General features: G+C 47.3%; 3 protein-coding genes and 1 long non-coding RNA gene across 15 annotated transcripts; 2 read left to right on the top strand and 2 right to left on the bottom strand.

Moving 5' to 3' along the window:
* Positions 1–24614: 24614 nt before the first annotated feature.
* Positions 24615–54258, top strand: MTMR9 (myotubularin related protein 9). 4 transcript variants are annotated; one of them, XM_087775052.1, is made up of 11 exons: positions 24615–25330; positions 28248–28356; positions 29095–29220; positions 36198–36371; positions 38384–38601; positions 40273–40434; positions 42953–43094; positions 43656–43876; positions 45954–46105; positions 46804–46901; positions 50930–54258. In XM_087775052.1, the coding sequence occupies exons 1-11, from the start codon at positions 25146–25148 to the stop codon at positions 51044–51046; spliced, it is 1704 nt and encodes a 567-aa protein (XP_087631178.1). In that variant the 5' UTR covers positions 24615–25145; the 3' UTR covers positions 51047–54258. The 4 variants fall into 4 exon arrangements, 3 of the variants coding, with proteins under 3 accessions (XP_087631178.1, XP_009465642.1, XP_087631179.1); XM_087775053.1 differs by lacking the exon at positions 24615–25330 and adding an exon at positions 27624–27755 and having other exon boundaries at positions 50930–51389; XR_015708292.1 differs by lacking the exons at positions 46804–46901; positions 50930–54258 and adding an exon at positions 45146–45663 and having other exon boundaries at positions 45954–46074.
* Positions 54153–67526, bottom strand: LOC148053520 (uncharacterized). 2 transcript variants are annotated; one of them, XR_015708294.1, is made up of 3 exons: positions 67389–67526; positions 65507–65654; positions 54153–54289 (listed from the first exon to the last, which is right to left on the bottom strand). It is a non-coding gene; the product is annotated as an uncharacterized LOC148053520 (long non-coding RNA). The 2 variants fall into 2 exon arrangements; XR_015708293.1 differs by lacking the exon at positions 65507–65654 and adding an exon at positions 57001–59231 and having other exon boundaries at positions 54154–54289; positions 67389–67525.
* On the top strand, positions 66793–82501 carry LOC104014693 (L-threonine 3-dehydrogenase, mitochondrial). Of its 8 annotated transcripts, none has more exons than XM_087775058.1 (10): positions 66876–66922; positions 72783–72894; positions 74306–74507; positions 74912–74954; positions 76385–76455; positions 77217–77366; positions 77456–77628; positions 78441–78531; positions 78999–79268; positions 79505–82501. In XM_087775058.1, exons 3-10 carry the CDS (start codon positions 74324–74326, stop codon positions 79642–79644), a joined length of 1122 nt encoding a protein of 373 aa, XP_087631184.1. In that variant the 5' UTR covers positions 66876–66922; positions 72783–72894; positions 74306–74323; the 3' UTR covers positions 79645–82501. The 8 variants fall into 8 exon arrangements, with proteins under 8 accessions (XP_087631188.1, XP_087631184.1, XP_087631183.1 ...); XM_087775057.1 differs by lacking the exon at positions 66876–66922 and adding an exon at positions 67642–67779; XM_087775055.1 differs by lacking the exon at positions 66876–66922 and adding an exon at positions 67800–70932.
* A 38536-nt stretch (positions 82502–121037) lies between these two features.
* Positions 121038–140264, bottom strand: FAM167A (family with sequence similarity 167 member A). Its single transcript, XM_009467365.2, has 3 exons — positions 140143–140264; positions 131093–131640; positions 121038–121317 (listed from the first exon to the last, which is right to left on the bottom strand). Exons 2-3 carry the CDS (start codon positions 131468–131470, stop codon positions 121054–121056), a joined length of 642 nt encoding a protein of 213 aa, XP_009465640.1. The 5' UTR covers positions 131471–131640; positions 140143–140264; the 3' UTR covers positions 121038–121053.
* Between the last annotated feature and the right edge of the window lie 1070 nt (positions 140265–141334).

Genomic DNA, 141334 nt, shown 5'->3' with positions numbered 1-141334 from the left:
TTGAATTTCTGTTGTTAGGAGAATGACTGTTCCCCCCTGTTGCTAACCCTACCATCTGCAGCTGTGTAGCCTCCTGGGGCACTTTGCTGCAGCCTCTCGGGGAGCAGAGGGACCCTCCAACTGCACTAAACAACAGGAGGGAGGGCATGGGTCCTGTTTTGGGGGTTTCAGCCTGGAATTTGACATGGGTGTAATGCAAGGAGAGGGGGAAGACAGGCTTTCTTCATCTTCAGATCCCACCTCTTTTGCTGGCAGAAGGGTGGACCTGGGATCCCCAAGAGGAACCCAGCGCTCCCTGCAGTAGAGAAGCTCTCAACACACAAAATGTGGATTTTTTCCTAAAAAAGTGGCAGAAGGAAATTGCCTGGCCTCTTCTGCCCAGGTGCCCTGAATGCTAACCCTGCATTTCCCAGCCGCAGAAGTTGCAGATGTTGCAACTTGCAGGTTCATCTACTGCAACTGGCTCTTCCCTCCACCGACCGCAGAAGCCGGGAAGGCAGGCGGGACGCAGCTCTGTTACACAGAACAGTTGGCATTTCATACGCATGCACTTTGTGCTCATATTATGTATGTTTTTTCCTTTTTCACCTCTTTCAGAACAGCAGTGCAGCCATCTAAGATTTCCACAGTACAAGGCACTCGAAGGAAAAAGAAGCTGTGTTTGCCCTGGCCTGATAGCCAGGAAATGTCCAAAACCTCGCTGGGCCACTCATCTCCTGCAATGACAGAGCATCCTGCAGATGCTATGGATTCATCTTCAGAAGAAGCGAGTGAGGAGCAGGGAGCGAGGGACACCGGCTGCTTGGGGCAAATGTTTTGGCTGCAAAAGTGTTGTCTCCATTGTGTGGAAATGGTACTTGTCTGAGTTGTCTTCACCAAAGGAAAGCAAAGGGCTCCTGTGTGAATGGCATCCAAGAGATTATCGCTGGCTGCCTTTGGAGGCAAAACAGGAGCTGATAGGAACAAAAATTTGACTGATCTCTTGTAAAGACGGTCAATAAAAACAACTTAATTTTGGTAGGAAACTTTTTGATCACAAAAGCTGTTATTCCAGGACCAGATAGCAATCATAAGGTTGCAGAAAGCACGTCAACCAGTCTTATTGACACACACAGTGACAGCAGGGAGGAGAGAGGCACTGGTGATGACAGGTATGAAAGAAAAAAAGTAAAAATGGTAGGGATTGTGCTCTGGTGTCTGAGAAATCTGTGCGAACAGACTGGCATTATAAGAGAGAAATATTCAGCTATTACACCAACAAGAGGTGCTTTCCAGGGCTTAACCTTCCTCTTGGCATCATGAAGCTGAGCATCCAAAAAAGACATGCAGTCCAATGATATTGCGTACATGGAAGGTGCTTGTGGCAGTTTCAGGCTTTCAGAAGAAGGATGAGCAAAAGCATAGAGTCTAAAACAGTAACGCCCAACATCACACATTTTACAGCATCACACTGGAAGTGTGCTACTTGTTGCATGTTGGATGGTGCTTCGGGTATGAAGGTGAAAGATAGGGTTGGAAGACACAGTCCCGTCTTCCCAGAGTAGAGCTCTGGTACAGAGGATCTCAGAAACTGTGCCCAGACCTTGCCTTGGATGGGATTAGTTGCCCAGAAGTGAATTTCTTGGACAAAGGTATCCAGGTGTGAACAGATGTCCAAAAGAGAAAACATGTCTTCCCTAGTGTGGCCAGTCACCATTACTGCTAAAAATATGGTCTCTTCCTCATTTCAATCTGTTAATATTATAAATTCTAGCTATGCCAAGAAGCAGATTTATGTCCTGGAAAGCATCTTTTATTGGAGAAGTAGTTGAATATTTATACCTTACGAAGCCAGTACTGATAAACTACTGGATTACAGGGTTTTCATATATTTACAGGGAGAAAACACCAGCTACGGGCTCACTGACCTAGCAGTAGAAGACAAAGCCATAACAAGGGATTTCTCATACTGCCTTTGGCATGCTAAATAACAGAGAAAGGGCACTGGGTTCTGAGTAACATACTGGGCTTGGTTCAAAGTTTTACCCTGGGAGAACTACTCTGCAGCACAGATCATACGGTACTTACACTCCTCATCTTTGCAGGAGCAACAAGGGATGAAAAGGCCACTACTTTTGTGCTTAATTTCAATAAGGGAGTGCCATAAAAATGGAGAAATTGTTAAAAAGAAGACAAAAGGGACGGCTAAAAGAGTTAAATCCTTGCAAAAAGATTCTTTGCAAGCACCGTGGGAGCTATTTAAGGCCACTATATTGGAGACTCAGAGAAAATGTATGACACCTATTAAAAACAGCCCTGAAAAAGAGCAAAAGAAGGTCATAGCAGAACAGTGGGATGAGGAAGGCTGTTAGAAAGAAGAAGCTGAAATTGTGTCCAAACATGGAAAACAGAAAAGATAATAAACTGTGCCTGACAAAGTGTAAAACACAATAAGGTAACTGAGCAGAGAACTGCAGGAAGAACTTGCAAAAGGCAAAAAACCCTCTTAAAATAAGTCTTTTTTTTTTTTTTTTCCAAACACATCAGGAACAGGAAGCCTGATGAAGAGCGTGTAGGGCAGGAGATGGTCAGAGCAGTAAAGCTAATAAAAGCTAAGGCCACTCTGTGGAAGCTAAATGAAATATTTGCAGCTGTGTTCACCTTGCAAGAAAGAAGGGAGGTCTTCATGCTGAACTCTCCTTTGTGGAGACTCATCAAAGGACTTGTCTTAAATGTAAAGGAGGTGGAAGAGAGGAAATAAACAGCAACAAACCACCAGCACCCAGATCTTTTTCCCCCAAAAGTCCTAAGGGAATTCAAGGATGAAATACTGCTCTCCTGACCGCAGCATGTGATCTATTGCTTAACAAAGATTTACTGTGCGAAGATGAGGAGATGTTAACGTTACGAAAAAAACCCAACTTCAAAGGTCCTACAGGATTGTAAGCCAGGAATGTACCAGTTATAAATATAATAACATGGGAAAAAACAGAGGAAAATCCTGTCCTATAAACCTGCTAAAGCTCCCTGAATGAGGCAGCAGACTTGAGGACTAGAGAGATTGGGATGCAGGAGGCAGGGACCAGTGATATGGGGCTCTAGTTGCAGGAGAGGAAGGTCATGGGGAGCACTGCAGGGGGTCACTCTTGGGGCTACAGTGGTAAATTTGATCATAAAAGATCTGGAAAAGGGGTTGAATGGAAAGACGGCAAAATTTGCCACTGGCGCTGCGTTGTTCAGGGTAATAAAGGTGATGGCTGCGGAAGGACCTCGCTGGTTTGAGTGGCTGTCTCGTAAACTGGCTGATGAAATTCAGTGCAGATCGATGTAGAGTGATGCACATAGGAAAAATCAAACTAATTTTACATGTCGAATGAATGGCTCTATGTTGGTTATTTCATTGCCCAGTAGACACCAGGAATGCAAATAATTAGGAGAGGAAGAGAGAACAGGGAACAGCATCATTACACTGTATTGCTTGAAAAATCTTGGGAATTTTAGCCAGAAATTTTGGGACCCTTTATTTGCTTTTTGATTTTCCCACTTCAGGAAGAAAGCGTTTACCTCCTTTTAATGACAGCTAATATTCCCATGCAAGAAGAGGGAAGAGTTGGAGGCACTGAGGCTCGTATGTGCCATTCAGAGAGTGAAATCTGGGATCTGGAGAACCTTCAGCCTCTCTCTTATCGGGGAAGCATCGACTAGAAAAAGCCCTGATGGGTCATTGTCATTGCTTTGCTATTTATACAAACTGCACTCAACCAGAAAGGTCCATGTCCCGATGCAAAACAAAGCCAGTGCAGACTCTGCCCCGATCGCTGTCTGCGATTATACATAGGTACGAGTGACAGAGAAGCAGATGGGCATATTAACACGAATCATTGGACTAGACGTTTTCATTATGCCTGGCATTCCTCTTTCTTCCAGGGCAGATGTACTGACTGTCACTACAAGAAAAGACAGATCTTTAAGATGTATAGCACCAGACAATATGGTAACTCCAGATTTGTGTGGAAAGTGGTTTTTTTGCTGCTTTATGCAGCTTGCTTCCTTTAAAATGTTTCCGCAGAAGTCATTATATTTCATTGAAAATAAGATATAGAGGAAAGCAGTGCGAAAAAAAAAAATCTTACACCCAGGATCCAATCCATTATCACCCTGCAGCTTCCAGAAGCAGGGCTCAGAAAAACACCCTTTCTTTTGGAGCTGCAATTTATGATGCTGTTTTAATTGGTACGTACCATAATTTCTCAAGTTACTCTAGCTGCCAGATATGAAAGACAAAGAGTTTTTCCCAAAATACCTCTCTTTTCAAGATGTGGAGCACCAAGAAAGCTTCACGAGAGGGGTGAATAAATGACTGCATTCAAGTGATGTGGGTTTAGATGAAAAACAACAACAATTCATGATCACTTCATTATTCCACTCCTGCACATGCTCTATTGTAGTCTATAAATATGAGGGTATCTCTGCTTTGTCACTGAAAAATATGATTTCTTTTCCAGATTTGTCTGGAACCCCAGGAACCCCAAGTCTCAAGGCCCCTCAATTTCTTTGCTTTTCTTATTAAATTCACTGGTCAAAGAAAATGTACTAGAAGGGAAATACAGATGGTGACTGAGGAAGGATCCTCTGCTGAAATAGTGAGGGTTTCCATAATGATGTCAGGGTACCAAGACACATGAGTGATTCAAGACTTGCAAAATACTTGGACTCACATACACCAAATCAAGTCCTCCATCACTGGCATAGAGAACATCCTAAAAGAGATTATTAACAGTGGCCTAATTTTACAACACAGAGAACTACAGTTTCTCCAGAGTTGGTCAGAAGGTATTTTGACAACACCAAAGTTCACCGGGAGGTCAGAACTGATGCTGTCAAGATGTGTTATGTTCCCCAAATTGTTCCTCTTCTAGGAACGACCAAGTGGGAAAACAAAACCGGCAGTTTGCAGCTCCTTTTCTAGTCTGAAACCTGCTGCAGAGACTTTAGTTATGCGTTTCTCTTCACCTTTCCATTTATCCATTCCTCATCCAAGGTCCACAGAGGTCATGGGAAATGGTATTGGCTTTATTCAAGCCGGCTATGTATTTACCAGTAAAGAAGGAGGTGGAAGCTTCCCACAGGCCAGTGTGGGTTTATCATGTTTGCAGGTAGCTCCTTGAACACCTTCACCAGCTGCTCGTTGTTACTGGGTGGTCTCTCAGTGCTCCCTTTTAGGTCCCTCTATCTACATTTTTCACTTTCACCAATCCCTGCTTTGTTTCAGTGTGTTCCCTTACAATTCTTGGGCTTCTCCAACCCTGTGGACCTTTGTCCCTACAATCCAAAGACACCTTCAGACACCACAAGATTTCAGTAGACCTGCACATTACCAGCACTCATAAAACCACAACTAGGACACAGGAACAGAATAGGACATCATTAAAAGGACATGTAGACAATGACTCTGTTTTCTATATGGAAGGTACCTATGGTGACTCCATAGGCTGAGACAGATGAGGATGGACATAATCATCGAAGCAGAAAAGGCTACTGCAAATAGCCCCTTTACAGATGCTGCTGCAAATAGCATCTCCTAGGGCTGCTGTATGCCTGCAGCAGGCACCCACGGATGACTCCAATAGATGCTCTTGTAGGTGGTCTCAGCAGAGAAGCCTTTGGGAACTAGAGGGCAGGAACAATGCTCTCCCAAAGATCCTTCTAGAGAAGGTCTCTGGGAGATGCTGAAGGGAGTGTGAAATACTGCACCCATCCATTCCTGCTCGGTACTCAGTCATGCTAACACAGTCTTGCCAGGATCTCAGATGCATACTGATTTTTTGAGCCCCAGTTCTGAACCAGTCTCTCCCACACATGAGACCCATGGGTTTTGCTATGAGGCTCAGTGGGGAAAGGGGCACCCAGGAGGATGTTGTTCCACCCAGACCTTTTTCATACACCATTGACTGAATTCACCGTGGGACACAGAGAGGAAAACTCCATATGTTTAGCACTTTTGTTATGAATTTTGTGCAAAAAGAACAATGAGACGTGCAGCAAATGGGCCTTTGGGCTGGGCTTGGAGAGCCTGTCTTAATGCTCTGCATGGGATCATGGGGACACAAGTAACCACATCGCACACACCAGAGTTACATCTCCTTTTTTTCTCTTTTTAATTATTGAGAGGAGGGGATGACAATTGGGTGAGACAGTTGAGAAGCTGCTCCCAAAGCCACCGCGGTGCCTCCTCTTCCCCAGAAGCTTCCTTTTCAGCTCCTATTTCCCCTTCCAGCCGGGTGGGATGCAGCAGTAGTACTTGCAGTCAGCAGAGAAGGACCACAAGTCCGCCTTGTTGCACTTGCTGGAACAGTAGCCCACCTTGGGGCACTGCTTCCTTATCTGCCCATAGCCTGCAAGGGAGAGACAAAGGGAGGGTGCTTGGGTCGGGATAGGTGCCTCTGTGCCCCACTGCCATGCCCTCCCATCACCTCCAGGCACAAGTGTGGCAGTGGTCAGAAGGATGAGACCCTGCTTGCAGGGAGGTCCTGCTCCGTTCTCCCACACATCCATGCTCCTGCCCAAGCCCACCCCCAAAGCAGGAAGGGACCTTGCAGAGCACAAGCCTGAAAAACTCCTTGTGCATCCCTGTGCCCCCCAGCTGGTGACTACAGGGCCAGCTGATGACACAGGTGCAGTTTGGGAAAGAGATGCTCCCAAGGAGAGCAGATTCCTTGCCCGCATTGAGGGACGCCCCAAAAACAAAGTTCATAACGATGCTCATCTGTGCAAGACTGCAGAGACATCGTGCACCTCTCTTTAAAAGACAGCATCGGTGTTTTCAGAGCAAAACAGCAAAAGCAACACCAAAGTAGTTCCAAAAAAATTGAGTTGGTGTTCCATAAAATATGGAGGGTTTCACAGGTGGCAGTTCCTGTGGCAGCCAGAAATCTGACCTGCATGTGTTAAAAGAGATTCAAATATCAAACACTAGGCACCAGGGTGGGAGACTGTTGGCCTAAAATAGCTGGGAAATGATGTCCAGAGTGAATGGATATTGGACTGGGAACACTTTTGAGCCCCAAATCTCCCTTTCATTCATTGAAGAGGGAGGTGAGAACCAGAACCAGAGGGATATCTGTCAGCAATGCACATTAAAAATGCGAGGGAACTGGACCCTGAAGATATACCCAGAACTGGTTTGACACAAAAGGTGGCATCACCTGAGAAGGAAACATCCAGGAGGCTGGTATCTCTGAAAAAGACAGCTAGCACTTGCTTGGTACTCCATGGCTAAAATAATTACACCAGGGCCCAGCTTACCTTGACCTAAAAGGTGCCAAAAATGTCTAAAACATCCTAAATGTGCTTCTTACAGTACTTTAGAGTGATTTTTTCTTTAAAGACTCATTTGTCTGCTCATGAACATAGAGCCCCATTTAAGACAACCTGGGGTAAACAAGTCATCTGTGCATTTGCAGGAGACCAGCACCCATCTGCATACCCCAAGGACTAGACAAATGTACGTGGGCAAGAAAATCACAGCTTTTAAAGCCAATAGAAACCATGTTTGCTGAAGCTGCCTATCAAGCATGGCGCACTCTGACCGTCATCACTCTGGTTCTCCCACGGTTGTCCAGCTCACCTTCCAATGCAATTCACCCTCTTACCTGGGACAGCCAAGGAGACCAGTAGGAAGACAGCGAAGACAAGGTAGAGGAACCTCATGGCTGGGGTTGAGCTGGGATCTCAGCAAGGCTGGAGAGAGAAGAGTTGGAGAGAGCCTGAGCTGGACGCTGCTGAGTGGCAAGGCTGGGGATCCTCATATTTATAGTGCGTTTCTGAGCAGAGAGGAGGGTTCTGGGGGAGGTCCTGTTGCTCACGGGACCGCTCATGGTTCACCGCACAGCACAACCGCTGGCCCCTACACCCTGCACCTGGGTATGTTGGCAAAACTCTGCTCTCCCCACATCTGGTATCAATACCCAATTCAAACGAAAACCATTGAGTGTGACAGGAGCGAACAGTGAGTAGATAGAACAGATCTGCTGGGGCAGAGGGACCTGATAGGTAACAAGATCAATATCAAAGGGCTTCAGGCCTTTCTCAACCTTTGGCATGATGCAACTGCATGCAATAGGGCTGAGCTGTGGCCACGATGCACCGATAACTCTCCCTCCGTTGTCTAGATCTGCCATGACGAGGGGCCCTGGTGTGAGCAGCCTTGGCTTGGGAAGGACCCGATGTCCGTGTGTCACCCTCTTGGGAACCATGAGTGCAAAATCCCTCTGATAAATTTAGCTAACACCATGTTCAATATAGCCTGTTCTGTTGTCCACTCTCACCCCACTGATGGGCAGGAGCACTGGAACTGACAGCCTTTTCCTAGAAGCCTGGATAAGCCAACCACTTGCAGACACTTCGATCATCACCTCTTCCGCACAAACCCTCCAGACAGCTCTGGGGTCTCAAGTGTGCTTAATTTCTGGGATGAAGATAACTCGATACCTGCTGCCCGGGGAGCTCTGATGCTAATGGAAGGTTATTCAGAGCAGTGAAACAAAAGCTGACTGCAAGGAGACTGCAAGGAGTCTGCAAGGCAGAAGGATCTGAGTGGCAGCATAAGCAGATGGCAAATGAGACTCAGTGATGGCAAACGTACTTTCACCTTCCAGGAAAGAGGTGCTCCCAAAGAGCACTTCAGAAAAAGAGTCACCTCAGTGTCCAGAGGCAGTCAGAAAGGAAAACTGAGGGTTAGGATTTCCTAGAATGGGCACTGACAAAAATTGGTGTGTCCCTGTAACAGTTTCGAGGGTACTTCATGCTGCGTACTGTGCACACTGCTGGTGTCCCCGTCTCTGCACATGTAGCGTAGGACAAGAAGAGGTACAAAGGATGGTAGCAAGGATGGTGAAAGCTGGGGACTTATTTTCAGACAGTGGGATAGTAATTATACTGGGACTCTTCCACTATAGGAGAAGACGAGTATGTGGGGATATGTGGCAGCAGTGTCAAAACTGTAACTGTCCTAACAAAGAGAGAACTATGGTTTTCCATTTCTCATAACCAGAGAAGTAGGAGATGACGTACAAAAGTATGATGCACAGAACAAATTGTAAATGTGTTCAGAAAGCAAGTAGGGCAGTCAAGCTAACTTTGAAGTTTGCTCTGCTCTGAGCAGCTGGCTGGACCAGATGACCTCCAGAGCTCCCTTCCACCCTGTATTATTCTATGCTTCCATGAAATGGAAGATGTGGTGCTCGAGGACATGGTTTAGTGGTGGACTTGGCAGTGTTGGGTTAATGGTTGGACTCGATGATCTTAAGGGTCTTTTCCAACCTTAATGATTCTATGATTCTATGAAATCCATAAAATACATTGAAGGGCACTCAGCACAATTATATGGATCCATATCCAACTCAACAACCTGCAAACCTCAGACTGCTGGAATTGGACGGGTTTCCAAACACATGCTACTGTACGTTTGCCATGTTCTTCCACTCTTCTAAGCATCACCTATTCGCCACTGTCAGACTGAAGACACTTGGCTAGATGAGGCCCTGCTACGCAGGGAGCAACAAAGCTGGTGAAGGGTCTGGAGCACAAGTCTTATGAGGAGATGCTGAGGGAACTAGGGTTGTTCAGCCTGAAGAAGAGGAGGCTGAGGGGAGACCTCATTGCTCTGTACAACTACCTGAAAGGAGGTTGTAGTGAGGTGGGGGTCGGTCTCTTCTCCCAAGTAACAAGCGATGGGACGAGAGGAAACGGCCTCAAGCTGCACCAGGAGAGGTTTAGATTGGATATTAGGAAAAACTTCTTCACCAAAAGGGTTGTCAAGCATTGGAACAGGCTGCCCAGGGAAGTAGTGAAGTCTCCATCCCTGGAAGTATTTAAAAGACGTGTAGATGTGGTGCTTAGGGACAGGGTTTAGTGGTGGACTTGGCAGTGCTGGGTTAACGGTTGGACTCGATGATCTTAAAGGTCTTTTCCAACCTAAATGATTCTATGATTCTATAGCATGGTTTACTCTTCTGTGGCTGACTTATACTAATAAATAAACTGTGCTGAAGCTTGATGCAGCAAGCTGGCTGTCCCCGTTGGTAAATTTTTAGCACAGCCCTTGCCATGCTTTTTGCCAAGGCCATTTGGCACTTTTGCAAACACATTTCCCACTGCACTTCATGTGTCTCCATGGGATAGGTATGATTTCCAACATGACTGGGGTGTGGACATCCTGCTTTGAGTAGAAGAGAGCTTAGTACTATGGATGTGGCCAGGGTAGGCCAACTGGCCTCAGGACCATAGAGTGGGCCCTGGTACTGCTCAGTTTACCAACATAGATGCAACCATGATGATTTATTGTGTTTTGTTACCAAAACATGGAATCCTAAATGTCCTCAGAGTCGCTGCTCCACATCCCCCAGGCAGAGCTCCTTACAACCCTGAATCATCCCTCTCAGAAAGGTGTCAAGCCTCTTTGGGAATACCACCAATAACTGGCCTCCCCCACATCTTCCCCCTCCTTCAGGACACCGTTCTCGGTCCCACTAGAAATGCTATCCTATATACAACACTGAACTGTCATCGCTGAAGTTTCAGCCCACTGTTTCTCATCTGGACTGCCCTATTCATGGGGAACATATTATTCCCTTCCTACGCACTCTTTATTCCAGATTTGTGGGGCATCATGGCTCCCACATTTTTTTTCCCATCATCACAATCTTAGTTCTTCCAGATTTTTTTTATAGATCATATTTTCTTGGTCCCTTAACCATCTCAGCTCTAGGCTCTCTCCAACCATTCCACCTCATCTTGAAGTATGGTGCCCTAAGCAGTAAACAGCACACTACCTGAAAGTTGAGCAGTTTGGAGTAATAAATGGATTAAGTGCCTGAGAAGTGCATTGTACCATTATATGCACCTTGTGGCCCACTGCAGCCCCACACCTCTCCTGCAAAATCGCTGCATTGCCACATATTGCCCATTCCACCTTCTCTACCAATTGTTCCTGTCTTTGGCAAAAAAATGTCAATCATCTCCAGTGTCCTCCAACGTGCTGCAGTCCCTTTCAGCCTGCTATTAGCAAATTCAGTAAGCACAATCTTTATTCCATTATGCCATTTGTTAATGAAGACCCTGGATAGTTCAGGACTCAGAAGAGCCTTCTGAGACGTCCTTCTACCATCACCATGGTAACTGGAAATTTATTAACTCCTGTTCATAAACCATTTTTCCTTCATTTCCTTTAGGCCATGATCAATACTGAAAAAAAACCCCAAAACTGAGACAAAATATCCAACCAAATGAATGTGATCAAAATGTTGCAGAACACCACGTTTGGGGGAGACCCTTGAGGAACCTCGCTGCCAATGCACCAGTTAGGGATGAATGCACCCTGAAAACTACTCCCCATGATGGATCTGATGACCCGGTATTGTCCATTGTGTCCGTGCCTCGCAGACAGTGTCCACAGCTTATCAGAGAGGTGCCCAGACTTAATTCGTGCGCCTCTGGAGAGCACCTCTGCTGTTGGCAGTCCCAGCTGGCGCTGGGTCGAGCAGACCTGTGCCTGGCAGCTCTGTGTGTGCTGGTGGTGGAGTCCCAGCAGCCGGATCTGGGGGAGGGGGAATTGCCCCCGCGTGTCCGGGTTGGAGAAAGCGGCCGGCGAGCAGCGAGGAGAAGCCCACTGGAGCATGGACCTGGCTGCCAGGTGCCTTTGTGAGTGGGACCAGCGGGTCAGGGTGACATTGCACATGCCGGCAAGCAAACAACACCCCTTTGGAGATGGGTTTGCTCAAGTTTCTCCTCCTGCCACGCCGCTCATGGCAGGAGTCCATCTCTAAGCACCAATATCTTTATCTTCATTTTTGATGAGTATTGTTCTTTGCTCCTGGCACACCAAGATCTTCCCTGTCCTCCAGACATGAGCATTTTCTACACCGTTTTGCTTTTCTCTTCTTTTTTTCCATGCCCACCCAGGTAACACAGCAGCTAGGAAGCTAGAGAGAACAGAGAGAGCTGGAAGGTCAAAATTAGTAATTACCACCTTCAGAGTCTTCTCGTCTGTGCAGCCTCCAGTGGGACAATTTTGAATACAGTCTCCAATGGCCATAAACTTTGTATGTTAGGATTGCTGAAGAGTAAACTGGAGACTCTTCCCAGTCTCTCATCTGCCACTCGTTTACCCCCTTTCCAGATTTCTCCATTCCTTCTCTCTTTTGTATGCCTCCCCCCAACTATTTGCCACTACATGTTCACACCCTTCTAGCCCCCTCCTTCATTCTTTGCTTTTTCCCTTTGCTCACCACTACAGGGGAATAACTCTGCTCATTTCTGCAATTGACCATTCATAAGCTTTAAAAATGAATAATTCCATTTACTGGAATTTTGAAGGAAAAGAAATCATTACTCTTACACTATGTATCTTGGTTTTTTTCTTGACAAGCAGCAGAGTTTTTTTCAGATGCCGAGTTTATTTTACAGATATTGAATGTGTACGTTCCTATAAATGTTCAACAGGGAATCCCTCGTTCAAGCTATTCACATTTGAATTCAAACAAACACCACCACTCATTGCTAATGTTGGCTCAGCACGCAGAGCTGCGGTGTTTGTGTGGATTCATCTTTTCTGGATGCAAAACCAACAGCTATAATTTCCTCCTTTGAGTTAAGGCACAAGGACCAGAAAGGATGAGTCTGGATGAGTCTACAGACACACGAAAGAAACCAGTGCTGGGAGATGCTGAAACACCACAGGAGAAACAGCAGAGCTGGAGAAAAGCCAGCAGAGGAGGGGAAGGATTTTTTTTATGTTTCTTCACAAAATGTATTTTTCACTGTATTTTTGAATTGGATATGATCTAGCCTTGATGCAATTATTTTTTTTTTTCCCAGAAATTCTAGAACCATTTGTCCCCAGGCAGATCTGTCACCTTGCACAGATGTTTTCATGGGGCTTATTTCTTTCCAGCGTTTTCTTGGTAAGCGTAGTGACCTCTGTGATCCTTGTATTTTTTACACAGGTTGCCTCTGTACCAGTAAATTAAATATTTTCAAGAGTGGAAAGTAGAAATGTATAGTCCATCATCATGATATAAATCTGGGCTTATTTTCCCTTGTTCGTTACCTTGCAATTACCAGCTTTTGCAAATCTTTCCCAAAATGCTTAGCAGTGAACATCATAGACTTGCTCTAGCCCACTTCAAAGTATTAAGTATGGAGGATTTCTACTGTGCAGCAATGGTAATTGCCAGATTAATTAGACTCATATGATACTGCTAATGAGGTGCTCCAGGAAAGGCAGATGCAATGGATGCAGTTGTAGAAAGTGGGTACCTTGACAGCTCTATGAAACTAGAGATAAATTATCCAGCAAATTAAATAATGGTGGTCTTTGCTGTTTTTAAGCTGAACCCCTTGTTTTTCATCTGTATTAAATTATGTTGGGCATATTTTCAAGGGGGAAGGAGGGCAATAAGAAAACTGTCCTGTCCTATCCCATCCCATTGTATCCTATTGCCTTTCAAGGGTATCAGATACCTGTGAGCTATCTGTGAAACCCTTCTGTTGTAAATTTTCATACAAGCAGATAAAAGCCCTCACCTAGTTCTTCCAACAAGATGGGATTTGTTTCTGTGGCTTGTGGTGCCCAGAGGACTTCCCTTTCCCAGTGCTCTTGGTTCATTTAATCCAGAAGAGGGAAAGACAAGGGGGTGAATGGCTCAGGTAGTGAGACAGCAAAGGGAACTGGGATCTCTTGACTTCTGTCCTCTGGCTCTTTGCAGTTGAAAATTTGAAGCCAAGTCCTTGGCATGTCAACGGAACCTTATGCTATGCAGCAAGGAGATGTCAAAAGGATAACTTAGCTCAGCTACAGAGGCAAGGATGTTTGCAGCCTTGGTTCATCTTGCCATCTGCTTTTCTGCTGAGCTGCTCATACATTTTCATTTGCTACAAAAACAGCATCAGGGCCTGTCTCCTTGTCCATAGACCAGTTGGCCAACACCATGACATTAAAATCTATTAGCTTCCAAAACTGTGGTTCTATCCAAAATGCCTATTGGGCATTGTCCTTGGTCCACAGTAACTCCTGAACTTGCACTTGGGGTGTGATGAAACTGGGGCTAGTTGTCCTGGGACACATCAGCTCCTGGGACTGTGCCAACCATTTAGGAGTACAGCACTATTAAAATTAGAGTATGGGTGCATCCTAGGGTAGCTCAAGATCACAACATCTTTAAATATGAAAGAAAGAAGAAGGAGTAAATAGAATCAGATATTCCGGACTTCATAAGCCATGGAGTTGCTCTTCTGGTGAAAATTTTCCCTGTCAAACAGTATCCAGCCATGAGCTGAAGATCTACAGGAAATGAAGACATCACCACTTCTATTATTAATTACACTCACTCTTAAGAACCAAGCTTTCCTTCTAAATTTAGTCTGTTTAAATAAGAAGAAGGATCAGGAGGTTATGCCTTTCTCTGTTCCGTTAAACAGTATTTTTTGGTATATTCTCCCTGCGAAGATACTTGTACGCTGAACTGAATCACTCCCCAGCGCAAAGCTTTGATAAGCCACACTGCTTCGGCTCCTTATCTTCCGTCAAGGTGACATTTCCTCCATTTCACTACATAAATCCACATCCTTTTTCCAAAACATGTTCTTTCCAGTAGCATCACAAACCACAAACATCCAGTTCAATGTGAGTCACCAGGGTATCCTTGCAGCTGTGAAGGCCCACTGTGTACTGGACTGTATCAGCAAAAGCATGGACAGCAGACCAAGGGAAGCGATTATTTCCTTCTACTTGGCACTTATGGGACTTCATCTGGAGTCCTGTGTCCATTTTTGGGCTCCTCAGTACAAGAACGATATCAGTAAAGGCATGAGTTCTACTCTGTTTCTATCCAGAGTTCGATGCCTCCATTGCATTTGTCTTCCCCACTGCTACATCAATTTATTGGCCCAGAGCTCAGCTGTGATCAGACTAATACAGCTCTTCTTTTTACCTGTGACAAGGTATTTGCAAGAGCAGAGGCTTGGTTTTAGTCTTCTGGCACATGAGTAACAATTTCACACCGTGAACAACTTTACACTATGAAACTCATGATTTTTTACACTATGAATCTCATTTCTATAACTCCAGTCCTTATGATGACCCAGTTCTTTCTGTGTGTTACCTTAATCTTTTCCTGTATCAACGGCACATGCTGGCTTTGGGTCCAGTACGTTACTTTTTCACACTTGAATTTTTGTTCTAAGAATGACCCTGGAGAAAATTTCTCAGTAACCTCCCTCCTGCCTGACACTCTCCTTTTCAAGGTTATACTTCAGCCAATTTACAGTGCCTTTATTAATCCCCTCCACTTCAACTAAAGGAGTTTTTCGTGAATATTTCACTAATGCTCTTCACTAAAGTGCATTTGATGAGACCTGATGCCTTCTCTTTACAAAGAAACCCTATTTCATCAGGTCGGTCTGTTGAAATCTATTCAGCAGCGAACTCATGATGCATTTTCCTTTGTGTTCTTGCTCGCCTGTTTGTTCTCAAAGCCTTGCATAATACTGAGATCAGATCATACTCACCTGGATCATTTTTTTTTCTTCTTGCTCTGAACTGTAATACTGTGTTTGCTGTTCTCAAATTTTACAGTGGGGTCACAAACTGGAAAGACTCCTGTGAAGTTCTTGTTATTTCATCCCGGTTTTATGTGCCACTTTTCTGAATCTGGGGAAGGATGGTATTCAATAAGGCTCTCCCCTTCTGTGGGACAGGCTTCCACTGAGGCCATTCCCAGTTATTTTCGATTTTCTGACCCTACTTCTTCCTGAACACCACAGCAAAATTTTCGTCCGTCGGCTGTGCCGATGCTCTCCGCAAAGCCGTCGTACTACAACAGCAGCTCCGCTTTGTCTCTGATCTTACAGCTAAAGAGACTTTTACTCTGCTTCAGCACTGTTGGCGAGTTATAGCACAGCTTGACTTTTTTTCCAGTGCTCACTTTCTCTGTGTCCTTTTTGATTTCTGAAATGACAAGTCATTGCTCTAAATTTATCCCACTCCCTACAACAGGGAGTGGAACAAAAGGCATTTCAGCTTGGAGAAGCATGTCTGACTCTACTGGGCTACCCTATCTCTAATCTCTTTGCCACATATAAGCATGGGTACTCTGGCCATTTGTTCTTTATTAACTGGAACCATTAATTGGATTCTGAAGGAAAAGATTTCCACTTCTGAACATCCAACAGAGAGAACATTTACTCCCACGCTGAGAACCCTTTTTTCCCTGACAAGCAAAGCTTCAGACATAGCCTCAGGCTACTCTAGACACTCAGCCTAGCAAACCCTAATTCAGCCTATTCCTATTTGATCTTAAATACTCAGCACAAGCTAAGCAGTCACTGCTGAACTGACAACACCGGTCTGTGGTTCCAGCTCCTGACATTTAAAACCATTTTCCCTGGTTGTGAAGTTCATGGGACCTGTAGAGCCACAGTGAAATGTGCAGACGTGCCTACTGTAACCCAGCGTGCACAAATCTACGGATATTTGTAGGAAAATGCAGCTGTGGGAAGTATGGTTGATGCATAGAGATGTTGCCTCAGGCTGACTTGGTGGCCAAGGAAGGTCCATAGTGGAAGAAGGTGGTTGGCTGCTGCTGCTGCTCCTCTCCTCTTTTCCAAAACAGGTTGTTCACTGTTTCTGAATTAGACGTGAGCTGGCTTTGCTGTCTCTGTCCCCTCTCTTTGGGGAGGCTCATGCTGGGTCTATGAAACCTGTAGCTCCTCAAGTCCCCCTGCCTACTCAAGCAAAGCTTTCTAAGCCTTTGAGTCAGACTTCCATGCTGGTGGGTTTGAGCATCTAAAGGGCATCCTGGAGTTGATTAAATGGTTTCTCAGGTCCTATTGGTGTTGCCTGCTTAACCCACTGTGAAACGTGGTCTTCAGAAAATACTTCACTTGGAGACTCTCCTCCCTGTCTGTCAGGGCTGTGATGAAGGACCACAACTATATCAGATGTATTTGTGGCATAAGCACAGCATTTGGATACACGAAGAATATAAAGGGGGAAGAAATGAATTCTTAAGTCCCTTAACATAACCGTGACAAGGCTGTTCACTCTGTAGGGGTGAACTAATATTCAAACAGGCTGCAATTTCTTATGGGGCAACTTGCCAGGTTTCACCAGTTCTGATCTTCCTGCATAAAATCCTTTGTTTTTTTTAAGCAGAAGCCCTCATCAAGTCTCCTTCAAGTCCAGAAGGGTTTGGTTTTGAAGATACATTAATTTATACTCTTTAAGAGGCAATCCATGATACAGCTTTCTCAGGAGTGATCTGGTAATCTCCTAAATTCGGTCAGACCCCAAGAACCCAGCTTTGAAGTCATGAAGAATTACCCCAACGTATGCACCTCCTAGGAAACAGAGAACCCGAGCTGTATCCTCTGGAAAAGCACCCAGAACTGTTTTCAAAGCACCACAGCTTTTAAATAGTAATAATAAAAAATCAGTTCATAAACAATTTGTTTTATCACCTCACGTTATCCTTATTTGCCCTTTCAGAAACAGGTGGAAGAAGAGCCCTGTTCACATGAATGACATAATGCTTTCTTGTGGGCTCCAGAGAAACCATAGTTGTCTATGGTTTGTCATATTGCAAACCATAGTCACTGTATAAATGTTTAATTATCGCTCCACTTAAAACCATGTGCAGGTCAAGATAATTTCATTAATGCCCCTTTTTTCATGCTGCTGTCTAATGGAAAACCTTTATAACTGCAGGGGTTTCTCTTCTCTGCCACCAAATTCTCTTTCTCTCTCTTTTTCTCTCTCCGCACTGAGAGATTTCAGGGCCTCCCAAATGTTAAATTGTGTCCAGAGCTAAATTCTCAAAAACATCCATGCTTCTACCTAATAAATCAGGTCATGGCACATCAACACATGAAATATTATCAGACCTCTGTGCAGTGGCCTAAGTTGACATTTTCTTCAGAATTCAATATTTTTTGATTCTATGAAAAAGATTGCATTTTACTCCCTAACAATTTCTGAAAAAGTCAAATGCAGATGATATGAGATACCCTACCCTTCCCACATGGGTAGTAATGAGTGCTGGGGAGTTTGGGGGACAATTTGTACCCGAGCAATTGTTCTCACTCACTCAGAATAATTGCATACAACTTTGGCATCAAGCTGTCCATATGGCTCGGATGGCCAGCCCTAAAGATACTCTGAGAGCGCCGAGACCTGTAGGTTTGTCCTTGGTGAGTGCCTGGCTAATTCCACAAGAAAGGATTTTCCCAAAATGAAGAGAAAACAAACCCAGAGTTCCCTTTTCATTGCTCAGACATTTCCCAGGTTGACCAATGAAAACTAAAAAAACCTTGAGATGGAAAAGACAAAAGGCTTTGCAAAAAATGTTAAATTTCTGGACATTATGCAGTGTCCCATGATTCTTTATGACTAAATGGAAAAGCTTCACTAGAAACTAGCTATTCCCCGCCAAAAAAAAAAGAAAAAACAAACCTATATTCTGCTAAAAATAATTTATTATGGAAACTTAGACCCGAGGAACACTTGTGTCTGCAGTGTCGGATACATATGTCTGCTCTGTCGCATCCTGCCAGCCTCCTTCCTCCTGCGGTCTGACTTCAGACTTGCCCACTCACTCTCTGGTTGCCAAATCCCCAGTTTGACATTGATGTGGTTTCAGGAGAGCTAACTGGGAAGCTCTTCCACACCTGTAGGCTGCCTCCTCCCAGCTGTCAAGAGGATGAACCCGGTTTGTGGGGAGCCATATATTTCAGGTAGGGTTTAGTGAAGAAGTGTGGATGGCAGCTCTTAGGAAGCGCTGTGTGCTCAGAGATGCTGACAGATATTAAGTGGAAAACAACATATAAATCAGCTTCAGCTGCCTCTCCTGCTTTTGCAGCAAATTTTGTATAAATGGAATAATTTATCTGCTTCTTTATGGGAGGGTTTTGCTCTCCACCTCCTTCTTTTCCAGACCCCCCCCCAGCTACATCCACACCAGAAATGAAGCAGTGCCAGGACCAGGCTAAGACAGAAAATTTAGCACAGCCCCTGGCACACTTTTGGTCTGGGCAAACTGGGTCCTAGGCAGAGCTCAAGAGTTAGCACAAGGACTAATACCCAGCAAGCCGCCCACTGTGGATCCCGTTTTGGGAAGCCAAGAGACCTTAATATCTTGTATATGGCTTGGCCATGCCAGCTGGCCTCACGGCTGCCTTGGATTTACCACTACGGATGTGGTCACTGCAATCACAGATGATTTTCAGCCACAAACATCCTTTACCTTGCGCTTGCTGCTCTTTTACTCCCCTTCCTAGGAAAACATCAGAGGGTAAAGCAGCGGGGTGTTTGGATAATAAGATCACAATCTATTTCAGGAATGAAAACAAGCAAATAGGGAGCCCTAAAAAATACTAGTGCTCATCCAAGAGGCAAATGGTCATGGGACTGAAGCATATGGAGGGTGATTCTCTGCTATTCTGCAGCCAGTTACTTCTTGGATTTCACAGGCGAAACCCTGCTGGTACGAGCATGCGTAGGGGAGGAGAGCTCGCTTGCTGAAAAGTCTAAAATCATGATAATTGCCTCTGATCTGGGAGATGTGGTCTCACCGGTGAATCCAGACCAACTATGTGCAACCAGGGAGAGGAACCTCCGCTCCCCAGGGTCTGCTCCATGCCCTGGGGTCCTGCAGGGAGACGTGGGAAGAGTGGCCAGAGACCCAGACGGTTCCTGATCCTGCTCTCCAGCCAGGAAAGGAAGACGTGGGAAGAGCCCCTTCTCCTGCTGAGGCCAGACAAACCTCTTGGCAAACCTCTTCAAGCCACGTTATGGGGCAGAGGGAAACAGATGGCTGGGCGTTTAGGGATCTGGCAGGAGGAATCTCTGGGCATGTGGCAAAGAGTCCTGATTTAGCTGCATTTCCTTCTGCTTGGACACTTTCTAGATGTGCATGCTACTCCTGCTTGATAGGAATGCTGTTTCTCAGGAGACTTCATCAGAGCACGTAAGAGTTTACGGTGCATGGCAGTTGGCGAGCCCTGATTAACCCATTATCTGTTATGATGAACCAAATGCATCCTTACAAATACCTGTACAAGTTCTCTCCCTCGTGCAGGGAAGTCTGTACCCCCTTGCCATGAGGTTATATTAAAAATGTTGGTGTGCACAGCCCAGCCTGTGGGTTGGGTTATTTCTCCTCAAGTGGGGAGCAGCAGCTGGGGGTTTGGGAACACAGGACAGGGTAATTTGTGCAGGACCAACAGAAAAAGTTGTCAGGCCGGTGCGGTATTATTGCACAAGAGACATGGTGTACTCTTCATGATTTCCCGTACATGTTCCATTCTTCAGAAGATTGTAGCAATATTTAATGACCGATATCAGGGCTGTGTTGCACCAGGCAGTGTTGAAATACAGGAAGGGAAGGAGCCTGCTCTAAACATTACTGATCCTTACTTTACAGGAGGAAAAATGAGTTCAAAAGAGCAGGATGACGCTCACTACAATATTTAGAGGTTCCTCTGGAAGAGATGAGATTTGAGCCAAATTTTTTTGAGTACAAGTCTTTCGGCTTTGCCACACAGCAGTTCATTTTCCCTAGAGTACATGGCAAAAAGACAGAAAAAGGCAGGCAGTGAAACCCATCTGAGTGCCAGTCGCATTTCTAAAGCACCTCTTCCTCCTTTTTGTCAGTGTAATATCTCTGATATGCCCTCGATTTGGGAACTATATTTAATGCTTTTTTTTTTTCCTCTGAGCTGGGAGAGAGCTGATCCACTTCCACGCATCGCCTGGGGACTGCAGAGTCATCAGGACCAATGTGGGAGAAGCGCTGGGTTTATAATTAGTCCCAGGGTGTGCAGCCACTGCCCAAATTTTCCTTTTCCCTCCTTCACTGGGGCGACAGTGCTATTTCTCTGCTGCCCATGGGGCTGAAGCCTTTGCTTTCCTTTGCGGCCACTCTTCAGCTGAGTATGCCTGTCCCTGGGAACGTTCAAGGCCAGGTTGGACAGGGCTCTGAGCAACCTGATCTAGTTGCAGATGTCCTTGCTCATTGCAGGGGGGTTGGACTAGATGATCTTTAAAGGTCCGTTCCAACCCAAACCATTCCATGATTCTGTTGAGGATGCTCTTAATAACTGTAACTCCTGACAGCACCTTCAGGGAGATGGAGGCCACCCCACCGAGGAAGCAGCTGTCACTCGGTCCATGGGGCCTGGTGGCTCTTCGTGAGGATGGGGGCTGCGGGGACCATGAGGATGGAGGGGGTGAGCATGGGAGAGCCCAAGCAGTGTCTCCGAGGAGGTCCAGGACGGCTTATGCCCATAAGTTGATTGCAAGGCAGAGAGAGATGTATGGAGGATATCCCCAAAGCACCGTCCCTCCCTATGCAATTTCAGAGGGATTTCCAGCACCACTGTGCATGGTGAAGGACAGTGAAGCAGCTTTTAATCTTTTCAGGATAAACGGACACAGGTCAGCAGCACTTTAACAGTCCTGCTCATGCCCGAAGGTGGGAATTTGTGTTTAGCTCTGGATTCATACCAAAGGCTTCCCAGTCTGTACAGTAAAATGCAGAGAGGATTAGTCCTGTGCTGCCTCCAGGCCATCTCAGCACTGGACTGAAAGCAGCAGTGTAGACTTGTTTTTATTTTAAGTTACACGCGGGACTCCCGTGCCCTGGTAGCTCCAGACCTAGGAGAGACCCCTCTTCTCTTTTGGGGGGGTTGATGATGTAGATCTGTGCAGACTGCTGTAATGGAAGAATTAATCTTCCTTATTATGAATCTTTGCATGTATCTATGAGGAAAAAAAAGTCATTAATTAGACTTTCAAATCATTCTCAGATATTGAAATCACCTAAACTGCCAGCATTAATAAGACATGCAAGTAACAGCCTGGACAAACTCAGAATGAACTCACCACTAGAGGTGAGTATAAAAATTCAGGTCACCGTATCTAAACACCTATGCAATCCTTCTCAAGTGCAACTGCCTAGAACAGGCTGTCACCAAAAGCTGCCTGTTTGCATCTGCACAGATAGTTCCAGGCTGTTTCCATCATGCAGGGACTGAACAACCTTGAACTTGCACCACCAAAGCAATCATGGGCAGGATGGTACCAAACAGCTATTCATCTCCTCCAAAGACAGCCCTAGAAATGTCCGATGACCTGATTTTCACGCTTTGTTCTTCTTCAGAGATAAAGCAGATGGAGGCTAAGGAACTGGAGTTTCTCCAGGTGGGCGAGACCTGTGGTTCTGCATCAGAGCCCACATCCACCCACCCGGTCCAGCGTCCCCTTCTGGGCAGCGGCCGTGGCCAACGCAGCCAGCAGAGCCCCTCTTCAGGAGATGTCTGGTATTTGCTGTCAGCATGAAGTGTCCTTCATCTTACCACTGCTTAGAAGTCCGCTTTTGCTTGGAAGCACAGGGGTTTGTAGACAGCCCTTCTCAATCTCACAAACACTCTCAGGGTAAATGCTGGACTTCAGCGTTACCCACCTCGAATTTGGGGTTGAATCTTGTCAACTTACTGGTTTTGGTGAACCCCCCCTGCGAGTGAACCATCCCATGCCAGGACCTCACGTCTGGACCTCAGACTTAGTCTGGCCACGTCAACGTTAAGACTTTCTTGGCCTCCAAAACGGAGTTTGCTCGACCCCTGAGCAGCTCCCTGGGTCAGTGCTAGCCGGTGCAGACCACATCCCTGCCCGCACCTCTGCCAACAAACTCTGGTGGACATTTGAGTTTCAGCTGTGCCCAAGCTCTCTTTCCTCACTTTCCTAACAAGGAGGCACTTTACAGTAATAACCCAGGGAAAAGCGCTTGAGCTTATGCCCACCTGGCTCTCTGCACCGGCTGTAGGATGTTGGCAGTGTCATGGGATGTACCAGGCTATAAAGGAGCAGCTACAGTCCACAGCCATCCCCTTTGACAAGGCAAAAGTTTCAGGATGATGCCCAGGATGGTATTACTGGGGGGTCTGTCCTGTCCGAAGAGCGTAGGTGTAAGGAAAGCTCAGATTGCAGCAGAGGTTGGGACTTGTGCTTGGAAGAAAATAATTGATATAGGCCAAAACAGGGAGTTGTGTTGGCATGTTTGCTTCTGCCCTGTCCTCCATGCCGGCTGGAAATCAGGAGCCCTAATTATGACAGAGGTGTAGCCAAAGCACTGGGGAACTTGAGAGTGGAAATAATAAAGCAGAAAATGAAGTTCAACAAGGCCAAGTGCAAGGTCCTGCACATGGGTCAGGGCAATCCCGAGCACAGATGGAGCTGGGTGGAGAATGGACTGAGAGCAGCCCTGAGGAGAAGAACTGGGGGTGTTGGTTGATGAGAAGCTCAACATGAGCCGGCAATGTGCGCTGGCAGCCCAGAAAGCCAAGCGTCTCCTGGGCTGCATCCCCCGCAGCGTGGCCAGCGGGGCAAGGGAGGGGATTCTGCCCCTCTGCTGCGCTCTGGGGAGACCCCCCTGGAGCCCTGCCTCCAGCTCGGGGGTCCTCAGCAAGGGAAGGAGATGGAGCTGTTGGAGCGGGGCCAGAGGAGGCCACCGAAATGGTCAGAGGCTGGAGCAGCTCTGCTGGGGAGAAAGGCTGAGAGAGCTGGGGGCGTTCAGCCTGGAGAGGAGGAGGCTGTGGGCAGAGCTGATTGCGGCCTCTCCGTGCTTAACAGGGGCCTACAAGAAAGGTGGGGACAGGCTTTTTAGCGGGGCCTGCGGCGACAGGACAAGGGGGAATGGCTTTGAACTGAAAGAGGGGAGATGTAGATTAGATATAAGGAAGAAATTCTTCACCACGAGGGTGGTCAGGCGCTGGCACGGGCTGCCCAGAGAAGCTGTGGATGCCCCCTCCCTGGCAGTGTCCAAGGCCAGGCTGGACGGGGCTTTGGGCAACCGGCTCTGGTGGAAGGTGCCCCTGCCCATGGCGGGGGGGCTGGAACCGGATGATCTCGAAGGTCCCTTCCACCCCAACCCATTCCGCGACTCTACGAAAATAACGAAGACAAGCACTCCGCTGCGCGGGGGCTGCCGAAGGGCCCAGGGCCCTTCTCACCCTGCCGACTGCCCCCCCGGGCAGCAGCCCTTACCGAGGCGCTCCGGCAACGAAAACCCCTTGGCTCTGCCCCGCTCCCTGCCCGCTCCCTGCCCGCCCCGCCCCGCTGCCCGCCCCCTGCCCCGCCCCCTGCCCGCTCTGCCCCGCTGCCCGACCCCTGCCCGCCCCCTGCCCTCCCCCTGCCCGCCCGCTGCCCGCCCCCTGCCCGACCCCTGCCCGACCCCTGCCCTCCCGCTGCCCGCCCGCCCCCTGCCCGCTCTGCCCCGCTGCCCGCTCCCTGCCCGCCCTGCCCCGCTGCCCGCCCCGCTGCCCGCCCCGGGACACTCCCCATCGTCCCGCCCCTTCCCCAAGCCCCGCCCCCGCCCCGTCCCCGTTGGCTCCCATCCGGGAAGGCCCCGGCCACTTCGGCCACGCCCCCTGCTCCAACCCCGCCCACCTCCTTTAAATTCCCCTCCCGTGCGGCCGCGGAACGCTTGTCCTGAGGCCGTGTGGGTGTGCCGGGCCCCTTGCGGTAGCACCGTTTCCGGTAAGGGCAGGCGCGGATTGGGTTTGGCGGGTCACGTGAGGGCCCGACATCCGGGGAAGGGCCCGCCAGCTTCCGGCCGGTTCCGCTCCTCTCCGGGAGCGGCGGGGCCCGGGGGTCCTGGGGCGGCGCGGCCGCTGCCCCCTCCGCCGCCCGGGGCTCCCCTCCCCGCCTCACCCCGCGCCCTCCGCCGGGCCCCCGCGCTGCCCTGCCCCTCCCCCTGTCAGCCGCCCCCGGTTTCCCCCCTCCTCGGCCAGGCACCGGCGTCCCGCGGGGAGCGGGGCCCTGGGAAGGCATCGGCCTTCTCAGAGCTGGGTCGTGGTGTCCCCCCGCTCCTCCCTTCCTTCTCCCCGCGCCGGGATCGGGCTGCCTTGCTCCAGCGTGCCGGGAGGCGGGATCGCCCCTCGGGTTATGCCCCCGCCCGCCTTCGGTGGCATCGTAGGGAGCTGCCCGCCGGCTGCAAAACACCCCCGAGCTCGGCCCGGGTTCTCCACCCCCTCCCTGAGGCTGCCTCTCCTTTCCCCAGCAAGTTGCTGTGACAAAGGCCTCCCCAGCCCCCTTCCCTTTCCTAGCAAGGATGGAGTTTGCGGAGCTGATCAAGACCCCTCGAGCGGACAACGTCGTCCTGCATCGCCCTTTCTACCTGGCCGTGGAGGGGACTCTGTGTTTGACCGGCCACCATCTCATTTTTTCTTCACGGCGGCAAGATAATGCCGAGGAGCTGTGGCTGCTGCACTCCAACATTGATTCTATTGAAAAAAGGTATGCCTCCTCGTTTCCCTGCCTACCCATACCGAATTAATTGTGTCTCACTATGGGTCGAAATGTTGTCAAGACTGGTTTGCACCTCAGCTGTCTCAAATCCAGGTCTGGAGAAGAGAAGGGACAGTCAGTGGGAGCAGAGGGCAGAATATTGGCACGGGCAGGTTGAGTCTCATTCTGTTTGGGTATTGATTTGACTGTTGCATCTTAAGATTTTTTTTTTTATATATATATGGAGTTGGAATTTTTATGTTTAGACATCTTTGTCAGCACCACTGTGTTAATTGTTCATCAGTAGCTCTTGAAACACTTTGTAAAGGATGCATCTTCACCACCGTTCAATGGAGATGGAAGCCGAGGCACTGATGAAGCGATTTGCCTTGGGTCACCCAGCAAAACTGATGACAGAAGTGGACTCCAGACTTTCTCAGTCCCAGATCGGTCTCCTACTGCTCGACCCTGTCATCCCCTCGCTCCTCTAACTGCTTATGGAAATCATAACACTTTAACAGCATGCTCCTTGTGGGAACAATGTGGTAGGGCCGAGTTGTAGCTGCAGCACTCCGTTTTATTCTTGCCTATCCCCTTTTGTTGCAGGGGCTTCAGGGAATAATCTTCTCACCATCAGTTCTGTCTGCATTTCCCTTGCTGAATGCCAGTCCTATCTCACCTGGTCATTGTCTTCTGCTTTCCTCACCTTGGTCCTTTTTTCAGTTTGTTCATAATATTTCATTTTTTGTTAATTACAAAGTCAATCCCCTGTTTTTCTTGCCTTTTAAGGAAATCTGGGAGAACAGATTTCCTTTCTGCCAGCAAAACTGGAAAAAATCAAGCAGCAGCAATTAAAAATATCAGGTTGCCTCAGAATCTGAGAATGGGTGAAATACTGGATGCTGATGAAGTTTGTTCCCGTGCTCCTGATTTCTCTGAGCGTTTCTAAGAAACGCTGCATCTTGGCCTGAGGTTGGAGAGGAACGGAGTGGTGGAAACCTCAGGAAATCTGTTCCCATCTAGCACTGCTCAGTCATCAGAGTGGTTTGGCCTCAGCCTCCTTACTGCTTTTACTAAACCAGCCATAGCTTTGTTTTGAAAATTATTATAGACAAGCTTTTCTTTTTTTTTTTTTTTTTTTTTTGAGCTTAGTTGCAATTACAATGTAAGTTAGTACTAAATGAGCACGGAACATTTTAAGTTATGGCGAGGGAGTAGTGCGTTGCTAGCTTGGTACGTGATTTATAACAGAGGTGGCTACGTCTGCAGATACACCCAGCCCTTATTGCCAGCCCTAGTTTCTAGAAGGTCTCTGGAGCAGACCTCTCCCTCCCTGAGAGCAGCTTTGTGTGAATGTATCTGCAGTGAAACTTTGCCATTTAAAAGGATAAGAGTATATTCTCGGTGCTGGAGGGGATGGAACGACGAGACTCTTAAACCAATAAAGGCTGTAGAATGGTCCAGTTTGGCACTACTTCAGGTTATCAGTGCACAACAACGGTGACGTCGTGCCAGGTTCATAAAATCTCTTCTCCCACTTTCATGGTATGCGTGTCTTTTGTGCTTTCCCTAATTATCAGGTGGTCATCAAACTGTTTCTTAAATTTTTGTAGCTTTTTAAGCAACTTAAATATGAGCTGTGGGGTTTGTCGAGAAGCGGAACAGTCTCTAGTGATCTCCTGTGGTCTTTTTGCTTAAAGAAACAGAGAGAGGAAACACGGCCCTGGTGACGCGTCGTAGCTGCACTGTGTTACTACGTTGGGGATCTGTGAAATAGCACTGCAACGAGGGCACACGATGCGCAGACTGGCTCTGCTGGTGTTGCAGAACTTTTCTGTCAAAGCGCCTGTAGTTTTTCCTTCAGCACTACCCAAGTTATAATTGGGTCTGTGTGTTAACCTTTGTCTGCACAGAAGAAATAGATAACGACCTTTCAGCTGTAATAATAATTCTAAAATAAATTACAGGCGCCTTTTGTAGCACAGGTGAAGCAACCCAAAGCTTAGCAACAGGTCTGCTCTCGGCCCTGCCCTTGTGCATGCACGGTCTAACTGAGGGTTAGGCCAGGAGGGACGGGAACTTGGTCCTTCAGGTCTTGCCTGCTTCTGCTTCGTGCATCGCCCTTGGCCGCTGCAAGCAGTCCTGCGGTGCACGAGGAGACTCGGCTGCTCTTCCTTAGTTCGCTGCTTTGTGAACTAAAACCTTCAGCACTCCTGTGAACACTAGTGGCTAGTTAAACATGAAGAAAACGCTTGGTTTCTGTTCAGGGATCATCCTTCTTTCAGGTACGTAAGGAAGACTGGAGAGGGAGTCTGTGAGCTGTGTTTGTTTCATAACGTAGAGCTTTTTCTGGGTCGACTCACGTTGTAACCAGCGGTGGTAAGACCTTAACTTCTCCGAGGTCTGCAGAGCAAACAGCTCCGTGGCACTGCAGGTATCAGAAACCAAACTTTCTTGTTAAAGACAAGGGAGCATAACGTAGCCAGACTGAAATGTTATTTTAAAAATTAATTTAAACTCAAATGTTTTTAGCAATCTTCAAAGTTTCAATGCATTACTTTAAAGAAACTGGAAACTTCCAGCTAAAGCTTCCAGTATCAGAAAATATGTGATCACACCTTTTCTCTTTCATGTTTTAAAGAAAAGCTGTGAGGAAAACCTTCTCTTTATCTCATAATACTTATACTTCCACTCGCTGCTGTATCACAAGGCTAGAATTAAAAAAAAAAAAAGTGGACCACAACTTACAAATACCGAATAAAGAGATTATTTTGTTTGTTCATTTTTTTCAAAGACGATATTGCAGACAAATTACAACTAAAGGAATTTTGTCTTGTAGGCATTTGTTGTGGGAAGAGCTATAACACCTCAGCATACCTTAGAAGATCCTGTTTTTACGAGACTCTTTCTTCATGTCTTGCTGTAGGTTTGTGGGCTCATTGGGTACCATCATTATAAAATGCAAAGATCTGCGAATTATTCAGCTGGATATCCCTGGAATGGAGGAGTGTTTGAACATTGCTAGCTCTATCGAGGTAAGAATTCGTAATGATAAATAACACCTGTGTTCTCAGATCTTGATCTGACCTCAACCTTAACAGCTTTTTTTCCAGTTAGGAAGGTTTTTCATTGATGTTCTGGAAGGCAAATGAGAATTGTGGGATATTTCCTTTCAATTGTTAAAATATTGTTTGTTGCTTGTAGCTGGTGGTTTGAAAAAAACAACCCACCCCCCCCCCCCCCCAAAAAAAAAAAAAAACCAACCCAACCCTGCTTTTCTCAATCAAATATCTTGCCATAGCATTTGGGAAAATGCTTCATTACGCTGGAGCATGAGGAGGCAAAACCAAATCAGACTGAGTTTCACATGTCTCAAAGAACATTAAGTGACTGCTTGAGTTTAAGCTCTGTTGTTAGTAATCAGGTAAATGCAATGTAGGATGTGTCCCGTTTGTTATACCTGTTCAACGTGCATCTTTCTCATCCTTTGGTGTGCTGTTACATAGTGTAGCCTACAGAAACGATACACTGTGTACAAATCCCCAGTTGTACTTAGATTGTCATCATCTGCTTTTGTTTGTGCTGCTGGTTTTTATGTATGTTAAGCTACCCTGCAAGTAACTTAGTATTTCAAGCTTAATGGCTGTATACTTTTGGGTGGCTTAAGTTTGCATCACCAATATTAGAGGAAAACACTATTTGCCGTATGGTTTTTGGAATAAAATAGCAGTTTGAATGAATTAAGGAGCTGTTTATTTCTCTCACCTGCACAGGCGCTTTCCACCTTGGATTCTGTCACTCTCATGTATCCTTTCTTCTACCGGCCCATGTTTGAAATTGTTGAAGATGGCTGGCGCTCTTTTCTGCCTGACCAAGAATTTGAGCTCCTCAGTTCAGTGGTAAGTTGGATCTTAAGGATTTGCACGGGTACTCGGCTATAGTTGTGCAAGTAGTTTGTGAAGTATTTGGCCCAGTGGTGTCTGGACTGGAAATCCTGGATGGTAAAAAAAGCTGTTCCATGCCTGGGTGGAAAGTGAGTGTTGTTCAAATATTCACTCTGTAAACATCAAGCATTTCTGTTTGTGCTAAATATTCCTGTTTAGCCCTTGTGTCTTACCTTCTACAAATGGAGTTTTGAGGCCTATTTAAAAGTTACCTGGGAGGACGTGAAGGTAGGCAATGTTCTTGTCCTTTGGGGATGTCTCTCCTTATTGTAAGAACAAATTTAAAATTGCTAAGGATTTCTTCGCTTTCTAGGAAGATGGTAGTAGATAAAGATGTCCAATTTGAAACACCCTTCACTCTAGTCCATGCTGGGGAAGTATTGGGTGTGTTCAGACAGCAGGGAATCTCCAGTTGTATTCTTCCAGGTGCCGTGAGCACATGTTTATTATTTTGGGACCTGTAGGGTAGGAATTGTTCTTGTGGCACTGTCTGTTGTAGCTGTTATTCAAACTTCATCTTAAAATGCTGATTTTGATATAGTGGGAACTGGCTCAGTTGCAGGAGCCTGCCTGTTTTAATAATGCCTTGGGTTAGCATCTCTGTGTTCCAGGTCTTTGTTTCACATTAAATATGTGCACTTGCTGCATCATCTTAGGTTTCTGAGACCACATCCATTAGTACAGCATCAAAGAACATCGATTTTTTTTTTCTTTTTATCTGCAACGCAGCTTGTCTGCAGCATTTATCACTTCCTGTTTATGACTAATAACTGCGTAATATGATTAGCTTGACCAGATTCATATGATGAAATCACTAGAAAATTAGAGGAGTCCAGGGATCTTTCTATTTTTGTCTCATAACTGGAGTACTCTCACATGTCCCATCTGCACCTGCTGTCAAAAGACACACAAACTGACCTGTTATAATAACTAGCACCACAGTTTTGGTTTTAATTTCAGCTGGGGAAGTCAAACGTGATCAGAGTGTTCTCCTCTTTGGAGGCAAAGCAGCAGATGCTTTCCCAGCTCAGCAGAGGAAGCTTGCAGGCATTTCGATGAGAATCAAAATGCCAGAAGCTGAAGTACTATCTGGCAAGAAGGGAGGACGTGTGAGAGCAGGATTGAAGGCAGCAGAAGGAAATCCCTCGGAGCTCAATGCAGGAGATGGTTCTGCTTCTGTTCACATATTGCTTTCTATGTGTAGCTGAAGTCTTCTTTAGATTTCAGGAATTGAATCACTTCTGATGGTTGTGTTTACCAGCACGCAGATACAAGTGCTAACATGAATCCATTGATATGCCGCCTTTTTTCCTTTCAGAAGTATAAAAGTGCACTGATAGCTTATTTGTGGATCTCTTGGCTTTCTGAACATATGCTCCTTGGAAGGCTTACATTTAAAAACCTAATTACTTTATAGTGCTATGTTTCAAGGGCAATAATTCATTTCTTTAAAATATGCATGTCTAACAGATGTTGATTAATTCTTGGCTTTTAACCCAAAACTTCAGTTGTAACTCCTTTTTAATGAAATGATGGCAAAAGCCCTGTTCAAATGAGTTACATTTCCTGAACAACAGCGAAATATATTGTTGACCAAATATTTCTTGTTCTATAATTAAACTTTCTTATGTGACAGGCTAGAACAAGTAAATGGCTGATTTTTTATTTTTTTTTTTTTCCCTCCAATAAGTCAAATGAGTGGAATTCAGATGGTTACCTCCCTCTCCATTAAATCATCCATCTGGATCTGTTATGCCTTACCTTCCCCAATATGGTAACAACTTGTCAAAAACTGCATTTCACCCACACTACAGCTCTAGTAATGTATTAATTCCACATTTGTCTGCTACAGGAGAGTTGTTTTAACTCTGACACATTCTATAATGGCAAAGTAAAACTATAAAAGTTACGATCAAAAAAAGTTTGATAATATGGTATTATACTGTATAATAATTTATCTTTTTATCTTGGCAGATGTCACGCCAAATGTGTTTTTTCTCCCAGCACACGTACCCGCTGTGTGATTTCACTCCATGGCATTGATCTGACAGAGTCATCTAGGATTGCCCCTAGAATTTGACGGCAAACACTGAAGCGCTTTGCCCCTGTAGCTCAACTCCAGGCTTAGGGAGGCTGCCATACTGTCACAACATTCTCGCATTTAGTCCATGAAGGTGTTAAGAGAAGAACTGTTAATTTGATCTAAAGAAAATGGAGCAGTTAATGAGTTTCAGTGGGCTGTCATTTGCTGATGGCTGTTGCTGTGTGTGTTACCTGTTTTATTTTCTTGGGACAGGTCAGCAGGGCTTTTGTCAAATGTCTATTTCATGAACGGTTGTGATAAATCCAACATATCAACAGAGTGGTTCAGCTGAGAATTCAGTCATAGGAAGAAATCAGCTCAAGGTTTCACTAAATGTCACAGCAAAAACTCCACAGTGCCTGTGGGCTCCAAATTATCGTACTGCGAGATGAGACTTTAAAGATACTATAGACAAATATATGAATGGAGTAAAAGCTGCACAAGCCAATTAATGTTTGCTTATCCAGCTTTTGGTTGGGTGTGTTGTGTTTTTGCTTGAAGCGCTGGGTAGTACATGAGATCTGGATTCATTATAGCTATGTCGGGTGAAATGTGTGTGAAAATTTGTATTCTTCACTGTATGACTGCATAACCAGTGAGCAGCTGAATGGAATTAGAGTATAGGCAAGGCAGTTCATATTTTTTTCTGAGGAATCAGAGAAGAGCTCATATGCTTCAATTTTGCCAAATTCTACAACCGCAGGATACTGAAAACTGTAACTCTGGAAATGCAGTTTCTTCTTAAAGTGAAGAGGCCCTGAGAAGCTTGTACACTAACAGTATAATTAACATGAAAGTATTTAATTGCCACAAAGTTAACTTTCTTCATTCCCTTTTTTTTTTTCCTTCCATTTTGTTGTAGGAAAGAGCTCAGGATTCTGGACAGTTCAGCTGTGCTTTATCCTCTGTACTGGAGCTTCTTAAAAAAAGCTGAATTTTGTGGTTTTGGGCTCAGTTTGCAATGGTGTGGATAGCCCATGTTTTGCTTTCATCAGACAAGCATCAATCTTCGCTTGCGCCTGTTGTTATGCGTCTTGTCCACGCATAATCTGTTACTAACAGGGCTTGCTGCCTTCTGCCTGTTCCTTGGGAATGGCCTCTCTCATTGCTGCTTTGCAGGATCCTTCAGGGTCCATGCTGGTTTCTTGACTTTTCTTTTAAGGCTTATTAGTAGAGCTTGAACTGTTTCACGCTGTTTTGTGGAAAACGACCTCTCCTAGCAATTATAAGTTTTAGAAGGAAGGATAACTGTTGCTTTAGCCTTTCAGTAACATTTGAAAATCAATATCTCCAAGCAAGTACTAGGACAAGAAAAGCAGAAATGTAAGAGTTAATCCTGTACTGTGTTTAAGAAAATACTTCTGACTATGTTCTTTTTTCTTTGGAGTCCTCTCCTTTCTGCTCACTCCCCCATCCTTTCCTGCTTCTAGCCTTAACTGGAATTAACATTTTTTTCTGATTCCCTGAAGTACAGATCTCTTGCTGGGAGAAGTAAATGGTAACTTTGTACTTTCCCTGAGTTTGAGGCAGCATACTTATCTGGTGATGTCTGAAGATGAGGTACACCTCTTCTCTTTCACTGCAGTCCTTACTGCGTCCTGGGTCTGCATCTGCTGCTGCACATCCTTGAATTGCCGGTCCCTCGCTCTTCCAGTTAGTAATAGCAATTTTTTCTTCCAAATTGCAGACGTACCCCAAGCAAAAACCAAGAAGAGACTTGCACTGTTGGGTTCTACTATCATCTGATTCATATTGGAGTATGTTTTAGCAGTCTGAAGCTGGCACTGCAGAGGTTAACTGGATCTCTGCAGAAGTAGCTGTGCTACAGAAGACAAATGGTGCTAATTGCTGCCGCTCTCTTCCTCCTTCCCATGTAACAGTAAATTATAACTGGATGACATAACAGTATCAAATGTCTCACGTTATAAATGGCGAGGAAAGGAGGTTATTGGCAGAGTTAAATTACCAAAGTGGGAGATAAATCAGGTTGATACTCTTCCATTCCTTCTCATACTGGTGATATCAGTGACAGCCAGTCTCTCAAAAAAGCATGCCATGGAGTTCTGACTTTGCCTTCTCTGCATCCTATGTGGCAGTAAGGTATTTATCAGTTCTATTCTATATCCGTGCGTACTTTTTTCACTGTAAACAAACTGCACATCATCGTATGAAATCTGATGTTATTTAACATCAACACCCCAAAAAGCTATAAAAAATATCGTTGTTGGCGCATCAAAAGCATGAGCTGTGACCAGCCGGCCTCCCTTATGTGATCCAGAACTTCTTTCATCTCCGCCTATGACGTGAATGCTGGAGGCAATTTAAGTTTGCATCTGGGAGAGCCTCTGCTTTTTCTAAAACGTAGATGTTCAGAGAAGCTGTTTTGAGGGTAACGAATAATGAAATAAGCTTACAACAGGGCTGGTGCGAGACTGTCTGGATAGGCTACTGACCACAGGTAGCAATTGCTGGTGTTGACGATGGCGATATGCACGACGTGTGCCTTTCCCAGCATCTTTTTCTTAGGCTGCCACCAATAGGGACAATTTTGCCGTCTCCTACGCCATGCATCCCGTGCCTTGGATCTACTGATGAGGAAAGAGCGTTGTGAATCAGATCAGCTTGTTCATCTGATGGAAAGACTTCATTGCCAGAAAACCTTTCTAAATCAATCCTAGTTTTCTATTGAACCAGTGAGCCATTTACATAACCAGGTGCCACTCAGGAGGTGTAAGGCAAGAGGTAGTAAGCCTCTGGAAGAAAGGAAAAAGGAAACAAGGCCTACTTCTGATCAGAGCTGTGTAATTAATGTCTGCTAAACCAACCTTCCTGAATTGACGTGGGTTTCTGTGTATTCTGTTACTGCGTAATTTAACTGTCACGCTCTTCTGTTGCTTCCTGTGATACCTGCTTTATCCTCCTACTTCTTGTCTAGCTGAAACTTTTTGAGCACAAATGAGCAGAGGTTTTTTTTTTTTAATGGCATTTGTATGAGGTCTCTGCCTGCTGCAGTGGCACACAAATGCTTCCCAGCCTGTAGTGAAAACACCTCAGCCGAGGAGTTACTTAAGGTCTTGTTTGCTTTCTCACACTTGTGTCATGTCAGTCCATAGGAACTTAAAAAAAAAAAAAAAAATATACCTCTATAGCAGCTGCCTGTTCGTCTTCAAAAGGTTTTTATATTACATTTCAATTTCTTTGTGTCTGGAGCTTTTACAGGCAAATTTGACTGCCATTCTGCTGCTACTTTTAGAAATTTGTTGCTGCTGTTAAAATCGAAACATGTTGTAGAGGCTTCTTGGTCGTTTTCCCCACCAAGGCTTCTGCCAGCAGGTTTCATTGGCCGTAAGGAACACAAGATAAGGATGCAACAACTGAAGATGCAGCCCAGCCAAGCCACCGTCCTGCTATCGAGGACCATGAGTTCAGTTCCCTGCCAAACTTTAGGCAATGTTCTGCTGTGTGCCCCTGGGGAAAACATATACCTCATGGCCTTTTGATGTGCCTGGATGGTGTCCTTAACACAGGAGGCAGTGGTGTGGTACCAGCCCAGAAGCAGCAAGCCCTCCATGAAGGCTGGGCTTGTCCGAGGCTGCAGTTAGGGCAGTGTCAGCTCTTCCAGCACGGACTTCAGTAAGTGAGGATTCCTCGTCAGTGAGGCCGCTCGTTGACCTTTGGTTTTGCCTGAGATGGAGCCAAGTCCGGTGTCCGACCCGGGGTATCAGGTAGCCTGAGCTCTCGTGCCAAGTGCAGGGTGCCAATATTCAACATTTCTTTCACAAGCGTTTGGCTGTTGGAAGCTGAAAAATTATATAACAGGAGTTCACGATGAGACCTTTGTGGTGAGGCGCTGCGCGGGTTCCAGGAGGTGCTTGCGGAGGAATGGGCGTAGTGGTTTACGTAAAGCAGAGCCCATAGAAAAGAGCCAAGCTGGAAATGTTAAATTGCAATTTTAACCTCAAAGCAGCTTCGTTGTCTGGAGTTGGATGCTCTTGGCTTTCTTGGCCTTATTTGTCTTGTGGACGGTGTTACTAACTCTGCTCTCAGCACAGTTAGAGGTTTGAGCCTGTGTTACCTGCATCTAAATCAACCTTTTTTCCTCTAAACCTGCTGATGTAGGAATATATTTCTGTTCTGGGGTCTCCCTGAGAGAGAGACATACCGTGCTGTTACTTCGTATGAGATTGAAGCTATCTGCAAATGCAGTAAGTTGTGTTGTAGTGCGTACTGCAGACATGCTGTCTGCTGTGTCCGTGAAATAATTAAAAGCCGCAATCGCTCATTTCTGACCACGTGGGCTTATTTTGTGCTGTTTGTTGAGGATGTGGATAAACCAGATGGGGAACCGTTGTTCAACAAGTCCTGCACCTCAGAAACCCGAGTCACTTGATAACTTCTGTTGCCGATGAGCTTTATCCACATGCTGGTTAATGAGCTTCTGGGAGCTGCTGCAACAAGATATTATGATTGCAGGCAGCATCAAGAGGTGTGGGGGGGAAAAAAATAATCAGTCAACAGGCTCACTGCAGAGTGTGGCCAGGCTTTTTTGTTCTTGAATAGCATCTCTTTTGCCACGTTTTTGTTGGAAACAAGATATGGTGCTGGATTTGATCTGACCGATTAGTGTAGTTATGCTGTTACAGAGGGTCCAGATTCCTGGATGAACGAAAGTGGTTATGTCAGTAGTGACAACTGAGCTTTGATCTGTGGTGCAAATGGAATAAATCACCAATATTACTCTGTGCGTGCTTTATTCTGAATATGGAAGTTCCTCTTCCCTAGCATGCTGTGCTATAACAGTAGTAATCAGTCTTCTGACCCAAAGCCTGTATGTTCTGATCTTTTTCAGACAGACGAATGGCGCCTAAGCTGCATCAATAAGGAATTCTCTGTCTGTCCCTCCTACCCTCCAGTTGTCATTGTCCCCAAATCCATCGATGATGAAGCGCTTCGGAAGGTTGCCATGTTTCGCCATGGCAGTCGCTTCCCAGTCCTCAGCTATTATCATAAGAAGAATGGGATGGTAAGCTGCATTTCAGTAATGGTTGTACCTGAAGGAAGTGTGTGAATCTGTTCGTTTGATGAAAAAACAACTTGTGCTCTAGACTTAAGACAGTTCAAGGGATGTTAACTTCTTTTGTTTTCCAACTTATTAAGTGTACGCAGTGAAACTGGTTCTGGGTGATGGAATGAGTAATCTCCATCCTAGAAATAGCTATTAATCTGCTTGTTTGGGAGCGTATGTGGCATGAGCTTGCTCACAGCAGTAAAAGCAAGATGAGACTTGCAAAGCCACTGCTGGCACCCTTACTTGCTTTGTCTGCCAAGAGGCTTCATGCTGAAAGGATGGCAGAAACCGCATTGTCCTGTCTCTGGGTGGTGGGCTGTCTCCTTCGTAATAGAGTCATGATGACAGCAAGTGTTCCCAGGGCCAGCACCGCTTCTGCTGTGCAACTGTCGAACGAGCGATCAGAACAATCTGTTCTCCGAGCCCGTCAGTGTAACATGTTTCAGGAGTCACAAATTCTTGCTGTTGCGCAGACTTTACCACCTCTCAACAAGCCAAAATCTATTGGAGTGACTGATAACGCTATAATTAAGAAATGCACTTTATGAAATTGTTGAGTAATTCTTTGTATCTCTTGTTGATGTAACCAGTTCTGAGGATGTTGGGATGTCCAACCCGCGGCTTGTAAACTTGATCCAGGCTTCTGAGTCAAATGCTCTAATGCGCTCTCACCTCCTGTTGCCAAGATTTGTAAGCCCTGAATTAGAGGACGTCTAGTCTGGCTTAGTAGTACCTTTGGTTTTTTTTTTTTTGCTTTGCTTTAAAATCAGCCATCCGCTGACTTCATAACAGTCGTGCTTTCTGCTTTTTCTCAGCATGAATGAAAACCATTGAAGGAAGATTTGTTCAATTATCTCTCCGAATTGTGCATGTTTCAAGTGTGAGGAATATAATAGCATTTGGCTCGGAGTGCTTGAACTTGTGACAGTAATGCTGTCTGTCACGTTGTTCTCCTGACTCTGAGTTCTCGAGCATAGCTGGGGCTGCTGACTGGCTGCCCTCACATTTTAGTTATCATTTGATCTGCTGGGATGCTTTCTGAATTGAAAGGCATTTACTAAAGAAATCTCAGCTCATAAATCTGTGGACCTAAGGTTTATTAGTCTAGCCACTGGGTAAAGCGGTACCTAAGAGGCATCTTTAACACACGAATGACTCAAGTGTTTTAAAAACAGAGCTGGGAAGAGACCTTAAAGATGACGAGCCTGAAAACGTTGGTTTATAAAGGAGCCATCAGCAGGAAGCCAGTTCAATGGTTCACAAAGATAGTACTACAGGAATAACTAAAGGGATAAAGCCTCTAAGAAGACGTCTGTAATTTAGGAAGTGGCCTGCCAAATGATCGCTTAATTCAAGGATTTCTAGTTTGTTTTTTAAACAAATTCAGTCCCTGCAAGGGATTGCACTTAAAAGAACCGAAGGATTCAGGGCAAGGGAGAACAGCAGCTGTAGGAAGAACTAGAGAGACGTTTCTGTGCACCAGGCAGCGCAGACCAGGGCGTTACTTGTCCGTGTCCAGGTGTGATGGATCGAACTTGAAGCAGATGGAAGTAGGAAGCGTGGTGGGGTGCGAGCTGCACAGAGAAGAGCTGGAGATCCAGGAGGGCCCCGCTTGAATTTTACCCCTGAACTGATAGAGGAAGCTTTTTAGGGTTGAGCTATCTCACTCCCATAAGCATTCTTTACAATGACCCGAGTTGTAAAGGAAAACAGGAGCATCCTGTGTGGATTTCAGCAGCACGCTTCTCTAGAGAGCCATTCTCCATGCCTGGCGTTGAGACGCAGTTATCCAACGCATCGGTTTGTGCCTACATTTACAGACCCCTAAGAAATTCTCTAGTGAAGGGGTGTCCTTTGCATAGTGAGTTTAAATCTCCATTCTTGGCTTGGAGCTCAAGTGATCGGTGGCTTTCAGTCTTAAGTCTCTCCATTTCCAGTGCCTAATTCATGGTTATTTATCTCCGCAGGTCATGATGCGAAGCAGCCAGCCTCTTACAGGTACGAATGGGAGACGGTGTAAAGAAGACGAGAAGCTTATTAACGCCACGCTACGGCCTGGCAAGCGTGGCTACATCATTGATACGAGGTCCTTGAATGTTGCCCAGCAGGCCAGGGCCAAAGGAGGGGGCTTCGAACAAGAAGCGCACTATCCTCAGTGGAGGAGGATTCACAAGTGTATTGAGAGGTGGGTGAAATGGCACAGGCTCTCCTCTGTGCTCGGCTTCGTAGGGTTGCATTCGCAGAGCCATGCTAGCTCCATAAAGTATTTGCTTCTGTGAGAAATGGCCGTATATCCTGGTTCCTGTCAACAGGGTCACATTCCTTTTTTTTTTTTTTTTTTTTTTGGCAAAATCAGGGTATGTGGATGATAAAGGTATTTGGCTTTGGAAAGCTGTGTTTTGTTCCTTGTTCTGAACAACCTGCTGCAGGTTTCAGACATCAGGCAATCTCCCTGTGCCATCTCTTTCTCTGACCATCTATAGCTGCACACCAGCCTTCCTGTGTCCCTCTTTGCAGTAGTGCACAGGAATGGGCAAGCCCCTTGCCAGAAAGTTTCTGCAGGATTTGTTCTGTGGTAGTCATGCTCCTCTTATCCAGTGCTTTTCTCTGGACATCTAATATTGTTTGGTCATTTGGAGACAAGTTACTTGTTTACTAAGTTAAATAGACTTTCGGTCCAACGTTGTTCAACTGCTCTTAAGCCTTAGTTTTGGGGAACCCTTCTACATGGGCGTGCAGTAATGTTACTGCTGGAAAGCAGTTGCTCCCATCGTCACTGTATAGGGCAGCTCTTCAGGAGCTAATAAAAGGTATTTCCTTGGCCGTTGCTTTGAACTATTTTTGCTTCTAAAAATCTTATGTGGACTTCAACTTGCTGTTGATTATTTTACAGGTGGACATAAGCATCAGATAGAGAGGAATGAATAAACCACAATATATAAAGGCTAAATATCCCATGCTATTATTATTTGGCCTTGTCAGCTTTTCTGAGATCTGGTCTGCTAGCTGCATCCTCTGTTACACCTGAGCACATGCTGGAATCAGTATTAAGTGGTGTTTGATTCAGCAGAAGTTTGGTGCCCCTGGAAAAGACCATAGTGTGAAACAAGACCAGAGAAGCATCTGGCTTTACCAGCTGTATGCTGAACACCAGCTTCCCAGGGCTTGAGGACATATTGCAACAACTGCAGAAGTGATAGAAAATGTGTTCCCTTCCCCGGCTTTTTCTTACATTCTTGACACATTAGCCAAACTAATCTTTAGTGTGGTTCTACGTCAAGGAGTTGAGTCTAGTTTAAAATTTTCTGTGCTGCAGTGGGGTTGTGTCCTTGTGATGGGTGGCTTTCAGGTTACTGTTGCAGCTCTACAGGTTAAAACTCCCCCAAAATGTCTGGTGTAGTACGGAGAAGGAAGGTGCAGCACTTGAAGCTTGGCTGACACTTGCTAATGTCCATGTCAGGCTGCAGTCACGCTCGTGCTTGGTAATGGGAGTGAGACCACTGAAACACATTTTACATGGGAAGTGTAAGATATGGCTCAACACACACAGAGTTCAGGTAAGATAAGGAAAAGGCCGCACTGTTGTAATGCCTTACAAAGCAAATTTTTTTGAAAGGGAAGAGACTACTTATGTCCAAAGAGTGGTATTCTGCTGGCAGTTAGCCATGGCTTGGGATTTCCAGTGAAAACAGGTTTGCTGAATGAGGAGACATGACTTCTATAGGGTTGGACTTTTTGAAATAACCGCGTATAAATCGTAGCGCTTTGTTTTGTGATCAGTGTATTTCTGTAAGGATGTTGTCCTGGTTGCTATGTTACTGCTTATGTTTTCAATAATATTTTGCTTTTCCCAAAGGTTTAATATTCTGCAGGAAAGCCTCATCAAACTTGTGGAAGCTTGTAATGACCAGTCGCACAACATGGACCGCTGGCTCAGTAAACTGGAAGCTTCCAACTGGCTGACTCACATCAAAGAGATACTAACTGCAGCTTGCCTAGCTGCTCAGTGTATTGATAGGTAAATCTTTTTCTGAAAGCCTTGAATTTCTTATTTACTGGTTACAGATTGCTTGTTAAATACCTCTATTTCCGCTTTAAGTATTAGTAGCTGGCCACCGTGAACTGGCTTGCTTGTACCCATGCAAGATACTGTTTCATCACGGTTAAGGAATGTTCTTCCAGTAAATCATGCTTGCGTTTTTAGAAGTACAAGCCTGAGGGAGGAAATCTTGACTAAGAATAGGTGTTAGATCATCTAGTTAAGGTATATTCTGATGTCTGATGCAACCAATCTAATTTAGTTAATTTTGCTGAAGGTTTAGGTTAGAATGTGCCCATCTGAAATGCTGTTTGGTAGCCTAGTAAAGTAAGAATTTTTTTTCAAGAAGTCTTTTTTCATTTTTTCAGCTGAAAGTTTCCAATACCCCACCTCACTTCTAGAGATTAAAACAATGCTATTTCCTTATTTTCCTCAGGAATTGGTCCAGTGCCTTTTCCTCTTGAAATTTTTATCCTACAGTCCTATCTAAGGAATCCTGTTCATCCCTTATAAGTATTTGTGACCCTTTTTAACCTGACATTTCTTTAATAAATACCGCTGACTTGGCTAACTTGTCCTCAAAATGTCATCAGACCTCAGGCTGAAGAGTCAAAGCTAGCTGTCAGGTGCCAGAGTTTGTAAGACCAAATGCAGGGGTCTAAACGTGATTGCTTTGTGGCTCAGAGGGAAAAGTCCTTCTCAAAACTCGGGGAAAACTTAGCGTTTCATTCCAGCTAGGGAATGTGTTATACAGATACACAAATAGGCTGAAATGCAGTCTCACTGGTAAAAGAGCATTAAGGCATTAAAATATGAGCTGCTGTGCTTTTTAAAAGCACTGACGGTGCCTGTTTAGTTATTGACTGTGCCAGAAAAGGATTGCTCTGGATCAATAGTTTTATCTGTAATTCTTTCCCGCATGTGTATAATGAGAAATGTCGGTGACGAAACTCTTCTGGCTTGTTTGGACAGTGGACAATTTCATCATTTTTAACCTCAGCTTTGCTTTTTCTCTTTACCTGGAGCTATGGCAGGCCAGCTCAGCATTCAGAGCCTGGAGATCGTAGCTGAGCCGACAAGGATGATTCAGTTACGTTGGCCGTGGGGAGGGAATGGCTGGGACAGATCTTGCAGCATCTTAAAGGCCTGGGACCTGAAAGATGAAAGGGGGAGAATAGCGTTATCCTGGTGTGCCCCGCTTTGAGGAGTGCCTGGGCTTGCAGTTGGCCTTTGCAATTGTGCTTGGCTGTTAAGCAGCCTCTTTATCTGCCCCTGCCTGGGGGGAGGGAGAGAGTATCTGAAGATCACCTGTACTGTAGAGGGACTGGGTTTGTTTTAGACATAGGACTATAGACAAAGATGTTGCAATGTTCAAGGTATAGATTTTTATGCTCTTCACTTCAAAAAGCAAGTCGTGTGCAGGGTTACTTGCTTGGTAGATTGATCTTTCTTACCCACGCTTTGCTGCTTAGGTTGGGTCTCTGCACAGAAAGAAATACAACCTGCAGTTAACTTCCTTTCTGGGTGTAAAGAGGTTGGCAGAAGTGAGGCATTGAGTCAAGGTTTGGGAAGAGTAAGGGGAATAAATGCCATTTAATACCACCCAGTCCTTCCCTCAGGAGCACATGGATGAGATTCTGATATTGTATCCAAACACAGCCTAGGATGGAGGAAGAGGGGAGGGAATCGGCTGTCCTGGACAGTCCCCGCTGGAGTGTGGGGAGTGCCAGTACGTGGGCCCCTAGCAGTGTGCAAACCCTTCCTGCCCCAGACTCCGAGCTCCCTCTGCTCCTCACATTGTTCTGCTGATTCACTTGCGCTGGCTGGTGAGTGAGAAGACTTTGTGCTTGGCTCCTTGACAAGCTTCCTTGCTCAGCACACTAACTCTTCTGCCTTTGTGGAGGCCAAGCTCTGCCGTTTCTTTCTTTCTCCTAAACTGGCTTATTGGCTTACTTTTCTTGCAGTAAAACCCAAATAAAATTAAGCCCGGGTTTGAGCAAGAATCTCATTGTATTGTTTTGCAGAGCATCTGGGGGGATGATATGTCTTCACTGCAGTGCTTATGGGAAGATTCCAAAGTACTTAACAAAACAATAAATGACACAAGCAAATTTTGAGATGTGTTTCCAGGCTATAACTCAAAGGGGTACCAACTCAAAATAGTGAGAACCACAAAAGTGATTTTGCTGCAGATCTCTGGTCAGATCCAGGTTCTGGATTTCCAGAATGCTTAGCAAGAAACTAAGCCTGAAGTGATGCAGAGCTGTACTTAGTGATGGTGAGGATGCAGGTGGAGAAGGTGGTATGCTTCTGTGCAGGGTGGGAAGTAAGCTTATGGGAGGGAAGAGGGGGTAAAAAGCCAGCAAAACTTCAGTGTTGTCAGGGTAGCAACACTGGTGTCCACGGGATGCGTTGGCATCCATTGGGATGCATATGTCATTGGGACGTGCTCTGCTCATTCACACTCTTTATTCCTTTCCGCGTTTTTCTTTCACAGGGAAGGTGCCTCAGTGTTAGTCCATGGGACTGAAGGAACTGATTCGACACTCCAAGTAACTTCTCTGGCACAGATTATCTTGGATCCAAGCTGCAGGACCATATGTGGCTTTGAATCTCTTGTTGTGAGGGAGTGGCTGCAGGTAAGAAATCCCTATGGACAAAAGGGCAATCTATTCCAGTGACAGCTGTATTGAGAAATAGCCCGAGAGACAGCAAACAGGCTGGGCTTTGTTGCAGCCCTGCTTAGTGTGAATGGCCTTTGTCCTAAGACCAACATCATCAACTGAGTCATTTGTACCTCTGGCACTCCATGGGGCCTCTGCCTCTCATGGGAGTTTTTTTGTTTTAGGGAACTGCCCGTTTTGTGCGCTGAGGGTGAACATCTCTTTAGAGAACACTGTTCAAACTAAAGCACAAAACCTTAGTCCTGTACTCTTGCAGATAATGTCCTCAGCCTGGTCCTTTGGTGCACCTATACCAGTTTGTTCTTGGTAAAATTCTCTGATCAAATACAGGGCTATTTACACAGCCTGAAAAAGGCAGCAAAGTTGGTCGTGGTTGCTAGCGATTGGTTACTGGATGCTTGATGAAATTGCTGTTGTAGAAAAGAGCATAGTTGCATGAACTAGCTCTGAAGTCTGTTATATGTACTCACGACCCATTACTTTGTGTGTGATGCTCTCTCCGATTCTTACATATAGGCTGGTCACCCTTTTCAGCAGCGCTGTGCCCAATCAGCCTATTCAAATAGCAAGCAGAAGTGGGAGGCCCCAGTGTTTCTCCTCTTTTTGGACTGTGTGTGGCAAATCCTTCGTCAGTTCCCTTGCTCTTTTGAATTCAACGAACAGTTCCTCATTATGCTCTTTGAACATGCTTACGCTTCACAGTTTGGGACTTTCCTGGGAAACAACGAAAATGAAAGGTTGGTGAGGGTGCTTGCTTTGAACCCTTTAAATATTGGGCTGTATCTGACAAAAAAAGAGTCTCCTGGTTTGAAAAAGGGTGAGGGTGCTTGTGTGGTCTCCCCTAGCACAGGTGAGCTTCTCTCGTTGCAGTTATGTAGTCTGGGACTACAGTTAGTGCAGTATGGGACGTTGTGACTAAAGCAATTTGTGGCTTGGTCAGGGAGTTGAGTTCATCTTCCAAGTCCAAGCTAATACCTTAAACTGTCTTCTCTCTTTCCCTGTGTGGCCTTGAAATATCTCCACCCATCACCAGTTTATATAGTCTCTTACACAGAAACTCTTTCCATAAAAGAATAAATAGCTGGAGTTCAACAGTGACGTGAGTCATAGCTGTGGGAAGCAGACTTGTCCACGCAGGCCTGGAGGAGAAGGTCAAGGCAGTCAGAGGCCAAAGATGGAAAATCTAGTTCTTACCTTAACTGTCAGGGAGGAACGTGACTCTGCAGCCTGGTGGTCCTGGTGCCCCCAGGAAAGGAAGGCTTTGGTTTTTGCATCATCCACTAACTGCTGAAAGTAGAAAACGTTGGAAGAGGTTCTTTCAGAAGGATCTGCCTCACAGTTACACCTTGGCAGAAGTTCTGCATGTTTGGCTACGAGCGGCATGATTAAGTTTGAGCCGTGCAGTAGTACAGCTTCAACAGAAGGACTAAAAATCCCTCCAGCCGTAACCTGTGACTTGGAGAAATGTGAATTGGCAGCCTGCACTGGATGAGGTTTTGAGTGAACGCTGTGAGCTCTCACATGGGTGCTCGTGCAACTTGGAAAGGAAGCAGCCGGGACTGCATTCTGCTGGAGTCTACCTTGTCAGATAATCATAGGCCTGTGCTGAGCTTGCTTACAGGCTTGTGGGGTTTAAGGTACTTCTGAATCCTAACCTGGCTTAGATGCTGCGCTGTACCAGCGGGGCAGCTCTAGGCATGCCCTGAGTAGGGCTGCTGGGAGTAGTAAGCAGGGTGGAGCCCTAGAGGACTGGAGCCTCCCACGGCCGGTGGCAGCTGCCGGAGAGGTTTGGATTCCTGTTTTGAACTTGGTAGTTCTGTTCTCGTGACTCCTGACTCCGGTAGGACTGTGTCTGATGGTCTCCTGCTTAACTGAAGACCACTGAATGAGTAGAAGGGAAAAATAGAACTGGTATTACAGATAAGGAAGGCAATTTAAAGCTTCCTAAAAACTGATCTGCCCTTAAAGTAATCTTTGCTTAGAAGAGACTCTTCTGTCTTCTGCAGGGCTGCTGAACTGGTCATCTGCAAAACCAAGTTAGACTTGAAACCAATAAGATGAAATCTGAAAGAGTATTGAATGTTACATGTGATAACCTGCCTGTCACATCTGAGTATGTCAGCCTGTGAGCACAGAGAAATATTTGAAGTCTGACGTTAAGCTTGAGCTGTCTGAAGTTATTCACAAGGATGGTGAATCTCCCGCCTGGGTGGCAGTTCAGTTTGCTAGTGCAAGCAGAATGAGGTTCGCCAGAATCTAAGGAATGGAGACCCCTGTGTAACTCCTGGGGTGGCTTTGACCCAGGAAAACAGCACTGCTTTCTCTGTGCTTTGATGCTTCCTGCCACCAGAGGGACCTCATCGGACGTGCCCATTGCACGGTTCCAGCAATAACGCTGCTTTAACGTACTCCGAGAATTGCACTACGATCCTTCCTTGATGCAGACCTACCACACCTCCCAGCTCTATCTTAACACAGGAGTTCAATCCCTTTCAAAACCTGGCAGCTGAACCATTTTGGGGAGGTGACCGATTCTTCATCTGGACAGATGGCAGCTAGCTTCCACCCAACTTGCAAATGTTATTTGTCCATCTTTTCTTCAAAACTAATTGTAATCGGCCAGGTTGAGTAAATTAGCTTAGGTTTACACCCTGTGCCGTGTTGGTGAGAGGTATTGAAAGGATTAGCCTGAATTGTCTGGGCTAGTAGTGCATGGGAAGGCTTATGACATTCTAGTCTGTGGGGTTCTGATAAAACAAAATGAGTCTTTGCAGTATAAAAGCAAAAGCTGACTTGTTCCTGTGGGTTTGTTAGGTCTAAACTGAAGCTGCAGCAGAAGACTATGTCCCTGTGGTCCTGGGTGAACAGGTCTGAAGAGCTGAGCAAATTCCAGAATCCTCTGTTTGAGGCCAACAGCCTCGTCATCTGGCCCTCCGTTGCCCCACAGAGCCTGCAGCTCTGGGAAGGTGAGCCAGGCTTGCTTTTTCTGTTGTTTTGTGGCTACTTGTAAAGGTGCTTAAGTGTTGACTGCTGTTGTCTCCCCTGATGGTGATCTCACTCCCTTTGAAATCCGTTCCAAAGTATTTTTGGCATGTGCCATCCCCCGAAGGCATAATGCTTTCTCCTTCTAAGGCTTGGTGCCATGCTACTCTTTTCCAGGGAGCCTTACTAGTACCATTTAACTTCTTAGCACCATATTTCTGCAGTGATACAGCCTAATCTATAGATGTTCTGCAGGCCTCAGGCTTTTGTTCTGTATCAACCAAGACTTCCCTTTCTCCATTACTGACCACGTTGGCCGGGATGATCTGTGTGCAGTGGTTCCCTGCTGCAGAAACCTTCTCCATCCCATGTATGCTGAAGAGTTAATTACAGTGAGGCAAGCAGGCTGTCATGGCAGGGTGGAGACGGAATATGGATTGATCTGATCAGTATATGAGAAAAAAGGAATGAAACCCCATCATTTTTTTCTTTATTAACCTTGTTTAATAGAATGGTGAACTTGGAAAGGAGGATCAGTATTTCTAAATGCTATTTAGGGGGGAAGGTAGGGAAAAAAATGCGTAAACTGTATGCACATTACTCGAGAGCTGATGGAGTATAAGTCATGTTTCTTCCTTGTTACAAGAAACCCTTCTGACTTGTGCTGTCTCTGGGCTTTCAGGTGTCTTTCTTCGGTGGAACAGGCCTTCCAAGTTCCTAGACGAAGCCCAGGAAGAAATGATCAACATTATAAAATACAACAAGGAACTTCAGGCAAAGGTTAATGCATTGAGGAGGCAGCTAGCAGAGATGGAAACAGATGATAGGATGCAGGAGAACCTGTGAGCTGGCAGGGCTTTGCCTCAGGTCTTTCCTTTCCAGTCCCCTTTACGTTAAAGACTAAACATGGAAAGTACATGTGTTGCAGAGCCCTCTGGGTACAGCTGACCCTCAGTCCTCCCACTGCTGAAACCTTCACTTCACACTATGTACCTCCCTGCTTTTTGGGAGGGATTTTTTGTTTTGTTTACAGAAGACACACACACAACTGGGCATAGTGTCCTCTCTTGGCAGCTTTTCTGTCTTGAAGTCGTGTACGGTGTCAGCAGAAGCTGGAACTCTTACCTCCACTCAACTGTATGGATGACCAGGATGGGCCCAGAGACAGGATGTTTCAAATTTATTTTGGACCTTTTCCTGGTTTTGTTGAACTCTCTAAACACTTGGCAGGATTAAAATACGAAGTTATGTATAGATAGGTAAAGGCATTTTGTCTGAAAGCACCTTTTCTCTCCAAGAGTAAGTAAGGCAGCTTAGTTCTTTAGTTTCCTAGAAAAATTAGAAAATGGTATAATCTAACTACAGGTTCTCCCTGTATCTATGTGATACTTTCGGTAGCCTTCACATCTAACACTTGTTTTTTTGTGTCGAGCATTGGCTTGGGAGCAGTAAGTTGAATACCAAACCGGAGCAAGAAATTTCAGTGCAATACAGAACTGAAGTAGGGATGCTGCTGCTAACTTTTAAGCCATGACCTTCAGGTGGAATTGTCCCTCATGGACAAATATCTCCTAAGGAATAACAAACTTTTTTTTTTTTATTCTACCCGGAAAACAAAAAGGTTAAGTAGTTGGTAGAGGTGTTCACTTGCAAAACAGTGGCTCAGAGCTGTCCATTTAACGAGAGTCAAGCTGCCCTCTTGAAACTTGGGAGTGCACTGGCTGGTTTTGTACACTTGAACAGATTCACAGCGTTGCTAGGTTGCAAGAGCAGCACTTAATCTACAGCTCAACAAAACACTTTTGCTCCACCTGGTGTGCTTTTTCCTCTCATGCTCTTACTATACATTTTGTGAAACATGAAAAGCAGAAGTTTGGAGTCCAGGTGATCTAACATGTCAGGTAGCTGCTGCAGATTAAGAGGCTGTCGTACTACAAAAATGCTAATAGTTTAGATCATTTGTAGCTGCTAAAACTGCTTAAAGACTTTAGGGATAAGCTTTTTTCCAAGTAACTTTGTATTTTGTAGCTGATCTTTGTGACTGCAATCTGCTTTTATAAAATCAGAGTTTTTGCTAGAGGTTTTTTTTTTTTTCTCCTTTAAAAAGATGAGCGGGTCTGAAATATTAACTCACCTAGGCATTTGTTGAGCTTGGTTCCATTGGTAGCTGTACCTGACTGAGAAGACTTGAATTATCAACAGCCCATGTGGCTGGGATTATCTGAAAAGGCGCTTGCTGTTAGCCTGTTTCTGCTGAAATGAACGGAGCTGCGTTAGGTCAGCGTTGATCTCTTTGGGAACCGTTGAGCTTCCGTAACACTTTATGCTGTTTTGGAATGAAGCTGCCTTTATCTAAAAGCCACTTCACATAAAAATAGATAAATGTGAAAATGCAGGATCTTTAGTTGTCATAGAGGTATATGGAGAGTAATCTGCAAAAATCATGTAACCACTAAATATATTCTAAGAAAAACTCTATAACCAAGGAAGCTATATAATATAAATTATGTGACAGTGATGAAGTGCTACCTTAATGCCTTTTGCTTTAGTCCTTACTTCCTTAATTATTTTCTTCCTGAATAACCTAAACTTAGTCCTAACGTCATCTGGCTTAAAAAAATAAAAAGATCCCTTTTAAATCACTGTTCACTTAAAGCAGAAGAATAATTCCTCCTACTTGTAATACCAATTTCTTTTTAGGCTTGGAGAGTGACCGTTTCATTCACTAAATCCAGTCTGACATAGGGAATGCTTCTCAGGTTGGCTGGTGATCTGTACGGCGTAACAGAGGAGGCACAAGTTGGCCATGCCTTCCTGCCACCTCCAAACCCCAGCTTCTGGAGCTACCTTCTGGGCATATTGCAGATGTAAGCCCTTTAAAATTATTGCTCACCCTTTAAAATGATGTCTGTGGGATCTGCACCTGCCTGGATGTTGTATCCCTATCCAATTCAGAATTTCTACTGTTCTTGTACATCTGAAATACATTATCCCGAGCCAGATGGGAAGGATTCAGAAGGCACTATTTTCCCCATAATAGACTATACATAAAACACACTTAAAGGTTATGCAATTTCCTAACATAGTAATTATATATTGAGCTAAATAATAGAGAAGCAAAGAGGGTTTTTTGATCTAATTGCCTGGCTGCTCTAGTCTTTCATGCAAACTGCAGGCATCTGAGGAAATTGGGTAACCAGCTGTGACAGCTAACAAAAGGCAGAAAATTCTCTCTGAGCTGGTATTTCATCCTCGATTTGGGTTTCAGGACTGAATCCACACCCAAGCGCTGTGTGTTTGCCTTGGCTTGGTGGTAGTGTGGATCACAGCCTTCACGGGAAAACGCTAGTGTCGTTCCGAGCAGCCACAGCCGCTTCTTCCCCGATTCCTCTGCCATGCATCACCTTGTGTTCACTGCAGACAGCAGGAGCTGGAGGCTTAAGTTAACCTGGAAATAGTCACCCCTGGGAGGTGTTACCGGAGCAGTCCCGCAAGGTAGTGCATGCGGTGGGGTTGAGATGAGATGTGTGGACCCTTGCAGGCCCTCCTGGGAGAAGACAGTTCACAGACCTCTTGTGTCAGGCTACCTGCACGTTCCCCTTTTCATTCCCAGTGCTTCGGTCTGGTGGCTACTGGTGTAACACACAGCGGAGCACTCCAGTTCTTTGCTTACCTGCATGCCCACCATATTTATTCATGTATTTAATACTGATGATCAGCTTGCTTCCTCTTAGAGGGGGATGTCTGCCGGGTTCTGCCCCGTGAAGTCGCTGACGCCCTGTTTGCAGGTTACCTGCGTCTTCCTGAGCCGTAAACACCGTGGCAGTGCCCAGCTCTGGCTCTTCAGTCTGACGCTGCCTTACGCTCTTGCTGACACCCCTGCTTCTCCTCTTTTGCACATCGATATTTGTGTAATAAGCTGGATACTGAGGGCCTCCTCCCCCAAACTCTGGGGGCAATCAATGTGGACGCTCAGCCATTTACCAAAAAAAAAAAAAAAAGGGGGAAAAGGAGCTAACTTGCACAGTTTTCATAAGGGATTATGTACCTTCAATATTTTGATTGTATTGATCTAACTTTTGAATGTGACGACCAGTTTAAGTGCACTATTGTCCATGTTGCATATGATATAACTTAAATTGCACTGTACAGCATATTGGCGTCTAATGTATGCTTTGCTAAAGCCTTGGAAAGTGCTATCGTGTACAGGCTCCTGTATGAGGGGAAAATGTCTATACTAGCACTCCCTTTTTTGTAACTGTGTGACACTGAACAGCACTGTGTGATGTGTGCTACGCATCTGTTAACTAGTACAAATTTAAGTGATGAGTGCACTTCTGTCCAAACATCTGGAATCGCTAATTGGACTTGGCTGCTGCATCAGTCTTGATATTTTTTTTTTTTTAAGTGAAATAAGTAACAGGGCTGGGAGTTGTGTGCTATTGTTAGATGTATGCTGTATGTGTACAGAATCCCAGCTGCTGTGGTGTTGAATATATTGCAAAAAAAAAAAAAAAAGTAACAAATCTGAGAAAAACTATCATGGCTCACATTGCTTAGCCATTTGGGGGGAGAAAAATAGATACAAAGCGGCTGTAAACTTTGCTGTAGATATGTTGAGAACACAATAGAGATGTCTGTTCAAATTAAAACCTTGAAGACTCTAAAAAGTTCTTTAATTACAGTGCTGTATCTTCTTTATTGGTGCTGCCTTCGCTTTGCATTGGAGGGCTGTGTGTGTGTGACTCGGATGTAAGCTCTTTGCCTGAAACTTTGGTTCTTTGCAGCTCATGTGGTTTTTTTTACAGCTGAACACGCGCTGCGATGGTAGAAGAGGGGTTTGTGCTGCATGGAAAGGAGAAGGTGGAGACCTTGAGTCTGTGCATGGCTTGCAGAGCTCTGCTCCCGTGGTTTTGGGCCTTTGACAGCAGCCCTGCACACGATGGATAAACAGGTCAATTAGTTAAGATTTTGTGCTTGTATTGAACACTCTAAAGGAAGGCAGGCAGATGTCTTCAAAGGGAGAGTGGTTCGGACTGAAGCAAAACCTTGCAAGAAGTCCACCGGTAGACCTGGGGTCACGATTACCTGTTGTATTTTTAAGGGAGGTGGGGCACTTTGGTGTACTTGCCAGGGGAAGGAGCAAAAAAAAAAAAAAAGGACAAACAACCCTTGGGAAACTGAGGCTGTGAACCATGGAAATGGCTGGATCTCTCCTGGCTGGTGGGTCAGTAGGCTGTGAACCACTGGGCTGCCCGTTGCCCTGCGGCATCGTTCGTGGTCTCTGCACCTCCTCTGGAAGGTGAAGAATTTTTGTGGCTTTTGGCATTTTGGCAGATGAAGACTGTGGGTGGGTGTGCTGCCCTGCAGCTCATGCGGTCCTCTATGGTAACACGGTGAAAGGTGCTGAAGGTCTTGATGTGAAAAGAATGATATTCAGTCCCTATTTGTGCAAAATGTTTGCAAAAGTCCCTGCTGAAACAGAGTGGGTCTATTTAAAAATATTTTTAGCTATAATCAGGCAGCCTGATTTGGTTTAAGCTTGCTTTTTGGAGGGGAGGGCAGAAAATAACGATCTGATCAAGTGCTGAAATTTTTTTTTATTTAACTTTCCTTCTTATGTTTTTATTTGAACATGGGTAAGAGGGCATTTAAAAAATTAAAACCAAATACCTAAAGGCTCTGGAATATTTAAAAGGATATAAAGCCACGTGTTGGATTCAAGCTACAATTGAGATGCCACTCATGAGGACACGATGCCTTTAAAAGCTTGTACTGTGCAAACAGGCTGCGATGGATTTCTTTAAGCCCATATTATCTGCGTGTAAAACACAACGCATAGAAACATCTGATGGGAGGGAGTGGAGAAGGCAGAGGCAGACTCTGCTTGGTGCCCAGTCTGTGACTCACTTGAACTCTAGCCTGGCTCTCCAAGCCTCCCTTAAGTCCTCTGGCATTGGATCTGTCCCACCTCGCCCCTTTCTAACCTCTTCACCAACTTTGAGGCTTTGCAGGGTAGGGAATAGGAAGGCGATTACGTTCCTACAGGCACCGTGAGAAGCGGCAGCCTGGCAGGGAAACCAGCTGACCCCTGAGGATGGGATGTCCACGAGCTCACCTCATGAAATATCGGGTTCCTCTGGCTGGTGGTGACTGTGCAGCATCCCAGTCCTGGTATCTTGTACGTGCCGTGGCACCAACAGATCCTGAGGAAGCTAAAACTCAGCAGACTGAGGCCATTGGCATTTCTTTTTTTGAAAACCCGTGTTTTTGTTTAGCACCATTGTAGGGCGCTCTTCCATGCCGCCAGTTTTTCCGCCAGGCAGTGAAAGAAAACAATGAGGCGGAACTCATTAAATGTAACTCAAGGACACTGGACTGTGTTGGGTTGCTCACAGTTCCTCCTGCTGTGTAAATGTCAAGACAAGCCTGTGGTCTTTGTCTTTCAGCGTTGGAGATAATGATCCTTTGATGTTCTGTTGCAAGAGTGTTGCTGATGGCTTTAGATTACTTTATCTGATGCTGCAGGTCACGCTCATCATAGAATCACAGAATGGTTTGGGATGGAAGGGACCTTTAAAGGTTGTCTAGTCCATCCCCCCTCTGCAGTTGGCAGGGACATCTACAACCCGATCAGGTTGCTCAAAATGGAGGGTTTACTCTTAAAGCTCAAAATCCGCTCCCTCAGTATCTTAAAGTACTGGCAGACAACCCAGTTACTACACAGAAGATAAGAAAACCTGTTTCTCATGTAAATATTGGGGGTTTTGGACAATTTTTGATTGCTAATCTAGTGAGCAAAACTTGCTTGGGATAAAATAATCAGGGGAAAAAAGACACAAAGTTGCTGTTGAATTCCTATGGGAATTCACCAGGTTGGTCGCATAAATTCAGTGTTTGCTCTTGCTGCTTTTTAGGGAAAATGTACTTCTGTGCTTGTTTACACAAAATGAGTTGAAGCTCCTTCTTCTTTATACTGCCATTTACCTTTTAGCCAGTTTTAAGTATCGTGGGTCGTGGCTGTGCAGGTAAGGCTCTCCACTGTAAACCCTGAAGGCTTTAACGTTGCTGTGTGGTGTGCAGGAAGGCTGTAGCTCTGCAAATGAGGGATGCCAGAAGAACAAAAATGTCAATTAAAATGGACTGTTTGAATCATAGAATCGTTAAGGTTGGAAAAGACCCTTAAGATCATCGAGTCCAACCTTTAACCCAGCACTGCCAAGCCCACCACTAAACCATGCCCCTGAGCACCACATCTCCCCAGCTTTTAAATCCCTCCAGGGATGGGGACTCAGCCCCTGCCCTGGGCAGCCTGGGCCAGGGCCTGACAGTCCTTTGGGGGAAGAAGTTTTCCCTAATATCCAACCTAACCCTGCCCTGGCGCAGCTTGAGGCCATTCCCTCTCGTCCTATCGCTCGTTACTAGGGAGAAGAGACCGACCCCCACCTCGCTACAACCTCCTTTCAGGTAGCTGTACAGAGCAATAAGGTCTTGACTTGCTGTGGTAAAGCGCATCTTATGTCAGTCTTAAAGATGCTGGGTGGTAGTATTAAAATCAGGTTTGTAACAGCTTGTATGGTTAGGTTGCAACAGTTTACAGGAACTCTCATTGTATACAGAGGATCCGTTTGGTTCATAGCTGTACGACAGAGCCAACAGCAATATTCCCTTTGAACTATAAGATGAAAAATATACAACATGTTGCATATTTGTTGGGGGGGCTGATTGCTGCACCCCAACACTGTGTCATTTTGAGTACTTAATCTGAGTAGCTAAAAGCTGATTCATTACTTGCCTAAGTGTAAAGCGAAAGCTGGTAGACTGGATCGTTTATGCTGATTTAAAAGGAGGCATAATTACAGCCCCTAGTCTCAGAGCTTGCCCGGAGGCTATCTCCCCAGCCACCTTCAGCTCCAGGAGTTTCTAGCACCTACTTTGTCAGGCAGCGATTCTTACACTTGGGATGCCTTTTTTGAAATCATTCTTATAGTCTGAGCTTGGCATGTGTGTCCAAGATGTAAATCTTCACACGAGGAATATGCGTGCGAGGAGGAGAGCCTCCTGCCTGGAGGTGGGTAGTCAAGCGTCCAGGGTTTGCGCTGTACCGGCTGCGCTCGGCCCATCCCACTCGGTACTGGTGCAGCGCGATGGTTTGTAGCCTGGGGTCACTGTGTGGAGGAAAAAAGGTTCTCAGCCTTTTGGCAAGCGGGTAATTCAAAAGTACCAGGGATACAGGAAAATTTGCTTCCTGGTCTGTGACCAGAGAATCGGCATTTTCTACAGTGGTTCACAAAGCAATTACTAACAGCCTTTTTACATATTTTTCTTTAATGAGGAACACTATGCATGTAGAAGGCATGCACCACTTAAAGGCTTCATTGATATTCTTTTAAATCAGATCATTATTTAATAACATTAATATACAAATTATATACGTTGTTGTTGGGATGGTGAATGTTTTTGCAGCCCTTTGTGTTTTGTGGTCGATTCAATTGTGTCACTTCTAAAATGCACATTTTAGTCTCTTTCCTGACATGAAATAAATTGTTGTGATGGCCCAGCAAGGTAAGTGCAACGTTTCTACAGGATATTTTCTGGTTTAGCCATTTCTTTTTGGCTTGTAATTCCTTGATGATATGAAAGAAAAACTCTTGTCAAAAACTTTCTGGCAGGAATAAGGATTGTTTCAGAGTTAGGGGGTTTTTTTGAGCAGAAAACTGCTCGCCTTTTCCGTACTGTGCTTCATCTCATCAGCTGTCACTTTTTGTGGTGCTTGGAGCATCTAAGCTACCGTGGCCATATCCCACCTGGTTGTGGAGTCTTGAAGCCTGTGCTAACCAGAGGATTAGATGTGGTGTAGGAACAGCTTTGAGCAAGCGCAGTCCTTGGTGCACTGGACTGAGACCTACACTTGAGCTGAACCTCTTCTCCCTGAAGACTTGATGACATTGCTGCTAGAGTGAAGAGGGTTCTCTCCGTTTCTTATTTAATCAGTTGTTTCAGGGAGAAAACAACAATTTGGACCACAGTGGGGTAAGTACAGGGCTCTGGTTTCTATGTTTCCCTAGGTTGGGAAGGGGAGAAAAAAAAAAAAAGCTGTGCCTTGCTGGGAAAAAGGTTTTCTTCCACAGATCCTTAAGGGACACTTGCGCAACATCAGATACATCAAGGATCCTGGGTGCACTGCCAGCAGTTGGCAAGGCTGTCATTCCACAACGGGGGAGGCTTTGGCAATGTTGAATTAAAATGTTGCTGTTCTCCTCCACCTCTTTTTCCTCCTGACTTGTGCTGGTCCAGCTGTTTGTGATTGCACGTGGCACATTGGATTGGAAAAACTGGTAAGGAAAAGTAAGGCAGCCAAAAGGGAAAAGCCCTGCAGCCTGAGTCAGCATCTGCGGTGTCAAACATTGCGATGATGCTTTTGGTAATTAAGTCACAGGGAAGATTTGTGAGGTGACAACCCATGTGGCTTAATGAGCTGTCATTTAAGGCTCTGTCACTGCAACTGGATCCTCATGTAGACTGGAAGGACAATTGATTTTTTTTTTTTTTAAATTTTTATTTTTTTTAGGCATTGGACTGGGGTTTGGGAGTCCGAAGTCCTGGTCCTGCCACTGCCACAGCTTGCTGGTGTCATATCAAGTGAGCTACTTGATCTGCATCAGTCTTGGCTGAAGAAGTGGGCTTTCTGGGTGAGTCCAGGCAAAATTCCCTGTTCTCATGTGCCTCTTGTGCGTTTACTGTTTGGGACAGAGACTGCTTGGCTATTGTACAGCTTTGATTAAAAACAGCTTCTAGGCACTAACCAGGTCTAAGGTATCGAGCATGTAGCGAAGCCCAGATGGAGCTAAAAGGGGAGAAGAGAGGGTATACTCGATCTTTGCCTACTGCTAACATTGCAGAAAGCCACGCGCTTAACATCTGCACGATTGTCAACAGGACTAAAAATAACTGGTCTGCAGAAATACAAGGCTCGTGCCCACAGAGTACAGTACCGTGCAGAGCAGCAAACCAAAGGGAGAGCATGTCTCTATGGCAAGAGCTCTGTTGTGTCTCCAAGCGTCCCAAAAGGCCGGGAAGAGCTCCTTTCGCTCAGCTATCTAAGCACAGGGAGTTGTGAGGAAGGTGTGCAAATTCAGCAAGTGGGCAGAGGGGGAGCAGGGGTGAGATCAGGAAAACCCTGTGAAGAGGAGAAGGTGGGAGGCAGGTTAAGCCTGAGGCTTTGGGAGAGGCTGTTGCAGAAGGCTTTGAACAAGACCAGTGCTTCTGGATGCTACGTGGATAAGGAGAGGAAGAAGGCAGCTGCATGAGGCAGAGTGGGGAGAGCGCTGAGCACTCGTGGAGCCATCAGCTCCATGGCACCATGCTGGATATGAGATGGATGGACAGTTCTCCTCTGCTGCTGGAGACTCCCAACAGCAAAATTCATTCCCAGCAACCCTGGTCCCCACCCTGGCCCTTCTGGCACCGCTACGCACAAGTCCTAGCTCGGAGGAGTGCCTCACCACATGCTGTGCAAAAGATGCTCTGGAGTTTGCCAGCTTACTGTATTTTAATAATCTGCCTCTCCTAGAAGAAGGGAATGTCCTCTCTCCCTTTACTTCAGCTCCCTGGATTTCTTTCTGATGAGAACGTTGCCTCAACACCCGGCCCAGATCTGACTTTCCCTTGCAAAGCAGCTTGCTGGAACATGTCCTACTCTCTTCCCCTTGGCTCTTTTAATTTGCATTTCCAATATTCCTCCATTAGCATGTTTCTGAACTTCAGACTGGCTTTTCTTGTTTGCAGTCTCTCAGACATGGATTAAAAAAAAACCCCAAACCCAAAAAACTCCCACAAAACCTTGAAACCCAGATACAATGAAAAATATAAAACATACAAGTTTTTCCGTAGTTTGTAACTCTCCTTCTCTTCCTGGAGCATTTTTTGGGGCACCTTTTGTCATGCACAGAGGCTCTGTGAGCAGGATACACACAAGCAAAGACTAGTGAGCTACAAGGCTGTGCTGACCACCGAGAAAGACACCCAAAGTGTCTTTGGTACCCAAACAGGCACTTGTCAGGTGGGAGGGTTGGCCTCGGCCGCTTGCTGGAACGGATCATCCACGTTGCTGAGATGCCATCATCCATCTCATGGAGTTGGGTTTTCTCCCCTTTAGGATTTTCTGCCTTCTCATGTTGAGGTTTTTGCTCTTGCACCTTAGAGCTGCTACCTATCACATCTCGACAACCCTACCTCTGTCCTCGGTTTTACCTTTCTTATCTTGCAGGGCTCTGTGCTCTTTCTCACAATTTAGCAATCTTCTCGGCTCTCAGAGGCAGGGTTATCCAGCTGGGCCGTATCAGGGAGGCCTTGGATTGCAGCTGAACCTGGAGGATGGGGTGGTTTCAGGGCCAGCTTGCTGCAAGCTCTGTCTAGCTTGTGTTTGTGCCAGTTTAATGCTCCAGATGGTTGCCTCGGTGTTGGAGGAGGTAACTGGGTTATTAAATCACTCCTGCTGCTTCGTCAGTCTGGGGGATCTGCCATCCTGGTGTGATACTGGTCTAGAAGAGAACTTTACATTGCGGCAGGCTAGCAGATACAGTAAAACCACTGGTGAGCAACTTCAGGTGCTCCGTGCATCATCCTTCCCAAGCAGAAAAACCCCTTTTGCTCCGCTGCATGCAAATATCAGGGCCCTGGAGACAACAGTATCTTTAATTTTTACCTCTGCAACATGCCAGGTGAGATCTGTTTGCCCTCACTGCAAGGCTGGCTCCATGGTGCCCTTCCTGAGAGCAGCCATGGAGTCACACTAGAGGCTCTGCTCTTCCTTGTTTCATTTGGTGGCAGACTCCTCAGCCTGGAAAGTGATTGCTGAGGTGATGATATGATGGAGGTCTATGAAATATTGGCATGGAGAAGGTAAGGAACAACTATTTGCTCTGCCTCCTATAAGAATTAAGGTGCACCAGATGAAATTGTCAGGTGGTGCTTGAAACAAAAGGAGGTGGTGTTCAGCAGGGTGTGTGGTTCAGCTGGGGAGCCCATGGCCATGGGACATTGTAGATGCCAAACATGATATGCAGTCAAAAAGCAGCTAGATATGGGAAAGAAAAATCCATCAAGGGTTATTTAACACAAAGGCATCGGCTGTCAATGGATGTGCCTGTGCAATACAGTATCAGGATGTCAGGGATGCATAGCTGTCAGCTTTTCCTGCATGTCCTGTGCCCTGGCTGACTGCTGGTGGCCTTTGGGACAGAGTACAGGACTCGGATGACCCTTTAGTTTGACTCAGTTTGCTGAAGATACTGCACAGTCTATAGCAGATGGAATGATACTGCTGATACTCCCATAGCTTTGCTTCCCCAGGGGCTTTAAATGCATTTTTCGAGGCTCTCCAGTCCAACAAGAGAGTTCTTTGTGTTTATTTTCCTACTGTAGCTTTTCCTCTTTTAAAGAGAGACAGCTGGTTTTGTGAATGGTACTTAACAGTTCTTTCAAACTCAATTAGGCACTTGGGAGCCAGGAGTTGTGAGCACTCAGCTTCTACAGCCAGCAAAGGATTTTCCCCCCTGCAGCTTCTGTTGTATCGTGATTTTCCAAGATGTCCACACTTTGTGAGCTGAGGTTTTAAAAAGTGGCCATTTGTTAGTGTCTGAAAGCCTTGGAAATAGCAGCCAGTCCTGCTTTGTTTGCGCTCCTAACTTTGAAATACTCTGAAACAATTTCATTCATCAGTTCCCTTTGGGGTGGATTAAAAGAAATCAGGCTCTGTTCCAACCCTGAACTGACTTGAATCTACAACAAATGCCAGGGATTTTTTTTTGCAGACTCGACAACAAACCATTCTTCCATTTGAAATGGCTGGACAGTGAAACTGAAATGCTTTTTCCTTTTGCTGTAAGTGCGTATCAGGGTGCAGCGTTTTGTGTAGGGTCTTCTGCTCCATGCCCTGTAGCTGTGCCCACGTACTGCCCAGCCAGGCATTAAGTGCCGCGATTAATAGCTGTCACATGCGGTTGACTCTGCCTCTGATCTCCAGGCTGGGGAGATCCGTGTGTGCAGTGGAGGGTTTTATTTTGCTAGCAGGAAATTGTTTCTGATAGTTTAATGTTGGTCTTTGTCCTGATTGAAAATTAAGACATCAAAAAAAAAAAAAAAGTATACATGCATATCTTTGTATGACATTTTTTTCTTTATTTAGTTAAGCTTGCCAGATTATTTCCTTTAGGTACCTTTAACAAAAGTGTTTTAATATTTCAGGATTATTTTGGGGGTTGCTGAGCTAAAGGTTCCAGCTCACTGAGCTGTGTGCTCACAGGGGCCTGGGATACTTTATATGTCATATTTTCATGCTCTGGACTCCTGCCCGGACAAGGTCTCCCCAGAGCAGGACACTGCCATGAGAAACAGAGCTGAGCTGGTTTAATGCAAGCATGTAAGAATGACCACGCTGGTCAGAGAGAAGGCACGAGCATCTCCACGCTTGGTCTCCAGCAACCATCAGCAGTGGATGTTTAAGGAGAGAATATAAGGAATGGGATATTTCCCAGACTCCAGTCATAAGCAGTTCAATGACTTCTTGAGGCAGAAGTTATATCTGGATTGTCAATGTTTAATACTCACTATGGAGCTATGCTCTGCAAACTGCCTCTTGAATCCACGTTCCCCATGTTGGGACCTGGTGATCAAGCACTTGGCTCTCCTGTTTATTTTGGGAAGGCTACAAATGTACGGCACCCAAAGTGGCAGTCCCAGCAGGCAAACAGTGGCCTGAAGTCATGCAACTTAACGCTGACATGACTTGAAACACTTTGGATTCAGTTCAAGAAAACACTGACTTTTGATTTTAAGAGAAATGAAAAGAAAATTAAATGATTTAGGCAAAATTCCCTTTTTGCCCCCAAGGACAATTCTGTTTTTTTCTTTGCTGAGCTTGCTCTTTCTGTGGATGGAAAATTCCCAACCTGCTTGAGTTGCCAAGCTCTTGTTTTTAGCTAAAGCATATGCTGATGTATGGTTGTATCTTGCTCCAACAAAAAGCTGTGGATAAATAAAGAGTTGAAGGCAGCACGCAGTTCCCTTCCCCATTCCAACAGTCCTCATATTGCCAGTGGGGGGGATGGAAAAATGTCAATTACAGTTCCGTCTGCAGGAATGACAGCAAAATTATACTAATTAAGAAAATAAAATATAATTCCAACTCTTTCACCTGTCCGACAGGGAACTTCGTTGTAAATGCAGAAAGATCCTGAAAAGTTGATCTACAGCACCCATTGCCTGAGAGATGTCAACTGAGAGGAAAGAACAAACTGCCTTTCTTTCAATAAGAGCACTATTAAACTTCAAGGGCAAAGTTTTTAGACTCATTGTGCTAGATTATAAAGATTATCTAATAATTCTGTATGGAAAATGGAATTCTTAAATGCTTTTGCCCCTCCCTAGCTCATAATGCGTTGTCTTATTGCCCTCAAACAAAGGCAAGAAAATCTTAAGCCGATTTTTCACTGACACTCTGCATGCTGCTGCTGGCCGCTCTGCTCAGTCCTAACAGCTGTGAGAGGCTGGTGAGTCTGTGGGAAAGGTGTCTGCCTGTTCTTGGACGCATCAAGCATGCTCCCAGCACTTGATAAATGCTTTTGCAGCTGTGGTAATGGCTCCGTTTTGCAGAGATGGCCATTTTAGATTCCATTTTAAATGCATTTTAACTTTTCTATCCTGAAGTTTCCCTCCAAGGTCTTCTGCCAAAAAGTCAGCTTTATTTCAGAGTGAAAGTTTTGAGGTTAATTGAGCAGGGCACTTTGGAGATGAGGGATTTAAGTCCATGAGACCTTGCAGATTTCATAAAATGCACTAATATGTTTTTAGCAGGCTTTTCTCAGGTCGATTCACGGGGGTTGTGCACTCTTCAAGACCAATGAAACCCAGTGGTTCCCTGGACCATAATGAGCTACACTGAGCAGTTGTGCATCTATTCCCAGATCTGGCAAGTCAGATTTTACAGGGTTTGAGCCCCTGACAGGGAAGCTTTGCGTTACATTATCAGCTGAAACCTGATTCCTTTTCATAAACCCACTATTTATTCTCCAAAGCCTATTTAACAAATGCGCTCAGTAAATAGAGTTGGGAAAGTGGCTTTAACTTGATTACAAGGTTTTCCTCCTCTGCTTTGTTCCCTTGCAGAAAATGACGCTGAGGAATGACATGTTCTCTCAGGCTGTAACTGGCCTCAGCCAACCCTACCTGAGACCTCTTCTTAGCCAGCTGCAGCCATGGGAAGAGAGGAGGAAGAAACAATGATTTTGGACTGGTGAACATCTGAGTATTTCACAGTATAGCATTTTCTGAATATTCAGTGTTTCAAGGCTGCTATTTGGTGTTTGACAAGTTTCTGTCTTAGGTAGATAGAGGTTATCTTTCACCCTGCTTGTCCCAGAGTGCCCGCCTTGGTCAGAGCTGTGATCATGGCTTCCTCTTCCACCGTAGTGTTCAATGCTTGCTTCTGCCACGCTGCGGAGCCCAGCTGCGTCTTACCACAAGAGTGCCGGAGGTGGGATCTCCTCTGTGTGGCAATACTGTGTGTTTCTGCTAATTAGAGACTGTTTTGCACCGACAAGTGAAACAGTCCAGAGATACCATGTCTACAGGGGGCCTGTGATGTCATCCTTGCACTAGGATGACATCACTAACTCTGCTGCTGTGAGATAGTGGATGCCCTTGTCACTCCTGTCTGGCTGGCTGTGACAGCAAGGAAGGGACTGGAGTGATGCAGAACCTTACCTGCTCAATAAATGTAGATTGTAATTATAAAGAAGTGTATTCATTGCCCTATTCATCTGACAGCTGTGCGTTTACTGGGTAAAAGCATTTATCAAGAAACTCAGTAATCCAAGGAGAGTAAACCACCAGGTAGACCATGGCAGACCACTCCTTTTGGATCAGATGGTCATTTCCCATTTTCTTGGTTTCTGAATTTCTTAGGAAGATGCACCACTGCATTGACAGTGAACCTAAGTTACAAAAACCATGGCACAAAGATGTTTTTCCAAAACCTTCTGGTTTGCCTGTTGTGGTTTCCTAACATTCTCTTCCTCAGCATCAAGGGATCCACCCGTACACAAAATGGCCTGCATCTGTTTAACTGAGCATCCCAAGAACGGCAGTGGTTGCCTCAGAATGGTGCAGCAGATGCTGCCAGCCTCAGATGGACACTGTTTGGATTAGAAAATTATCAGAGAATTAGTATTGTTGGATGGGTGAAAGGAAAACATATTTCTGTGACTACGGAGTATCTTATCTAAGAGAAAACTCAAGGCTTTTCTCCCTTGCTGTAACTAAATAAAGGATTAAGCACAACTTCCTTCCCATTAAAGTCTCCACTTTCTCATGGAGCTTGAAACCTTGCTGTGTTTTCAGGTACACACTGAACAGTCCACCTATTTAGTGGAATACCTGAAAGGCCAGATCCAGATGAACCTTGATAGAGGAGGAGAATTAATTCATTGCATTAATGACCATTGTTCCTTGTGGTGTGTGATACACTTGGTGGGAGGCTTTGCCTGAATTTTTAAGATAGTCTGGTTTTCATGTCTCACAGGGCACACTCCTTAACCCTCACTGTATTGCAACATTCTGCTCACCTCAAAGACCTGTATGAGCCTGTTTTCATACCAGGTAGTGTGTTGTTTAGAAGGATACAGACCTTTAGGAAAGCAGGCCGTGATTTACTGGACAGAGGAATCTTACTGTAAACAAACTCTCTTCTGCTGGCCTGAGAGCTGTCTGAAACGCTGCTCCTGCTTAGACTGGAAACTCGTCTTTGTCATTAGCTGCACTAATTATGCATCTTGCTTCCGTAGCCTACTTAAATGAATCCATGTGTGGAGACTGTCAAGGCCAGTAAGGAAGAAAGATGAGTGCTGTGTGCACCCCAGGCACTGTTAGAGTGGATCTAGTTCTGCAAAAACAACTGCTGAGGGTATATAATGTTTCCCTTCTGCCTTTGTTTTTGGCTGTGGTTACTCGTGTTTGTTACAGGATGTTATCTGGCCTTAACAGAAGCTGTGAAGGGCAGGGAAATTGGTTTTGAGCCTTCTGTGTGATATTCTTGGTGTGCTACAGGAGCTCTGCTGGAAAACCGGGAAAGTCAGCAAAAGGGAAGCGAGAGTCGCTTTGAATTAGAGCAACTGCCTGCCCCTTGTGAGCTCTGTGTATCCAGTCTGAGGTGTGAAAACCCTGCTTAAGGGTAAGCATCAACTTGCTGTGGATTTCTTAGCAACATTATGGCTTCTGTACAGGCAAGCGTTTGTGAAGCATGTAACTTAGGGCCTGATTTTTTCCCTGTCTGGCTCGTTACCTATACAGGCAAATATATCTCAAATCATTGTTCTTATATTTGGGATGTAGCCTTCATCCATTTTGTTTGCTTAGATGTGAAGCTGCAAGATAGTGGGTAAACGGGTATGTATAGGGAAGTCTTCAGGGAACAAATGAAGCTGTTTCCTTCCCCGAAATAGCAAACACATCTCTTTCCAAGATCTAGCAGTTCCTACTAGCTGGCTGCAGTGCAGGTCAGGGCTTCTTGAGAACCATGTAACCTCCAAAACTTGAATCAGTGGCCTTTTTGGTACATTCTCGGGATAAACAACTGTTCCCTTGTTATTTTATATGTTTCTTGGATATTAAATAAATCACAAACAATTCTACGGGTGACACAAGAACTGGAGGATTGCCCTATTGCGGAGTTATACTGCAAAGGCTTCAGAGCTGCAGAAGTAGCAAGCATGGGGAGAGATTCAGGCCCTAAATCTGAAGAGAGGGGGTCATTAAGCATCTCCCTTTGCCCCGAGACAGGATCCACTAAATGTACATCTTTGCTGATGGGGCTTACCTAACCTGCTCTTAAATCTCTTAGCAACAGAAACTCTGCTCCTTCCCCAAGTGATCTTTTCCAGGACTTTCCTTACAGCTAAGAGCTTGGCCTAATGAATAATCTTGCTGCTGTTTGAGTAAGTGGCTTCAAAACCAATATATTTTGGGGTTTTTGTTGTGGCGGTAGTGGTGCTTTCTACTATAAGATTGGCCCCTTGTCTCCTCCAACTACTTCTGCTCTTCACAGAACTGTCTGTTTCCTTCTCCTTTCCCTTTTTTTTTTTTGATAATTCTTGTTGCTATGGACTGTCACTAATTGTGGCTCATATCTCTTGTAAAAACCCTCACCGTGAGGGTGGAAATTAGCATCATGGATATAAAAGAAACCAGATAAAATATCTGCCATCAGTGCATTAGCAGTATTCACGTGTCTCACATTGCGGTGGACAAATTACTGTCTCTAAGGGGAGCTGTCCTTGCAGGATTGCTATCCTGTGTTCACAAGAAGACATTGATTGTAAGAAGGCAGTAACACAAAAGCATCTGGGGAGCACTGAAGGCTTTATCCGGGTATGTTGCTGTGCAGGATGCCATACGTTCCCCTTACACAGAGAAATGTGACTGCAGCCACTGCAGTCTAAGATATATGCACACAGTGCTGGAGTAAAACCTGCTGCACAAACTCCTGCTTTCTCTGAGCAGCATGCCTGGAGAAAATGCTACCTTTCAGGCAGTGATCTCGCACAGAGCATTGAACAGCCAGGCTGAAAGATGCTATCAGCAGAAGCATGCTTCCTTCTCAGCCTACCTGAAGGGCTAACACCTGTGTTTTCACTTTGCAGGAGCTCACAAGAATTGGAATGATGCCAGGTGAATGATCTTAAAAACAATGCATCCATCGTTCACGCAGTGCTTCACCTCTCATTTAAAAAAAAAATAAAAGGCAAGGCAAATCTAATTGAACCAAACAGCACCAAGCTCTTTCTTTTAATTAAAAAGAATGACTTCTAAATAAAATCTTCCCCATCTATTCTCCTCTAAGGAAATGGCAATCCAGTGTGACGCATGTGTTTGGGTGCAAAAGCAATGCCAATCACTCACAGAGGGAAGATTACAACTGACTTCGATCAGTACGAGGTTCTCCCTTGCCTGCCAACACAATGTGACACCTTCTTGTGCACAAGCACAGCCTGTGTCAGATCTGTTGGGGATGATGAACAGTAAACCAGTTAAACCAGTTCAGCACCACAGGGAAAAGATGTTTCTTCTTTTCGCACACTGTGTGGCTGACCTGTCACCAAAGTGAAGTTCAGTCTCCCTCCTTGGTGACTCTTTGTGGCTACCGTGGCACATTTGGACAGAACAGGAACTTGTATCTAGAATTGACAATTTACTTATTAGTGCTGGTTGATGTGGTTTGAGGGACATAAGACCATATAAAGTCAAGGCAAAAGTCCACTTCCATATTAACCTGTCTCTTAACAGTGGGCAGTGGCAAAAGCTTGTAGAAAAAAATGTAAGAATACAACCTGGCATACAGTGATCTATGTGCCTCTGTCCTCTGGTGATCATACCATGTCTTCTTATGTTCTTCACGTGGGTCCTCTGAGCCAACCTCCCAGCACTGCTTTCAGATCAGTATGATCCCATGCACTGGTATCTCCAGCAACACATTTTCTATGAAAATTTTTAGGAGAAATAAAACGAATCAGGCTGCACTGCTTTTTCCTTGTGTGGAGACTCTGTAACTTCCTTCCCCTGACATCTGATCTGTTCTTCTCCCAAAGATACATGTCATAGTCCTAAACTGCTGCATATGCTGCCTCTTATGGGAATTACATATACTTGTGTGAGGGCAGAAATGGGGTCCAGATCAGTATTCACGGATAAGTATGGTGGAGCACCTGCCGTTCTCAGTGAGCGTAGATCAGTATGGCTCTATAGGTTTACCCAAGTGAGTGATCTGGTTGTGGAAGAATCTGCTTGCATCTTCATTGTGTGACCTGGATCCAGTTTGTTGCGGAAAAGCTAGAGCTTGTTCTCTCTGCTTCTCATGAGCCTTGCCTGGTTCAGTCCATGTGCTCAAGGGCTGTTCTGCACCACCCACACTCCTGGTCAGGACTGCAGCTCATTACAGATACAATTGGCTCTCCTAGGCTGTATCACCAGGTCCTTGACTGCCCGGACATCGGAGAGGGCTGTAGTACCTATCTGCTAATCGTACCTAAGTTGCTAATCGTCACCTTTGCATTTCAAACTTCCTCTGCTGCCTTTCCTGACTTTGCATCCTTCCAGTGGCTCTCCTGCATGAACAGCTGCTAAGAGTTATTCTCCCTTCGTTAGACTGTGGTTTCCAGTGCTCCCACTCTTGCTGAGCCCAGTGGCAGGGTAGGACCTGTTAGGTTCTACAGTGTTTCTGAGCAAGGTTGTGCCTCCTAAAAGAACAAGACAAGGAGATGGCTCCCCCTTCCCCATCAAGGCCAGTGTCTCATGTATATGCAAAGTCCTAACTGGCTCACTAACTGAGGCCTCAGCCCAGCAGAATGAGTCATGTGGTTGGTCTTGGGTGCAGAAACCAATGTAGGGGGGACTTTGTTCAGTGAAGAGGATCTTCGCTGGCACAGGGACTGTAGGAATCGTTGTGTTTGTGCTGTCTGCACAGCCTGACAGTTATGACACCATGCTTCAAAACTGGAGATACGCCTTATCAGTACACACACATTTACAGCGCCAGCTGACAGCTGTTCAGCAAACTCCTGTACAGCTTCCAGCATATCACGAGAGACAGTCTGTCGCCTGATTTTGTGCAGGAGATGGGCGTAGCTATTCCAGGAAGAAATGTCATCCTATCAACATATTTGCTCTTCTAAGTAGGAGGCCATGTAGAGACTAAAGTTAGTGGAGCTGCGTGTCCACAGCAAGGATCCCACTGTTAAGACTCTGGGGTAAGGCTAACATTCGGATACTGTTAGATTCTACAAATGAAAACTAAGAGTCTCAGAAAGTGAATTCGCTTGATATCAGGTATATTGAGCTGGGACAGGATGGCACTTTCCATTGGAGACATTTCTTTTTAAGCTGTTTTGCAACACGACTGGTAAATTTCTATACAGGACAAGAGTGCAAGACTGAATGCTTCATGGGTTATTAACCTAGGTTCAATGTTTTTGGATCTCAACCACAGGAATGTGTCCTGTGAGCTGACAAGCTTTCTGAAGAAAATGCAGTTCTACGTCTTCCCTTCCCATGCCCTCCAAAGCTATGTGCACTGAGGTTTTTGAGCTGTGCTTCTTGCTTACAAATTCTGCCTCTTCATGCTCCTTTCTGGGGAAATGATCTTCATTTGAAGCACCTGTGCAGGTATTTCACATCAACAACAGAGAAAGCAACTTCTACAAATCCTGTTCTTACCCTCAAATGCATCACTGTAAAGTGGGCTCTGTGGTGTCAGATGCCTTCCAAGTCAGTCCCGTGTAGATAGCCACCTGTGTGCAAGGTCTCTGGACCGTCTCCCTTGGCTCAGGTTACAGTTTGCATCATGCAATGCTGATCTCCTTTGCACTTTTGCACCAGTGTTTCTTCTTTCCACATGACTGGGAGGTGCACAGGTAGCTGGAATAAGTGGCTCCCTTGGGGGCAAAATGGGGGCCCAGAAGGCCCCGCTGGCCTGGGACTGCACAAAGGAGGTGTGTTACCTGAGACACCAGGATCCCTGCTGCTGCCTCTCCGACTCGTAGCCTAAGAGGAAAGCCGTGGAGTGAAGCCTGCAGTGAACTCTCCTGGAGAAGCTGCTAAATCTCCAGTAAGAAGTGACTGCACACAGCAGCCAGCTCATACAGCCATCTGGGACCGCTGTACGCTAGTTCTGCCTGGTTTATCCGATGCTGTCCTTCACTCAGTCTCTCTTTAGCTTCTCCAAACTCCTTCGCCTGCTTCAGTGCTGAGTCTCCTCTTCTGTTTCTCAGCCCATCATGTCCTATTTGTTGCCCCCATCTGTTGTACTTCTCCTCCCCAGCCTGCCTCTGCCTGGTTTAATTAGGGCGAATGTCCTGAACTGTCAGTTCTTGTTTGCAGACAGCCGATTGAAGGGCAAGCCCGTCTCTTGGGGCTGATACGCAGACACTCCCCAAATCGATGTGATAATACCGTAACACCATATAGAGGCAGCAAGGACAACGGTGCACGTTTCTTGAGGAGTACTGGCAGAACATCCTTCTAGAGAGGGCCCTCACTTGGCCAAAACTACAGAAGCCCATGACATGGTTCGATGCAGTCCAGGCACTCTGGATTTCCTAGACAACGGGTAAAGCTGTATGTAGCAGGAAGTTTTTAATGAGCAACCAGGAGGGATTAGAGAGCCTGGAGCAGTTTGTGCAAAGTATCTGGACTTAAATCTGATCCCGTGTCATACTTTCTAAAACTCTTAGCAGCATTCTGGTGTGCTAGGTTTTTGTAGCCTAGGAAGCAGGGCTCGATATGGGAATCCCACTCCTAAATCAAGGCTCTGCTGTTTCTGGTTGAGGGAGTAGGTGACTTCTGACAGCATAAAGTGCTGCCGGCAGGGGAAGCTTGTATGTTGTTCCCCTTCTCAGGGGAAATATTGTGACTATGTGGATCAGTAGGATGTCCTCTGAAGGACAAAGAGGACAAGCTGCTGGCAAACAGGACACTGTGTTCGATGGATCATTGATTTGATGATGGACCATGGCAAGTCCTAGACAGGGGATGCAGACAGGTGTTGATGGAATCCTTTCCCTGAGCTGATCCTCGCAAGTCTTCTCATTTCCAGCAGCAGCTGTACACAGAGCTTCCAAAGCTCCAGACCATTCTCCTCCTTCCTTCTACTGAGCTGTACTTCTAGTGAACGTTACTACTTTTTTCCCCCGCCTTATTCCAAACACTTCTGTCTTTCACAACCATAAACAACATTAACTCCCCAAGCAATCTTGAAGAACAAAGGCTTTGAGATAAGATTAGCTTGCCACAGAGATGTTTATAAGACTTTTTTTTCCCCTTCTCTCCTGCTTATGAATTTCACCCCTTGGCAGGCAGGTTAGGGATTGTTATGTAACAGCTTGGCTACATGTAATTAGAGGGCACAAAATTATATATGAAGCATGCAGATTATCCAGTGTGGATCCAAGCTTACCCGAGTTTGAAAAGCATATGGGTGAGTTTGTAGAGGTGAAAAACATTAATGATGACTGACTGTAAATATACTGAATGTGAAGATACCACGTTTGGTTCAGAAAGTCCTTTAGCTGTGGATCACAGAGGGAAAGAGCTGCTGTTAGAGACAAAAAAAATAAAACTGGACTAGGACGATCTTTGCTTGATTTGCTGTGGTTGCTTTCACGTTCTTAGTTCAGTTCACTGAGTGATGAGCAATACCTGCCTAACCTCAGCAAGGAGCAGGTGAGGACCTCAGAGAGCTTTACAAACTAACCGCTCTCTATAAAAATGCTGTTTTTCAAGGCCATTTATTATAAGCAGAACATTGAGGCATAGGGAAGTTAAGTGCAGTAATTACATTTGTTAAGTACGGGTCCCTTCTATTGGCTGGACCCACCTGATTGTTATTCATACAATGGAGTAATTTCTGTGTGGTGTTGAGCGTATCAGTTTCTGTTTTAAAAATGATTAGTGCTTGAGTCATGTTTACCCTCACTCTCAGTAGCACTTAGTTTCTGTGTTTGAAGGTGCTCCTGAAGGCAAACCAATCTCCTCCTTTGACCTGCGCTTTGCATTTAAACGTATCTTTTTGAAACGCTGCCTATCTTTTCTGAAGTCTGTTGTATTTCACAGTTTTGCAGATCAGTCTTTCCATCTTGCCTAATTTCTGCCCATAAACAGGCCTGAAACTGTTCACAGCAGGGAAGAGGGGAGATAAAACACCTTGCAGCTTTTGCTTTTTCGTTTTCCTCCACGTAGAAAGGCAAATGTCTAATATTTTATTTATTCCCGAAGTCTTGCCATCAGTGTTTTGCCATTAATTACCACAGAATATAGTTACCATGGTCTTAGAGGACTTTCCCCTTCTATCTTCTTCACGATGGAGCTCCTGATTTTTATTTTTTTTTCAAATACTCAAAAGACTTTCTGGCATTTTAACTCTGATAAATGAACGTGCTCTTGAACCACTGTATGAATTCCTTCTTGGAGACAGAAGAATTTTCCATCTGTATGCTGATCATTGAACAGTCTCATTCCCAAGTATACAAATCCTGCAGAACTCACCATTTCGCCATGGCCTCTTCAACGGTTGTTTAATCGAAAGGTTTTCTTTGGCAAAATACGCCGGTTACTGGTCCTTCTTCTCAGTCAGAGGGATCATCATCACTCATCCGGCTCAAGGAGTTGAACAATAGGTTACCCAATCGCCAAAATAAGTTTCTTCGCCGTATCTTGAATTAGTTCCTTAACCGTATCTTAACTTTTCACAGCCAGACCGGCTTTGCGACATTCTTACCTTGCAGCCCAATATGGAGGATGCTTTGCAGTTGGAAATACCCACAGCTCCCCTCGCCTCGGACCTGGTGCACATCCTGAATTTCTCTTTGCAAACCTGACCTCCACCAGCGCCGTGTTGTCATATGGTAACTCGCGTTGTCACGCCGCAGCTCGGCCGGTGACTGCTGACCTCATGTCGTGGGGGACCTCGTGTCTTTGTCCTTCCCCAGCGTCCCCTCGGTGCCACGTGGGCCCAGGCCTGCGAGACAACCACCCCCCTCACCGGAAGCGACGCGCCTCACAGGTTATGACATCAAGTCGCTCTGACGTCACATCACTTCCCCCCCCCCCCCCCATCTCCTCCCCGGCAGGTGGTGACGTCTGGCTTCAGCCCCGCCTCCTCCACCGCCCCTGGGTCTCTGGGGGCGCGGCGCCGGGCGAGCGGCACCCGGAGCTGGCGGCAGGGAGAGGCGGCGGCGGCGGCGGAGCTCGGCGGGGTCCGCAGGTGAGCGTGGGGCCGCGGGGCCGCCCCGCTCCACGGCCCGTGACCGAATGAATGAGGTGGGGGAGAGGGGCGGGCGCTGCGCCCCAACGGCCGTAACGGCCGCAACAGCCGCGCGCCTGAGGGGCGGTGGGCGCCGCTTCCCGCCCTGCATCGCCTCATCTGCGGGGACGGGCGGGGGGGACACGGGGCCGCCGCCCCGACCGGGGGCGGGAGCGGCGCTTCAAGCCCTTGCTCGGCCCTTTTGGTTCTCACCAGAGACCTGGCGTGGGCTCACGGGTTTTCTCCATGCCGTGACTCGCACCAGCCGCTTCCCCTCATCCGTGGAGGCCCGGTGTAACGTAGATCTTTCCTTATCTGCTCCAAGAGCGTCACGCTGTTCAGCAGCCGGTATAATCTGACTGGGTTTCTTTTTTTTTTTTTTTAATTGGTTGCTGAGGTCAGGTTTCTAGTTGGTCCCTTGGCGTTTCAGGCTGACGTCGTTTCTTGGCCAGCTCTGCGAGGGCTACGGCGTCGTCCCGCGGTCGTGCGTCACCTCTGAAAAACGTTGCCGCGGAGGTTGCGCGTCTGCGTCAAGGTTATTTTAACCGAGGTTAGCCAACAGCTGCCTGCCAGAGAGAACAGCACAAGCCCGGCCACCCCTTAGCCGTGCCCCGGCACATCCACCATGCCAGGGGACACGGGGAAGGACGCAGGGTCCCCTTACCCCGGTTCGGGGCTCTCTGAACCAGATGAAATACCAACAAGGGGAGGTGTGATGGCTTTGGTCTTTCCGTCTATCCAGGCTTCATTAAGTGGTGGTTGAGCTGAGAGTATCCCCTAGTTGTTGCAGCTTGAGCGTTCCCAAATGCGGTGATCTGACGGATTTTCCAGTTGGCAGCACTTGGGCACCAGGGAGTAAGGCTTTCCAGTGGGACAGGCAAGGTGGCATGTTCTTCGTCTTCGGGATGCCCAAGGCAGGCAGTATCTTTGTACTCGAGCTCTTCTTGATACAGTTGGCAAAAGTAGAGGAACTTTCTGATGCATAAGCCCTACCTCAGGTCTGAAGCGGGAACGGTGTTTTGGAGACAAGCGTGAGTTGCGAACGATAACTTGTGGACCACATACCCGAGGATGTTGGCTGTTTTGAAAGTACTAGTGGTTGGGAATCTGCAAGATCCTGTGTCCTCGAGAGAAACAAGTTTTGGATGACTTTGGTTAGCTCTGTGGAGGGCACCTCAGCGGCTGTGCAGCCCCCAGAAATGCTGTGGGAGATTTGGGGTTTGCTTCTGACCTCTCTCTCCTCCCTCTTTCCCATTTTCTTTGAAGCTTACTCTTGTGGGATTTTCCAGACCAAACCCTGAGTTTCTTATCTGTCTTATCTTTCTTATCACTGTAATGTTCTATTAATAACTAATACATAAGAAACTATAGCTTCTATAAACATGTTTTTGTCTTTTATAGGAGCAACAGGTGCTTGCTGCTTACCTAACACTTTGGAAACCTTGCGAAGGAACAGCAGCTGGCAGTTAACTTGCTAAATGCCATTTTATGAACCTGTTTCTTTTTTCCCCCTCCTTTCCCCGTGCTTTAATCTTTTTACAAAACTCAGAAATTTCTTGCTATCCAAGGGAGATTATTGCTTTACATTTGAACCTGTGTTCGCTTTATGTTAATCCTTTCCACTGCAACCAATTAGTTTTAAAACCTGTCCTTCAGAGATGACCCTAGCTTGTGTGGTTCTGTTAGTGAAAGGGCTGGTTGCGTAGCTTCAGAGTCCTCTGCCTATCACAAAGTTACAGACGTTTCCCTGGCTGCGGCTGTTCTCATGCACAGGCTTTTTTTTTTTTTTTTTTTTTTTTTTTTTTTTTAAGGTGTGGGACAACTCCTACTTTCTGTCAGGTTTTGATTGGCTTTCAAAAGAGGCAGTGTCCTATAAATTGCCATCTCCACTCTGCTTCTCCCCTATCACCAGCTGAGGGACAGGTGAGTACAGAAGAGGGAAAATTCCAGCATGTATTGCTTAATCCTTGAAATTAGTGTTGATCAGGATACTAATTGACCGTGCTTCTCAAGGCAATGAACAAGTGACCGAACAAGTCTAAGGAGGGGGAAAGATGCGTCTCAGAATAAGTCTCTTTGATCAGTTTTAATATGCAAATGTGATTTTTAATAATGCACTCTTTTTTTTGGGGGGGGGGTGTATCTTATTAAGCATGTGATAGGTCGTTTAGCCAGTCTTCTGTATTTAAATAGCAGGACTCCCTAAAGTATCAGAAAATTCTCAGCCTTGTGTGTTTGCCGTAAGTGAAAGCAACACCCACATTAATTACTTGTTTGCTTTTCTGTGCACACTAGAATTGGTAGTGCTGGAATTCATCTGGGGCAATTAGCTGCTGTAATTTCTTTTGTGGCCTTCCTTCACCCTGACTCTCTTTTCTGTAATCTATGCAAGAAGAACACATGTGAGAAAGGAATTGACAGCGTAGTCTCAAGCAAGCTAGTTTTAAAGACGTTTCCATCTGGAAACTCGCTCATTCTGTCACTTTGGGAAAGAGAGTTAAAAGTTGTTTGAAGAGGGATAGGGAAGAATTTAAGTGACTGCACCTTAAGAATTGTATTTGAATAGAAGTAAACTGGAACCTCGGAAAAGGCCATTTGTGGGTGCATGTGCGATTTATTTGGGGTCCATTTCCTTCCCCAATATGAAAGATTTGGAGAGGAAGAAGACCAAACTTGCATGTAGCTCAGGGTAACTTAGGGATATTTTTGCAGTGTGTTATTATGAGTGAATCATGTCTTTTTTTTGTGAAGTAATTAGGACATTTTCATGAGTCCTGGGTAAATACCGCTTCTCCTTTGTTCGCTTCCCGGGTACTGTCCATCATGCGTATTAAGTTTGAGCAAAGCCATGCTCTTTAAAGAGGTTTACTGCTGCTTCTGTTGGCTTAGCTGGATCTTGCTGATGCAATACTAAGAAGGTTTGCTTATTCATGGCAGGCTACAAAACTTTTACTCAAAAGTACCTACAGTGAAGCTGTGCAATCATAGCAGCTGAACTTGTTGAATTCTGTATTTGTTGTCTTTTGTGCTTGAAATCATGGTTTCTAGTAACTATTTTAAGAAGGCTTAAACTTGAACTATATTCTCACTGTTCATTATACTGGACTCTGTGCTGGGGCTGTGGATATTTTGAGCTCACTCTGGTGAATACATTACCTCTATTCATGTTACTTCACGGGTTGCTTCTAGTAGACGTGGCTCTCAGTTGGCACATCAGCTAGGACTTGGATTGCAGCAAACTTCTGTGAAACCCTTCAGAGTTTTCTAAGGGAGTGTTTAAAATGTTTATTATGGTTGAGTCATCTGTGACTAATCTTCTCTCTTGTTCTCACAGCGTATTTGAAAGAGGAAGATGCCAATTGTCAAAAACGTGAGCAGAGCTGTCAGCCAGCTGCTACAGAGCTCTGGTTGTGGATGCGGGGTTTCCATCGTGCCTGTTCGATGCATTGGAGTCTCACCCCGCCAGGTGGCCTCCGATGCTAGCTTTCACTCGGTTTCTTTTGCCGAGTCTGATCATCCTCGGGTGCTAATTACAGGTCAGCATTCCTGTCGTAACTGTATTCCTGCTCCAGCTTCTCAGATGAGTCCCCCGCTCCCCTCCTCCCTCCCTGGTGAGCAGAACACTGGAAGAAAAATACTCAGATATCCCAGAATTGTGATGGTCTTTCCCGTATGGTGATAGGATCAGAGTCCCATGTGAACTTTCCTACTTATTTTTATTCCAAAATCATAGAATGCTTTGGGATGGAAGGGGCCTTTAAAGGTCATCTAGTCCAATCTACTAAAACCAGTTCATTGGGTTTTCCTTGAGAAAAATATAAAAACTTTCTGACTTGCTGAGAAAAATAGTACTCATTTCTGATGTGATACATATAATAACGGAACTCTATTTTGATATCACTGTTTCTCTGATTTTTGTCTCTTGTGCATTGCCTTTTAGGTGGTCTTGGCCAGCTTGGAGTGGGACTTGCTAAGCTTCTGAGGTATGTCATGATTCACTGACTTGCTGTTAGTGAGGAATTCAAGCTTTAGCCGTCACTTCTAGAAGCAATAAGTTTCTGGAAAGTGGTTTTTAGAAGAATCCTAGTGACAATTCCAGATTCTTTTTTGCCTCTTACTTTTGTAAATAACTTTAAATTTTCACCGTCATTTTATTTTTTACTCCTGTGATTGATTTAGCTTCACTGATGTACTTTCTGTGTGTACATTGGTCATGATGCCCAAAATAACATAATTTTGTCTAAGAGACTAGCTGCTGAAGTCAGTATGCTTCCAGTTAAATGGAAGTATTCACAATCTGAATGCTCAGAGGTGGTCAGTTTTCCTTTTCCCTTTTTTGGTCTAGCCAAGTAAGGCTGGATTTGAGTGCTCAACAGGGAGAGACAAAGGCTGTGATTTTATGGAGGTACTACAGGAGACAAAAAAGTGTCAGCCTCCACTTGAAAAAATACATAGTCCTTTGCTAACTACCCCGTTGTTGGGCTTTGCAACTGCTGACTTCTCTCTCTCTGAGAATTTCAGTTAAGTAACTTCAAGAATAAGGTGCCCTGTTTAGTAAAGTACAAATAAAAATAAAGGTTAGGATACAAGACCTTGAAGTTTTTATGATTTGGTGAAAGATGAACTGATGCAGCAAAAAGAGTAAATGGAAAATGTATTTTTTCTGGCTCTTTCTGTTCCCCCGCCTCACATACAGATTTACCTTATTTTTTTCCATGGTATCTTTTCAAGAAACGTAAAATGCTCTGAGAGCTCTCCCTGGTCCATATCGTTGTCCATATCCACGCCTACTCAGCTCCAGAGTATCGTTTGCACCTAGACAGGGTTTGGTGCAGGGGATTGACCAAAAGTGAGCAAACTCACTGCATTCAACACTGTGTTGCAGTTTGAATGTTTTCTGCCATTTTTATGATATATTTAAAAATCATCCAAATAATGGAAGGCTGGAACATACTCCAGTGCCATCAGGCTTGCTCTCTGCAACAGCCTGTGCTGATTAGGAAAGCATGAGGCAGAGATTACTCAGTTTTATTTACCTTGTTGATGTGAAAGTAGCTGCAGTTACAGCAAGCCCAGTGGCTTTTTGCTGTCCGCAGGGGATTTAGATTATCTCTGGGTAAAATTTTCAGAAAGAAGAGGGTAGGAAGGTCTTTCTTAATGTGTTTTCGTTTATAAAAGATTTCTCTATCCTTAAGCAGTCTTTCACTGCTGCTAGAAGTAGTTTACTAATTTTCAAAGATGCTGTATTGACATTTAAGGGACTGGTGGGTTTTTTTAGTGCAATGGCTGATTTCATTTCATTCAATTATTGTTCTTCTGATACATCTCCTGATAAACAAAATAGCAGCATAGCAACTTATAAATTATCTTGAAGACTGTGGACTCACTGCACTGTGTGGGTATTTTAATACAGGAAACGCTTCGGAAAGAACAACGTGATCTTGTCTGACATTAGAAAGCCTGCGGATAATGTTTTTTATAGTGGTAAGTGACTGAGGGAGCATATGGAAAAAAATCTTGACTTCACCTCTGATGTTGATAGACTAATTACCGAAGTCTAAATGATACATGAATGAAAATGAACAAGTTGCTGTTCGAAACTTCTGAATAATGCCTTCCTGCTTTGAAATCTTGCCAAGACATTGATTTCTTCTGTTAGTTATTCCTTTTTTCTAAATATTTTTCGTTGCATTTTTTCCGCTGTTTCTTTGCCACTTTGTTGACCAGAATAACTACTTGAGTCAAATTGAGCTTGGCTGTTGTGCTCCTGCTGTAAAAAGAGACGCATTTATTCTTTTGGAGGGAGCGAGTTGGAAATGAAACTTGTGCTTTGTTTTTCCATGCTCAGACAATTTTTATGATCAGATAGATGTACAGTAGGTTTTTTGGATTCTATTATTTTCAATAGAAACTTGCATAAGTTTTTCTTCATCATTACTGTTTAATGATGCGTTTAGATAGTTGAATAGTGTACACTAGATGTTCCCTGTTTTCATGCCATTGACTGGATAAAACAGGTGTTCTTGCATCAGTCTTTTGTTGAGGTAAAGGCAGGAGTTCCCCTCATTTCTCCTGCTTATTTACTAATTTATTGACCGCTGCTGTTGGAAGGTGTGCATTCTGCTGTGCAGTCTAATCCTGAATAGAGGTATGGTCAAGAAGCAGCAATTTGAGTTTCATCTAGAACTTTTCTTGACCTCCATTCTTCTTGGCATTCAATGTCCTACTGGTTCCATTTCTTCTAGGTCCTTTTATCTACGCGGATATCTTGGACTACAAAAATTTACGTGAGATAGTGGTGAATAATCGGATATCTTGGCTCTTCCACTATAGCGCTTTGCTCAGTGCTGTTGGAGAAGCAAACGTCCCTTTGGCCAGAGCTGTAAATATTACCGGTATGTGACAAGGGTTTCAAGTTCGTGACTCCTACAGGAGCTTGAGAAAGCGCGGTGTATGTTCTGTTAAATCCCGTCGTTTGTTCCAGGTTTACACAATGTTCTGGATATTGCATCTGAGCATAATTTGAGACTCTTTGTTCCAAGCACTATTGGAGCCTTTGGACCCACCTCTCCTCGAGATCCAACTCCTGATCTCTGCATTCAGAGACCAAGGACAATCTATGGAGTCTCCAAGGTTCACGCTGAGCTCATGGGAGAAGTGAGAATTTTTTATTTTATTTATTTCCTGAAAGTTCTGGGAGATCTTCATTTCTTTTGGAAGATTCCTCACTGCAGTGGTTTTCTTCCCCCATTCTTTCCTTCCTTCAGGCTTTAGTACTCAATAGTAGTCTGTGGCAGCTCTTAAGGACAAATATCTTTTGAGTTTTGTTGGGAAAAGTACAAAAATTGGAAGCTGGCAAACATCTGACTTTAAGTATCATTTCTTTCCCTGGTTCCTTTGACTTCGCCCTCTCTGCCTCATCTGCCAATATGAATGGCATTGCATAAATAACTGTACAAAACCTTGCAAAAGCATGCTAGAGCAATGATGACTTTTGACAAAAAAAAAAAATAGACTCTAAAGTCAGAGCTGCGGGAGTCTGTACTTCTCATTTGGCTTTGTAGTTTTTTAGAAACACAACATTGTTAAAGCTGATATTTTTACAAAGTTTCCTCACACTTCATATTGATGAAGGACAGTGGCAAGTGTGAAGACTGTATTAACCTGAAATGTCTCACAAACTTGGGAATTTTCAGTTTCGGAACACTAGATCTAGACCCTAGGTTAGAAGCCAATCCGTATCAAGACTCAATATCTACTGATGTGGGTGAAAACCAGAAAAGGGCAAGCAGAGAGCTCAGCTACACGGCAAGGAATGGAGACTGTTCAGTAGCTCCTTTTCTTTCATCCCTGTCGTGGGACGGCTACAGAATGAAGGTTCATCCTGTGGCAGATTTTTCCTGTGAAATCAAGGAGTTGTGTGGCCTAGGCTTGATGTGTAAAGCTGTGTTTCTCTCCTCCCTCCGTAGTACTACCATTACCGCTATGGCCTAGACTTCCGCTGCCTGAGGTATCCAGGAATTATATCCGCTGACTCTCAGCCTGGCGGGGGAACAACTGGTAAGCGACTTGTGCGTAGTTCTCAGTATTGCAGGCAAGAACAGCAAAAACATAAACCAATACAATAATGTAATGTGTTTGTAGAAATTTAATCTGTGGCGGTATAGAGCACCAGTGTAGAGATGCTGTTTCAGCAGTGTTACAACAATCTTTTTGTCCACTCCAACCTAGGGCATAATTTCGTAGCCTTTACATTTAAACAGTATCTGAGAGATTTTGGTTTAATTACACTTATCGAGACCATTTCCTTTAAAAATATTTTAAACTCTGCTGTCTTGCTGCAGTGTGCAAATGCTAGAATAGGATCAGGATAGTTCAGAATGACTTTAGCAGCAGAACTGTGTATGACTTGTGTTGTAAGACTTTAGACAGGAGACTTCGGGGGTGGTCTGAGGATTGTTAACTGTCATGAAGTGAACAACAGAGTGAAGCAGATGAGTACCTGCATCCATTGTTCTTTTCTACAGATTATGCTGTCCAGATTTTCCATGATGCCATAAAGACTGGCAAATTTCAATGCAACCTAAAGCCAGACACTCGTCTCCCGATGATGTATATTGATGACTGTCTGAAAGCGACTCTAGAGGTCATGGAGGCCCCCGCAGAGGCACTGAGCATGAGGACGTACAACATCAGTGCCATGAGCTTCACTCCTGAAGAGCTGGCGCAAGAGGTGCAGAAGCATGTTCCTGAACTCCAGGTGACCTACAACGTGGATGGAGTCAGGCAGGCCATAGGTTAGTATCAGCTTCTTTAGCAGTGGATAAGGAAAAACGTGAGATTGCTATACGTTAAGGGCAAAACAAAGTTTCTTTTCTTTTTAGGCACTTGCAAATTGCTCCTGTGCAGTTCAAATCTTACAGTTTGAAATTCAGCATTAGTAGTTCAAATGGCCAGTGATGATATATCTTAAAGTTTAAAGAAATTTTTCTTAAACCACATGGTCTGTGTTTCTTCTTTCTTTTCACTGCAGCTGACAGCTGGCCGATGAACTTCGATGACACAAATGCCCGGAGGGATTGGGGCTGGAAACATGATTATGATCTCCCTGAGTTGGTGACTACAATGTTTAGCTTCCTTGGGTCTGACTCCAGGATTGCTCAAGCTAACTGAAATACTTTGTAAGATGTTTCCAGATTTCCACAGAGGACCAGGAAGAAATAGCTAAATTAGTTTATAATTTTCTGAGTCTTAGAGCATGTCAATTATTATTTTTTGTAAGTAGCAATAGAGTTGGGCAGAAACATACTGTAGCTGGAATGTACTATTAGATAAACGACATCATTTGGTACTGTCTCCAAGCACAGCACCAATGACAAACACAGAATTCTTGAACTTTCACACTTAAGCAGCTAGAAAAAAAAAAAAAAAAAAGCACTTACTCCTGGCTGATGACTCTCTGATCATTCCTGCTGCCTGCCTCTTCTTCGGCAAACAAGGTGGGGCAATATCGTCAAACCTGGTGTCAAACCTGGTGTTTCAGGCATGTCCTGCAAAGTTAACGATGGGTTTTTCATTTGCCTGGTGGAGGATGTTAGATCATAGTAAGGTACGATCCTTTCTACTCTTGGCTTACAAAAGAGATCAGAAGAGCTACTTCATGTTTCCAAATTGCAGGGGTCGTTGCAATTCTAGTTTGAAGTCAAACTTTGGTCTATAGTTCTTATTTATATATATATGATATATATATATTAGTGCTGTATAAACATCCACTTTTCTATACATAGGCCATAGAAAGTAGCATTATTCTTATAATGCTTATAAATGTGAAGGGGAATAGGACTTGAATTCTTATTATGCTTTAAAAAACAGGGTTTACAAGCTAAGCTTCGTCCTGTTCTTTGAAAGTGCTGCTGCCTTCAGTTTAACCTTGGAGGTAGATCTGAAATCCGAAGGGCTGTTAGGTGTATGTGAATGTGGGGTGTATTTCAAGAAGGCAATGCCCGGGCATGGGTTTATTGTTCATTAGCACTACTTTTGGTTATCCCAGTTGTTTGCCGTGCTAGCATGACGACGACATACTGCCTGGAGCAAGTTTTAAAGGTGGGCTGATGATGGAGCCTTACGATAGAGTCAGGTCAGCCTTTGAAATCTGTTCATGTTCACTACGTTTTCTGCGTGCACTGTAAGTGTATTCGTAGATGCTATTTATGTGTAACTGTCGAACGCTGTTGTTCTTTAGAGAGGGATCCAGAAGCTGAAACCATCTTCTAGCTACAGTTAAGGACTGTTCTGCTCATTGAGTTTCATGCACAGGAGATTCTGGGATTAACAAGGGAGTCTTAGTAGATGCATGCGAGGAAGATATGTCTGTTCAAAAGCTACTTAGGAGACTGAGAAATGACAAACTGGAGAGACAGGAAAGCCGTTTTAGGTAAAATATCAGTTTCCATGGATGTGAATCTGAGCCATCAGCTACTATAGCTACAGCATGCCTTGAGAAACAGCATCTGGGAACTTTGATTTTTTTTTTTTTTTTTTTTCAAAGAAAAAATATCTTTCATTTTCAAAATGACTGGAAATTCTCTGTACGAAGCTCTCCATCTTTTTTTGTCTTGTCTACTCCAATAGCGCGTGTAGGTAAACATGTTCAAGTTTTTTTGGTTTGTTTTTTTTTTTGCCTACAACTTGTTTGCTATGTTTTCTGTGACGACGCTTTGGCAGTTGCGAGTCTTACGCTCTCTGTAACCCTGCGGTGTTTCCTCAGTAAGTGGATAACTGGCATGACCAGATTTCTGTCTCTTTGTGAAGGAGTCTACGCGCTGCAGGGAATATGTTTTCTCATGAAAGTAACTTTCAGATGAAGATTCTGTGGTGAAACCCAGTTATTTTAAACATTTGTTAAACTTGTATCTCTTGATTTTGTATGTATCTTAACGTTTCATCTGCTGGCAAAGTGCGTTTCCTAGGTATTTAAGCTCAAAAACCTCTAAGGTTGTGGCCTGTTATTGAAAGTTCTTTTTTATATTGTTTACGTTTCTGAAAAGACAAGTTTTTAAACTTTGGCCGCTGTTGCAACGATCACATTGTTCAAGTGTAATATTTGGCCCAATGGGCCAGCCAAGTTGGCCCTCCATTCGTACCCTCCAAGGAAAGGCTGGCTCGGGTTTTGTCCTCCGCCCTGCCAAACCAGGGTTATCTCCTAGTGAACTGTTGCACTGAGCCGTCAGGTGAAGGGCTTTACTGTGAGCTGAAGTGTCTTGTCCATTCCAGTCTTCCGTAAGTCAGACCCTGGGGACTCCTCATTGCCTCCGTTCCGTGAGACGTCTGAAATAGAGTTGCTGACGGGTCTCACTCCATTTCTTTGCTTCGTTCAAAGTCGTGGGGTCCGCTCCCCTCACCCCTGTTCAAAGCTCCAGGTAACGCTAACAAGAGTGAAGAGCGAGAACGTTCGTTCTTCTGAAACGCCCTGTCCTTGGTTGTGCCATTGCACAACAGCTTTGGATAAGGTGTTGCAGCGAAGGTGAAATTCAAACCTATGGCATTTTGAACAAAGTTTTCTTTTTTCTTTTCCTGCCAAAAGTCGCTGAATTCATTTAGGAGCAGCCATTTAAGAAACTTCTATTCTGCAAAATCTGAAATAAACCGTATTGCAACAGAGAGTTGTTTGGAGGTAACGAGGTGGTGATAGTCAGGGAATGCGATTAGAGATGTCTACGTGGTCTGAGTCCTGTCTGAAATTCTGGTTTTCAACCTGTGACCAATGACGTGTGTATTTTTTTTTCCCTACCTTCTCCATTAACTTCTGTTGTAACTATGTTACAGTATTTTCTGTATTAAAACAATTTGATGTGGTACAAACCTTTGCTACTAGTTTGAAATTTGACTTCTGGGCAGAGACTTCTCTCATGACATTTGAGCATTGTAGCTGTTAAATTACCTATTCGGGAGAAAAAAAAGTTAAGGATATTTTTTCAAATATTGTAAGTTGTGGATGATGCCTACTTTAATAAAATCCTATGCAGATGTACCCTTGTTTTCGCATCTTTCTTTAGAGCACGCAAGAGCAGTGATGAAAGATGCTGGTTAGTGCTGAAGCCTTTTCTTCAGCTGCAGAAGTGATGCATGATTTGAGGCACAAAGATACAGCTCCCCCGGTCTGTGCAGTGACTCTCAAACATTCGTATGTGCGTTTAATTTCCTGCTAATTATTCCGGTTGCTCTGCGTAGCAGAGAGTTGCTCACAGGCAGATACAGCATGGTCACCCTTTAATTGTCAGCGAGCCACTGGGCCGGTGTAGGGGTTGTGCTTGTAGATGGCAGCTGTCCAGAAAGTGCTGGGTTTCAAATGTTCTTCTGTCACTTCTAGATTCCTCAGCCCTTTCTCGTGCTGAGAAGCCACTTGGTCTGTCTTCAGCCATTTTCTGTCTCTCTTTCATAGAATTATAGAATCGTTAAGGTTGGAAAAGACCCTTAAGATCATCGAGTCCAACCGTTAACCCAGCACTGCCAAGTCCACTGCTAAACCATGTCCTCAAGCACCATGTCTACCCGGCTTCTAAATCCCTCCAGGGACGGAGACTCAACCACTTCCCTGGGCAGCCTGTGCCAGGGCCTGACAGCCCTTTGGGGGGGAAGACGTTTTTCCTAATATCCAACCCAAACCTGCCCTGGTGCAGCTTGAGGCCGTTCCCTCTTATCCCATCGCTTGTTCCTGGGGAGAAGAGACCGACCCCCCCCGGCTCCAGCCTCCTTTCAGGCAGTTGCAGAGAGCGATGAGGGCTCCCCTCAGCCTCCTCTTCTCCAGGCTGAGCACCCCCAGCTCCCCCAGCCGCTCCTCCCCAGCCTTGGGCTCCAGCCCCTGCCCCAGCCTCGCTGCCCTGCTCTGGCCACGCTCCAGCCCCTCCATGGCCGCCTTGGGGTGAGGGGCCCAGCGCTGAGCACAGCATTCGAGGGGCGGCCTCCCCAGTGCCCAGCACAGGGGGACGATCCCTGCCCTGCTCCTGCTGGCCACACCATTCCTGACACAAGCCAGGGTGCCACTGGCCCCCTTGGCCACCTGGGCACACTGCTGGCTCATGTTCAGGTGGCTGTCAACCAACACCCCCAGGTCCTTTTCAGCCAGGCAGCTCTCCAGCCACTCCTCCCCCAGCCTGTAGCGTTGCATGGGGTTGTTGTGCCCCAAGTGCAGGACCCGGCCCTGAGCCTTGTTGAACCTCATACAGTGAGTAGTGGCTGCCTTCGTTGCCCTCCCTTTGCTGTTCCATGTAAGAGGGAACGCACAGAGCTGAAGCAGCGCTGACGCCGTGGTTATTGGTAGGCGTGCGCTAAAAAGCTTTAAAGGACGGAGCTCTGCTCCTTCTCAAGGGATGAGTGCTGATGGAGCGTGCTTGTCCAGCTTCCCCTGGGTTTTGAAGTCGGTCCTGAGCTATGTGCTGCTGTGGCGATGCGCTATTAATACCCAGACGGCTGAATTTGAAACGGGGCGTGGGGAAAGGGTCTTTCTGTCATCCTGAAAGTCACTGACCGAGCCTGGGATAGAAATGCAAATCCTGCCTGGGTCTGGGTCCCGTTGCGATGATTAATTCCCAAGATCTTAAACTTAATTCCTTTGGTTTAGCCCATACAGACGCAGTTGCTTTCCACTCTTGGCTGCTTAAGACATCAGAGAGAGGTGCAGAAGAGGAGGAGCCTTCTTCCCTCAGCAAAACAGCGAGAGGGCTGTGGGTGATGAACCTCTGTGCTTTTGGAAAACTTTGCTCCTCCGGGGGTGGTCAGGCTGTAGCATACCATTTGTCGGCAGCTTTGTGTGCCTCCAGGAAAGAGAAGTCAGGCCTGGGGAGGTGGAGAGAGGAGAGCAGCAGGTTTAGCCAGAGGGCAGGAGCATGGCGCCGGGGGCTGGGATACCCGCCTTGCAGCCCCCACCCACGACACCCCGTGTTTTGGGCAGGGCTGGGGGCTTTCCTGGCCCCCTCGGGGCAGGCTGTTTCTATTTTAGATGAACGTTAGCTGGCATTGCGAAACATTTGCCCTTCCCCTGGAGGTTCTGGCCAGACGAGTGCTCTTCAGGCTATTTTTGGATTCATACCATAATTGTCCGCGATCCTAAATGCACCGCGGGTCTGAGCGCCTGCGGCACGCTGGGGCTGAGGGAGGGCGCAGGGGGTGGGCTCGCACATAGCGGCGGGGTAGCAGCGTCGCAAGAAGGATGCTGTTGCTCTCCTTCCTGGGTGCTTCATTTATGTCGCACGGGGATGGCTGTGATGATGCCTACCTCTTCCAGCCAGAGCCAGCTTCTGGAATAAACCCGGGTGTTTAAAGATGACAGAAGCTCCCTACAGCAGGTAAGAGAGCTGGCACACATGGCTGGCTTTTGCCAGCGGAGACAGGATTCAAAAGACATTTGTGCTTAGAATCATAGAATCATTAAGGTTGGAAAAGACCCTTAGGATCATCGAGTCCAACCGTTAACCTATCACTGCCAAGCCCACCACTAACCCATGTCCTCAAGCACCACGTCTACCCGTCTTTTAAATCCCTCCAGGGATGGGGACTCCACCACTGCCCTGGGCAGCCTGTGCCAGGGCCTGACAGCCCTTTCGGTGAAGAAGTTTTTCCTAATATCCAACCTAAACCTGCCCTGGCGCAGCTTGAGGCCGTTTCTTCTTGTCCTGCTTCAGCAGCATCATTGTGGGACTCAAATCTGGAGTGGGCATTGCTCAGCCAGAAAAGGAGTTTGCTTCCTGCACCTGATGATAGTGTAATTGGGAACAATTTAGGACGTTTTCATTCTCCAGCCAGTCTGAGGGCCCACCAAGATCTTCCTGGGAGCTGCTGCAGGCACTCACTGCTAAATGCTTTTCTAGCTGAAAGTGCCAACTTCAAAAAAGAGGGAAAAGTTCTGGTTTTGATGACATTTCATGTGGAAAATACATAGATTTTCTACGAATGACATTTTTTTGAGTGAAGTCAGAAACTTCCCATATAGATGTTACTAGAACAGGACGTTCAGTTCTATTTTTCCAGAGCAACCTTTTATCTTGAAATGTGTTTCACCTCACAGGATTTCAGACAGCGAGAAACTCCACTCCTTTCCTGATCCAGAAGGCATTTCCCCAGCACAGAAATACTAATTTCTCTAGCTGCCACATCTTCCCGGGCTGCTTGGGCAGACCTCATCTGAGCACCAGGAAAAGCAGAAACCCCTTACAGATGTCAATGCTTGAAGGTCTTCCTGTTTCTTTGTATTATTGTAGTCACTTTGGTCTTTAAATACAGAGTGGTCCCCATGCCACTGTGCAGACACAGGCTGGAAAGATCGTTCTGGTCCTGGAGTTTTAGTCTTACTGTATGATGAGAGGTGGATGTAGACAGATGGAAGAGGAAAGAAAAAAGGGCTTGGAGTCGTGATTGGAGGCAGATAGACCTGGATGGTTTGAAGACATCTCTGTACATCTCCTCAGCTCTTCTGAAGGTTCATGTAAAGCTGAGGGAAGGGTTATTTCTTAGCACAGGTGTAATCTCAGGTTTCTCAGCCAGACTTTCCTAGAGGAGCAAATGAGACCCTTCATGTGAGTTAGCTCCCAGTGTGTGCACTGGTTGTGGATGTCCTTGGATCCATGGCTTTGATTGACACCATCTGCCACTGTCCTAAGGAGAAAAGCGGCTGAGGGTCCGAATCCCTGTCACTTTGGGAGTGAGGAAAGTAGCCTTGGGGCAGGAAGGGGATTTGGGACTGGGGACTGTTTTACCCAGATTATAGCTGATGCCCGTTCTCATTACGTTACCTGCCAACCCCATCCCTGGGAATGGGCCAGGGATTAGCCCAGAGGAAGAACCATACCCAGCAGGCAGTTTCGATGCAGTGACCCTGTTTTGGAGGGCAAAGAACTCCAATATATGGCTATAGCCAGACTGTGCCAGCCAGAGAGGGCCCAGGCTCTGCTCAGGTTTGTCAGTTTGTCGTGCGGGTGTCGCAGCATCCAGTATGGGGAACCAAGAAGCAGGAGAAAGGGGATTTGGCACAGCAGTGTGGATTGGGATGTGTCCCTCCTTGGGCCCCACACAAACAGGCTTGGCCATCTCCAGCCTACCCTTCCCACCAAGGTCCTGGGACTTGGCCATCCAACCACACTTGGGAAGAAGCATGAGGAGGCTTTTAAATATCTTCCCCTAACCAAAACGTATGTCCCCTGGCCCTCTTATGCTCAACAGATGTGTCCTCCACCTTGCTGCTGGTTGCTCAGCATGTCCCTGCCTTTCTTCCTGGTCCTGTGGGCCTCTGCAGCCCCCTCCTTGTCCAGGGAAAAGGGCTGGGACCGTGCTCCCGGCAGGATAAACACAACCCCAGGAATTTCCCTCTGCAGTGAGGTCACAGCGTATTGCTGGATGGGTGGGATGACCTTTAGACCAGTCCTCAACAGAAGAGGTTCTTGGCAGGGCACATCAGAGTGCAGCTCCAAGGACACCAGCGAGCCGATCATTTCTTGGCAAGAGCGAGCATTGCTGCAAGGATGATCTCTCCTTACCTGTCTGGTGCAATAGGTCCTTAATCTCACCAGCTCTTCTGTAATGCCATGGTAAAGACCCGTCATAGCAGAGCTGTTGTGAAAGCAATGTGTCAGAGGAGACAAAGCAAAGTCCAGAGTTCATCCACTGACCATCCGCTTCCCCTTCAACCGTCACTGACGGTTCTTTGCACCTGAAGCCCAAGATTCATGAGATTTAGTGCATTTTTTTAAAGCCTTGCCTCCTGGAGTCTTGTGATTCTGAGAGGCTCTCATATGAGGTTTAGAAACAATCGCTACCTTTCTAATCCTTATAATATTAAGGAAAAATAATATTCTGAAAATGAATATGAACTGTATGAGCTCAAAAATCTGTAACTAATTTTGAAAAGTGCAGGGTTTTAATATTTTATTACTATTTTATTTATAATCATTGTTTATATTTTAATTATCTTACTTAATTGAGTGGACTCACAGGTTTTCATTATATGGCCACAGCAATGCTCGTACATTCCTTTGGTAAATACAGGAATTACACTGTTATTGCTCAGATATGGCTTGCCAACATTTCCTAAATTGTGATAAACCGCTAAAATGATATTTTCTGTAGAGTGTCTTATAGGGAGCTGATCACAGAGTGTCTGAGTGTTTTTACTTACTCAGAAACATCACCCCAAGGATGCCGTTTCATGGAATAAGTGGAATATTGAGCTCCAGCACTACAGAAACTTGGTTTGGTATGGATTTGTGTCTTGCAGCTGATTGATGCGTGTGTCTAATAATGAAATAAAAAATGTTTCTTTTGCAAATAGATGCCCCCTCCCTCTGCCTGAGTCCAGCGCCCTCACACCCACACATGTGTCCCTCCACGATCTTCCCTAGCACTTGCCTTTGGGGAATGCAAAGGGAAGAAAGGACAATAAATGAGCAATTTCCCTTTCTTGGTATTACTCTTTTTTTATGTCATCTCTCCTCCCTCCATGTTGTCTTGTTATTTTCCATGGTTATGTGTATGTTACAGAGGTTTGAAGTTGTGCCACGGCCCAATAGGTGTCACAGCTGGCCCTGTTAAAGCCAAATGTAATTTGGAACCTGGGAATAACCCAATCCCTCTGGCAATCTCTTCCCCACTTGAAGGTGGTATGAAACCTGACATATATAACAAAAAAAAAAATCCCCAATCAGGTAACAGCCATCTTTACCAGTGCTGAGAGCAGGAGGAGAGGGAGTCAATGGGGTGCAGATCCTCCTGGTCCAAGCCCAGGACAGCCGATCTTCTGGTTTCCCCACCAGACCATGCAGCAGCCTCCCTGGAGGAGCTGCTGCTGCTCAGGTGTGCTGATGGGGACTGGAGGGGTTTGTATCCAGCATATGGGTAGAAAGCGGACTCCAGCCAAATCTGGGCTCTTGCCAGGAGCAGCAGGACCCCAGTGCTCACTAGGGATTCAGCATGGCCCCCATCACTCCACTGCACTGCATGTTCAAACTTCCCTGTGGACATCGGCTCCACACGCCCAGTGGTTAAGGTTCAGCCCTTGATTTCCACCGTGGCACCACCTCTTCCATCCCTTGTCCATGAATATCACCTCCCCCGTTAACCACAGAGGACTCGCAAAGCCTCATGATGACACCAAGCAGAGAACAGGCTGTACCCAGAGGTTTGCTCAGCTGCTTTCTCTGATGGCTGGCTGACGAGCTGCCAAGAAAACAGCAACATCTTTATTTCTCCATCCAGCTGATCCTCAGCCTTGTGGTCTTCTTGCTGGGTGGAAAAACTGCCCCATCCATTGCATAAGAGCAGCAGGGTCTCACTCGAGACATGCCATAGATGACAGAGCAGATGTTTGAGCTGCCGATGACCCATGGCTGCCCAGGGGTATTTGCTCTGTTGGCAGTGTGTGCCGGGATCAATGCCAGGAGCAGATTTTCCACCTCCAGCCTCCCTGCCTGGCAACAGGGGCTGGGACGTTTGCCCAAGATAACGCTGAGCCTTTGGGAGAGAGAGGGGGGATGTTTCTCATATGTCCCCCGGCACGTATGCCTGACAGCGAACCCTGCAGGTCCTCAGCCAGTGGCAAGAGCAGGGCCAGTCAGATCCACATTGCATGGGAATGGTTGTACCTTGGTCCCTGGGACACACCATGGCCTGATCCAGACAGGGTGTCTGTGCAAGGGTCCAGGGCAGTTTGGAGGGATTTTGACTCCCTGGAGCTTGCCACAGAGCTGCAGCCACCACGGTGAAGGGGATTGTGATGGAGAAAGGGCAGCTGCACCATGCACAGGAGGAAAAAGGTGTCATTGGGCTGGGAACCCAAGGAGGAGGAGGGACCCCAAACCACAGCCCCTAAGCTGTTTGCTGGAGGCTGTGACCTACCACCGTTGGATCTCCCTTAGCTGGCCCTTTTGGGGCTTGGACATGACCCTGGTGTGTATCCATCTGCCACCTCCTTCGGCCGAAACACAGGAATCGAAGTCTCCTCATTCCTTGTCCCTACAGGGTCTTCTTCCATCTCACCTGTGTCCCTCTTGCTAAACCATACAATACTCAGTGGACAACCTAAAGAGGCCAAGCAGAGAAGTGTGAAGGCCCCATGTAGCCTGGACAATGGGGAGTCCTGGAGTTGGCCACAGCTGAAATGGGTGTGCAAGGGGGAACCCAGAGGGGAAGGCAAAAAGATGGGAGGAGGAGCTGAAATTTGGCTGTCGGCCCCTGCCCTGGCATTTTGGCTTTCCCTCAAAATGCTGTCTAGACAGAACACGATGATTTGAGACCTTCCCAGGGGGTTTCTGAGACTTGGGGTGACCAGTGGGACAGGGTGATCAGAGCTCTCTGCCAGATGTCCTTCTCAAAAAATCCAACAACATGCGGTGTCCCAGCTCCACCACACATCCGTTGAGGCACTGGTGGTGCCCTCCACCCTCTCTCCTTTGCAGGGAGTGCAAAGCAAGGTCAAAAGCATTGGATTCAGCTTTAGTTGGGAAGATTTTTCCAAATGTCTTCCCAATCCCAGCATTCTCCATCGTTAAAGGAGGGGAAAAAAACATTTATTACATTGACGTTGGCTTGTTTCTTTTTTCTCTTCAATTTTCTGGTGTTATATATTTACTTTAAAAATTGTAATTTAAATTAATTTTTTTTTTTTTTTTATTTACCAAAATGCAGGGGTTTAATAAGGAAAATTTTTCAGGGATTTTCTTAAAAGAGCTCCCTCTCAATTCAGGCCCAGGCAGCATTTTTGAAAGAAAGGCCCTATGTAAACATTTTGAATGCAGTGATAAAAACGTAGGGAGAGGAGTGCCGCTCACCCTGGTGGCAACGCTGCCAGCAGCTCCACTTGGGGAACTCGAAGCCTGGATGCTCTTCCAACACCTTGCAGTTATTGCCAAGAAGTTTCTGCTCATTGCTCTGGCCAACGTTTCTTCATGATGGCTTTTTTTCCAGGGATGGTGATTAGATATTTGCTGAGCTCGGGGCTTGAGCTGCTTGTGTGCTAGTTTCCAAATCCCCTTCCATCACAGCCACCTGCCATGCCACAAGAAATGGCATCTCCATCTCTTCTGAGACACGTGGAGCCTTTTGCAGCTTTATTTGTCGTCTGGCCAGGGCAGGGGTCTCCATCCCTGCTGAGACGCCTGTTGAAGTGGAAAGTTTAATTTAAGGCTTGACTTGTCCTCTCCCCAGAAACCATTAATTAATTAGCGCTGTCTTTGGCCGGGAGGCAGAAGCGGAGGTGGTGAATGCTGCTGCTCTTCTGGGTGTGGGAGACACTTGGGTGTGCAGCGATTGCCCCGATTTGGGGTGTACGTGGGGCGAGCAACACTACTTAAGCAGCAGAAGTCTTTGGAAAGGGCTTTTCCATGGCCAAGGTTGGTGTCAGAGGTATACGTGGCCCAGGTTTCTTCTGTGGCCTCAGAGAAGTTGCTCAAGGAGCGATTTCAGAGAAGTGGGAAGGTGGGGGATTCTCCATCCTCAGACAGTGAGCCCAGGCCAAAGAAGCCACTTTGCATTGCTACACCCTCTCCCCTCTCCAGTCTGGATCTTGAAGGTCTTGTCCATGATATATTGCAGGGGCTGATGATGCAAGACTTCCCAAATACTGGATTCTGTTCGGATTTTTTTGTTTGTGCCTTTTTTTTTTTTTTTAAGGGAAACTGATGGTTGTGCACAACTGGGATACACATGTTTATGTGAAACCAGCTCTCCCCTTCCCCACAACTTTTTTAAGCAAACTTCATCACCATTTTCCCTGCCTTTTTTCCCTGTCCAGCTGTGGATCGACATTTCAGGGTGAATCCAACATTACTTTATAACCTGAGCAGTGCAGTTACTCTGCAATATGATGCGTTTTGCTTTAAACTTTCCTTTTCCCCCTGTACCTCTTCCATATGTTGGCAAGGTTAAACTTGGGTGTCTGATAAGTCCATGTGCATGGTGATAACTTGTGGACCCCCGGTCATGCTGTGGTTCTTGTAACGCCCAAAGTGATTCCAGGCACCGTTAGGGGACAGCAAGTGCCACGCTGCTGCCGAGCCTGTGCCAGCAACCGGGAGAGGTTTGCGGCATGGTCCCCGGCTCTGGGGAGAGGAGATCTCCTGCCCTAAGCCGTGCATGATGCCTCAGAAACCCACGTGGCCCCGTAAGCAGGAGGGCAGGATGGGAATCTTGTGGAGAGAGAGGAAAGTGGTCCCTGGAATAAATCCCAAGGGCATTAAAAATGGGAAGTGGGGGTGTGTGAACCAAATCTCTCCCAAGAAGGCCAAATTCAGGCAGGGAATGCAACCAGGTGATCTGCAAGGGGGTTTGCATGAGACCAGCATTGCTTTTTCAGTTATTTTCTAAAGGACTTGAAATCTGGTCATTGCCCCTTGCTCTTCCCCAGGCTTCAGTGCCATAGGCATTTTTTAGCCTACTTCCTAAGGAAATGAAGCATTGTATGCCTGACTGTTTGTCTGTCTGTCTGCCTGTCAGCACTTCCCCAGCTATAATTGCATCCCAAGATTGATTTCAGCCAGGCTGCACTGAGAGCTAGAGAGACAAAAAATGACAAGTCTGTAGAAATTTTGGGGCAGGGACAGCTGGAAGGAGTGAGAAAGAGATGCCATGGGGTGAGCTGAACCCCATATTACACACCAGAGAATCCTCTCCCTGACACAGGTCTCTCTCCCTGGGGCTCATGACTGCTCTCACCCCAAAATGTGGGCTTGTCTTGCCATCTACTGGTGGGAACCCGTCAGACGAGCAGGAGCAGGGGCAGAGGACAGCCAGGAGCAGGAGACTGGGAGGGCTGAGCCCTGTGCTGCTGCTGGCACCTCCGTGGGGGACCAGCCTGATGAGGAGGGGACCAAGCACAGCCTTGCAAGTTAATTTCTTGGGTTCCAGAAGGCTTTCCTTGCTCCTGTGGTCAACTAATATCTACTTAAACATGTTCCTCCTTGTGATAGCATCATCCCTCTCCTAAACCTCCCACAGAGGTTCGGGGTTCTGCCGTGCTTGGTCCCCTGGGTTTGGCTCAGGGATGCTTCCTTCTCTGGCTTGTCTCTGCTGCTGCTCTCCTGGTTTCACCTTCCTCAATGCAGAGGTTCCAAGGATGAGCTGCCGGTGACCTGGCCCCCAGGGACCATGGTGTGGATTTTGATGGGGTTAGGGGACTGTGAAACCTGCCCCAGGAGACACCTCTGGCCAAAGGGGCCTAGAGAAGCAAGAGAACCTCTCCCATGCGCAAACCCTGCTGCACTGGAAAGAGATGGGCATGAGGGAAGCTCCCTGTAGGGCTGGGGCAAAGATGCGTATCCTAGATGGATGGCTGTGCTTGGCATGGTGCTGGCGGTGCTTTGGTTTGGTTCAGCATGCTTAATATGGTTTTCTGGAAGACACTTTGCTGAAGCACATTGCACTCGATTATTCCTTCAAAGATTTCTGCGGGTGAACCGTCACCAAAACTGGATTTTGAGGGATGCCTGAGCCCCTCAGTGGTTTTGTTCATGCCTGTGGCCCAGACTTGATGGGCGATAAACAACCCCAGTGCCTTCCCCAGCAGCTTTTGGGAGGATGTCTGGACCAGTAAAAGGTGTCAGGAGAGGGAGCCAGAGCCTCAGCTGAGGGCTGCGAGAGCTGCCGGGAAGGGCTGCTCACCACTATAGGGGCACCCCGGACTACACAACCACCCCTGCTTTGGAGCTGGTCACAGCCACAGCTGAAGATGCTCAGAGCAAGTCCAGCAAGTCAGGTCCTTCAGGGCCCTAACTTTTGGAGATGCATCCTGGTGTAGTCAGCACAAGGGACCAGTGCCCTGATGGAGTTTTGCCTTCAATTTTAATTGCATTGAGTGCTGTGGGTGCCATGTGCTTTGGGTGGGATTTCTCCTTGCCCCCTCTTCTGTGGTGTTAGAAACCTGAATTTAGCCACCCCTAAATACTTTCTCCTTATTTGAACTTGTTTGTGCACACTTGTGTGTGTCAGCACACGGTGGTGTGTCCGTGGGGCCAGCCTGTGCAGGCACTGGTACACACGTGTAGCTGTGGGGCTGGACGTAGGTGTATTTGAGAGCTCATCTAGGTGTACATGTGTGGTGTCTGCATGAGACAGGCAGGAGACCCTTGGACTGTGTTTTCGGGGTGTGCTGACATCAAAATTGCTTGGATTCATCTACCTTAGCAAATGCAATCACTCTTGTTTTGCTGAAGCTGAGGTGCAGTGGGCATGTGTCCTTCCAGAAGCTCAGCTGATGAGAAATGCATCCAAGGCTGAGTTAAATCCCCAATTTAGCAAGAGATGCCCCCTGTGCTGTTGTGTTAACTTCAGCTTCAGGCTTTTACCTTCCAGTTTTCCTTCTCCCTGCTCCCTCTAAATTTAAGAGCTGCTCAGAAAGGTGTGACCACCTCATCCCCACATCTCAAGGATGTAAAAGAGTGGAGCATTTCTACAGTGCCAGAAAGTGCTGTACGGATACCCTAACCCCAACCTTACAAATAAAATCCTCTTCCAGCAGACTCAAAACCTTACTCAGGGTAGAGAAAAGCACAGAGCTGAGTGTGGGAAGAGGTGATAAATGGGACTTGTGTCTTTCTTGGGAGGGAGAGCCTAGCAGCAAGCTGGAGCCTGGTGGCTTGAACCCTGGAGAAGAGCAAGATCCTACCATCTTCATTTGTAGGTGAAGCAGGAGAAAGAATGGGGAGCCTGAATCTGGTGTCTGCCCCTTGAAATGCGTGGATGACAGTGCTGCATCCCACGTGTCCACCCACGCCTTGGCCACTCTGACCCCAGGGGCAGAGCAGCACCGAGTGCTTCAGCCGCTGAGCAAGGACCATCCTGAATCTCGTCTCCAGCTCAGTTTCAGAGCTTCCTGAATCATTGATGGCTCTGGTGCATTAGTCTATAATTAGCTCCCCAGACCTTTTCCCTGGGGGCTGGAGCTGGGAACAAGTTTTTTTTCTCTTTCTGCAGTTTTGCTCTGGCTTGAGCAGATTGGGGAGGGAGGAGCGGAACAAGGGATAGCCGGGAACGCTGGGGAAGGGGAACCTCAAAGGAGGACCAGGAGGGATTTGAATGCATGGGGTGGTTTAACGTTGTGGCTGCCCTTATTACAGTTTTTCAGGGAAAGGTGTCTGGGGAGAGCCCGAGCTGTCCAAGGGGTCTTCAACCCAGCTTGTATGGGGTGGAGGCTGTGCCAGGAGCCAGGAGAAGCTGAAGGGTCTTTTTCATGTGCTGGTGGGTCTACAGGTCAGAGGGAGAAAACAGCCCCAGGCACTAAGAGAAAGCCAGACTTCATCTCAAGCAGACAAAAGGCTGTGTTTATACATGTGTGGATATAGAAAATGATGGGTTACAGGCACAGATAGGTGAAAAGGAGGCTCTCCCGCTAGCAGGGAGCAGTTCAGTGTCAGAGTGGGCTCCTCTTTAAAAGTTATTCATAGTCTAAAATGGTTTCAGTGATTTCTAGGAGGTCTGGGTGCATAAAATGCCTATTCCTCGAAACTGTAGGTCCCAATCAAAACAGGAGCATAAATTCTCTATGGTTTTGAGGTCAGAAGCAGTAGCTCTCAAGTTTAACTCTATGTATTGCTTTCTGAGAAACAGACAATTTGAGCTGCAGCAAATAGTGGTACCTGCAAACTGTCTCGGCTCCCACAACCCTAATTCAGGGGTTCTGTATTTATTCTGGAGACATTTTGCTTATAAAGAGAGGCAGAACAGGAGGCAGGACAGCCCTGCTGCTCTCCTCTGCTTTGCTCTCCCTTTTGAGCCATGGAGGGAGCCCTTCATGTGAGTGCCGCGGACCCAGTGCCCGGTGCCATCAGCTGGGTGGGCAGGAGATACGAGTCTCTGCATGAAGGGCAAGGGGACCCTCACCATGGGATGCAAACCAGAAGTAGGGGTGTTATTAAATAATCCATTTCACATGTGCAGCTCATGGCTGGGTTTATGGGAAGGGATTGCTGCAGTAGCTTGGCCAGGGACTTCTCAAGGCCAAAGGTCCTTTCCAGCCTGAGGTCTCCCTTTTTCAGCTGGTGGAAGTCCATGATGTCTGTGGGAAGGACGAGCAGGTAAATGAGGGCAGGATGGTTTTGGTTGCAAGATGAAGTGTGAGATTGAGTATGAGGATGCTAACATCTACTTCCAGCCCCAGAGACTGTGATCACTGCAGCTGAGCATGGCGCAGACTTTCCTGCAAGCCCTTCCTGCAAAAACCTCATGCGTTGAGGGATGAGGCCTTCAGGGATGAAGGCCACGGCCAGCAGCAAGAAGGACTCACAGTGAGGTTTGTGCTATTCCTGCCAATGCTGTTTTGAGTCTGGCGACGATCACAGGATCAAAGAGTTTGCAGGAGAGCTCCTATTCTCATGCCTTTGCTCCAAGGTAGGATCACACCACCTGAACTCATCCTGGCAGGTATTTCTCTGGGCTACTTTAAAAAATGGATGGAGATTAAGGAATTTCCCTTCTTGAATGAGCCTTTCCCAATCTCTAATCCTGCTGCAAGGGACTTGTCATTTCAACAGGACTCGCCTCCCAGGGAGTTGCAGCAGGTCAAAGGGAGGCATGGCAAGGAACTGACTCATCGACAGGGAGGAGGCGAGTTGTCTTCAACCCCAGAAAGTCTTGGGCACCCACCTTCTGGGCCACAGCATGGTGACAGGGGCTCTGCCTCAGAGAAAAGCTGGTGCTGGGGTCAGCCTGGGCACTGGTGTGGTGAGGACCGCTCTTATCTGCAACAGCACATCCTCTGCTCCCCTCAGCTTCATGGGGACTTTAGCACCAAGACCTGGCTCAGGCCCTTAAAACAGCAACAAACAGGCTCCAGCAGGAAACTGCATCTATTTATAGCATATTTGCACAGTTTACGGCAGGGCCTGACCCATGTCTGTCCCTTATACCCCTTGCATGGAGCAGGTTGAGCCCCCCGGCACTGCTGAGGACCCACCCTGCCCCGGTCCCATCCCCTTGGAGATCCCTCTCTTGGTGCTAGGAGGTCTCTCTGTCCCCGCCACGCAGCCTGCCTCACTGAAAGTGCTTGCTTCAAGATATACATTAAACATATATTTAAGCACATTCCCTGGAACATTGTCCCTTTTTTGGGAAATGTGGCATAATTAAAGAGTTGACTTAGTTTCAGCTGCGTGGGAAGGGCAGTACTGGAGCCAGTATGAAGCTGTAGGCAGGCTCAGAGCTGTGCTCCTGCTCTGCACCCACTCACCCGTTTGGCTGTGGGCATAGGTTTGGCCAGGATGAGTCCCACTGACCCAAACAACCCCTGTACATGTGCATGTGGGGGTGGTGGACTAAAAAAATGGGCTTTTTGGAGGAAGGAGGATTTTCCAGAAGACAGTACCAGGACTTGGATGGAGATGAAGAGCCTTGCTACCAGCCTCTCTACATTGTGGGCATCATCCTGGAGTTAAAAGGCAAAGCTAAGGGATGGAGCAGGGTCACTGGGGCATGCAGGGCCATGGGACTGAGCAGGGACAAAGGGGATCATTCAGTCTATGGCAGAGAAAACCCAGGACAGATGGGACACAAGGTGATGTACACAATCTAGGTGTGATACTTGATAAGACCATCAGATAGATGCACTGATTTATGTGTAGTTTCTCCTTCACGGGGCTGGGAAATGATCTGAACAACCTCTCAAGGCCCTTTCCAGATCTATTCATCTGCATTTCCTAAGGGCCAAGCGAGCTTGCTAACCAACAGACTGACCTTCCCTTTCACCCAGTGATGCAAAAACCCAGAGATGAGTGGATAAGAGAGCAAAAGGGAAGGTTTAAGTTCAGGGCACAGGTCATGGGAGCTTGTTATATGTAAACAGGACTTGTTTAAAAGATGATATATATGCTGCACTAATATTGTTCCCAGTCTCCCACTCATCACTGCAAGCTAATTACACTTCCCGGAGCCATCAAACCTTCCTTTGCATCTTGTATGCACTGTGCAAGGACGTGGATATGATCTAGTAGCTTGTAGCTGGGGGCTGGACTTTCTGTTTACGTTTCTTTTAGCTTTTCTGCTGTAATTGGTCATGCAATTACACGCTAATGAACTGTGTCCTGGCCTCTGAGGAACTCTGGGTCCCTGCCACGTTTCCTTGAAAGAACATGGGGTTAATATGAGGTGAAGTCCCATATAAATCTCATGCAAGGCTTTGTGCAAATGGATGCAGACTGAAGTGGGTTTCATTAGCTGCATTTGTGCCAGCAAACAGGTTCCCTACTTGCCAGGAGATGGACCCACTCGATGGACTATGGCCATCTCCACTAGGTCCTATTGGCTCACATGATTTTGGCCCACTGCTTACAAAATGAAGGATTTCTACCTCAAATTTGGAAGGGAAGGGGTTAGTGGTAGCATGGTAGAGCAACTGGGAACAATAACTTCTTTCCCACTGTTTGGCTGTGTGGTCTCTGGGAGACAGAGGTCCTCCTGCCAGGGGGCTGGGTGCTGGCCAAGCCAGGACCTGATCTAGGACACATCTTTTCGTGGTGGAGAACAGCAATCTTTGCTTATCGCTTTCTTTCCCATTTACCTTGGTTAAAGTTCAGGGTTTCTTGGAACCACTTTTGCAGTGTGGCATCATGGTGGGCAAGGCATGCCCCTGAGGAAGTGAGTATCTGCTTCATGCCAGCCCCTACTTATGTCAGACTGGGATCAGTGGGCCAAAACCCCTTCCTGAAATCAGCCCCAGTGGAAGGGAGGCCCTCTTCTGACCTTTAATACCACCCCGTAGCTCCTGATAGGGGGCTTTCAATCAGATTCTTGAGGACTGCAGGTCCTCGAGGCAGGTTCAGAGGTCCCTTGGCTTTGGGTGATGGGTGCTGTGAAGTGCCCCTTGGCCCTCACCCAGGGTTGAGGACAGCTGCTGGCATGTATGTAGTCTTTGAGATGCTGCATGCATCCCTCAGCTTCAGCGACATGCTACAAAAAGCTGAGTAGATACCCAGCAAAGCAGGGGATGGCTAAACTGGGGGTAACTCCTCTGAGAGGAGTGGAAGATGCTGCCAACTAATTTACTAAAGGACAAGCCCCAAGGCATGGTTGGGCCCAAGGGTGCCCCTGCCCAGAGCAGGTTGCCTATGTGATGCTGGGGCTCAGCCCACCCTGCTGCTCTCCATCTCGTTGTGAAATGCCTGAGTCGCTCATGCTGCAAACCCCACAGGTCTTTTTTCCTCCTCTGTCTTGCCTGCATAATTGATCAACAATGCTAATTCTCTCACCCCGAAACTCTCCAGGCAAAGTGAGCTTGGAGGCAAGTAATGAATCTGCCATTGCTCCGATCCACAACATCAATGCTGTTTTGAAAACCAACTTGCTGTGTAGTAAGTAGGATGCAGGAGCTGGGCACAGATGGCTTAATTTCCACTTAACCCCCCTGCACCCCTTCATGCTTCCAATGCCAAAGATTCCTGAAAGCCCATAGGAAACACTCCATGCAAGGATTTTGGGGTACCTGCAACTGAAAGGAACGCCTGGGGTTGCTTTGCCGGGTGCTGGCGGCTGAGCAGCAGCCCTGACCCACATCACTGACTTTGCTGCAATGTCTGACTGGAGGAGAGGCAGTCTGCACCTACCTGAGTGCAGACAGCATCCTTATTAGTCATGGGGATTTAGCCATTAGTAGAGGACACTTTGGGCATGTAAATATCCCAACCTCAGTTTAGCTCCAGTGCAAACATCGACTCAGAGCAGAATATAGACATATGGAAATCAGGTGTATGGAGGCATGGATGGGGATGGTTTCCTTCGTGATGGGCTACAAGGAGCTGACATGGGAGTCTCTAGAATTGCACGCACTGACCCAACCGCTCTCATCTCTTCTCAAGAGAAAGCTGGAGCCGAGCACAGCTGAGGCTAATTCAGATCTTGTTTGGGGGAGAAATTACCCCTCTAAATCCAAACCCCAAGCCCTGTTAATAAGAACAGACCACACAAGGCACAAAGAGCTGGAGTCTAAATTGCATGAGTTCAGAGACCAAAGAGACAAACATCTTTGGTGGGTCGGGGTGTACAAAATCAGGTGGGTCAGACATGCAAAACTGTATTTTCAAACCTCAGCCCTCACGGGTTAGGTCTATCTCCCCAACATCTCTGCTACAGTGTCCAGAAGCTGATGCCTAAGGAATACTATAAGGATAAGGGAAACCTAAAATATCCTTCCCCAATGGACTCTTCCAGCCTCAGCTGTGTCTCAAGGTATTCCTGAATTTGTCTGTGGTTTCTGTCTGCTCATGTACCAGCACTGAATTTCACTGTCACAAAATAATCTGGCCTCCCATCAACTTCATGTCAACTTTTAGCAGCAACAACATCTTGCAGCAAGGAGTTCCACAGTTCTGGTAACTGAATCCATTCTTAAGCACTTTCCAGACTGAATTGAGCCTGGATGGAAAACAGGGTAACAGTCAGTCTCTGAGAAATACAGACACCTTCCTCCAGCTTCTGGACACAGGCATTGGCTTCTGTCCCTTGAAAATGCTGCTGGCTTTGGAGCAAAGATGGGGACAACAGATCCTTTCATCCCTCAGTGGAGAAAGGAGCAGGGCCACAAAGCAAAACACCCAGATTTTCCACGTTTCTGGGCCAGACAGGTGGAAAACGGGACTGCCAGCAAAGCAAAGAGGGGAACCCAAACACCTTAGGTGAAGAGTTTCATGGTGCTCTGGCCAAATTCGAAATTCTTCCCCCGAAGGTTTTAAAATCACTCTTCTTAAGGCCTGAAGATTGATGGGTCCATTCCTTCCTTTCCCAAGTGTCGTTTCTCTTATTCTGACCTTATTCTAACAGCTCCAAGTGTTTAATGTCTGGGATATTTTCCAGATAGTTTAAACACCAGCTTCAAGGGCTGACTTGATGGTTTCCTGCTTTAGTATATGCTGCAGTTGGATGCCGTACTGGATGCAGGTGATTTCTGTCTGGCTTTCTCTGTAGACCAGCAGCTTTCCATGGAACGATGTCGATTTGCCCCTTCTCAGAGTCTGGCTTACCCTTTCCACACGTAACACCTGCTTTGCTTTTTGAAAATTGCTCCAATATGCTGAATCTGAACAGCCCCCAAGAGATCCCCATTCCCACCTTTGAAGAGCCTCCTGTAAGGCTCTGCCGTGATGTTTCTGGATGAGTGGTTCACATCTATTTCAGGTGTTGGTGTCACCAATGTTCAAAAACTATCTGGAAAAGTTAATTTAAAAATAAACAAACCACCAGATGTAGTCCCCAGGGGTGAAACATTCCTGGCTTGGTGACTGGTAGTAGAGACAGTACAGACCACAGCAGCATTTTAAAATTAAATAGATTAGTACAGACCACAGCAGCAATTTAAAATCATGGAATAATTCGGGTTGGAAGGGACTTCTGGAGCTCATCTCATCCTATGTTCTGCTCAGTGCAGGTCTAATTAAATCAGGTCACTCAGGGCCATGTCCAGTTGAGTCTTGAATACCTCCAAGGATGAAGATCTCACAACCTCTCTAGGAAACCACCAGGGAACTTGTTTCTACTCCTTTTCCAGAAACTACTGCCCTGTAGCAAAGCCAAATACACTTTTCTTTCACAGGCTGGCATAGCAGCACCAACCTGCATACCTTCCAGCCTGGGGCAGGGGCTGGCAGAGGTGTACACTTGTGTCCTCTGCTTTGGGAGAGGTTTTGCTAGTGATGTCCACACTGTGGCTGTTTCAGCTTAGCAATTTATCTTGGGTGGGTGGGTGTGATGTGAAATGATTGCCCTGGAGCTGTGACTGTTACTTGCACCATGCTCAGCCCCTTAGCAGGTCTGCAAAGGCCTGGAGAGACCTTCAAGGACACATCCTGGGTGACTTCCCAGTTTTGCCAACACCAAACACAAAAAACCCAACCTGTTGTAACATCTGCCTTCCCTTTTTGGTCTAGGCACGGTGTTTGTTGGCTTTAGCTGTAATCTTTGCATGGCACACTAAGAAGGTGGCAATGTGCTGGGTATGAGTTATCAAAGCCCATGTGAGGTGCCATGCTTTCATGCTTGGAGGCCAAGAAGGACCTGGCCATGCCGTGTAAAGCTTTGAGGCAGGATGAGAACCTTTCTCCCTTGTCTGACATAGCGTCCCTGCTGTAACATAGCTCTGGGGAGACAGGCAGGGGGAGGTGATGAATGCATGCAGCCCTGCAGCCATGGTACACCTAGATTTGCATGAGGAAACATTGTTTGCCATGGCCTTCACAGGCCTGGGTTTTGGACACTTGTGCTTTGTCCAAACCACATGAAGGGCTCATGTGGCACCGTGACAGACTTCTGCAATCACTTTGCCTCCCAGAGATGAGCCTGAGCTGTGTCCGGCACCATGACCTGGTTGTGAGGCTGCCTCCAGGAACCACCCTGGCTGTGGCTGGTGGCCATAGAAGTTAAGAGTGCCTTGAAGCTTAGCTGGCTTTGGAAATGAGTTAAATGACTCAAGAGTCTGCACAAGAACATCGGAAGGATAAAACACAGCCCTGCACTCACACCCGTCCTGATTTTGCAGTAGCCACCCAAGGTGGTCCTGCATTGGCTGGAAACATGGCAGCAGAGCAGGACAGAGCCCTTCCAGTCTTTGGGACATCTCAGGCTGGGGTCAGATCCCAAGGTGCTTATATTCTCCATGAAAAGGGAAATATCCCCTAGTGTTTAGCCAGCCAGAAACCCAGGGCTAGACAACCTGGCCCAGAGCTCCCTTCCAACAAGAGACATTTCCAAGGGCTATGGGAGAGGAAGGGGTGTGAGTTGCATGTGTTGGATGGGAGCCACCGACCTCCAGCCAAAGGACACTTTCTGCTCTACCGATCTGTTCCCTTTTCTTCCTCATTAATGCTACTTCCATGCTCGACAGTTGTGATTTGAATAATTTGGACTGATTAGTGTTTACATAGCAACATTTGGAGGAAATGAAACCACACTACAGCCAACTCAAGGCTCTGAAACGCTGTTTTGTTGGGTTTCCTAAAGAAAGGAGCTTACATGATCATGCAGACCTATGCCCCTTGCTTCCCTGCAAGGTTAGTCACCTTGAAATACATGACAAATTGCAGCCATGTCTAATCTAGGGGTGTAGGTCTCAAAGATATTTTGTTCGTGCAGGTTTTTAGTAAAACTAGTTACTTGCTGGAGGACAGGAGCTGCATTACTGTTGGCACTGAAGGAAGGGCAGGGGTGGCAGTGCCTCAGACTGTTTCGTATCCACTTGAGCACAGACACAGCAGCCAGGCAGTGCCTCTGCCCTCTTGCTCAGCACCTGTATAGCTCCAAACAAGGCCAAGAAATGGTGTATCCACAGCCTGAGAGCCAAGGATGGGTAGGAGACGGGGACGGAGGAGAGAAGGGAGTGGAAGTATTGCACCTGGGAGATCAAGGGGACTTAGGAAGGATAAATGAAGGTTATGGGATTATCTGGGAGTCTTGTGCGAGTGGGTGAAAGAAGCCTAGGATTTGTGGGACACAAACCTGAATGCTGTAAAGATTCATGCATTGCATGGAGCTTCTTTGCCTTTTTTCCTGATCAAAGACCATTTTTCAAAGGTTGCTGGGGATGCAGAAACGTCTTTAGTGAATCCTCTGCCTTTCTTCATCTCTGCAGGCAGAGAGGCTTATCTGATCTTTTTCTGGGAATGGATGTCCTGCCCCCTTCTTCAAAGGTGCTGGTGGAAATTGTGATCCTTGAAAATGTTATGTGCAAAGCCAGGAAGGTTCCTCCTCCCCAGTCTACTTTTGGCACGGGCCCTCTCTGCTTTTTACTTGTCTCCTTGGGGCTCAGCCGTTTGCTTGAGCTGGCTCAGACAACCCCAGGAGCATCCTGATACCGCCAAATTCCCTGAAGGAACAGTTGTGAGTGGGATATCTGAATGCAGGGAGAGATCTGAATGACTTCAATGGAGCTTTTGAGCTCTCCCAGTTAGCGGCGGAGCTCTGAGTGCAGCAACACTGGTGAGACATGGGATTCCCCAGCACAGAAAGATGGGGATGGGACTAGCATGAAGCTTCAGAGATCCTTTTGTGCTTTGGTCCCTGTAGTATTTGTCCCTCTCTCCCAAATCCAACCTGCAACTTCCTCCACTGGCATTCACCTGACAGGGGCATTTCCCATCACCCTCCCTCTCCCGTAAGCCCCAAGCAACCACGAAAAGAAGGAGAGGATTTAACAGAAACTGAAATAATCAAATACCAAAGCCCTCCCCCCAAGCTGATCTTTTATCTGAGGATAGGAGCAGCTCCCGAGCCCCCTCGATGCCTGCCGGGAGTTTGAGCCGAGTACTGATATTATTCAGGAGATGCTCTGATCTCCAGCAGCGAGCTGAGGGTAAAACCCTAGGCGAACTAAAGCAACCTTCGTGTATCTACTTATTTATTTGATGCTGTGCGTGGGCATGTTTGTTTGTATGTATAGGGATTTCTAAATGAACGCAGGCTTGGATTTTCTTGCTGGTTGGTTTTTTTTTTTTTCCCTAAAAAAGGGGGAAAAGGCTAAAATACATCCCTCTAATTTAGGGAGACCTGAGTGTTAACAATGACTGCATACACCCCAGGTGCTTTCTCAGTGTCTCCGTGGATGGCTGGGAAGAGCCTGGGTCTGGCTGGGTGTCCGTGTGCTTTCTAAATGTGGGAAGAACCGACATTTCTCCCTTTTTGTTTCCTGCCAGCACAAGACACGGCCAAGGAAATGCGAATGCATTCCCTCCTGGCTGCAAGAATTAATAACTAGTTTACTGAGACAAATGACACCAGCCTCTCCATGTTCACGGCTCAGCAAACACCGATGCTCGGCTCTTGGGTACTTCCAGTTCTGCTCTGCACGTGATGCAGACAGAGATGAAGAGCTACTCTTGGGGGAAAATTATCTCCCCCTGAGACACCCATTTCTTCTGTTTTCCAAGGTCTCTATCCTTCCAGGACTTCTGGGCACGGTGATGCATGTCTCTGCCTTCCCGCATCTGCCACCCCCCTCCCTGGCTGGACCGTGGGCTCCCTCGGGATGTGTTTGCACAGCCCTTTGGGTGGGGAGGCATCAATCCCAAGAGGGACTGTGAGGATTCAGGTGGTACAAGCAATAGCGTACATAGGAAATATCTCCAGGGGTCACAGCATGGTCCCTTGAGTGCATGCTGGCCAAAGAAATGTGTTTTAGGGAGAGCTCATGAACCTAGCACCTCTCCGTGGGCCAGTCCTTGAGTGTGCCCTCAGCATCCTCACCCCTGGGGTTAGGGACACTAGGGAGGACATCCCAGCCTAGTCTTTAATGTCCATTTATGGCCCTGCTGCCCATGACTATTTCTCGAAATTTTCCCAGTATCCTTATACTTTCTGATGCCCACTGTGCCAAGAGCTAATTTGTGTTATCTGTTTTAAAAACTGATTCACTGATGGTTTCATCACTTGCTCCTGGGGACTTGGTGAAAGGCGGGTCTGCAGTTATAATATCCACCTCCTTCATGGCCACTTGATAGGGCCAGGACAGAAGGCAAGTCCAGCACTGTTTAGTTCGCTGGTATGGACATAGTCTCAAGCGTGTCCTCTGCTGGATAAATACACTGATGGAAAAAGCACTTGAGAAACGTTTGTGGGAATCTGACATCTCTGAGTTTCACTGCTCTGTCAAACCTGGCAGGGATCAGGAGGTTCAAAAGTTGTTTGGAGGGAAGAGGGGGTGGATGACAAACAGAAGGATACACAATCGGCATCATTCGTAAGAGTCATAGGGAAAAAAACACACTCCAAAACCAGCTTGTGCATCAACAGTCAGAACTGATACCAAGAGAAGGAAGATCAGGACAAATGCGGAAATTTTACAAGGCATAATTAATCAGATCCACCAAATAAATCACAGCTCTGCCTCTGAGGAAGCTGCAGAATCAGAGAGGCAGAAAATGAGGCTGAGCCTCTCTCTCTCCACACACCCAACATGCAAATCCATCCCGAGCAATTTCTGGAGCAGCAGAAGGTCAGTAATTGATTTGGAGACCTGAGTTTCTGACTATATCATGATGCAGATGTGCTTCCCGTCCCGGCTGATGGCTGTGCAGCTCCCACTGCAGCAAATGATCTCGGAATATGAATAGAGAGGGGAAGGAGAAGGAGCACACTCTTTCCTTGACAAGTAAGCAACAGGGAGACAAAAAAACCCTTCCATGCTGAATTAACCCAGTTTTGTCTCGAGTTGCAACCCCCTCCCTGCTTTCCTTTGCTCCCCAGACCAAAACGCCTGGTTGAGGTTGCCTTGCTGGGGTAAAAGGATGCTGGAGGAGGAGGAGGGGATTGTCAGGGGTTGTTTTTTGCTTGAGCTGGAAGCTGCTTGCTTTTGAAATGATGTTGCAGCTCCAATAGCCAGAGGCTCTGGTCCTTCCCACATCTCACCCCCCAGCTCAGGCACCTTTTGGGAAGGGCTGAGAGTGCGATGAACCTCATCCCAGGGCTGAAACCATGATGGTGCAGTGGGGGACAGCTGCTTCTGGCCATGGTGGCTGAGCACTGGCCCAAGCATATCCAACAGAGACATCTCCCAGCCTGGACTCGAGCATAAGTCTTGGGAGCTCTCAAAAACCTCCTGACGCCTGGGCTAATGCATTCCTCCCCTGCAGAGCCCAGGCGGTATGGAGATTCAAGGAGGGGATAAGAGAAATTCATGGAGGGTCAGTCTATCCACAGCAATTGAACCCAGTCTTGCTGAGGAAAACCTTATGCTGATGGCAGAAGCTTAAAAGTGGGGGCCAGGATGAAGATGCACTCTCAGAATGAGATCCCGAGGAGGGAAGGTTGCTTTCATACTTTCCCATGGAAATCCTGTGGCCACTTGGCCCTTGCCATGATAAGGATAGCCACTGCCATTGCCCGGACTGATGGGCCAGTAAAGGTCATTGGGGTGATGACAGCGATCCTTTGGGACCTGGACGGAGAACGATGGCTTTGTGTAGGGGATCTTGCAGGTCCAAACCAGCTACACCTCTGGTTTATGGGCTTTGGTACCTGAACACCACAACCTCAAAGTATAAAGCAGCTGCCCAGAGAAGTGATTGCATTGGGAGCTTTTGCGGTGGTTTTAAAAAGTTCAGAGGTCCTCTAAGCTCAGGTGTGTAGGTTTTAAGACCAGCCTGCATGCTTACCAGCTCTGGATTTTGCAGCAGTGGAGTCGGATGAGTGTCTCAAGAATCACTATGAAAAACCCAGGAAAAAAGGAAAAAAAAGTTTTATGGTGCCCAGAAGAGCCCTGGAAGTGGTACATGCATGGGTGCGGCCCCAGCCTGGCAGAGCTCCTGTGGTAGATGGACACAGTGAACCAGCCCCATCCAGAAAGGGACATACCACCCACAGGGCAGCTGGGGCTCCCTCCCTCGTCATCCTCAAGGAGCAGTGCAAAGATCAGCTCCTGCCTGCTGCAGACTTGAAATTTGCTTTTATACAGTGCTCCAAACCCCACAGCAACCAGGAGAAGGGATGCCCTTGGATGCAGTCAGTGCAGGAAAAGCACTAACAACTGAGCAGAGAAATATCTGGGAACACCACTAAACAGTAAAGCAGGAGCAGCACAGTTTTTATTTATTTCCTCTTTAATTATGTCCTCTCTTTTAATGAGATCTACAGTGATACAGAGGACAGATGGGCTGGGTGAACTGAGGCCATTTTCTCCTCTCCACCCCCCTATTTCTACAAAAAGGACGCTACAAGGAAAGGCAAATATTTGACTGTTTGGGATGTGGAGGAAGGAGAAATCAAAAGGCAAGCCAGCGAGCGGCTCCTCGCTCAAGCAGGGCTTTCTGCAGCACCGGCACTATCCTCTGTCTATCGGAGAGGGTGGAGCAGGAGTTTCCTGCAGCCATCTGGAAGGCAAGACTGAATGAAGAAAATCTGCATCCTTTTCAAGCACTTGCCCTTATCTCAGTCCCGCAGCCGAGGGCATTTCAGAGAAAAACGGTTGTTGGAGGGGATACTGGGGAGGGGAGAGGAGCTGTAGAATAGCAATGCAAGGAGCAGGCTTAGGAGACTGGTGTAGAGGAGGAAAGGGGGATTTGGGAATGAAATATCTCATGAGGATCCATCCTTTGACAGTGACTCTCATTTGGGGAGGTGCTAAGGTGCTACTTAGGTACCAAAGGGATGCGCTTCATCTCCTGTTCCCGAGGACAGCCAGCACAGCTCTTCTCCACCACCCAACCTGCCTGCACTGGTGAGGACTACGGGGAGCAGTGGGGTTGTCCCCTGTCCTTGTGCATCTGCTGTGGTCACAGGAGCACCACGCAGGCAGGGACAACGTGGCTGGAGGTCATGGCACTGCGACAGGGCAGTAATTGTATGCTTGGCCTGTCTGACAGCCCACAGGGTGACACATCTCCAGGGCTGGTTTGCAGTCCCACCCCGGAGCATCGGCACGTTCAGCTGTGGAGCCCCGCTCTGCCCCTCGGCGCTTTTCAAGGAAACATTCTGAAAATGAAGATAAAATTGAGTGTTGCAGTGAGCCAGGTGCACAGTACCAGCCCTACGCACCCACGCACATTGTGCTCGCACAAGCGCACAACGAAGCGCACACACACATGTTTGCACACTCATGCACACACATACGTGCACAGACACAGTGGTACACATGCATGTGCATGCAGATGTTGTGTACGTGCTTTGTGGTCTACACTTACCACATGTAAACAGATTTCCACACACACTGCTGTGTTCAACACACACACACACAGGGATACACATATGTGCACAAGCATTGTGGTACACACACACGTGTGCTGTTTATTATCACTTTATTATGGTTGGAACTTGTTACCTGTATACAGACACATACAAAGTCTGTGTTACACACATGAGCGTGTTCAGCATAGTCTATGGGCATGCACGCACCTGTAGTACACAAATGTGTGCCAACACACACACGAACAGCAGCCCACACACCCGTCCACACGCCGTGAACACCATGGCACGTGCAGACATGTGGACCGTGGTTCACATTATGGTACACACACACTCTCACACCCATCACACTCCTGGAAGCTGATCCCCAGCCAGAGATGTCTTTACATGTCTGAGGCCAATTAATGGGTTTTGGCAGCCATGTTAATAAATTATAATTGCTTTATAACAGTGCATGAAGCTCTCAAAACCCCAAGCTCTTTGACGTGTGATTGCCTTTCTGAATGCTTGATGACAGCTCTGACTCCTTGTACTTCACTGCAAGCATCCTCGCCTGGGTTGGCGAAGGCAGCAGTGCTCTCGGGGAAGTCATCATCGCATTTAGTTTTACCGGGGTGGCTTTCCTGATGCTGTCAAAACCAGGGCTTAATAAAAAGCAACCACTCAGAGGAAGGGAGGTTTAGCACAGATCTGACCCCATCCTCCCTGGTCCAGGTAGACAATGGCATCCTGAGCGTGTCAAGGGGAGAAATGTGCTCATGAACACGTAACTGGGGACTTGGAGACAGATGAAATCTGAGGAGGGACGTTTTCATGGAGTTAGGAGTGTTAATGTCTGCATTGCAGGGGAACAGGAAAGCTTTTGAGGTTTGTCTGGCGTCTGGAGGCATCCTGCGGCCCACGTGGACACCCAAAAATCCTGGCCCTGCTGTCTGCTCCTGCGAATCTCCCCTTCCCCTCACCCACACCTCAAACGCGGCACAGTTCGGAGCACACGGGCAGCCCTGCGGGAGAGCACGGCCAGGTCCGAGCTGCAGCCAGGAGCACAGCAGCGTGCCGTGGGGCAGGCATCCCTGGCGCAGGGACATAGCCTTCTTATTTCCCAAAATATCCTGTACCGGTGAATTTTGGCCCTTCAGTCTGGCACAGACACTGGACAGATGGTCGCAGGAAACAGCTCAGGTATGAAGGCAGCTCCTCCATGCTCAAAACCCTCCCTTTTCCCTCTGCTTTCAGGCAAGGAAGGGGCCGATTAGCACAAAATCCATGGCAACCCGGCCAGCAGCCTCGGAGCCAGCTCCTCGCTCCCTCCCCGCCTCGGCACGCCTTTGTCTGCCGCTGGCACATCCTTCAAGCTCTCACTTTTTGCTCTCCTACCGGATTTCAGAGGGAGCGGCTTTGCTCTTCCCTTCCCTCCAGGCAGTGCTGGCTGGGGCCAGAAGATGCAGGTTTCCCTCTCCTGCAAGAGACTTATCTGTAAGAGACACCTTTGCTCCTTTTCCTCCACCACCAGCATTACAAAACCCACCGGCAATGTGCACAGACGCTCGCTGGGAGCAAGCAGCAAGCTGGCATGGGCGAGCAAGAGCTGGTGTGCATGCAAGCCTGTAAAAACGAGCCAGCAAAACTCCAGGGAAACCTCTCTGTAAGAAGCTAGGCACAGGCTTACACCATCAGGATTCATGGCTTGTTCTGGAGGTGAGTAAATAACCTGGACTGCCACCTCCAAGCTGATGATTTCCACCTGCAAACAGCCCAGTGGAAAAAATCAGGCTGTGACTGCAAAAACCTTCTCACCAGCAACCCAGTAATTAAAAATCAGGGTGTTTCCCTTAGAAAAGACCCTACAGTAACATACAGATACAGTCACCTATGAGATTAAGGGCATTCCCTATCAGTGAAGCAGCGTGCTTTTGCCTCCGGGACCCACAGGACAAATCAGTAGCATCAGGGGAATATGCCACCTTTCCAAGCAAAAACAGGCCAGAGGGAAGCCCAAAAAACCCTGCCTGAATCCTCTCCTGCTGAGCCCACTCCAGACATGAAATCCATGTTGCCTCTTTTAAGAGCAGCCCTTGAATCCACCCTCTTCTCCACTCAGACAGCTTCCCCCAGGGAAACAGCCCCCTCCGCAATGTCTGAAAACCCTCCAGGTACCTGGACATGATGAATTGAATCTTTGCATCCCAGGAAGAGCACCAGCGCTGTGCTGTTGCCAGAGACTCCTGACTTTCCCCCTGTCCCCTTAGCAATCATCCCGGGAGACTGGGGTGAGCTCCCGAGGAATCCTGTGCTGGCAAGATCCCCCCAAAGCCTGGCCAAGCAGCCCGATGTCCCTCTTACTGGTGCCAGTAAGTGATGGCAGACAACCCCGGCAGCAGGAGCACCATCCCCTCTGCATCGCCTCGCCTGGAGGCTTCGTGTTCACCACCCTGAGCGCAGCCCTGGGGGAAGGCATGCAAAAGGGGCGACTTTGCAAGCGTGGGTTGGGGCAGGGCATTTCTCAAGCGTAGCTCAGATGCCTGGCACGATGCACTCCTCGTCTCAGTATGCGAGCGGTCTTGCTGAAGCTGGTAACGCCGCTTCCGCTTAAAGATAAGCATGTGCTTGCAGCCTGGGCTGGCTGGAGCCCAGCGCCAGCACAAAGAGAGCTTTGTAGGAGCGGGATGCACAAGGCGATGGGGCAGAGCTGCTCTCCGAGGAAACTGGAGGCCTGTAGACAAAACGGGTCCCCGGGGAGAAGCTAAAAGGGGACCTTTCTTTCTTTGCTTTTCGCAGAGACAGAGGAGAGCTGCACATCGTAATTAAAGAGCTGCAGGTGATCAAACCCCTGCAGCCGCCGAGCAGTGAAAGGAAAACAAAGAGGCGCGGGGGGGAGCGGGGAGGCAGGAGTAAACACTCTCTGCAGGGTACGGCTGGGAAAGAAAGGCGAGCTAAGCTGGGAGGGGTGGGAGGCTGAGCCACGATGGCATCTCTCAGATCTGCCAGGCTTGAACTCATCAAAAGCTTTATTTCCTATGGGCTGCGATGCTGACGGCCTGGCTTGAGATAGGCTATCCCACCAGTTAGAGCAAGGGAAGAGGAAGATAGCGTGATATCAGGGGAAAAGCAAGTACCTGTGCTCTTTACAGGAGCTAAGTCCTTGGCTAGGCTGGGCTGGATGTCTGGCAAGCCGAGGAAACACAGGCTGGTCTGGTGCTTGGGGAGGGGGCATCTGCAAATCCCACTTGTCACAAGCATCGGCTGAAGCATTGCAGCTGCACCATTGCGAATGGAAGACCTGGGATTCAGGCTCTGTAACTGCGTCTATGCTAGTAAGTAAAACAGGTCAGGAACTATCCCCTGGTCCCAAGAACCAAGTGGCATGATATAGATGATGTCATCTGTATGATGACATCTATACCAGTAGCTAAAACCCTTCCTCCCCCAGCAGGGCAGCTGTATCAGACTGCTGCTGGAGACCAGCCCATGCTACCATCAGTTCCCAGGTGTGGTTTGGGAAAGCGCCGCTGGTACGTGCTAGGGAGCACGGGGCTGGTTGTGGGGCTCGCCCTTAGCTAGTTAGACACAACATGTAGCTCCACGAACAGCACAAGCTGGTGCTGAGGAGTTGGCGGCTCCCGTCCCTGTCCCCTCCTTCCTACCCCTCTCCTGTGCATTAGCACACACATTTGTGCAGCCATGTGGGGAGCGGGAGTGATGAACCCATCCAGGTTTTCACGATTGTGGCTAAACCATGCAGAAACCTGAGGCATAAAGTCAACCTTGCCCGGCCGCGCTTGGGTCATTGAATGGGAGAGAGGGAAAAAAGGCTGGAGGGGGGTTAGCAAGAAGGTAGGTTGGCACCTGGAAGAGATCCAGGCCAGTTCCAGCGAGAGCAGGACTGGCCCTGTTTCTAACCCAGTTTTCTAGGAAAGAAAAACATGCACCATCAGGGTCTGTGTGTGTGTGTCTGTCTGTCTGTCTTTACCACTCTTGCCTTCCCTGTGCTAACTTTCAAGCTCATTTGCTGTCCTTGATCAACACCTGGGATGACCCCATCAATGTGCTTGACCTGCTGCTTATAAATGTGGAGGAGCAGAGGAGCAGAGGTCAGGGGTGGCAGCTTGGTCGCTTGTAGCTGTGAGACGACTGGGCTTGCATCTGGAGAGAGGCTTGAGAAGACAAGCTGTGGATTGAGGACTCTGCACCTCAGGAGAGTTGACTTCAGCTTATTTGAGGAACTGGGATGTTGCTATGAGGGGAGAAGGTGTCCAAGACAGCTGGCTGATTTTTTTTAAAGAAAACTTATTCAGAGCTTGGGAACAAACCCTGCCTTTGCACATGAAAATCAGGAATTTCAGCACAAAGCCTGCTTGGCTAATTAAGACGCTTCTTAGTGAACTGAGCTACTAAAAGGGAGCATACAATAAATGGAAATAAGGAGAGAAAATGAAAGAAGAGTGCAAATGCATTGCGTGGGTACTTAGGGATAAAAGCAGAAGGTCTAAAGACCAGCTGGAGCAAAGACTGGCCAGGGATGCTAGGAGCAACAAAAAGGGGGTTTGCAAGTATTTTAACAGCATACTTCAGGGAAAATGTAGGTTGATTGGTTGATGGAGGAATAGCCTAGTGATGGATGATTATGGAAAAGATTGAATGCCTTTTTTGCCTCAGTTTTTATAGGTCAAACTTGTTCCAAGCCTCTGCACAAAACAACAGCATTTGGGAAGCAGAAGAACAGCCAGCAGTGGGGGAAGAAAATGGTTAGGGGCTATTTAGTAAAAAAAAATGTATTTACACCCATGAAACTGGATGAGATTCATCCTAGTGCTCTGACAGAGCTCTCTGATGTGATCGTGAGGCTGCTGCCTGCCATCTACAAAAAAACAGTGTCTGGCCTCTGTCCACCCATCAGGTGTCTCCAAGCGTTATACATATCTTAAGAAAGGGAAAAAGGAGGATGTGGATTGCTACAGAGGTCAGCCTCACCTTGGGCCCTGGAAAGATCATGAAGCATGTCCTCTAGGAATTCATTTCTGGCTACATGAAGGGCAAGAAGACAGGGACTCAGAGACCCCCAGCTACAGGGCATGGTTCTATGGAGGCTGGTGTACAAGCTGCTCTGCAGACACTGATGTGGGACTTCAGGGAGAGAGAGAGCACACAAAGGAATCTGCTTTTCTTCTTTAGTGGCAATGACTTTAAATTGGGGCCAGGGAGAAGGCTTGCATTTTGGGGGTACAAAGAAACCCCTTAGTACTAAAGTCCTGGTATTAAATCCTTTCCTTCTCTGCCAGAACCCTGAAACAGGGAAGAAACCACAAAGGATGGGGCAAATTTCACCTTGCACTGTGATACATGACAAATCTCGAGGCTTGCACGCACTGAGATGCGTCCCTGCCCTTGCTCATCCCAAAGCAATAGATGTACAACCATGAGGAAGACAAAGAGACCGGCAGGAATCTGTCCTTGCTGTGGCTGGTTCAAGCTGAGCAAGTCCCGCCAGCTGGCTCCCAGTCTCTCTGTATATTTTGCATTAAACAGTCACTGGTGAAGGCACAGAAATGGAGAAAAATCCAGAGTTTCCACTCTCCTGGGGACTGCCCTGACCACTGAACCACTACATGCCCCTTCTGGCCTGGTTAGTCTCAAATAAGGCTCATCTCAGGGGAGCCTTCCTCCCTCTGGATAAGAAAATGAAAAAAAAAAGGATAGGAAAATGGTGAAAAACCCAAAGGGCAGCTTTTCCCAAGCAGTGTGGCTGCCTATATATAGCCAGCCCCTTGCTTGAAGCTTTTCCCTTTGCGCAGGGCAGGGGCTCAGCTTGGCTGTGGTGTGGCATCATGGCCAGGGGACACAGCGGGGGATCTCTCATTTCCTTTTGGTGGTTGGTTTTTGCCTGCAGGAGGGATTTCCAGGAACACCTCAACGCACCATCCTTCAGAGAGGTGCTGGAGGCTGCCGCTCCTCCCCATAGGGCCCCTGAAGCATCCTCCCTCCACCATCCTCTCCTCCTACCTGACAAGGAACCATCTGATAAATAATTCCCTTTTTTTTTTTTTGCCAATTGCGTCTTGTTACCAAGATGTTTAGGGAACATCCTGGCATCCCTGGGACCACTGATCAGAGCAGACTGGCAGCCAATGAAGGTAATTAAGATTTTATAGTTACCTTTCTTAACAAGCTGGGCAACTTTTCCCATGGGGATATGAGAGGACTGGTGTCCTCGACCTGTGTTGGGTGGTCTTATAAGAGACCCAGGCAGGGAAGAACTACTTCTTTAGGACTTTGCTAGGTTTTGTGCTGTGGCTGTTTGTGCTAGCAAACCAAACAACTGAGGAGCATTTCCAGGCACCAGAGTTCAACTCTTCAGTGGTCATCACAGTCCTTGGCATGGTTTAGGTATGGGACAACAATCCCCAGGTAAGGTTTGGGAGCTTGCCTGGGTCAGCGACCATTCCTTAGATGTAGTTTGGCTGTGGCTGCCCTGTTTTGTAGTTAATAATATGAACTCAGCCAGACTGGTGACTTGGCCTCAGGTTGGAGAATGGGTCCTGGCTGCTGGTGGTGATGTATGTCTTGCTGTTCCCCTCCAAATGAGTGATCCTACCTCTGGGTGGGAGGTTTGTATGTCATGAATCAAGAAAACTTTTTCTCCATAGCCTTGGCTTAAAAGTGCACTAGGGAACTGTCCCTTTGCAAGACTTATGAGTCATTAGTGATCGCTGCTTTATTAGAAAGGTTTATTGCGTGCTGTGCTGACTGTGTTTCTTCATGCAGATGTTGCATCTCTGTTGGTGAACTGAACAGCACCAGGGTTCCTCCTCTGTCCAGGAGACCAACTGGTATGGCCCAGGCAGGTTCATATGGTTAAACCTTCATACCCCAGAAGAGGTGGCTTCACCCAGATTGCCTAGTGGGGATAGTCCCTGGCTTACACTAACTCCTGAGACATACCTGCCAGATGTTTGAGTCAGTTCTAGCTGGACTGGACCAACACCATGCTCACTGACAGTCGAGCAGGCAGAGCTAACCCTTGGCAAGCCATGTGGCAAAGCCACCAAAGCTGTGGCTGGGATTGGCAGCATGGGAAGGGGGACAGGGCAGTCTAACAAGCTGCTGGTTTCACGGGATGAGCTTAACAGCATTAAGAACTCGATGCCTCTGATTTGGTTAAAAGCCTTGCAACAGGCTTCCAATTTTAATTCACCTGCAGGACAGACTTTTGTCTAAAAGCCCATTCCCAGCAGCTTCCAGGGTGGCAAAGGACATGCTGAGCATGCCAAGGTGGTCACATCTGAAAGGCCAGAAGGTCCTCAGCTGTATCTCAGACTGAGCAGCCACAGCTTAGGGCATCCCAGGTCTCGTTTTCCACCTTATAATCCAAGGATAATTGTTCTAACAACCTTTCTGGGGTGGTAGGAAGGAGCTGACTTTTGCAGATCTCTGCAGAGCACTGTTAACAGCGTTCCTGCTTCCCGTTGAGTTGCCTCCTTAGCTACCCAGGCTGCAAGCTAAAGCGGTTGGGGGAAACTCCCTCTGTCTCCCCGAGAAATCCCCATCCTAAAGAAATCCCCTCATAGCACATGGCATTTTTGGAGCAGCTCCTTCCTACCCCCATTGTTCCCAGGGAGGAGAGACAATGATCTAAGAATGCAAAGCTCTTGAAATCCCTCCAGAAAGCTGCAATTTATGAGCTGCCTGTTCCAACTGGCAGAGGGAAATTGTCAGTGGAACAAAAACATTGTGTAATAGCCCCCATCCTCCTCCTTCCCCTCTGAGAGCCGGAGAGGCGGGCGAGGAGGCCGAGACAGCCACCAGGGAGAGGGGGTGTCAGGGAAGGGGCAGCAGTGAAGCACTGGGAATCTTCCACCAGCATCTTGGGGCTTGGGTGACCCATGGTGGCTGACACAGAACATTTTGCAGCATGTTGAGATGCTGAAGGCAACGGTGACCAGGATGGTTTGGCTGCCCCAAGGCTCGGACCACAGGAACTCTGCACCATCCCCCTTTTGCAAAGATGAGGCAAGTCCAGGTCTTGGCTGCTCTGAACGATGGGTGCATGGAGCTGGTGTCTTGGTCCTTCTTCATAAAATAGATTGAAAAGATGAGCGATGAAAGCCTGAAATCAAGAGTTTGCCTCAAATCTGATCATCGCTTGCCTTGAAATCCACATCCAACCATTGCGGCTTGGGGCCCAGCTTCACACGAGTGAGTGCGGTCCCCCAAGGCTCAGGGGTGTCCCCTGGTCAGAGAGGGGAGGGAGGTGCCAGTGTTATTCAGCTTTTCAGGTTTCCCGGGTAGCACGGAGACCGGTGAGGATTTCAGGAGCGGTTTGCACATCTTTCAGTGCCGCTCCTCCTTTGGGCTGCTGCATGACTCCTCCAGGCTGGCTGGGCTATAAGCAATGCCCGAGGAGTGATTTCTCCCCAAGGTTTTGGAATGCCTCGCTCCCTTGTGCATATCTCCTCAGACATGGCACTTGGTTGTAAAACATGCAGCGAGGAAAGCGAGTCTGATTCTGGTTTCGGTGTGTAGCCTGCCACCTCCTCCTTGCAATCCTTTTTTTCCTCCCCCCCCCCCCCCCTTCTGTCTTCCTTGATCTAAAATAAAACCCACTTAGCAGACAGCAGTCTGTGAAAAAAAACCACAACGTGCTGGGAATACTCCAGCTGGGTTTTTTTTCTAGAGATATACATGTAAAAAAAAAAGGTTAGGCTGTGATAGCTGAAATATCGTATAGCAGAGGCAATCTGAAAATTCAGTCTGTAAGCCCTTAAACACGTCATTCCCTGGCTTTCCTGGTGTAAGCAGGACCTATTGGGGCATTTCTGTGACGATCTCTCTGTTGAATTTCATTAAGGGTTATATGGAGGCAAATGTGGGAGATGTCAAAATACAAATCACTCACTGATTATATGATAGCACTTCCAAGTGCCAAAAGAGCAAGGAATGAAACACTCTCCGAGGAACAATGACCCTTTTCATCGTTGCTGCATTGGGGCTGTGACAGACGAGCAAGGTCTTGTCCATTAGTACAGATCATGCCAGGGAGCGTGGCCAGTTGACCGCAAGTTAAGATGTGTAAAATTGCTTTGTGCTTCCTCTTAATTGACCCAAAAGAAGTCAGAAATCAAGCTGGGCCAACTCGTTTTTAACTGATTTCTTCATGCTGAGAAATATATAGTGCTTTGGGTTGACTAAAACTGCAGGGATTGGGTCTAGCTGGATGAATGGTTGATACACACTGAAAGAGAGAAAGTGGAAAAGTTTCATTAAGGCTATTTCAGGGAAAATATTTTGACTGTTCATTACAAAACAATGTTTGAATGAAAATGAGGTGTTAATAGTTTCAGTTTTAAATTAATATTTTTAGAACTGTTTTAAGTAAAAGCAAAATGTAACCAATTAAATACTAGACTGATTCCCCCTATCCAAAATTTGCATATACGTGAGCTTTTTGGTACAAGAAAAAATAGTCTGAAATTTGGTCTTCTAGTTAGCTTGGAGAAATCCGTGGTCTTCCAGTCTGGCCATCTAAATTAAAAATGCAGTTAATTATTCACATGGACTAATTTCAAACTTGCTTTTTAATTTCAGTGAGGAACATGTCTCACTGCTGGGTGGCTGTGGACAACCCTTGAATCAATGCCCAGTAGCTCCCTACTTCAAATAGATGGAGCAGCAGCCACTTCCGTGATGCTGCTGGTGCTCCAGATGGAGATACCACAGCCTGGATTCGGTGGTCCACACATGTGATCACATTAAAGCATATTTTCAGGATGGACCCCAGAAGCGTCAACCTTGGTTGCCACCAGCCTTTCTCTGCAGGCATTGTAGGTCACCTAGGAAAGGGGACGTGACTCTAAGCCACTCGTACAAGGAGAAGAACCAGCACTTGAGGGCATGAATCATGTCATTGCAGACAGCTGAGACCTGGTGGCTCCTTTCTGGGAATTTTGTGGTGGGAGCAATGACCTGAACTCGTGTTTCTCAGGGCCAACCCAACCTTTGGATGACTTGGGTGTTTTTAAACAAAGTCCGGCAAAAATCAGACATACTTCTATTTATTTTTCTTCCCTAGCCTGGTATATTTTTAAGTGCCTGGACCCACTTTTGACTCAGTGGCTGGCTAACAAAACAGCACCTAATGTAAAAGAGTCATTTTTTTTTGGCTTACTTTCCCAATGATTTTTGTCCAAACACGTAGTAAGTGTTCCCACCTTAATTTCTTCTCATCTCCTCCAGACTGCAAGGTGGAGCAATTGCTGATGGAGCCATAGGGGTGTCCCAGTGATGTGTATGGATGGAGAAACCTGACTGGAAACCTTGCACACCTGTAAACCTTGAACACACCAGACTGGTGCTTCCCCGACTGCTCTCCAGACAGAGCTGGAGCCACTGAACACAGTGAGAGACCAGAGGCAGAAATCAATACAGACATAATTTTATAATTAAAAAATTGTGCATTTCGTCGAACAGCTGGCAGTTATAACCATCCCTCATTGCACTTAATGCAGAAAATACATGTCTGGAACCCAGACGTCTGACATTTCTGATGCCACATATAATGACCTCCTAAGACTGTGCTTGTACTAACCTCCTGCATTCGGCTACCAGACAAGAGCCCAAAGGCAGGTCCCCCCTATAGTCACCTCTAGATCATCCTAGACAGAACCAGCCCCCCTCTTCCAAGGCATTATTTTTGCTGAAAAGTTGCCATTGCTATCATTTGATCGAAAATACCTCTGAAAATCAACATGTGGGACATTAATTGATTTTTTTTTATTAAAAAAGTAAACAAAGAAGAATTTTAATGAGATTTTTGTTTCTTTTTCAAGATGTCCATGGGGAAATAAGGCTATTTCTCTACTAGTAAACTAAACAGCATCGTGGCTGGTTGTCTTGTCCAGAGGCCAACTGACAGTCTGGCCACAAGCCAATTAAATCTTCATCGCCTGGGCAACACAAGATTCAGCACCCAGGCATGGCACTGATTAACTTATTGGTATAGACAGAGGTCCAGTGCCCAAAATACCTTCTTCCTTAGCAGAAAGAAATGATACTCGGTGAGCTCAGTGGAGGGGGAGGCATCACCCAGGGGTTATGTACTATGGGAGACAGAGGACTGAACTCAGCTCCAAAGTCCCCTGCCAGTCCCCAGCCCCATGTGGCTATGAACCCCTTTGTGATGTCAAATTGTTCCTCCCATGGAGATCTGTGGAGGCAGATGAATTACTTGACTTCTCTGCATCGACCTAAGCTCTCTGTGGAAACCCCAAGTCTTGAAGCCTCATTGCATCTTCCCAGGCACAGCAGAGTCTCATCAGCTTCTGGTTCACGTCACATTTGGGAACAAAGACGTGGGTCCACCACTCAGCCCCCTGAGAGAGGCGTCCTGCGGGCTCACATGCACACACACAGCTTACGCACACACACAGATTAAAGACACAGTCAGGTACAGGCACGTCAACACAGCCACACAGCTTTCAGCTCAGCGCTGGCTTGCATCTCCCGCTCGTCCCCAGGGCTTGGGCTGGTGCTGCGTGGACACAGTCACGTTCACTCAGCCGCAGAGCTCTCTGCTTGGGCACATGGCAGAGAGCAGAGTTGGGCTGGGGCAATGGGTTGAGAAATTGCACCACTCTGACATGGTCAGGAGAGGTGTTGGCACAGGAGGGAGAGCCTAGAGGCAGCCATGCTCCCTCTAGAAAGACTGTCTTGGGTGCCAGGTGTCCCAAGATTGCCATGGCTAGACCTCTTGAGTCCCTGCCCTTGCTGGACTGCACCATGGGTGTGTCTGCCCTCCATGCCATGTACAGGCAGGTGTGCAGCTATGTGCACTGAAAGGCAAGAAAACATAGCATCCATCTTACATACTGCCAAGCAGGGAGGGAATCCCATGTGTTTGCTGCAAGTCCAAAGCTCATCGCAGCAATACTTCTCCCTTTAATTTTATAGTCACACTTTATGTTTGTTACACAAAAGTCCGTTTTCTCCTCTTGAAGTTCCTTTCTCTGATGGATGTGTGTTGCTACAGAGAATCCAGGATTTGCTGGTGCTGCTGTTGGGGGAATGTTAGCCTGGCTGTGATTTCTTTGATATGAGATGTCTTGGGTGTAAGTTACCTCCTTTGCCTTACTGCTTGCAGGGGTAACCACACGGTGTCTTGTGGCCACTGCTGACAAGATCAGGAATACGTATTGCTCTGGGTATAACTTCTAGGGCACGCAGGTGACTTCTGGCTGGATGGAGTCTCTATATAAATGTGTCCATGATCTGTCCATAATCTATACCACAGGCAAAATTAGGCTAGAGTACACTGGACTCAACAGAGCAAGTCAACAAACACATCTTCTCACCACTTCTTGGAGCTGCATGCCATTTAACCCACAGTCCCTCACCTGCTGGGAGGGCTCGTTTCCACTGGAAATCAGCTTCCTATCTGAGATGGCCCCATAGATCCTGTGCTTGGGCCAGCAGAGGCTGATGATCGATGCCCAAGGAGACAACCAGGGAGGACAGTGACTCTGAAGACACAGCTCTAGCCTGGGAGGAGGTAAAGGGGAAGGGAAAAGGGATTTTGCTTTGCTTTGTGGTTGATCTTTGACACATCCCCCTTTGACTTCTGAGTACAAACAGCCACGTTGGAGCCACCTTCTCTGAGTTACTGTGGGGGGAAGAGAAGGAGAAGGGTCTTTGTAAAGGAGCAGGCTAAGTGCACGTGTTGGGTTCAGATGCTCTCCATGCTTCCTCCGTGCAGGTCATGTCTTCTCAATGAGCATCTCCATGCCGTCTCTGTGCCCAGCTCTGCTGCTCTGCCCTGCCACCAAGACCAGCTGTGGGTTCCCTGTTTTCTCCTGTTCCCTCTGCCCCTCTTTGGCCTCTTTTTGCCGAGCTGTCAGGCAGAGAGAGCCCTGGCACTGCCCAGTCCTCTCTCTCTTTCTCCCCCATCCTTCCCTCTTCTTCCCCCCTTCAGCACAGTGAGAACCGGCGGGAGTTGATGTTCATCTTGGTGACCCCAATGAGCTTGAGTGGCGTGGAGAGGCTGAAGGAGCTCACAAGGGGGAAGTCGCAGAAGAGGTCAGAGAGCTCATCCCTCTCCTCCAGCTCGTACGTGGCGTCATTGAGCATGCGCTGGTGCAGGTGGCAGGTCTGCTCAATCTTCAGCTTGTTGATGTCGCTGCGAAGGCGCATGAGCTGCCTCGCCAGTTGCTGGTCCTGCAGGCGCATTTCTGCCTGAAACACAAGACGGAGGGTGGAGAGGGAAGAGGGTATTGGCAAGGGCACAGCAAATTTCCTCATCATGCTGCTCACTGCCAGAGGCTGCACCAAATCATTGGAAAAGTAACTCATCTAGACATGCTGCCCCATTGCAAAGAACTGAGAGGGACGCAAGTGTCTTCCAAGCTAGCAATGCATCCCAGTCAAATAACAGCTCAGGATGGTGAATTTTTAGTGTTCAGGAAGTCTATGCCTGCTAAAGTTTTCAAGAGCACCAGGAAACTGGAATTAAAGCCAGCCATGCCAAGGCTATTGGCTTAGGTATCCATCAGTGCAGGTTTCACAGCCTCCATCTCAATCTTGAGCAAAGCCCAAATTAATTTTATTCATAAGGGAGTAGCCACAGTGAGAAGTAGCAATTAGAGGTGGAAAGGACCAATTAAAAGAACCCCAGAGAACCAATCCCCAAATTCTCAGCCAGGGTTTCCAGCCTGCATGCATCAGAGCTGATTCACAACAGCTGGGGACATGGCCCTCCACATGCCCTGTGGCTTATCTCACTGATTTGAAGTGGCTCTTGGGATGGGACCTCCATGTTTTCCCACAGGAGACAGAAAAACTATCCCACAGGCTAATGAGCTTAGTGTTTTGGAGGGTTTTTTCCTCCCCTGGCACCTAACTTCGGAAGGTGGAAGATTCAGATGTGATGAAAGAAAAGAGCTTTTTTTTTTTTTTAATTCCAACTTATAATTAAGCAGAAAATTTATTGCCACAGGATATCGGGGATGGTAAAGGAAGGAGGTGAATACTTGGTGCAAGAATCAGCCTTTGTCTGGGGAACAGAAGCAGACAGAGCTAGAACAGCAGATGCCAGGAAGAGAACCCCACATCTCACCCCACGTCCCTCCTCACAGAAAAGTAACAAACCACAAGCCACAATGAAAAGAAAGTGGTGGGAGAGGAACCGAACAGCTCTTAGCAAACCTTGTGGCTTAAATCTCTCTGTAACTACTGGAGACAAGGAAGGAGCAAAACAGGCTGGAAAAGCAGTCCTACATCTGCCCTGATGCAATGTCCTGCCTCTTTCCCTGGTGTTGCCTTCATCTCAGGACATGAACTGGCACTGGAAGGAACCCTTTGGTACAAGGCTCCTGATTTTCTTTTGTTTGGTTGGGGTTTTTTCCCTCCCTATGTCTCCCTGGGTATGTGCTCTCCTCACCAACTTCTCAGTGCATGAGACGATGCCTTGAGCTCATCTCCAGCTGCACTGTGGAGCTGCTCTGAGCCCAAATCCATCCTTTACCTCTCTCCTTTCATTTGCATCACTGGTTTCTTGGCTCCCTGTGGTTTGAACGAGCTCAGAAACAGACCCAGACTACATCTATAGCAATACATTAAAGAGTGCATTGCAAAAAAGTCTCTCCACTTGATTGCAAGCAAGGTCCTGGCATCCTTTGAGCTGAGGCCAGCTCTCACAGTCCCAAGCAATTCCCCACAGGCACTCTTCAGGAGTTAACACAGTGGGATTCATCCTCAGTAGGCACTTGAGATACAGCCACCTTGCCTGGATTTTAACAGCATGGATGTGGCCAGACCATACCCGTTTACCTCCAGGCCTGAAAATGAGCTGTTTAGTTTACAAGTACAGATGTAGCTCTGGGGGTGGGGGGTAAATTTATTCCTGATCTGGTGGCTCATACATGAAGCTGCAGAAGGGAAGGGAGGAGGGAAAATTCTCCTCGAGAGGCTCCACAGGTGGCCCTGGTATTTCTGCATGAGACCTTTCTGATGCCTGATGCATGGGCTGCTGCAACAAGGCTGTCAACCAGAGCAGCCTCGGGGTTGCTCTAGCTCGTGGCACAATTCCTCCTCCTCCAGGCAATGCCTGCAAAGACGTCGGGATTGCCCCTTGCAGCATTGCCAGTCTCACAGCAAGGTGAAGCAGCCACCTTAGGAGGTTGAAGGGCTTGGAGGGAAGCCTGGCTCTGCTCCAGCTGTTTTCTATGGCTGTCGGGAAGTCCTTTGCAATGCTGTGCTTAGAGCCTAAGCCAAGAGCTGACATGAGTATAATGAAAGTTAATCCAAGCCAAGCAAACCTTTTCTCACTCCTACACCATGGAGGCACCGTGGACGACCTTGCCTGGTGCTTTCAGCTAGCAATTGGACTCCAGCTCAGTTGCCTGGAGAGGATTAAGTCACCTCTGTACAAATCTCAGAGTGAATCTCTCGCTCATGAAATCTGGCAGGGTTGTGGCCATTTGCCTTCTTCCAAAAAAACACTGTTTCCTTGCAGACCTCGTAGCCTGTGTCCCCAGCAGAGTAATGGCATTTGGCAGGTTTTTCTTCAGTTGCAATGAAAAAAAATTCATTTTGTTGATATTTTTCCCTGTTTCACAATGAATGCTGCAACTTGATATTTTATTAGGAAGGTGATCTTGGGCATTATTGAACTGACCCTTGGTTGTTCTTTCTTGTCAGTTTGTCAAGCTACATAAAAAATGTCAACAAATGCTTTCATTAAATGCTTTGAAGAACGTGGGATAAAAACAAAAAAAAAACAAAAACAAACACCAAAAAGGGTGTAAAAAATAATTACGAGGCCATTGTGGAGAGGGATGCGAGTCGGAGATTGCTATTTTCCCCTTGCATGCCAGCTTTCCACTTTTTGACTGGTTCTTGCTTTCCCTGACTTTTGAGGAAGCTGTCTTGATTTCATGCAAGCTAGAAGACAAAGCCCTCCAGGGCATGTCCTTCAGGTGCTCAATCTCCAGTCACCCTTCCTTACCCTCATCAGACCTGCTGACCCCAACTTTTGCTGAACCAGCCTCTTCTACAGCCACATGGCCCATAGGGTGGGATCAACGTGGCATGGGGCAAACCCACCACCCATCTACATTGATCACCTAGGCTGTGACACCATCTTAGGCACAGCCCTGCCTGGTTGTGCTCTGGGGCTGAACAGGGAAGCAAGGGCACCCTGTCAGATATGCACCATCAGCCAAGGCTTTCCCAGGGGGATAAAGCCCCCTTCTGCCCTCCGGAAAAGAAAGGTAGATGGGTGAGGAACAAAGCCTGGCAACGGTTGACTAAAGGATGACGTAGACAATGAGGAGATGGCACAGGGGATGAGGGCTGTCACTGCTTGCACCCCTTAGGAGATCTCCTTGTCTTCTTGAGGGCTCAGGAGTGCCTTGCATGGTGATAGGTCCCATGGAGACAGGTCCATGGGGTGATGGCTGGGTGGGGAGCAGAGCACTGAAGGCCCCACCGTGGGCAGGAAGGGTGGGCTGCTCTGCAGGGCCTGTCCTCTCTCATTCCTCCTGCTCATTGCCAAGGCTTGGCTTGGGATGCAAACACCCTGTCCTCCCTCTGTGGATTTGTCCTGCCAAATCTTGCTTTGTTCAGAATCACTCAGAATATTAGCAGAATTTGAGTCTGAACCCAGAAATCCTCATTCTCCTTCTCTTTCCCAGAAGTTCCTCACAAGTACTAGAAGCATTCAATCTGTCCCACGCTTAGGACCAAACCATCTCTAGAAATGATTAATGGTCTCTTTTTAAAGGGAGCACTGTCAGGTCAGCAAAGCTGTACAAAGCTTCCTGGAAAGAAATAATGGGATTACAGGGGCCATATCGTAGGAAGCCATGGGTTTTCAGTTTACACAGTTCACCCACAGGGCTGGCGACCACAGTGTTAACTCGATGCACCAGTTCATCTGTGTGGGATGACAGCATGATCCCACACACTCTGTGCAATGTCCGGGAGAAACCCACGGGGAGCACCCAGCAGAAGCTGTGCATTTTGCTTCCTTCGAGTCTCACATGCTAAATGCAGGAACAGCCTCAGGTATGTCTTGCTCACACAAGCCACTTTTTAACACCCTCTGCCTCTTTCTGCACACCCAGCTCCAACAGGCAAAGAGCTGCCTTTCAGCTGCGTGGTTGGAGCACGCTGTTGGGATGGACAAGCTGCTGGTTTGAACTTCCCTGGGTGGGAGGGGGAACCAAACCCAGGTTGTTCCTGGCAGAGGAGCTACTGCAGCTCCTAGGCTGAATCACAAAGCTGGATCACAGAGGCCCAGAGTCTTATGAACCCAGAAAGGATTTTCTGTTTGGATTGAGCTTCAGAGTCTCCCAGGGATGTTTAATATGGGGGAGGGAGATAAAGTTTTGGATGCATCCTTGCCTGCTGTCCAGTCTAAATGGCTTAGCCCAAATAGGTAGAAGTAGCTCGGGCTGTAGCCTAGACTTCTCTTCAAGTTTGCCTTAACCATATGGTCACAGAGAGGAAGGCCAATAATGTTCCCATTGCCAGTGGTCCATCTCCCTGCATTGCTATGGGGGGATGTATTGGCAGAGAACACCTCATGGCATGGAGGTGTGGAGCTCCTTGGGACCTCTTCCCAAAAAAGAAGTGCCCCATGGACAGCATCCCAGTCTGTGGTCCATGAAGCTCAGGGTGATGGTCTGTGGAGAAGTGGCTGCTCCCATGGGGCTAGTCCTTTTTATTTCCAAAAGATCAAAAGGAACTTAAATCTAAACTGGTGCTTTCCTAACTGAGTGCAGTCACTTGGATTCAAGCACGGAGAAGCACAGGGCAGTTATTAGACCCTTGCCAAACATTTCAGAGAAGCCAGTTAAGTCTGTGTTCTGGTTTGAGGCTTTATCTTCAAAGGTGCTCAGATGCCACTCTGCCATGGCTAATTTTAGATGCTCACGCCCTTGTGGTGCAACCCACAGCCCCAAAGAAGGTATCTAATCTCCTTCTGGGAGTTACACACCACCAAAGTCCAGGCTACCTTTGACAGCTGACACATGCAGAGCCTGATGTGGGTCCCAAATCTCATGCTTCTTCAGTACTGAGTTCAGTCTGTGTTGAATCCCTCAGAATTAATCATATTACTGTTCCTGAGGGAGGTAGTTACCTCTGTTTTTTGTTGAATTTAGGGGTGCTAAAATGCTTCCAAGATTGGTAATGCCATACCTAGGAGAAAGCCCACTGCCAGAGGAAAAGCCTGGCAGCTTAGCATCTGAGTGAAGTGAACAGAGGGACATCTTAGTGGGCTTGCACATGGGTTTATATAGGAGAAGAGCACATCACTTCTCAGAGCTGCAGTTACATCTCTGCTACACGCATAAATCTACATCCACCCCATGGAACTCCCTCTCCCTCCAAAACTGGGTAGATGTCCCTTGGGGACGGTCCTGTTGTGTGATAACTCCTTAACTGTGTCCCTATTCTAGCAATTTAACAGTAGAGATCACCCTGCTCTGGTGCCTGTGCCCATGTCCTTTCACTGCTTTAAATAAAAATACAGAAAAATCCTTCCTGGACCTGCTATGTAGCAGGGGACTCCCAATGCAGGCCAGTCTCCATCACCCTATCCATGCTCTAGACTCCTTCTCCTCTGCACCTCTGAACAACCACAGAGCAATCTGCAATGAGGCTCATGTCAACACTGTTCTGGTGCCACATCATTGTTTAAATTCCCTTAAGTACTTGTTCAGCCAATATCAGTATCCCAAATGGAGATAACAGCAGTTAATATTTAGTAATAAATGTCTGACCAACAAGACATAGGTTTTTTTACTATTTCCCAGGAGAGACAGACATTTGTGTCCCTTTTCAAGAGTTTTTCCTGCATTCTGGCTCACACACCTCAGATTTCAGTGCCAAACATTGGTGATTTTGAGACGGAAAGCTTGTTTTCCTACTGGGACAAAGTCAGAACTGTCCTAAGATGTCCCAGTTCATAGCAGAGTTTTGTTCTTTAACCACATTTAGGAGGAAGAGGACTTAGAGGGCTTAATTTTAGAACTTGCAAAACCTGAAAAATTACAAAAACAAAGAGGAAAATACAGTCTGACCACTCTGATCCTTGGGTCTGTCACCATGCCCAGGCTGTTGATGGCTTTACTTTCAGCATTGATGAAGAGCAGCCACACTTGACAGCGCAAAGGCAAACACGAGGGCAAAGAAGAGGCAGGAGGAGTTGGGGAGGGAAGTGTTCCAGCCCTGGGGCTGTTCAGCACACGCTGAGTGCTGCAATTTGCTCGTACATCTACACAGAGCCTCTCAGCACAAAAACAAGAGCAGGAGCTTGCATGTCTGAATAAATCACCTTCTCAGGGCCAGATTCTCAGCAGGTCCCAGCTGACGCGGCTGGCTGGAGCTCAGTGGGCATATGTCAGTCCTATAAACCGGGGCCAGGACTTGATGTGCAGAATCAGGTCCTGGAACAGGTCATGTGGGGTGAAAGACCAAGAACAGCAGATGCACAGTAAGACCTTGGGTTTGTCCTTCTGAACATGAGGAGCCTGAACGTAGCTGAACCTAAACCAGAGCAGACTCTGGAGACACGGAGGCAAATTCCTTGCAGCATTGGATGACCCCTTTTGTGTGAACTGGAAGTAATGCTGCAGATTTTACAGGTAACTTTAATTTTAAAGCTTGGCACTCCTGGACTATCACTTGACCAAGCAACTAACCCATGCCACGGCCCGTTCTGTAGCACCATGGCCAAGGGGAAGTTTGGGCATACACATACTACTAAATTCGCTTTGCTGCTTCTACTGGTTTTGGCTGGGATAGAGTTAATTCCAAAATTGGCTGGTCCCGTACAAATTGCCTGTTGGGGACAGTCCCCAGCATGTGCAAAATCCTGAAACTCTAACTGTCTGGCAGGGTGCTAGCTGGTACAAGCCAAAACCATGCTGGGGCCATGCTATTGAAATAACCCAGCCCAAACACACTGGAAGCTGTGAAGAGGGTTGCACAGTGTGGGTAATGGAGCTGCACGCCCTGCATCGTTGCATTTCATTCAGTAAGGACACAGGCTGGTGTACTTCTTTGCTGGACAGAAGTCTCCACATACACCAGCTTTTGCCCTTTCACTGGATAGATGAATCTTACATATGCTAAATTGACTTCTAATGAAGGACTGTGTAGAGTGGGGGAGAAGGACAGCAGAGGACAGCATGGCAGAGACAGATTTCACCTGTTATGACTACTAGATCATTTTTGGATCATTTTCAGAAAGCTTCCTGGGATACTCAACACTTGCTTGAGGCAAGGCTGGGTTGCGTGGTGCTCCCAGGTCTATGGTCTCCTGTGTTAAACTAGACCAGAAGGATTGATTATCCACTTAAGGTGACCTTACCCAAGGTGTTGGGTGCTGGCCCCCTGCCTGGCTGCCCCAAGCAGGGTGCTGCCTGAGGGATGCTGCCTTTTCTGGCCTTCGCTCCTGCCTTAAATAAATATATAAACTTAGACATAACCGTATCCTGCTCTGAAGCCTTCCTGTTTCCTTTACTATCACAACATGGGGATAAACAAGGAAAAATCCTGGCTGTGTTGGGATGTGTGGAAGCTTGGTCCTTTATTTGAAAAGAAACTGGGTTTCACCCTTGAAATGTAATGTGAAATGCATCTTTTTGTTCCAGCATCCTGTGATGCAATGGCCTCGCTGTGTTCTCACTGTTTGCTGGCAGCTCTTAGCCAACAATAGTGCCTCCAACATAGCTATTTAGCTATGTGGTCAGTCAAATACATGCTCTCTCGTTTGGGGAAATTGTTCTAAATTACATGAGTCACATCCAGATCCAGCAAAGACTGGTATAATTAAGATGCAGGAAAATGGAAAGTGAGGAAAAGTTAGGGTTTGCTTTGCCCTTTTTCCTCTTTAATTTAAACTTTCAGTTTTCATCAGATGGTGGTTTATACGCCACACCCAAGTCTAAAGGGTAGAATCAGACTCTGAGACAATTTATACTTCCATCATGGGCAGAAACTGAAAGAACAAAACAAATCTTTTAAAATCCAGGCCTCTGAGAAGGAAAATCTGCTTCTTACTGTCTTTGGGCATCTTGAGATTTGGGGTTTACATCAAGTGCACTGTGAATTTAAGATTGCATCACAGATGCAAGCACAGACCCAGATTCAGGTCTCGGATCAGGAGCTGAGATTCTCCACAGCACTAAGTGATTTTAGGAGATCAGCTCAAAACTCTTCGTAATAGTCCTTGATTCCTGAAAGCACTGCACTTGCCATAGTCCTGAGAAACATCTCAACCACCAAAACTGTGACATCCAGAACCACCTCTGTAAATAACTTCTCCAGAGATCAATCTAGCTGGGCAAATACAGCAACAGCAACAAAAAGTTGACAAATAAAAGATCTCTGGAGCAAAAGTCACTGAGAATCTTTAAAAGCTATTATTCATTGTTGTGCATGAGAAGTTCTCCTCAAAGACTTTCAGTGCTTATCAAAAGCAAAGCATTTGCACAGGAACATTTTCACATGTGCATCTGAACCGCAAGTGATGTCCCAGCTCCCTGGGACCCTGTTGCAAATATTTCTGCTGTCAATACAGTTGCAAATGCTGGTGGGACTCACAGGCAGACTTCCAATTAGGCAACAGAAACAAAGCCATGTGACATGAGTTGTTTCCAGTCATGTGGGCCAAATAATAAAGATTTTTCATTCCAATGAGGAGAAGGGAAGGATCACTGGGAAGTGTGGTCTTGGTGTCTGCTTGCTCCTACACTTGTGAAGAGCACCGGGGCCCATTCTCCAGCCCTGAAAACAGCTGCCCTGATCTGGTCATGTCCATCCTATTGACCACCTGTGGCCTCCAGAAAAGATGTGCTGCATCCACGCTTCCTCCTGGGAATTATCCCTAGGCTGTGCTGACTCCTGAGCTGGGTTGGGACCTGCTTGCTTGCACTAGTTGGCCCAGGCCAAATTTGTGCCAAAGGCCATGATAGCAACACAATGTGTAAAAGATGAGCTTCCAGCACCCATGCCCTGGCTCTGTGTAGTTCCCTAACATAGATGTAGCATTTTTGTCTTGTCTTCCTCTCTGTGAAACTACCAGTTCATAACTACTAGAAATAAACATATGTGTAAGATAGGGCCCAAGGCTGGGATGGGAGCATGACAGAAATGTGGACCAGCAGGAGCCAACAGAATGAACCTGTAAGAGCTGGATGAGGAGGGGTCTGAGATAAGGTTCTGGCATCATGCATACAGCAGAAAAAGGAATATTATTCATTAGCTATTACATGGTCAGAACAAGGGGTTTCCACAACGGTTTGAAACAAAAGGAAGCACTTGGTCTCAGGGTGCAGAAATGACTTAGGGGAAGCACGTTACCACAAGACCTTATAGAAAGTTGTGAGTTAAAAAAAAAAAAAAAAGAAAAAGGGAGAATTAAGCAAACACTCGGAGGTTAAATCTGCTGATGCATGTTAAATGCAATGGTCAGCCTATAACCTCCCACTGCGGGAGTTCCTAAACCACTGACAGTCACAAGCAGCAAGGGCAGATCCAGGGGATGGATCTAGCCACGTTTCCTACAGCCCTGATGAAGCATCCCTTCCTGATGCCCATCAGAGAAGTGCTATTACACCAGCAGTGCCCACGTGTTCATGGTGTACTCATACCTCCTGTATTCATCTGAGTGTTGAGATACAATTAGAGAAGCAGGGGAGGGGGCAAACTGCTAAGTCCTAACCAGTGCAAGTGACCATATTTCCCCAGCCTGCTGGATCCCAGCAGGGATGCTGAGACTGGCCCAGCTCCTTCTCTGAGGTTATGGATGCTCTGGCATAATTTTCCCTTCCCTGGGCTGCTCCTGCTCCCGCCAGCCACAGAAAGCGCAATGACTGATTGTTGCCTTTTCAGCAGAGGCTGAAGGCAGGTAGGAACAAGGAGTTGCTTGTTTCCTCATTCATTTTTTTTTCCCCTCTTGAAAAAGTGTGCTATCTAACAGGGACAGGAAACCACTTACCAGTTCCTTCCTGAGCCACGTTAAAGCTTCATCAATGCTCTCAAAGCCACCTATTCTCCCTGAGGTAAGAGTCACCTTTTCCTGGGCAGGGCTCCCATTGAGATGTAGCTGCACCTTCCTCAAGGACACAGCCTCCCCTGTGGCCTTTTTGGCCTCGGTTGCCTCCTCCTCGTCCTCTGCTGTCGGCTGGGGGCTCTTCCATGCTTGCTCCTCCAGCTTTGCCTTCCACTCCAAGTAGGACGGGCGTCTGGTCTCCAGTCTCAGCTTCTCCGTCAACGCCTTGAGGCTCCTCAGGTGGTCATCAGGAGGAGCAGCACCTCCAGAGCCAACATCCGTGCTGTCCTGCGCCTCTTCTATTTGGATTTTGGGTAGAGACATCCTCTTCGGGAGTCAAATGGCATAGGGGTGTGTTGCAAAGGGCCAGGGATGGAGGGGGGAAACCCTCAGGGCTGGACCAGCTCCTGCGGTGTGCCAAACGCAGCCCCTTGGAAGACAGCTGTGGTGGTGATGGCTCCTGGTCATGCACCACGCTGGCCCTGGATGAACACCTGGAAGAAAAGCAGATGGTTGGTTTCCAGTTTGAGAAGAAAAAGGGAGCGAGAAGGGAGAGATGGCTCCTGCTGCAGTGGAGGGAGCGAGAGCTTTGAGAGAGGCATGGTGCCAAGGTGCTCCTGGGGAGTGTTACCTTACCTCAGCTATCTGACTGCTTTTGGGGCAGGAACAGACAGGCTCTGGCTTTTAGGGAAGCTCTGGTTACCTACATCTCCAGTTTTAACTCAAGGGGCCACGAAAGGGTTGCCAAGGAGGCCAGGACACATTCCCACAGCCCTCTGGAGCTGTATCACACAACTCAACGTCCTCTGGAGACAGCAATGGCTGTTGCTGAGGGTCGGGGTGTCTATGCATGCTGTTTTGCTGATTTCCTGGCTGGCAAACCCGCACATTTCTGCTTGGGCAAAACAGGACCAGATGAAGTAAGACAACCCAAACTTCTCCCAAGAGTTTCAGCCAAAAGGAGAGCTGGGAAAAGTGTTGTGGTTTTTTTGTTGTTTGTTTTTATATTTTTTTTTCCCCCCCAGTTTTACAGATTTGTGTTTAGGTCTAGGTTTGCTAAAGATGCCAGTCTGCAGCCATAAGATTCAGCTCCCTCCTGTCCAGCAGGCTCAGGGCAGGAGCATAGTCCCCAGCCAAGTGTGAGAGTAACTGGGCAGGGCTTGAGTTCAGATGCCTGCGCTCAGGGAGGCTTGGACTTGTGGTTTCCATCACTGGACATGTCCAGTCTGCCCACTGGGAATGGTCCCAGTGGTCCACTTGAAAACACCCTGGTGGAGAACTAGCACAGAGTCCTGGGAAAACTCCTAGCTCCTCCTGCCATGGACTGTGGACTTGGAGAGGCTGTGCCCACAGCCAAAGCTGGCCTACCAAACCTTCCTCCGTGGGACCTGGTGGGACAGAAGACAGCTTCTGCATTCATTTGATGGTAGGATCAGATAAGAGACTTTCTCAAGGTCGTATGCTCATCTATGGCTCAGCTCTTGTCTACAAGTCGAACACAAAACAAAATACTTTTTTGCCTGCCTGGTAACATGCCCAGCAAGACCAGCCAGGATGTATGCAGCTTTCTAGCTGGGTGCACTAAACTGCAGCAATACGAGTTACTCAGCCATTCTTTTCCCTGCTATTTGCTCCCACAAAGATGTGTGTAACTCTGAAATCCAGACCATAATTATGCCTCTCGAACCTTTCCAGTAAGAAGATTCAATTTAAAATAAACACCAACAGAGAGCAAGATTTATCCCACAATTGTGCGCAGGCACATGAGCAGAACGAGGAGTTGATAATATATACACAGACAGTCTGGGGGTGGAGAATTAGTCATGTTGCGGTCTTGTTCCTGCTCCTATTTATGTTAATGAGAGTTTTACAGTGAGCGGGAGAAAACACAGATACTATATCAGGTTGAAACCAATGGCTCTCATGCCTGGAGCAGCAACGATTTTCCTTCTTCTGTTGAAAAATAGATTGTATGGAGGGGAAAGCAGAGGGCTGCCCTGTCAGAGAGTCAGGTCCTGAGCCAGCTCTTGCGTGGATGCTCTGCAGAGCTGAGGGCATATCCATGAATTTCCCTCGCCTCCAGCTCCAGCCTGCTGAAATCAATAAAACACCTAATGACTTTAAATACCTTACTTCTGAGCTTTTTTTCTGCCCATTGAGATGGGGATTGCTAGGGGTGACCAAAACCAGCAGCCCAACAGAGCCTGCTGCAGCTCTGCACTGCGCTACTGAATTTGGTAACCCCTTGCAAAGATAGTATTTTTATTGTAAGGCTGACTTTTCTGAATGCCACAGCTACAAGTCAGAGCCCCCACAAACTCTTTCGTCTTGTGTCTTCAGCATGTGTAAAATCCTCGGGGTGGAAAAGGCCCTTATTATTTAAGCCCTGGGTAGCACTCAGTTAGCATTTATGGCATTGGATGCTGAAAGCATGACAGCAGTTTGGAGCATCCACTTTGCCATGACCCCACTGCTATCTCTCCCTCCCCGTTGCTGCCTCCCAGCAGCTGCAGGGGGATTTGATTTTCCTACCCTAAAAGCGTCATCGATCCAACCCATCCTTCAACTCCTCCCCAGAGCAACACGAAACTTCTCATTCGGTCTGTAGGGCACCCGCTCAAAAGGCACGTCTGTTCCCCAGACTGTCCAAACTAAAAAATGACAGAAAGGAGCCGCTTCTAATTTCCTATCAATATCTTGGACTTGGGTCAAAGACCTGCTGTAGAAAAAGAGATCTGAAAGTGGTAAGCGTGTGAAAAGTGCCTGTGTGCGAGGCTGTAATACAAACCTGTTTGCTGCCTGAGAGCTACCTCATTCCCAGGAACAAACCTGGCCTCTGGCTCAAATCAGCAGACCCCCAGTCTCCCTGCCCCAGGCTCAGTTTCCCCCTAGGCTGGCCTGTGCAAGGGAATTTAAGTGATTAACCCTTGATTTGTCTTCATTATCACACTTGCCAGACTCAGGGTGCTCATGCCATGCCTAATTAGGGATAATAGGAGTTTGGCACCAAAATGGGGTGGGGGTCTGCTCCCACCTCACTAAGACCCTTTGCTCAGGGCTTTCCCCCTTCCCTTGCATGAATCTTATCAGTCCTGAAGGCACAATGACACATCAGGTCACCAAGACAACGAAAAAACCTTTAATTTCTTTGTTGGGTTAGGTTTCCATCAAAAAAGTCAGCTTAACTGACCTACCCTGTGAGCTGTAGTGCAAAGAGACTAGCAGAAGCCCACAACCAGGATGGAGAAATAACAGGACTGTCAAACTGGATTGGGTGTGAAGTCCTACCACACCAAGACTCACAGAGCTGGCATGCCCTAAGGCTTGGCTTTTGCATGGTTGCAGGTCAGCAATGCAAATCTTGCCCTCTCCCACACCAGACACACCCTGTGAAGCTCATGGGACCTCCTATGCTCTAAGAAACCAGGTCCAGCGGCACAATCTGCCATGACTTCCCACTGCAGCCATTCCTTCAACCCTGAAGCAGATGCATAAGACCTGCCCCCATCACACACCCTCAGACATCCCTGCCCACGCATTAGAGCAGGGGATCAGGAGACCCATGTGAACATCCCCTGACAAACCAGGTGTGATGGGACAGGTACTAGGAGGCACAGGGAGGTGTACATGGGTGTGAGAAAAGCTTTGCTTTATCATCACTGATGCTGGATAACAATACATTCAGATGCTGTTCACGGTCAAAAGGGAGATTGCACAAAATGATGCTAAGCACAGCCTTTTACCCGTGGGAGTTTTACGTGGCTGAGAACTTTTATACGTCTGTACCTTCCCCATCAGCTCTCTGTACCCTGATCAGCTTTGAACATGAAGCAGCATTGGTTGGTATGTACTGGACCAGGGCAGCACAGGTACAGCCTGTTAAATTAAGGGCTATAAATAAGGACACGCAGTGCTTTGGAAGGTCACACACTGGGGAGCAAGATGTCTAGAAAAAAGAAAAAAAGAAGGGAGAAACACTCGGGGATGGAAATGAGAGGGAAAAAAAGCAGAATAAGTAAAACTATCAGCCAAGGCAGAGGTGGGGGGAGCAAATTATTCTGGTCTCTTCACTATTCCTGGTGGACTTCAGCTTATTATAATATCATTTTTTATAGCAGAGGAGCAGCAGTGATTGTAAGAGTCTATATTACTCCGCTCATCTAGTCCCTGAGAAGAAAAAAGAGCCTCAGTATGAGATAAAGCCCAGGCCAAGGGAAGTCCTTTTGCAGGACGAAGAAGTGCCCACATGGTGCTTCTGGCATGGGTTAAACAGGGCAGAGGTAATGGTTCAGCCTGTTAATGATCTTCAAAAGGCACTTCAGCCCCTTTTACGCCTCAGTTTCCCTCTCACTGAGTAGGCAGTTCACGCAACCGGCCTTCAGGAATAAAGCTCTCAGGATCTTCAGAGATGTACAGATACCTCTGGTATCTTCAGGTCTCTCCATCTCATCTGGGTCCCCGCGCTCTGACTATAATCCGTGTAGGGACACCCTCTATCATCCACTGAGTTTAGGATGGGGATCCCCTGACTGTTTGCAAGGCATTTGCTCCAAGGATTTGCATAGGTGTCACCCTGTGGATCATGCAGACATCCCTTGATCACCTACAAAATAAAACCCTAGAGTAAGTTGCACCTGCTAACCTGCACCATTGAGCTCTGTAGGTCCCAGTGAATAAGGACGACTCTGAAATAGCAGGCTGAAGAAATACCGAGGTGGAGCAAGAGGCGGGGGGACAGTGCCTGGTGTGCATACTCCATGCAGGGAGAGCTGTGTTTGCTTTCTTTCTCGGCACAGCAAAAAGACAAGGATGGGGTGGGGATGGCTGACCCCCCTGGAGGTCTGCAGCAGGTTGGCAGCGGGGCAGTGAGGAGAAGATGCCTGTGCAAGGGAGTTGCCATAGCAATGGAGTAAGGGAGGACTCTGGCTGCTGCACGGTGGTGGATGGAGGCTCCAGAGCATCCTCCAGGCAGCGGAGATGCCGAGGCCCCAGGCAGCAGATGAAGGGAGGAGAGATCCTCCCTGGAGCTGGTGGATCCCTTTCAGGGAGGCTGTACATGAATAACTCCTTTCCCCATGCCAAAATGACCTCACTCAGGAGAGGAGCTGGTGTGCTGTGTGGGCTTTGGTGAGCTCGGGCTCTTCCTCACCCTGGGGTCCCCTGCCACAGCCCCCCCAGGCAGCATAGCTGTAGCACAGAGCTCCTACAGAGAGCAAATTGCTCCCCTGGCCGTCCCACAGACTAGAGGAGAGCCAATCTCCCCAGGTTGTATTATCCAGCATTGATACCAGCACCTGATCCCTTTCTGTAGCACCTGAAAACTGCTCCTGCAGAAAACTGATCTGGTTCCCAAGTGCCTTCCTTCCCTGTCCCAAAGTGACCTTCAGCCTCCCTCCCCCCAAAAAGAGAAGACTCCAGCAGCCTGAAGATCTGCTCAGTCCTGAAGCCAGGACTCCCTCCAGGGCAGAGGCCCTTGCTGAAGTTGGTGCTGTCAGGACCAGACGCTCTCTGCCTGCTCAGGTTTGTTGGGTCTGTCCATGCAAGGCTGGAGGGGTCATGGCAGAGCCCCCAGCCCTCAGTTAGTGCCCACTGGACCTAGTGTCCATGGAGACCTCCTGGCCACACTCATGTGGGCTGTGAGCTTGGCCTTTCTTCCAGGGGCAAGACGAAGACACTGAAGTGACCAAGCTGGGCATCATAGGCAGGAGCGCAGGTCCAGGTCTGGTGACTCTTCCCTCAGACCTTGCAGGGCTGCCCATGTTGGCTGTGTCCCTTCACACACATAGAGACACGCCTTCCAACCTAATATATTACAAAAGCCCAGGGAGGAGCTGAGTTTCTGTCCCTGGGTTGATCCAGAATGCAATGCCCGTGCAGGGGTTTGGAGAGGTGGTCACAGAGCTGCCCCATGCAGTGAGACATGGGTACAGCACCTGGCTTAGTGGGATCCTGAGTGCACCTGGATATTTCTGCCCATTTACTGCCACAAACAAACCCCTAGAAGACCTCCCAGACAACTTGGATGCTAAGGTCAGCAGCAAGGAAGCAGCCCATCCTGCTGCTTCAGCCCTTCAGATGTAGACATGGCATTCACAGATACGCTGGGGCGAGAGGGTGGAAGTGGGGCTTTCCATTCATGTATGACCTGGAGCAGGGTGAGGGTTCACCCTGGCACATCCTTCTGCCCAAATGACCCCCAGACAGACCCCAAAACAGTGCAATGAAGGGAGGAGGGGAGAGCAGTGGGTGACTGCAGCCAATCCACCAGCCTGACAAGAGGAGCAGAGCAGAAGTGCAGAGATAACAGGGAACCAGTTTGCACTCCCTGCCCTAAGGTATTTTTCCCAGGTTGATCTCCAGCATCACTAGTGGAGTCAGAACCTGCTTCAATAAATACATCTGTCCCTGCCTGGCTGCATCTTGTCCCTCCTGCCTCCCCTGCACAAAATCAAGCAGGCTCCTTTCGAGGAAGCAGGACTGAGATTGCTGCCTGCTTCAGACTGACCCTGGCAGCTCCATTTTCAGACCAGCTCAGCTCCCATCAATCAGCAGATTTCCAGCCATCAGGTGGAAATCCTGCATGAAGATGGGCATTGCCAGATATTTGGCATCCCCGCAAACCAGTCTTCCAGTGAATGGGAAGCATTTACAAACTGGGAAGCTGGAAGGAGTCAATGCTCTCAGCCCATCAGCCAAAAACAGGTATAATTACTCTTAGAGGAAAAAGCATTAAGCAGCAGCAGCAAAGGCAAGTTTACACCCTCTTGGTGAAGGCACCGTGTCCACCCTAGTCATCTCCTGGTAAGGTCTGTTGAGGTGAAGGGAGCCACGGATTCTGGGCAGGTGTTGCTTCTCCATGCACAGGATCCTAGCAGGTTTTGGGACTTAATCCTAGAGGTGGCACGCCTAACCTGTCCCCAGAGATGCGCCCGAAGGACCTGTGGTTTGGCAAAGCCACTTCCTTCCCTTATTTTCCCTGCTGCCACCCCAAACACAGCCACGTTTCAGCAAGGAAAGAGCAGATGGAGCAGGCAGGGACCTCTCTGCCCGTGCAACCAGGGTAATGCGAAGGGCTGGGACTCCTTGGGAATGAGCCAGATCAGGCAGAGAAATGCTCTCTTCCCAGGAGACTGGCAAAGGGAGTTATTTTTCCCTAAATGCAGCATGGCAGGCAGAAGGGTATGTTTTCAGGAAAAAACCCTCTTTCCGGCTTTGCTGGGCTTCATTCTGCCCAGCACTGAGCTCCCCCCCCCGCAGTGACAAGCACCAGGGCCAGCTCCCACTTGAGACCCCATGGCTCCAAGTTAAAGTGATTGGGGGAGCTGGGTCAGCCCCCCGGCGATCCCCTAATCCCCTTTACATGCTCCCTGTCCCCTCCAATTACCCGCCTTGGCGGCTGCCCAAGCAACGATCATACAACCTCCGTAGTCAGACCTGCCTTCTCTCAATGCTGAGCTGCACTTTGTTATTGAGTATTAAGGCAAGCTGGTTGCAAACAGACCCCACACCCTTCCCCCAGAAAGGCTACATTACTCTGAGGCTGCTTATTTTTTTTTTTTTTTTTCTGCAGTGTCTCTGCTACATTTTGCAAACACCTAATGGCTGCGGAGCTATTGCAAGCCCAGAGCCCGGGAGATGCCGGATCCCTCCCATTCTGCTTTATTTTTGTGTTATACAGATCCCCCCATGAAGAGGTACCACTGCAATGGACATTTGAAAGCGGAGGAGACCTGAGATCCAAATAACAGCAACAGCCCCAGTATGCCGAAATGATGGCTGGCAGAGAGAAAACCCACAGCAGCCAAAACAGGCTTGTTCCCACTGAAAAGTGGGGAGTCCATAGGATACAGGGGATGAGCAGACAAAGCCGAGATAACACGGTACCAGCCAGATATAGATGCTCACTGGAAACAAGGCACTTGGTTTTCACCCATTTTACCCCCCCCTCCGCTGAGGTCCCTGATGTAGAAAAGCTCAGAAGGGCAGAGCAGTGCCAAATAATACAGGAAAATAGGGAGGAGTCTCCTTAGCCCTGCTTGGGTGCCCGGTGTGGGAGAGGTGTCCGTCTGCATGGACTAGAGAGGGTGCCGTCTGTACGGTTTGGGTGGTGTGGGTGCAGGGGTGTGCGTCGCACTGGGGTGCACCGGCTGGGGTTGCACAAATGCTTGTGCTGGGAGGGGTGTGGGCGGATGGTATTATTTTAGCAATTAGCCCCAAGCTGTTCTAAAGGCCTCTGTAGAAGTTCTGGGTGATTTTTTTTTCCCCCTCAGTGTTAACATGAGCTGCAAGGGCCAAACCTGAGCAGGTGGAAACCTGCTCTGCTCAGCACACAGCGCCTGCTTCAAAAACCAAAGGTAGCTACGCCCTGCGAGGCCACCAGGCTTTATCCCATTATGTCTGCACTGCACAAGCCAACAAACCGTTTCAGAGCTCTTGGAAATCTCGGGCTGGGGGCAAAGGGAGCAACAGGTGATCGTCCCGAAACCTGGCCAGACTCTTCCCTGTTACACCTCATCCAATGCAGAAAAATCCCCCTGAGGGTGGTGAGTACCCCCACACCACTCCCAGCTGAGACCAAACCCCACAAGCCTTATCGTAAAGGAGGACTCAAACCCTGCCCTGATTTCCAGCCCGTCCCAATCAATGGGGAGCCACCGTGTCGGCCACCTCCAGGGAATTTCGGCAAGGCAGGAGATTGTGGCTGGGGGGGGGACACACAACGCAAGCCCTCAGCCCCACCACGTCGTAGCCAGCAAGCCAGATCCCAGTGCTGAACTTCATGGTGCATGGGGTCCCCGTCGCCCCCACCCTGATGCTCCCCAGGGGTCTGGTCCTTGCTGCTGCCCCTTTCCACGGGGCTAGAAAAGCTGGGGAACCCCTCTAGCACCGGGCATCTCTCAGACAGCTCCCGTCCTGGGTGCAGCGGGGTGTCCCCGGGGTGGCTGTGCTCCCCCCCAGCCCCAGCACAGCCAAGCCAACGCGAGCAACAAACTTACCGGGGACTGAGTCAGAGGGAAGACTGCATGGACATCTTGGCTCCCTCCTTCTGCCTTGGGTGTCCAACTTGGTATTTGCAGAGCAGTGTCACCAGTGCCTTCAGGAGACTGTCTCATCCTCCTCTCTGTCTCGCTTCAGAAATCTGTGTGTGTGTTTTTTTTTTTTATTTAAGGGACTTTTTTTTTTTTTCCAGCGGTTGCGTCAGGCCTGTTGCCTGGAGACAGGCGAGCTATTCCAGTTTGAGCTTTTCAGTCCAGATTTCCTCTCTCTCTTTCATTCATACCACCAAGCCCTGAACCTACCTCCCACCAAGCAATAACCCTGGAGAGACCTGAAAGGGAGGAGCTGCACAGCCTGGGTCCTAAACATCCTCCGACTCCGGCACCCAAATGAGGGAGGAGGGGTAGTGATGCCCTCGCCGTGGGTAACGGGGATGAAGGGGTGCTATCGAGGGCAGGGACCCAAAAGGCTTGCAGGAGATGCCTGGAGAGCTGGTGTATTCCCAAAGGAGCCTGTGGCTCTTCCCGACACGAACCGGGGCTTGTGCCCCCGCGGTTGTTCCCGTTGCATGCCACAGAGAGCTATGAGCTCCAAGGAGCCTGGGGTCCTCTGGCACTCGGGAAAGCATTGGGATAACGTTTTCCAGATGCCACGGCTTGCCCAGGGGTCAGCGTGCGTGTGGAGGGGAGTTTTGCAAGGCTGCATCAGCATCTCCGGGAAGCCCTAGGGTGGGTATCTCCAGGCACTGTGGCTAGTACTCGCTTGCTGGCACCAGCCGTCCCTGGACAGAAATCAGCTCGGAAACCAGCCTTTGCCTGTCTTTTGTACCGGGAAAGCGCCTGTTGCTCCCACATCTTCCCCAGTGGGGCTGGAAACCATTTTAACTGCTTCCAAGGAGGGACTGATAGAGGCATATGCCCCAGCTGCTGGCTGAGTCTGGGCCAGAAGCAAAGGCAGGGGACAGAGAGGGTTTTCGTTCCTTCATCAGGAGCTGAAGGTTAACCCCTTGAAGCCCGGGGACAGCTCTCAAAAGCATCCCACACATCCATCCCCATGTGCAGCTATTGCACATCTGGTGTCTCAGGACCACTGGCCGTGTTTGCAAACCTGGTGGTGCAAAGGGTTAACCACTGGCCATCGACACCTAACCATCCAGGCCCCTTCCCACATTCATCTTTTGTGAGAGAAACC

Source organism: Nipponia nippon, unplaced genomic scaffold, assembly GCF_047370975.1.
Source record: "Nipponia nippon isolate SJK-2023a ecotype South Korea unplaced genomic scaffold, ASM4737097v1 scaffold_4, whole genome shotgun sequence".
NCBI lineage: Eukaryota > Metazoa > Chordata > Aves > Pelecaniformes > Threskiornithidae > Nipponia > Nipponia nippon.
This window is presented reverse-complemented; position numbering and strand designations above follow the sequence as displayed.

Coding starts and splice junctions, on each gene's coding strand:
- MTMR9 (XM_087775052.1), top strand. CDS start 25,146: ATGGAGTTTGCGGAGCTGATCAAGACCCCTCGAGCGGACAACGTCGTC. Junction 28,357..29,094: donor ACATTGCTAGCTCTATCGAG/GTAAGAATTCGT, acceptor TCACCTGCACAG/GCGCTTTCCACCTTGGATTC. Junction 46,106..46,803: donor GAGCCTGCAGCTCTGGGAAG/GTGAGCCAGGCT, acceptor CTGGGCTTTCAG/GTGTCTTTCTTCGGTGGAAC.
- LOC104014693 (XM_087775062.1), top strand. CDS start 74,324: ATGCCAATTGTCAAAAACGTGAGCAGAGCTGTCAGCCAGCTGCTACAG. Junction 76,456..77,216: donor GGATAATGTTTTTTATAGTG/GTAAGTGACTGA, acceptor CATTTCTTCTAG/GTCCTTTTATCTACGCGGAT. Junction 77,367..77,455: donor CAGAGCTGTAAATATTACCG/GTATGTGACAAG, acceptor CGTTTGTTCCAG/GTTTACACAATGTTCTGGAT.
- FAM167A (XM_009467365.2), bottom strand. CDS start 131,470: ATGTCTCTACCCAAAATCCAAATAGAAGAGGCGCAGGACAGCACGGAT. Junction 121,318..131,092: donor CGTGGCTCAGGAAGGAACTG/GTAAGTGGTTTC, acceptor CTTGTGTTTCAG/GCAGAAATGCGCCTGCAGGA.